Source organism: Pelecanus crispus, chromosome 14 (genome assembly GCF_030463565.1).
Source record: "Pelecanus crispus isolate bPelCri1 chromosome 14, bPelCri1.pri, whole genome shotgun sequence".
NCBI lineage: Eukaryota > Metazoa > Chordata > Aves > Pelecaniformes > Pelecanidae > Pelecanus > Pelecanus crispus.
Window position 1 is genome coordinate 2,559,133 of NC_134656.1, and position 103,565 is coordinate 2,662,697.

General features: G+C 50.6%; 4 protein-coding genes across 4 annotated transcripts; 3 read left to right on the forward strand and 1 right to left on the reverse strand.

Annotated features, from left to right (window-relative positions):
• Positions 1-2,929: 2,929 nt before the first annotated feature.
• On the forward strand, positions 2,930-46,835 carry LOC104033253 (peroxidasin homolog). The gene is made up of 22 exons (XM_075721105.1): positions 2,930-3,093; positions 13,480-13,551; positions 21,350-21,421; positions 21,674-21,745; positions 24,603-24,674; positions 26,209-26,280; positions 27,934-28,103; positions 30,282-30,399; positions 31,977-32,146; positions 32,636-32,908; positions 33,066-33,182; positions 34,754-34,912; positions 36,873-36,985; positions 38,263-38,419; positions 39,880-39,988; positions 40,776-40,933; positions 42,215-43,718; positions 44,180-44,314; positions 44,961-45,169; positions 45,821-45,935; positions 46,299-46,392; positions 46,740-46,835. Exons 1-22 carry the CDS (start codon positions 2,930-2,932, stop codon positions 46,833-46,835), a joined length of 4,221 nt encoding a protein of 1,406 aa, XP_075577220.1.
• A 5,387-nt stretch (positions 46,836-52,222) lies between these two features.
• LOC104036382 (tyrosine-protein kinase Srms) lies at positions 52,223-59,674 on the forward strand. Its single transcript, XM_075721073.1, has 8 exons — positions 52,223-52,590; positions 54,629-54,750; positions 55,622-55,788; positions 56,831-56,969; positions 57,446-57,604; positions 58,593-58,774; positions 58,944-59,100; positions 59,481-59,674. The coding sequence occupies exons 1-8, from the start codon at positions 52,235-52,237 to the stop codon at positions 59,672-59,674; spliced, it is 1,476 nt and encodes a 491-aa protein (XP_075577188.1). The 5' UTR covers positions 52,223-52,234.
• Positions 59,675-64,984: 5,310 nt separating this feature from the next.
• Positions 64,985-66,537, reverse strand: PPDPF (pancreatic progenitor cell differentiation and proliferation factor). The gene is made up of 4 exons (XM_075721326.1): positions 66,453-66,537; positions 65,574-65,651; positions 65,304-65,400; positions 64,985-65,096 (listed from the first exon to the last, which is right to left on the reverse strand). The coding sequence occupies exons 1-4, from the start codon at positions 66,505-66,507 to the stop codon at positions 64,985-64,987; spliced, it is 342 nt and encodes a 113-aa protein (XP_075577441.1). The 5' UTR covers positions 66,508-66,537.
• A 12,522-nt stretch (positions 66,538-79,059) lies between these two features.
• On the forward strand, positions 79,060-91,406 carry EEF1A2 (eukaryotic translation elongation factor 1 alpha 2). The gene is made up of 7 exons (XM_075721192.1): positions 79,060-79,203; positions 82,911-83,090; positions 83,891-84,187; positions 88,394-88,544; positions 89,974-90,230; positions 90,317-90,551; positions 91,279-91,406. Exons 1-7 carry the CDS (start codon positions 79,060-79,062, stop codon positions 91,404-91,406), a joined length of 1,392 nt encoding a protein of 463 aa, XP_075577307.1.
• The last annotated feature ends 12,159 nt before the right edge of the window (positions 91,407-103,565 follow it).

Below are 103,565 nucleotides of genomic sequence, written 5' to 3' on the forward strand. Positions count from 1 at the left end.
CATAATAGCAAATACAGCTGTTGCTAATTAAATGTACGTGTTAACCTTTATTCCACAGGATAATTACCTGTAAGTGTGTTTCTTCCTGTCGTCTGTGTGTATGATAGATGTCCTTTTACCGACTATAACATGAGACTAGTTCAGTGTTTAATGTTTTCCTTCACGTGATGCTTGCTGGAAAAAAATACTTTTCTGCTTTGGAAAGCTATGGATGTGTCATACAAATGGTATCAAGTAAATTAAATTTGCCAGATAATGTTTACGTTCACTTCCTAGTAAAATGTACATCACAGTTCCCTGGGAAGTAGTGATGAGCTTTTCAGGGGGCTTACTCCAGTGAAATCTTTCTACTGGGGCTGAAGTGATAGTTAAAAATAAAACAAAAAAGGGAGGGGGGGAGAACCCCATGCCTGAAAAACAAACCCAAACTTCCTAGCGTTCTGCTGTTGTAAAAAAGTCTGTCTAGCAGAGGCTGGAAATGCTTGGGATACAAGTGTTACCTTTCTTTCCTGCTGCTTAGGAGTTAACTTTTGGTTCTTGTTCAGAGCTGCATGCTCCTTTTTAAACAATTTGTCATGTCGATGGAAAATAAGATAAATTAATGCAAGATTAAGGGATCTGTGATTGCTAGCGTTTCATGACATCTCACAAACATCCCATTTGTCACGGAGGGGAGATAAGTGAGGTAAAAGAGGTACGTTTCAAGTTCAAGTGAAGATCTGCTTTTAAGTAAATGCACAGGTTGCAGAACTTGCCTTTTTGTACTCATTAGTCCCTGTGCTATGGCCAGGTAAATCTGCTGACTCGGCTAAAGATCCCATTCCTACAAAGGAGTAGGCAAATCCCCATCAATCCTTCGAGAAGCTGCCACCCACTGCACAGCCAGGCGCTGAAATAAGATTCCAAAGACAGTACGTATAGAAACATGACTGATGCCTGGCCCGGCTCTCCTGTTAGCAGTATAAATAAACCTGGAAGGGATTTTTTTTTTTCTTCTTTTTTTTTTCAGATGGTTGGTTTAGAGCTCAGTTTATGCACCAAGATGTAACGGAGGCAGAAGGCAAAAGCCTTGCATTTGTAAAGCGGCCAGATGTGCCAAGGGAAGGTGTTGCTGAAGCATGGTTTGAAGAGTGCATTTTTGTTTATTTTCCTAGAAATACTTCTTTACAGAGCAGCTCCTAAGTAGCTGTGCTACCCTGTCCAGAGTTCGATGCGTTTTGGAAAGAGATGATAGGAGCAATCAGGCTGCAAGAACGTAAGATTTGAAGATTTTGACGTAACCTCCGTTGTCTTTTCTGATGCACGCGAAGGATGCACTTCTAATGCACTTAACTTCTCAAATTGGAATTGCAAGCTGTCATTCACCTGGAGCAATCTGCTCTCAGCTGCCAATTGTTATACACAGGCTGAAGCGGATAATGTAGCCTTTTACAACCTGTTTTGGTAAGAAAGGGTTGGGTGGCCACTAGAGGACACTCTGCTCAAAACCATGAGTTGGGTCCACAGGGGGAGCGGGGAGAAGTTCAGCGAACTTGCTTAGGTTTCAAAGCGATGTCAGGGCAGACAAACAACAGATTGCCTGAGGACTAGAGGCAGAAACCCTGCCGTACAATGCCCTTTTATAGCTAGAAAAAACCCATAGCTTTTGCCATCTATAACATGAAATTTGTAAGTGAAACCCCAAAAGCCAACACTCTCTCCCCAAATGCTTGTGAGACGGAATCTGAAGGGAGAAGAGAACCGGGGAGGTTTAAATGTCATTCTTGTTTAGTACTGTTTTGTCACGTTAGTTATATTGTAGTTTACAGTGTAAAGCTGCCATGCAGGTTGATGGGGAAACTTCGTTTGACCTTCCAGGTAAGGTGGAATGGTGCCATGTTTGGAATTCCTCAAGCACCTTTATATCCTAATGAGCGTTAATGCCTTACACATGCTAAACCCACACATTATTGTGTAGTAATAACTTAAAACCTAAAGACAAGCTGTTTCCACTCTAAGCTGCTTTATGACAGTAAAAGGTGATGAATTCAGCTGGAAACAAGTCCTCCCTTTTGCATCTCAACTTTATCATCCAGTGGTCTGCACTTCTACAGTTTGAACTCAGTTGATTTCATTGAAGTTTCTTTCCCTCTTCACCCCTCAGTTGCCTTTAATTTCTCCCAAATCCTGCCATTTTTCCAAATGACATCCTTGTAGAAAGGAATTATACCACTAAAAGGTCTTTGAAATGAATCAGCTTTTACTCTGCATAAGAATCTTTACAGAATGCATACAATCAGGTGGTTTTTGTCTTTATTTGCAGGTTACTTATCTCTGTTAGTGATCTGCCTTTTAGTATCACTTATCTGTAGCATTCTATGCTCCCAGCGATAGCTGGAGACAAATTTTTGCTGGTTGTTTTATAACTGCATGTAATAAGGGAGAGCCTCTATCCTAGAAGTCTTATTCCCTGATACGTTTGACAGGCTGTTAGATAAGATGCAATCCTTAGTTTGCACTGAGTGCGCTAAGGCAAAAATTTTAACATAAAAAGCTTGATCCTGGGCCATCTGCATCCTTGCTCGGCCCTGGAAGCACAGGGTCATTTTTTGGTCATCGTTCATAGAGGTGCATTCTGCATGCGTTCAGATAAATGCCTGAGGAGAAGGTGAGGAGTTAACTTGCTGTTCAAAATAAGAAACAAGGCAGAAATAAATGAAAATTAACAGTTTATATTGCAGCACCGCAATTAAAGAGGGGTGAGAACAGTCGGATCTTCAATGATGTACATAATGGCAGAGAGGGTGGGCGGTTGGACTGTCAAACTGCCTTAATTTAATTGCAAACACATGCTGATGAGTCCCCTCCTCCTGGACCTCAGGGCTGGGAAACTTTTTTTTGTCAGCTCCCTGCAGTTCAGAATTGAGGCAAATACACTCCAGCAAACACCATGCTGATCAAATCTTCAGCTCTTCGAGGCTTTTTGTGTTTTCTCCTCTTGCCTAGTTTCTCCTGCTCCTGTCCTAGCCGCTGCCTGTGCTTCAGGACTACAGTAAGATGCATGCATCTGATGTTGGAAACCATCCCCGATATCCCACCCCAGACAAACATACTGTGAGTAACCATTTCATTTTACTGCCTTCTTACCTGCTTGGTCTTTAGAAAGAAGAAAGAAAAAGCCAAGGCCAGAGACATGCTTTTTATCCTCCTCCTTTTTCTGCAGAATTGTCTGCATCACAAACTGTTTTATGCTCTTAAAGCATGAAACAGAAACTGCTTCTTTGAGCATCAGCTAATTGTTAACAGGATAACCAAGGGAACTGAAAAATTTAATAAGACTAATGCCAGGGCGATCACTGGAGGACAGTTTTGGAGAATCAAAGGTCACAAATGTTAAACTGAGCTTATAGAAAGTTGCACAGGTTACATCTGAGAAGGCTTTGCATATAGGTGTAGGGGAGAGAGGGGAAATACAGCAGTTTGGGCTTTTGTCTCTACTGAAAAAACTACTTTCCTGATAAATACAACCCTATTTCTTTCCTAGACTTTAAGTGCCTGTTTTATCCAGTTTCTATCTGAACTATACAAACCAAACTTAAAGCTTATTTGGAAAGCAGAAATTGTGGCAACTCACAGATTCCTTGAGAAATAAAGTACCTGTTGGTGAGGGAGCTGCTGGTTGAGTCCATTTGAACAGAAAAAGTGGAGGAAAAGGGCACGTAATGCTTGGAGACTCCCAGCCGGCTTTCTGCTAGATCCAGGAGAGCACGTCCCTGCGATTCTGAGAGTAGTTAATCCTAAACTTAAAGGTGGCTTTAAGGTGCAGTGGCAAAATACTTCCCTTTGTGCTCCTCTTAGCTTGGTTTGGAAGAACGTTTTTGTAAATAGTAGGAAAGACTTGTCAAAAACTTATCTTTATGCTCATCTTCCTTAAACTGCTGCCAATTGTAAAACTCTTTCAACATTCGTTTGAGAAGCCTTTCCCTGTGCCGCTAACAAAGCAAATTTGGTCTCAGCCAGAACATCTGTACTAGCATTTCTCCTGTGAACATCTCGCTAATACTGCTAATGCATTTTTTTTCTGTTGGCCGCCTAAGGAACGTGATGTGGGCAGGATGCTGGCATTTTAATTGCTGCCATCCAGGTCTGCCTTGGTGGATGGAAACCACAGAGGTTCTAGCATTAGTGACACACAGGAAAATGCCTACGCTTGCCACAGCTGCCAAAGCCACGTTGTTGGGAAACCCGATTGCAGCTGGGCTACTTGGGAGTCACCCTGACATGGGGCAGGTCAGAATCTGGACTTGCTCTCTCTCTAGGCTAGGGATGGAGTGGTGATTCTGCAGCGTGGAACTTGTCAGTACTGTATGGCTTGTTGCAAACTGTCTGGGTAGCAGTTATCTGCTCTACAGCAGCTTGCAGAGTCTGACTCTCCAAATTGTCACCAGACTTCTTTTTCCCCCTTACAGATTTGTCTGCATCTTGAAATTTTAAAATATTTTAAATGCCCTTATGCTATTTGATTTTAGCAAAATAGTTTGTCTCTGTTTAAACATAGATTTTATTGGGGGAAAAGTTTATTTTATTGGGGGAAAAGTTTATTTTATTGGCTAAACTGCGATATTTCTGAGCTCAGGAAAGCTTAATTTCTCTTCTCTTTCCAAAACGAGACAGCATTTACTATCACACTGAATAGCCCCAGTGTGTTTCCTGTAGGGATTCTTTGAGTGCAGAGGGAGGGAAATGTACTGTGGTCACCAGCTTTTTTTTCAGTACTGGAATGGTGGATTTCTAAACGCTCTCTGGCAATAGCACACTTCATTCTTTCTGTACTGCAGGGGGGCAAAACGTAACTCTGGTCCATGGCTTATCCTTGCAGCTTTACTAAAATTCCCGGTAGTATCTTGCTGAAATGTTAGGTGGCATTGAGTTGTCTGTAAAACTCAATCTAGAAAGGTGACCAGATTTTCCTGTGCGGTGTACACAGTCGCCCTAATTCCCCTTCCTCTGCTCTAACTAGTTCGCATGTACGCTGCTTGCGAGTGGTCTGTGTTTTGCCTACTTAACCACTCGGAAAGCTGGTTTATTTAGTTTAACATGATAGCCACAGCCTCGAATGGGAAACTGGGGTTTTAAACATTAACTAAATAGTAGAGGTGTGAGATATAAAAGTAGTAATATTCCAAAATGAGATGACTGTCTTTATAGACCAGTATTTTTAAAGGAGATTTATCTGGCTTTATTTGATTTATCTCTTTTAATACTGTCTGCATAATTGTAAGCAAAACCCATACTGATGAGCAGTGATCCCCGTAGATATAAAGACAGACGAGCCTGGTAAGCGTTCTCTGTTGGCAGATCGTGCGCCTTTGTATGGTGTGTAGCAAGTAAAAATCCTGACTTTCTGGCTATCTGGAAGATCTAATGTATGTAAATGCATTTCCCAGCCAGCATCCCATTGTATCTGTTATAAATAGCATTTGTGTAATTAAACTTTTTTTAATTGTGGAAGATCAAAGAATGCTTCTTAACCAAACCCTTGACTACTCCAGCTTTTTGGTATGTTAATCTTTCTCCTGGGAGGACCGTTGTGTCAGAGCGAACATTCAGAATTGTAGCAAGAATAGTCTTGATCATGGAGTTATTCTGAGTAGAAGATGTGGGATTGTGATATTTTCCACATTTGCCCTTTGGTGCGAGTCGGACCCAGTCTGTGACTGCAGTTACAAACACCGATCCCAGGCTCCAGCTCGGTTCCCTCGCAGAACAGCTGCAGTTTCCAGATGGAGTTTGCTTTGAAGTTGGGAGTTTGGGACTTTCTGACCTCCATGACTCCGTGCCACCCTCTCTCTAACAATCCTTGAAGAGTGGGGAAGTCTTCTAGCCGGCACACGCTGTGCTTCAACAAGCCCCATTGGCAGATGGCCCCCTCGGGGCTGTAGCCAGCTGGCGTAACTTGGAGCAGCCCATAGCCTTCTCCAAGCGATGCTGGGATTGGCATGGAACCAGTTCCAGGATTGATGAGCTGTTACTGGCTCCTCTTTGGTCGCCATTTCCCTCCTCCCTTCCCAGTCCCAGCTGGGTGCAGCTGAGGATCTGGCCCAATGTCTGGTTTTAGCAATCGGCTATTTATCTTTGGTAATGAAGTCTGTTCGTTTTATCCTGAGCAAGAGAATAGGATGGCAGGAATGGCTACACGTGTGCAGATAAGTAAGCTATCAAAATTCATGGTGTATAGCTGCAAACGTATTTTGGCTGCTGTCTGTTCAACTGGAACATGATTATCCAGATGTGATCTGCTGGTTACCGCTGGGATTCAAGCAGTTCTTTTCGCCAGCAGCCCAAAGAAGGGAACAGCTGTGCAACATACACTCAGAAAATTTCAATAGGTCTTTAACCTTCTAAGTCATTTGTTCTACAGTGTGACATTTAAAACAATAAACTTTGAAATGTGCGGGCATGAGTAGAACAACTCCATGGAAAGAAGTTCCCCTCTGGCTGGCAGCTAATGGATTGCAATCCAATTATCCATGGGTTATTCTCCTTTCTGCATTATGCATAGCACATAATGAATGAGTACTTCTAGAGGAACATAGCTGAGGGCACAAGCAAAGGCGGCGCGGTATCTGGGGTCGGAACGCATCGCTGGCATGAACTGGAGGTGACCCAGTTGTTCACGGACCTGGTTGCTAATTGGGCGGCGTAAGCACGGCCAGCTTGACAAGTGTTGTTTCCCTTCGTCGTTGCGCTGCTTGTTTGGTGGCCGCTCGGTTCCTTTCTTCCCCCGGCAGGTCGTTGCACTGCAGTAGGGAAGGCTGTAGTAGGACAGGGTGTAGCTCTCTTAGTCTGTCTTAAGGAGCATAGCTTTGAGAAGGAACTTTATATATTTGTTGGGGAAAGGTTTACTGAGCAAATGAGTTCTTGGAAATGCTGCTCCCTTTGTGGTCTCTGTCGTGGGCTTTGGGTTAAAGGATGGATTACTTATTTCCTCTGCATGTGATAGTCTTATATGCAGCCAATTAAATGCACACCCACGCATTCGGGATGTGCCAGGTGTGATCTCTTTCTGACTTCTTTTCACTGTAGTATTTAATCCTCATTAAACCTTTTAGAGGTGACCAAAGTTTTCTGTATGTTCTGTTTATAGAACTCCCTTCATTGGAAGGAAAAGGGGGACGAAAGGTGTTTAAAACATATTTTCCTTCTAGAAACATTCCAGCGTCTTTTGATGAAAGCATCCTAACTCTTGCGATTGTAGCTACCTTAAGTGTTCAGAAATCCTGCCTTCGCTGAACTTCACAGTGCTTCATCATCTGGTTCCCGCTTGAGTATTTGCATTTTCATTGACCTCACCACATCCTTCTCCCCATAGGTATACCAGGATTTTTTCTTGCGCTGTTTAAGGAGATGTCAGTATTTTTCGGTGAAAGAATGTCCGTGTATTCTGGGTAAAGATTTAAATAGTCATGCTCTTAAAAAAGAAAAAAGCTGGCACCTGTGCTACATGAGACTTGATATGAAAGAATGCCTCAGCAGTTCATTTAAGCTGGCATGGTGCTACTGCTTCTTAGACTCTGTGAAAAAGATATATATGTATCTTTACGCTCTGAAATTTTCTTTTACTCCCTCCAGGTCAGGCTCGGAACACAGTTCAGCAGTTCAATAGTCTTCATTTGATGTGGGCAATGTCTTGAATAGATGGTACAAAGGAAATATGCATCACGTTAAGAGGTCCTGCTCCTTGCTGACATGAATGCCCAAGAGTAGTCTTAGCTGGTTTGCTTAGGATCAGACCCTAATCTCCATACCAGCTGTTAATACATAATAGCTCAACTTATCTGAGACTGATGAGGTCAACAGTTTGCTGTGTAATCTCCCTACTTGAATACGTGTCCAGGGCCAAAACTATGTTTTGGAGATACTCCTTGCTCCTGCCTTTACTGGCAAGAGCTGAAGGGCTGTGCTGTGGCAGCTGATGAAATGATTCCACCCGGGATGAAGCACCAGCGGACCCCTCCTGCCCTGGCACTGCCTTCAGTTGAACTGGATGATCTTAAAGGTCTTTTCCAACCTAAACGATTCTAAATGATTCTATGATTCAGGGCCAGGCTGTGAAGTGCAACATTCATGCCAGCTTATGTGCACAGAAAAGGTGGAATCAAAACCAGCTTGATACGTTGACCGCTGAATTACTGTTTTGCCCCAGCTGATGCAGAGGGGAGCCCTTTTGAAAATCTGACCCCCGTTTGTGGGAGCTGAAATCTTGAAAAACTGGTTTGGGGAATGCCTGTGGTAATTTCTTAATTAAAATCTAGTGTGCCCATCCCTAAAGCTTCAAAATGTAAGCAGTATGGCAGTGCAACAGAGAACGACAGCCTGTTCGGCAGCATGAGGCTCTCTGCATCTGCTTGCTCTTCAGTGTTTCATCCACGATCGTGTAATCTCGTTTACTAGTGTTTCCATGCTGAACATATTTTCCTTCCTCTTCACTCTTTGAACAGTCAGATCTTGATGTCTTAAGCTGGTACACCCCAAAATAGCCAGGACTCAGAAAACGCGCCAGCCCTGAGCCTCCCTGCGGTCTCCTCATCTGTCTAGCAGAGGTGGCAATGCTCAGCTGTCCATGTAGGGATTTGGAGATGAAGGCTGTCATTTATTAAAGCCATTTGGGGATGCGTGTGTGCGAGGGACATTCCTGAGTTAGGGGGCCGATGACAGTGAATCTGGAAGACTTCATTTCCATCTCAGCACGGCTGTTTTCCCTTCGTGCCAGAACTGGAGCTGTTTGGCAGGATGTGGGAACCTGCAGAGCTGACTCCGATGTTCTGCAGATAACTAAGAGAAACGAGCATCTTTCTGATAAATGTTCTGGCTCTTCTTGTATATACGGGGAACTTGACTTAAAAATTGTTTAGGATGTCTTTCACGCCCTCCCTTCCCCAGGAAACACTGGAAGAAGCCTCAATGTCTTATCTCTGTTTGTAAAACCACCTTCACTCTCTGTGTCTTTGTTGCTAATGATTGGGTGGCTGCCGCTTACTCACCCACTTCTGGGTGAAATGGTCCGGAACTGCCAGCATCATTGCTGTGCACAACATTTTGAACACAAAAGATGCTTCAATGAAACAAACCCAGTAATTTCCATGGAACTGCAGTAAAATACCTCTTGTAGCTAATTATCTGCTTAGTTAATGTCCTGATACATGATTCTGTAAAAGCCTAAATAGGTTAAAACAGAAGTGGAAGTTTCTTGTTAAAGCCACTGATTGCTTTATATGCTAATCACTGTTAATCATTTCACACAGTGCTTTCAGGAATGATTGTTCTGAGAGGATCGGAAAGATTCAAGTGTCATTCCGTAAAGACCTGTTTCCCCATCCATTTGCAGATTCTGGCATTCTTAGTAAGCCTCTGCAATGGGGTTAAGAGTTCCCAGAGTCTGAAAAGGTGAGTTATTTCAATAGCAGATCCTAGATTATCCATGTATTCCAGCCCAGTTTCCTGTCAAAGCTATGGTGCTTTGGCACGAGGGTTTGGTGAGATGTTCTGCTGAGCCAGTCAAGCTGGTATTGTCCGGAGGGATCGGTGTTGCGTGATGCGGGACAGCTGCTGTCCCAGGCCTCCAGGCACTGTGTACGTGAAGGTAGAAAAGGATCTGGGATCCTCCAGCAGCCAGATATCCCCTTTGTTCCTTGCAGAAAGGTATCTTGTAATCCCAGATTGTTGGCCTTGAAAACGTGGGGAGAGTTAAATCCCAAGGGATTTCCCTCACCCCATTTTGCAAATTCCAGCCAAGGTGGGAAGCGGCAGGCGGGAGCGAGGGAGCCCAGCTGCTGGCGCACACGGCAGCTGGAACGGGCTGGCACGGGAGAAGCTGCGTGGTGGGTCCCCGTAAAAAGCACACTTGTTCGTGAAAAGAAACATCGGGTTTCCAGAATGAGTGCCCTGGGAATAGAGAGAAACAAGCGTTTCTGTGTAAGAGGGGACAAACTCTGCAGGGAATGTTCTCAATCGAATACATGCAAGCCAGGAATTTCCCAGTGCAGCCTTACATGGCATTCGTTACCAGCTAAGCTTCAGGCTAAGCAAGGTCTGGAGAAAAAACGCTATGGATGAGCCAAAGTATTGGGGTTTTTTAATGCATTGGTAAGGAGGAAGATGTGGGTTCCTCCATATCTCCAGGGGCTTTCTTTGCTGCGTAGGGACATCCACGCTAGTGTCTTCTTACTGCTTGCTTGGATACGGGGAGCAAAATAATCTAGTCCATGCCTCCAGGGTAGGATCCACGCTACCTAAACCATATTGTGGCTGATGTCTGTCTGACCTGCAGTCCACCTGATTGTTTTATTAGCATTGCTGTTTAAGATATTAAAAAAAAAAAAAAAAAGAGAGAATCTGCAGTTTTAGTGACTCTCTGCCCTTTTCTGTTTGTAGCAATGCTCTGACATGGTTATTGTATCGATGGCTGAATAAACCATTTCAGTTCTTTTCACTGTCATGTTTTCTAGACTTCAGATCATTCCCATTGCTTTCCTCTGGATTCTCTCCAGTTAATTCACATCATTTCTTGAAATGGAGTGCTCGGAGTGGACATGCACTGTTTCGGTTCCCTATTTTTGTCTGTGGGGAAAGCTGTTGCCTTTGTGTGATGGAGAGCAAACCAGAGAGTGAGCTTTACAAAGCAGCGCAAGACAGCTGGGGTCCAGGGACTCGTTTGAAGGTCTTATCTGGAAGAGAAAACAGAAGGAAAATCAAGATAATTTCATTAAAATAATAAGCTGAGCTTTATTTTATGCTCCTTGGGGATGATATAGGGGAAAAGTTCCTGCATTAAACTAGACCCCCATTGCTTGCTCAGCAGTGGGAACTACCAGGAGGCATCTCTCGATCCGTGCACTTCTCGGCAGCAGGAGCTGTACTGAGAGGTGGTCCAGGCAAGCGACAGCCGTGAGAGCTCTGCTAGTGGCACAGGGTCGCTCCTGCCAGGCTCTGCAGCCCAGGTTGGCTTCATTGCTCTCGCAGGTGTAGAAACCCAAGGCCTGGGAGGTCAGGCTTGCTGAGAGAGCTGGAGACCAGCTGCAAACTTCCACAGCACCATTTCCAAGGAGTTGTTTGCGGCAAGTGACTGAGCGAAAACAACCCTGGGAGCGGAGGAGCTTGTGTTTTATTTTTCTGGGCTTTCAGAGGTGTTTGCAGTCACCTGTGGTTCTGTGTTTTGCTATTCGTTTCAGCTGTGGAAGCTGTGCACTTATGTGTGAATGCTGGGGTGTGAAGGTTTGCAGTTGCCTTTGTCCATTAAAATAGTCCGACTTTTTTTTTTTTTTTTTCCCTCCCCCCCACCTGCAGCCTGTGACACAAAGTGGTATTTTACACTTCACTGCCTGCTTCCCGCTGCCTTCCATGAGCATCAACAGCTTCAGCCCTGACCCCTGTGTATTTCTTCCATTTGTTTGTTATGTTCCCTATTACCTGTAGCCAGCTGCCTGGACTAATTACACAGCTTTTTACAGCCCCCCGGGGTAGGCAGAGTTGGTGTCTGTGTGTTACAGTGTATAAATCAAGTTTGCATTTCTTCACCTTTTTTCATGGTCTAGCCTTTCCTCATTTCCTTCTAATGAGGCTGTGGAGAATAGTCAGCGCCTTGTGCTATCACCTTTGCCGATGTTTAATTGTATTTGGCTTTACGGTGTCAACCATTGCCTTGAAAAATGCGTACAGATATCCTCAAATTCACATCATCGGGGAAGAAGGATATGTAACACCTTCCATCAAGAAGAGCCAGAAACGCGCATTTGAAGCAATGCAAGTAAAGCCAAACGCACCAGAAAATGTCAAAGGTAAAGTTACTGTTAAAAACTGCAATTCCAAAGGGTGATCCTTCGGGACTGCAGTTTGCAGTGGACAAATGGTGCCTGTAAATTACAATTCCAACACTTTTTTTTTTTAAATATTGATGCTGTGTTCCTTCCTGCCCTCTAACTCTTCTCTGTGCAATACTTACCACTAAGAAAGGGGAGAGGCTTCTCCTTGCCTTCGTCTTCTCTTTCCTTTGTTCAGAGTTGAAAAGTTACAGGAAGGAGAAAACACAACAGAAAACACAACTTCCACTGGCACGTGTTCTGTTGCGTTCAGTGATAACAAAGGGGGAACAAGGCAGAGATTTAATAGTTCAGCATAACTTGAGTTAATTAAGAATGCCATGCATTTTCTGCCTAAAAAGTAAGAAAACTTAGTGGGAATTTTTTAACATAAAATAACTAGTTTTGCAAACTGTTAAGCTAAAGAAACATTACGTCTTAGAATAAAATCAGCTTTACTTACCATGTATCCTCTTCTCGAGTACTTGCTCCAAGATCATTGAGGCCCCTTGGATACTCGCTGTCAGTTTGGGTGTACAGCTACCTGCAACGAATGCACCTCTTTCTAGTCTTAATTTTATACAAACCTGAATTTGTTGATGCCTGTTCTAAAAATAAGTGTTGAACTTGTAGCTATTTGTTGAATACTTGCTTTAAACTCTGCCTCCAAATGCTCTCTAATTTACCACCAGAATGACAGGCAATTTGGCATATTCATGTGTTTTTTCCTCTTAAAGCAAATGCCCTTAAAAGGCTGCCTTAAACTGAGAAATAGCTGTGTATTCTCTAAATGTGATAGATCAGGCAGCCTAGGAGAAAATAAAAACAACTTCATTGTTTTGCTTTGGATAGAAACTAACAGAAAAAACATTTTTCAGTCTTTTGTGATTTGTTATAATACACTGGACTGTGGAAGGTGCCAAATCAATGTGCATTCCCCATAGAAGTGTTTCTACTTGGTTAAATGGGTTAAACCACTTACCTCTTATTTTATTATCTCATTAGCAATCAAATTCCCATGTTTTAGGGCTCCAAGTCGATGTAGTTGCATGGACAGCCCTTGAAATTTGCCAGAATCCCCTGGACTCCGCTAATTCTAATTGAAGTTGGCACAAATTTGAAATGCAGGCAGCGATAAGCTGTTCTGAGTCTTGGAGCATTGCGGAGCAGAATGTGAAATGCTTATTATATGAGGTTATTTGATCGAATTTAACCATTTTAGGGCAAAGATAATGTTGCTAGGGAGCTAAAAAAGGGGTCCATGAGATGATGTTCGTTCCTCTACAAATCAGTATGAGATGCAAGTGTAATTGCACATGAACTTGGGGTGTTGAGCAGCAGACCTTGTCCGGTGTTCATGGAAATGATCGCTTGAGTCCTTGCAGTCTTTAGTTTTCTAAATTAAAATGAATTTTTGTAAATGTAGGCGTGTTGGCTGACTTTGCAGACAACAGTAGACCCCAGCCATCGTCCCCACTCCTTCTCCGCTCCTTCCCGGATCTTTGTCTCCATTTCTCCACTTCGTGTAGGCCTGGTACGATAGACTCTCCCAGCAGCCCTCCTCCCTTCCTCCCATGGGTGATGCTGATTGCTGATGGCTTGTTTATATCACAAGTGCACTGATGGTAATTTCTGCTTTCAGAGATTTACGGTTCAACCACATCAAGGAGATACAACCTGGAGCCTTTAGGAAACTGAAGAACCTCAACACACTGTAAGTTCCACTGCGTCACCCTGCAGCAAGGATATCCATTTATTACTTATGTTAGCACTATCCTCCGTAATGGCTTAGATGGTCTTGGTCTTTTAGTTATTTCAGCCAAGTTGTGTGTATCCAGCTAAAGCTTTAAAATTCTCTCTGTTCTACCCTGGATCTTGTTTCTTACTCTTTTTAATTAAATGTGCAATTTAATAACTTTTATTTTGGCAATTAATCTGTCTTTTTTAAAAAAAAAATATTTAAAAATCCTGATGCATGCTGTCACTGCCTGAGGATGTTTCAGCAGGTATGGCTTTAGAGAAGCCTGTAAAACCAGTTCTGGCCTGGGATCAAGATAGCAGAGGGATGCATTAAAAGCCTCTTCCATTCCATGGCCTCCTCAAATGCATGAACCGCATTAGTTGCTCTACATGATTTTGACTGAAGTGAGAGTGCGTCCTTTCGAATGCTGTCTTGTCCCTATGCCTTGCCCTAGAATAAATGCCTACGTCTACCTTACTGCGGATGGGAGTGGGCGTAGAAGGCAGTTCCCTTAGTCTTGCATCCCAGCCAGAGCAGGCATGCTCACGTTGGTATGATATACTACTCTTACTAACAAGTTTCTCGCTCTGCTCAAAGGAAATAGTGGGAACCCTTGCTGATTCTTGCCGCTGTAAGGCTGAGGGTTTGAAGATAGATATGAGTACATCTGCACCATGTAGCCAAGAAGTTGAAAACAAACCAGCTCCCAAATCAGAAACAGAAGCTGTGTCAGTGCAGCACTGTGCTGGATGTAATTGGCCTGCTGAGATTCAGATCTGATTATTCGAGCTGTAACATGGCGCTAACAGCTATAAGATTTCCAGGTCCAAGCTCGAATCTCTCTGTGAGGCAAACCAGCTAGCTTGGGAACCTGCACTGCACAACAGATGTGCTCAGATTTCCTGGGTTCGTAGATTCATGGTCCCAAGTGGCAAGAGAAAGTCCAGATTGTTTTTTTCTGTCTGACCTTGAGAGATCTGAAGTCCCTGATCCTGTAAAGATGGCAGTGCTGAAAGAAGGAAGACCTGGGCAATAAGGAATTCAATCAATTGTAAGAAGTTTTAGGAAGAGTGGGAATACAGCAGGACTTTGTCAGAGACCTGTTCAATAGCTATCTTGTAAAAATCAAAATTTGCTAAATATTGTTTCACTGTATGTATGGGACTGATTGGCCAAACCAAACTTCAGGATGCTTCAAATTGCCATGGCCCAGGCCCCTGCTCATAGTACAGGTGGTCAACTAGTAGGCTGGTAGAAAACTTTATTGCCAGTAATGGTGTTCCTCCAGAGCACAAGAACAGGCCATGTTAGTCTCTCAAACAGCACCATGTGGTACTTAATTACCAAATATAATAGAGCGAAAAGATCCCGAAGATTAGTACTGATGGATTTCTGTCATTTGAGATAGGGTGAGAAAAGTGACTAAAATAGCTAGAGAGAAAAGAGTCCAAGTCTGTAGGGTTTTACCTTATCACAAAGCTCTGCTGAGGCATCTTGATCTCTGGATCTGCTCTTCCACCCCTGAAGCTCTCCTGAGTCGAGAAAACAAACCGTTCCAAATTATGTCATCTCTGTGTGATGCAGACAGATGTTTGGCAGGCAGCACGGCAGGACCGCCAGGCTAGTTTCAGCCGAACCCTGGGGAAACTAAGGATGCTGGCAGGGCTTCACTTGGAGAGACGCTCCACCCAACCTGCGGAGCTTTGTAAGAGATCCCAGTTCCTGCCCTGCCAGTGCCTCAGTCTAGGCAGGTCCCTGACATCTGCAAGACTTCTGCTTCTTTCTTTCTGACTCCTGCCACTTTGCTTGAAGCTAGATACAGATGCGCAGCCTGGCTAGGATGGAAAGAGAGAGTCTCTCTCTAATACCTGTTTATGCTCCGTGAATTTATCCAATTCTTTTTGCTTTCTGTCTCCACACCCTCCTGGACAAGGACATCAAGGACAGCAAGTCCATGAACAGATACTAGGCAACAGGCATGAATGTACCCCCTAACATCCCCAATCTCATGATTATGGATGCTGTGGGCAGTAAGTATGGGACAGTAAGAGGAACATGTTTTGCACAGATAGTGGGCAGGCTTTCCCTAAATACTGTCCTGTGACCATCGTCAGAGCTGGAATACTAGACTAGGTGAAACACTGCTCTAACAAAATACAGCATTTTTATATTTGAATTCTAGAAATCAACTGCTTTTGTGAATGAAACCTTTCCATTTAGATAGTACTTTGTATGCTTAGTTGTATTTCTTGGTTTGGCCAGCAAACTGGAAAAATCAGTTACTCTCACACTTGCAGTAGTTAACTCCCACGGATGAGGACCTTGATAACTGAATGAGAGAACGTCACACCTCATACTCCCAAAGCAAATTTCTCTCCAGGAGCTTTGATTTGTCCAATTCCCACATCAAAACTGACAAGAGCTGAAGAATTTGCTGATGTTTCTTAGATGGTAAACTTCTGCCTGAGGACTAGGTCTTCAAGTGTTAAAGAGAATAAATCCTTTAAAATCCCCGAGAGACTTGCTGGGAAAGTTTGGCCAGATTATTTGAAGTGAGAGGTTTGGAGGACAGAGTAGCTCAGGTTCCATATGCAGAGCTCTCAGCTTGCAGCTTTCTGCTATGGGACTTAAATTTTCCTTAAGCAAATAAATGCTTTTTTTTTTTTTTTAAAAGAGCCTTTTTCTATAGTGCTTTGGCCTGACAGAGGAAGGGCAGCAGATTCTGGCAAAGCTTCTGTTCTGCATCTCCTTTTGGGCAGGATGGCTGTACTATATCCAAGTTTGACAGTTCATAAACCACCCCGATAAGGAAACCTTTGTAGCCTGCGTTGGATGTGCGGAGGTGGGCTGTGAGACTGACAGAAGAGGAGCCTGCCGTGAATGTCCAGTGGGACTCTTCAGCAGTTCAAACCTTCCCCTGGCTCTGCTCTCTTCTTTTCTCTCCCTGGTGCAGAGACTTGATAGATTACAGAGCACTACTTCAAAATTAAAAACAGGAGCCCTGTTTGTCTGTGGAAGAGATACAGTCGTTCTGTGCTTCTGGCTGGGGACTCCTGGTACTGCACCACAGGTAATAAGCAATTATCCTAAGTCCTGCACCACTGGGAGCTCACTTGTTGGCTGTCAGCAACATCCTGTGCTCCGGAGAAGTCCTCCTGGGCCAAAGGTCTTAGAGTTGTAAGGTTTCCTCATCCCTTCCTATTGCCTCTTCTCAGTTCCTGCGCAGATGTTGGTGTCAGGCTCTCCTTTGTGTATTTTTAAACTGTTAATATGTCCCCTTGGTAAAAAAAAAAAAAAATAGGTTAGCAGGGAGAGAGAGGGGAAAAGATTCTTGTATGCCATCCGCAAAATCCGCAGCTCCTCAGCAGATGTTTTGCTTGAGTTTGCCAACACCAGCCGCATCGCTTAACCCAACATTAGCTCACAGCAGGCGGTGGACCGTGGAAGAGAGCAAACACATTGCGAGCCCGTGGTGAGGCATAGCTTCTCATTGCTTTCCGGTCTTTGCTGCTTTAGGTCATCTTTGGGTGGGGATGGATGACGACACCCCTGCATGACTGTCCCCTTACGTCCTCCCCCAGGAGGTCAGCACCCTGCCATGTTGACCCAACTGGTCGATTGCTGTATTTTCAAACCAAGACCGTCAGAGCCAAATGGTTGCTGCTACTTGGGTCTTTCCAGCATCATCTATAGCAATGTCCAACCCTGGGACCAAAGCAGTATTTCTTAGCTTTCCCAGTAGGCATTTTGTTCTGCCTGTGGCATGGGCACCCCAGAGAATAGGGACTCTGTGGAGACCACATCGTGGTATGTGCTTCTGCCTGTGCCTTTGCCCTGCCAGTGTCCTTGCTCACATCGTGTTTCTCTTTCTGCTTAGGTGAGAGCAAAAGGCACTTCTGGTGAGCTCTGCAGCTCTCCTTTAGCTGCTGCTTGTAAAGGGTTTCAGGGTGAATGACAGGAGTAACGTGGAGGCTCTGTCTTGGTCCCTCTAGTAGCTCTTGAGAGAACATGTTCCTGCAAGCAAGGAGGAGATGTCAGACCATGCTTGGATCTCAGAATAAAAGTTTCTCCCTTAAATACAGGAAATGGCTATTCCAGATCATTCTGTCAACAAGGCAGAATGCATGGCTGAACTTTAAACTCGCTTTTTCTCCCTCTTTAAATACACTACATGATGATTTCTATAAATGGTGGGAGGAAAAAAAATAGCTGTTATGTCACGATGACTGTAGCATGTGGTTTGTCAAATGAAAAGAGGAAAGAGTACAAGTTTTGAGCCTGAATTCTGTACTGTCACATCATTTAATACATTCTTCAAAACAGAAAATGACTCATTTAATGCAACTTAAGCCTGTGCTTGACAACCCGGAGAGAGGGTGGGGAAGGAGAAGGGAGGGGCAGTCAGGACATAAAACCTAAAGGAAACTGAAGTAAAATGTTCTCTTAGTGAATCTGGGCCAGATCTCATGGTGCTTGAATATTTCAAACCTCCCAGAAGGATTTTTCAGGAATAAAATCTGTATGATTGAGTCCACCTACTCATTTGGAGCCCAATTCACCAGCTGGCACGAAGGGGAATGCCACATCATTTTGCTGTCTTTTGATAAGCTCCAGGAAACGTACTTCTGATACTTTTAATTTAGCTTGTTTTGCTACAGGGTATACTTAAGACATGCATTGGTAATGATCTTTCCAGCTTCTGTCTGCCAGAGCATTTATTCCCGACAGATCTGGTTAGCAGTAGGTCTTAGCTTTCAATCCTCTTTAACATTAGCAGGAATTTGGGCGTTCTTGGTATTGATTGCAGCTGGGATCAATATCCAGGTCGTGCCAGGGTTTTGCACACTTCTCTGCCTGGGTGAATTGCACAGAAGTCGAGGAGCAGACAGCTGTGCACAAGCCATCTAAAGTCTTTATAGGAGCCAGATGTGCTGTCTTGTCTATGGATTTCTCTGAAAGCAGCATTTTGGAATATATGGCCTATGATGGACTTCATAAATTATCTCACTTCTGAGTTTTTTCCAGGACATATCCTTCTATTACAGTGGGGAATCCTGAGACAGGAAACAGAGATGGCTTCTTCCATACGCTTTTTAACATTTAATCGGGCAATGAACAAATTTTTAAGTATCAGACGATGAGATAAGAGGCCTGTGTGCTGCATGCCATCTGAACTTCCAGAATTTGTCTTATTTGGCTTGGATCACTGATTACACCCCCCTGAACTGTCCTAAATAGCCAAGACAACAAAGCTGACTAGGTTAATGCTTTCAAATAGCACCAAAACGCAGTCAGACAACATGTTGCAATTTGAAATCTGCCCTGGATTTCAGTCCCCATCTGAACTCACTGCATTAAAGATAAAGGGTCAGTGAAGGAGTCCAGACCATCGTGGTGCGTGGGGCTGCTCAGGCTGTTGGCATGACCCTGCATCCAGGACCTGGTCATTATCTTGTGTCCCCTGTGGCCGGTGCCAGTTGCGTGGCAGGGGACAGGTACTCGCGTCCATGGGAATGATGTCGGAGCTGGCACCCATCTATCAGCCCATCCAGCGTCCTCAGAAGTGGGGCCAAGGATCAGATAACAGAGAACAAGCTGCCTCCATCCTCCCCTGGCTGAAGATGAAAGTGCGCTGATGGAGGGCAGGGAAGGAAGTGTGCACGGTTGGTGCCTGTGTTGTCTTTATCCTGTGGGTAAATAGACAAAAAACCCTCTCCCGCACTGCTCTCAAGCAGCTATTTCCAGTCCTTGGGTGTTCAATCATCAAATAAACCTTTGGGTTGGTGTTCAGGGGCTGTATTTCCACTCAGCATATCTGGCTGTCAACGCAGAATAGCGTGTTCCAAGGACTTGACATCATTTTTGCATCTTTACGAGTGAAATTGGGTTGTTTAACCTCAGCCGTGTGTATTGAGCCATTGCTTCCAGCTGTGCAGAAACTTTCCAGCAACTTTCTGCCTTAACGCCTTCGGGCTGCTTGTCCACAACGCTGGCAATGTGCAGTTTGGTACTGGCACCCACGTCCAGGGTAGCAGGGTAGCTAATCAAGAGAGGACAGTCGAATCAAGAATATTGGGATTTTTCTCAAACCTTACTGTTCTGACTTCCAAAGGTTTCTCTGCTCTCAAGTTTCTTACGTGCTTTTTGGACCCTTAATGTAATACTGCACCTGAGAACAAGGTGGTAGAAAGCTGGTGTGGCTCAGGTGCCTGGCAGTAACTTGCGAAGCTGCCGTAACACGTGTGTGTTTCTGGCACCTTTTATCTTTGCATCCCTGAGGCATTTGATTTTATCTTCATCTGCTTTTCCCACACGTTTTCTTCCATTTCTCCCCACCTCTTTGTCTTTTCTCTCCATCCTTTACCTGCGCAAACTGTTCTTCCTGGGAAGAGACCTTTGCTTATAGTGCCAGAGGCTGGCTGATGCACTGCCTGCCCTATTTTCTCCAGCAAAGTGGGGTGGAAGATTGGGCTTTGCTGCTGGGAAAGTGCTGAACTGTCTTCTCACCTGCTGTCTGCTGGCAGATCGTTTCTGAGGAGCATAGCTGTCACAAAAAGCTTGTGAAATAGAAAATTCACATCCAGTGCACTTGTTGACTTTGACGCAACATTGTAAGGTCTGGCTGCTTGCAGGGGGAATAGCAGTTTTTCCTACAACACTAGGAAAAACAAATCTTTGCAGCACATGGTCGCAGCTGTCCTCTCCATCTGCATGTCCGTTTAGAAATTTTAAAAAATAAGTGTAGCCAGTAAAATCCTCGCTCTGAGCTATTGGGCTCTAAGCTCCACCAGCACTGCGGCCGCGGTGAAGTTTGCCAGATCTGAACATCAGTGGGGTACCGCGGCGAAAGACCCACAGGAGGGCGGTTAGGCAGCCATGATGAATAGTTAAACGTTGTGTATTAAAGAGCTATGTATAAGTGATTTATTTCATTTTCTCGGTGTCGGGCTTGGCAGTGGTTGGTTGCAGAAGAGGTTTTTGTCATGTTCAGCTGCGTGGTTACCGCTGTTGCACACAGCATGGTTATTACAAGGTTGAGCTGTGTTTCTGGTCATTGGCACCGGCCAGCATTTGCATGCACAGTCATGGCAACTGCACATACAAGTCGGAGATTGCCTGCCAACGTGATGTTGTCCATAGGTTTTATATTAAAATCTGGCACAAAGCTCTCTAGATTGAAAGAGGCTGTCTCTGAATAGCCTCAGGAGTCAGATATCTATTTATCTATTTTTCATTTGCACATCTCTGTATACAAAGTGATTAGAACAAAGCATTACCATTTTATAACTCCACTGTGAACTGGCATTTTAAACTGTGTTTGTACTCTTAAAAACTGGCTCTGCACGCCTCTGCTCACACACTGTTGAACACAACCATGCACCTTCAAAAACCGTTGTGGTTGTACAAGTGTGGCAGCAATGATTTAATTTCTTCCTCCCCTCCTTCTTCCTTCTGCCTGTCTCCCCTTCCCCTCATCCCTTTCCTGGCCAAAAATGTAACTTTGGGATGAAAACCACTGTGGCAAAAGGTAAAGAAAAGTCTTTGAACATTGTATATATTGGGAGCACTTGGCACCTCTGGGTGAGAAACCTTCCAATTGACTTGCTGGTGTGAGTATCCAAACTTTGATCTTCTAACCCCTTTAAATCTTAAACTCTGGAAAGCACAGGTTCAGGATTTTTCAGTGGGCATCCAGGAACACAAATGCCACAAGTCTTACACTTGCTGAATTCACCAGTTGTGGTTTTTTTTTTTCCCTTGATTTGAACAGGCTGCTGAACAATAATCAGATAAAACAAATTGTGAGAAGATCCTTTGAAGATCTGGAGAACCTGAAATACCTGTGAGTTGGTGGCTCAGTAGTTTCTTAAGCTCCTTAAAATTTAACAGCCCACTTCTAATGTTTGCCAGTCAAGGACGTATTTTCTGTGGTCAGAATTTCTGGATGTTAGTGTCACAGCTATAAAACCTTGCCCTTGAATCCAATCAGAAAGCTCTGCTTTCAGTTGAGGCTCATAGCTGTTTCCTGTGTCTTTTTAAAACACAATTGCTGATCGGTTATCCTAATGCTTTTTTCTTTCTCTCCTTTTGAAAGCTACCTTTATAAAAATGAAATTCAGAGCATCCAGCAACATGCCTTCAACGGGCTCCGTTCTCTGGAACAGCTGTAAGTACAAACGAGCCTTGTTTATTGCTGGATGTGATGTGCGTAAGAGCTGATTTATTGGCTCCTCTAACCCAAGCGCTGTGTTTCCAGTAGTGGAGAGTAGCAAGGAGCAGGATGAGGCTTCTACTGTTTTATCATCCAGCTTTGCAAGACTACACTGGCTTCATTTGAAAACAGCTGGTCCCAGTGCTGATTTTGGTTAGTTAACGCTGAGGTCTCTTCATACTGATGTCCCATATGTTTTCTCCTGACCCTAAGCCTCTGGAACATAGGAAGAGCCCAGCTGTGCTTCTGATTCCCTTTACGTCCACGGACCTTACGATGGGAGGAGATAGGGGCCTGCAGGATGGCTTGAAGCAGAAGGCAGCTGGCCTGCTGTGTTTATGTCTGCTGGGACTCCGGGAGCAGAGAGTAGGATCTGGCCCTTTGCTTGAATAGAGGGCACTGGTTGAGTTTCTCTCTTACCCAAACCTTTGCTGAAAATGAATGGATGAAGTAAGTGCAAGCTGAGAGCTGGCACAGCAGGGTATTCGTGGGAGGCAGCAGGATGGTGGTGTTCATGTGCTGTAAAGCATCTGGAAATTGCAGTGGGGGGAAGATGATGGATCCAAACAAAGAGAGTAATGACCTTCCCTCCAAGCTGCATGGCACTCTGGGATGAAAGGAGCCTCGTGTGTTCTCCTGGCAGCTGGAGCCCATCTCAGTGACGCTCCAGCAGTCCTTATTTGCTCCCCTTCTGCGTATTGCAAATCTGTGCTGTTTATTCAATCAAAGAAGTTTTGGGTTTTGACTCTGAGCACTCCATGCTCAAGGTCAGATGGGAAGACTGAGGTCTGACTCTTCTAAAGTGTCTTGCTAAACTGGGATTGGATTTTTCGTGCCAGGGTCACGATATATTACGTGCATGTGTGTAAATACATGTGTAGATATGGAGAGAGCGTGAGCAGGGATGTTTGAAGTATAGGAATTATTTGCATCATTGGAGAACTGGGACCAAAGGTGAAACCGTTCTCATTCATGGATTGTGCCAAATGACAGCGTTTATAGGGCTGGAATGTAACTAAGGATTTTGCTGTAAAAGGGATAGGATCCAGCTTGCTCTCCAGGCTGAGAGCAGAAGTGGACAGACTATAGCGAGAAGTTTCAGGCAAGCTTAATAATAGGTGTGCTACCAACCTTATGTACAAGGTGGGCTTTTCATCAACCAGCTCAGCAAGGATGCCTGGGAGAAAACATAGGAAGCAGATACCAACTCAGCTATGCTTAGAGAGGAATTGATGCTGGCCACAGTGATATTTTAACAATGAGCATTCCAGACTTGATGTCACGAATAAAAGAAAAAAACCCCAATAAAACCACAAAACCAACAAACAACCCTCTGAAAGGCCCATCTGTTTTCAATCTCAGGCAGGCAGGGTTCCAAAAGAATTAGCTTTGCTCAAATCCTACCCCGTTTTCCTGTACCACACAAGCCAGCTTTTCAAGAAAAAGTATAACCCAATTGATAGACAGTATCAGATGCTTTCCTCAAGGTCCAAAGCAATGACAGCAGACATCTGAGACTTATTAAAAGATGTATGTCCCTCCCCAGTGTTGCCCTCCGCTGCAGAATCTGTCGCTGTCTCTCGATCTGCGCTCTGATAGCGGAGCATTTATCATGAATCCTTCCATTACAAATCAAACAGCCATGTGGCAGCTTAGGCAATTATTTCTCAACGCAGTCAGCTACAATAGCCGAATGAGTATTTGTAGATCCGTGATTAATCAGTGTCTGCTGTGAAATTTATGCCTGTGTAAAATAAGGGGGAAGAGTTTAGGCAACTTTGAAACCATACTGAAATGCATCTAAAGGTCAGGAACACGGCACTTGTGCCGGTGAATGTCACAGCTGATGGGAACAGGGAGTCTCAGGTATCGTGGGGTGTTGATCTGCAGACCCCAGGTTTCCTTTGCTGGTGGCAAGGGGTGACCTGGGGCAGTGCAGAAGGTCTCCCAGGCCTCTGGAACAGCAGGTCACACTTGAGACTTTAGTGGAACTAAAAACATTAACCTGTATTAACAACAACTGGGCTGTTCCCGTTAATGTGCCATTTAGCTCCAAGTGTTCCAGCTGACCGCACCGTCTCTGTCTCTGGAGACTGTGCCTTCCCCCTGCACAAAGAGAATAGCCTGGTGGCAGCTGTTTCCAGATGTTTCTGCTCTCGCTGGGTGGATGCACGTGCTGGGAGCTCCTGTTAGAGACAAATGCAGGCTGGAAGAGACCTTTGGATGTCCCCAGTCCCACCTTCAGCAACAAGCAGGACCAATTTCAGAGTTTTATCAAGTTGTCCAGGGCCCTTTTCTACAAATTAACTCTCAGCAAACTCATGGTCCCATTCAGAAATGTTGCAATTCCTCGGCTGGGAACAAGCACCTTAGAGTAAAGCTATTTCTTCCTTCCTGACAATCCAAGGACGCGTTGGGGAATGCTGAGGCACTAGGGGAAAGGCAGGGAAAATTCCCGTACGGTGCTCAGATGGGAGCAGCTGCTGCTGGCTCAGCAGTTTCATCCTGACTCTTAACAGTGCAAAGGTCAATTCACAGTGATGGTGGTGGTCTCGGGCTTCAGGGAAGAGCAAATCTGTCCTCCTCTTCTTAAGAGAGACAGTAAATAATTGACAGAATAGGGAAAAGCCAGAGTTGGCTACTATTTTTGCATGTGGAAAATGGAGACACTAAAGAGAATGCTGGCTTCTCCACATCTGCCCGGAGATGTGTAGTGACTGATTGGTGGGCGTTGGTGGATTGATCTGGAAAGATCTTCTCTCTTTTAAATTGCAATCTGTAACCCTGCCCTTTGTGACTTTCTGTGTGACAGCTACCTGCATTTCAACCAGCTGGAAAGCCTGGAGACGGAGACTTTTAGTGACCTGCCGAAACTTGAAAGGCTGTAAGTAAAGATGGGACCTTTCTTGTGAGTAAGGGGGTGAGGAGAAGGGGGAAAAACCCCTTCGTTTTGTGTAACTGTTTTGATAGCATGAAGCGTGATCTTCAAAATGGAGGGAAACGCAAAAAGAAGCTTCCTTGAAGAAGGAGATTTTATGTACTTGCCAAGTAGAAGGGTTACTGAGAATATGAAGGGAATTTCCCATGTTGTGTTATGTGCACGTTTCCATCTAAGTAGGGGTAAATCTGCAGAAAGCCCTACAGTTGGCCAAGCCAGCTGAAATTTTACTCTGACCATAAGGTCAGTATTAGTCACTGTTGGGCAGTGTGTACAAAAAAAGGGGGTGGAAAAGGAATAAAGTCAGAAGAAAGTCTAACAAGAAAAACACGCATCCTTCTTGAAAGCAGCTAGGAAACAAAGTCCTGTGTCTCCTGCTCCCCAGGATCACTTCTAGCAGTTATGTAGCCACTAGAACCAAAGTTCACATGGTGGTTCCCACTCCACGGTGAAACCAACAGACCCTTCTACACAGCACGGAAATGTGCCTTATAGCCATACATGCTAGGAAAATAAAATCATGGGATCCAAACACCTGTAGGAAAATTCAGACCATGGCTAATCTCGGTCGTGGTATTTGATCTAACAAAAATTCTGGATTTAAATTTTAGAGGAAGGCTTGTCAGCATCCAAGCTGGGCAACTAGGCTGAACTTGCGTGTACGCGTGTGTATGCAGGCATTTGCACGCAAGCTGTACTGCTTTTGTGTTTCTTTCCTGTTCCACCATCTACTAAAATTGCTTCCTATCTTTTTTCAATGGCCTTTTATGAGTTTTAGGTATAACCAACATAATTAAATTTTCCCCTCCATTAAGGGAAGGGAGAGTTAATTATTCCATCCTGGTCCCTTAGTGCAATCAGGTTTTTTGTAAGAACTGGGGAGTCTTATCTATGTGCTAAGACTCTGGAAGTGAGAATTTGCCTCAGTTTTCTTCAGAGACAAGCCCAGTTTAGGCTGTTGTTGTCTGAATTAGATTTACTCGTGGATCTGGGTTAATAACTACATTGAGTCTAGGGCATGAGTTGCCTAGCGTCTTCTGCTGGAGCCTTACTTCAATGGCTGCCCTTGTAAAATTTCCGTATCTTCTGCAGGGGGGAAAAGAAAAGGACCCTTCTAAACCGGAGCTGACCCCGGAACAGAAAATATAGGGCGAGTCCAGTCTGTGGGGATTTCATGCCCTTTCCCCTCCCTTTGCAGAGCATGAAGCGGATTAACTTTAAGGTTCCAGTTTAGACCTGTTACATCACGTCTTGAGTCACCATTTCCAGTCCACACCCACTCTCCGCTTTGGTGCGTTGCATCGCGCTCGCAAATGAATGAAATCCCTATAGCTCATGGAAACGAACACAGTAAATTTTAAAAACTAAGCTCCATTTTGATGAGCAGCCTTTGTATTTAAACTGAGTGTTGACCTGGGATGTTATCATCTGCGTAGTACAAATACTGAATAATGTTTTGGCATGGGTTCTCCCGTTGCAGATTCTTGCACAACAACAAGATTTCCAGGATTCATCCAGGGACATTCTCTCAACTGGAATCCCTCAAACGGCTGTAAGTAAAAAACATTGCCTGCAAAGAGCAATTGTTTATCTTTGATCAGATGGCCAGGACCTGAGGAAAAATGTGCCTGGTTGGCAAAGCTTTCAGTTGTTGCACTTCTAAGGCCACTGCTAAGTTTATAAAACAGTTTTGATTGGACACAAGAGCTGATTTAACCAGTTAGTGGTTTCTTCATGCTAGTGTCTAATTACAATCTAATTCTAATCTTCTTACAGCTCAATAATGCCACAGCAATGAACATTCCTGGAAAGTCCTCACAACCTTCTGTCCTACAGTTTGAACCCATAAAACATCCTTCAAAAATGTATGAAGTCCAGGTCACAGATATGACCTCGATCATGTCTTCAGATCAGTATCTAACATGGAAGGAAAAATTGTATTTCTAAAGAAAAAAAAAAAAAAGGCTTTTTTCCTAGAGATTGAAAATACTCAGAGGGGTGTCGAGGTGCACAGTTCTCATCCCACCTAGGAACGCCCTGGTGTGTTATTCCCACATAACCTGGCTGTCTCTTAAGCTTACTTTTTGCTTGCTTAAACCCCCCAGAGCTTTGCTTTGTTTGTCTTTTATGCTCATTGGAAATCAGTTCTATTACGTGTTTTGAGGGGGGAAAAAAAAAAAAGAAAGCAAAAACTAAAGAATTTTGGTGCTCTGCCACGCTTTTAAACTACTAAGAAATAATGTGTTTCTCACTGCAGCCCTCTGTGATTTCTGCAAGCAGGTAAAATGCTTCGCTTTTCCTTCTTTAACAGGGAATAACTTGTGACATGTTTTCTGTGCGTGTCAGAGAAAAAGGTGGGGTGTCTGTGAAATGCTGTATCATGGCCTTGGGCGAAAGCTCGCATTCTCAAATGTTTGTCTCTGGAAACATTAGACCTTTCTTCCATGGTTTTTTTTTTTTTTCAATGGCCCTGACCCATCTACTCTAAAACTGTCGGTGGGGAAGGAGGCATCACCTAATCCCTCTATAGTCTTTATTTATCCTTATAATAATATATATATATATATATAAAAAAATAATGTTCCACAGCACGTAGGAATGAGGTCAGCAGAGGGAAAAGCAGGGGTGCACCGGGAGGTCACCGGTGCTCCGTTCGGCATGGTTCAGGCGTATGTTGCAGTAATAAAAGTTCCTACGGTTGTGCAGAAATGCTACGACCTCTAGCAGCTGGTCGCAGGAAGAGATTGATCCCATGCACGCTAAAATCAAGGGGGAGTTTTTTTGAGCTAAGGATAAAAGAGAATGGAAAGCTCTAACAGAGGCAGTGTTACCTGCTGTTCTTAGAGAATTCAGTAAAGGTTGAAATCTCCATCCTGGGGGAAATACCAATATTTCAGTGTCTGTCTCTCCTTCAAATTAAGCCAAAAATGCATAATCCTATTTAACAGGATAATTTTCATTTGAGACTGGAATGGCTGATGGGTAATGTTAGTTTTTCAATGAAATCCTTCTGACTTGGTTAAGCATCCTATTTAAACGTTGTGGAATGAAATATCTCAAATTTTCATTTGGGATACAACCAAATGCAGGGAAGAACAGCCCGGTGATCCGGAGGATCCGGAAGGACTGTTCCCCTCCTGTGTCCTGGAGAAGGAGGCAGCAGCCAGAGGCTGGGAAATGAACTGCCTTGTCCTGGGTTTTGCAGGCGGCTGGACTCCAACGCCTTGCTTTGCGACTGCGACTTGATGTGGCTGGCTGAGCTGCTGAAGAAATACGCCGAGCAGGGCAGCATCCAGACAGCCGCCACCTGCGAGGCTCCTCGGGAGCTGCACGGCCGCTCCATCGTCACCTTGACCGCCCAGGAGTTTAACTGCGGTGAGCGAGGTCAAACCCCTCCACCAGCCACCCTCAGCCCGCGGAGCTGGGGTTGTGTCTAGGAATTGCTTCCTCCACCCCTCTTCCTCCCTCTTCCCTGTCCTGGCGTCTGGCTTTCTCCCTGCTTTTACTGCTGAAATGGAAACGTCCCAGTGGGGTCACAGAAGTTATCAGGATAATTCAGAGAAAGCTGACGGGCGTGTGGGGGTTGAAAGAAGCTCCGTTTTGGCTGGCAGGGGTTGTCTTGGTTTTTAGATAGAGTGGGGCAGTAAAGGACCTGCTGCGGTCAGCGGCTAAACCAGCAACCAGAAGCAATGTCCCGCATTAGGCTGAACAGAAGGGGAACACTGGGAGAGCTGCAGTGTCTGCAAACACAACTGAAAACCGCAGCAAAGGCTTAGTAGATACGTAGCTGAATGCTTTGTTTGATTGCGGTAATGTTTTGTGTTTGTTAAGCGGTTATTCTTTAAATTTCGATAATTTCTCGCTGAAGAATGCCATTTTGAAATGAAAGGTTTTGTGCTGAAAAATTCCAAAGTTAAGTATTTCATGTAGAAAAAGACAAAACTCTTGACTTTTAAGTGCACGCATCGGTGGCGGATGGCACGAGCGTTGGCTGTGGTTCCCTGATATTTCACTGCTGGTAGAGTCAGTCCGAGACGTTCCCACTTGCCCAGGCCGGCTATTAGCATCCCTCCCAGATATGCCAGTCCAGCTGTGTGCGCGGCCGTGCTGTGAGCCAGATGTGTGAGATCAGCTGGATTTTGAAGCACTCTCCCTTGCATTCTGCTTTTCTCCTATGATTTTATTATTTTTTTTTAAAATCTTGACCGTTTCACAGCTTAATTTAGGGCACGGCTATGCAAAGAGTGGAACTGGCAGAAACGGGTTGGTAACCTCGAGGGACAGGGAGGAATAGGAAGGGTCTAGAGAAAGCAGCTGGGGACACATGGAGTGGGACCCGCTGCGAGCGGATGTGCCGCACAACGAGCTGTCCCCGACACGCACCCGGTGCCACGGTACAGCAGTTAATGTAAATTTGTTCTAGTTTAGGCATGGGCGCACAGTGGGATGTCTGTCAAATTAGCCAGAGCACCTGGTGGGAAGATTTTGCTGGCATTAGGCTTTTACACTGGTATTGTGCCAGCTGGGGAAGACAAATGATGCATAATTCAGCGTAAAGCTCTAATAATGCAGGCAGCTGATATCTGAGTCAGTACGAAGCCCGCTGGCATCAAGTTAACCCACCACTTTTTAGCAAATGTGAACCAGCAGAGCAAATCTGCACTGGATCAGCATTTCGTACCATGGAGCGGTGGTGGGTTTGGTCCTGCACCAGCATCATGGAGGCTGGTTGCCAAGCCATTGGCTTGTGGTCTAAGGAGTAAGGGCACAGACCTTCCACTGGGAAAGGTGGCAGGTTCCCACTTACTCTTATGAATAATCCAGCTGGTTTTACTGGATTACTGGTGAGCGTACAGATTGTTAGATGGGGAAGTATTCCACTGAATCAAGATCAAGCGCTGCAGACCACGTACATAAATTCCTTCCTATTTAGAACATCCTTTAAATGTTTGACTTGCTTAGTGCTTGAGTACATCTTCAAGTGAAGCACATAGGGGAAGGCTTGGTTGAATAGGGGTCAGCTGATGAATTAGGGACATAATGAATTAAAGCATGTCGAAAGGGAAGTGGTGGGATTTGCTGGCACTATGTTCAGATGGAGCAGGCAGTTGCTGAGAACAGCAGGCTGCCAGGGGCAGAAAAACAGCCCAAGCGAGGATGCCACTGACTTTTTCGCTTATTTTGGGGGAGCCGGGGACCAACTCTTGGGGCAGCAATAGCGAACCAGTGTACAGCCAGGTCTGTTTTTTCTCAATGCTGCCTGGGGCTGCGCAGGGCCAACATACTGGCCATAGGAACAACCACTTCAATTCTCCAGGGCTTTTGGTGGGCTCAGATGAATGATGCTGTTCCCTCCCTGACATCATTTTTGCTGATGTTGGTGAGAAGTCTTGGGGTGGCTCTGAGTCGATGCCGTTGTGCCTAGGGCTCTGCTGGTGCCTGCTTGCTCGGGGGTCGCAGGATGGCTGTTACACTACCCACTGCTCTCCGGTTGGGCTGTAGGTGGTTTTGTGCTGCTCTAGACTGGGCTGTGTTAAAAACGGTGTTTTGCAGAGAGGCCTCGCATAACCTCGGAACCCCACGATGTCGACGTCCTCTTGGGAAACACAGTTTATTTCACCTGCAGGGCAGAAGGCAACCCAAAGCCTGCGATTATTTGGCTGCACAACAAGTAAGTCGCACACGATGAGCCCTGGGGTAGCAAAGGTTTTCAAGCACTGAGCTCTTCAGAGACTGCCTGTAATTACAAAAGCTGTTTCATGCAACATTAAAAAAAAAAAAAAAAGAAACGGCTATTCGATAGGTTGTATTTACCTTCCTTTTAATAGCATTCTCTGGTGACCATGTAATCCAAGTGGAGTTTTCATCTGCATTTGTAATGTTTCATCTGCATTTGTAATGGATTCCAAGAGCTTATAACTTTCCCATAAACATACTCTGCAGGGCAAAAACAATTGTCTTTTGATCAGAAAAAAAATAAATTTAGTATTTTGTGTTGCTCTAAGCCACCATGCTTGCCATTTATTAACTGCTGAATTGCTTCTAGTCTCTAGGCTTTTCTCACTGAAGGCCTAGCATGCTGGGAGAGTGGCTCATTTTCAAAGGGAAAAATCACTGGTCTCCACTGAAAAACAGACCTCGCAAAGCAGTGTATAGATTATCATTCTATACAGCAACACTGAAAAAATATATGGCTATGCTAGATGCCAAAGCATTTCTGGGAAGTGCTACACAATAAAATATTCTGTGCTCAAGCAGTTGCCCACTGTGGAAGTGAAGTTACTTTGCTGCTTTACAAGCTTCTTGTCTGTGGGAGTCTGACTAGGGCTCTGTTATTAATAAAAATGATCAATGTATGCTTCTTCAGCTAACTCCCCACCAGGCAGAGTTTCAGCACAGAGCAAAAGTTTATGGCTGAGTTAAGTCCCCCTGGAAAGAAGGTTTTGTTAGGGAACTGCTGGCAGGCTCCCAAAGACAGCATTGTAAGAGGGGTAATGATAATAAATGTTCCACAAACGAGATATGACTAGAGTGAGGAGACATCAGGGGAATTCAATAAATGCCCAGCAAGCATATTAGTTTGCATAGTGGATTCAGCCTTTGTCCTAGGGGACGAGAGGTCCCTTCTGCCTTTTCAATCATCTGCAGCCATCCAAGATTCCTTCGTGCTGGGACAAATGGGATGCAGAAGTGGGACCTTCTGCCGTGGGCTGGGATCCAGGAGTTGCAGGTCATTGTAGAAAGAAGGAAGATGTTTCACAGCTCTCGGGTTGGGTTGGAGTCCAAGCTGTGTTGGGGTCCCACAGTGACTTACTCAGAAATTTTTGCCCCCCTGAGGCCTTTGAGCCCGTTCAAATAGAAATGGCTGCACACAATAACAAAATTAATTCATTATTATATTTACACTTAGTAAATAATGAGAACAAGCTTTCCGGGCCTGGATGCCCTGACAATAGCAACGATGCTATTGCATGGGAACAGTGCGCTTTCCTGATGGGCTGTAAATGTCGTATGTAATCAGTGGTGAGAGAAAAAGTAGCTCACCCAGGGAGTGAATCAGAGCTGGAGCTGAAGTTCAGTGCTGTAAATCATAACTCTTGCTATAAATTTCATGAAGTCTCAGAATAGCTCCAAGGAACACCAATTTATTCCAATGCGTGCAAAGCCCCACCACTCCCCCAGCAGCTCGGGGGAAGACCACCGGTCTTTACTCCTTTCAGATTTTGCCTTTTTGTGGCTGTTTTTCAGTAATGAGATTGACATGAAAGATGACAACCGCCTGAACCTGTTGCAAGACGGTACCTTGATGATCCAGAACACCAAGGAGTCAGACAAAGGCATCTACCAGTGCATGGCCAAGAACATAGCTGGGGAGGTCAAGACACAAGAAGTCGTTCTGCGCTATTTTGGCACCCCATGTAATTAAGCCTTGTGCACCCCTTGAAGGACCAGCTCGGGTTGAGGGCCAGGAGTGGAACTAAGTCAGAGTCAGTCCCGGCTTTGTATAAGCCAAGATGTTCTTGGTGTGCTGGGGAAGAGAGTGGCTAACAGCGCAGCGTGGCCTGAGCTGTAAGGGGGTTCCTTCATGGGAGTCGGAAATTGGGGGTTTAGAGATTGAAGGTAATTGGGGGCTGGGGTGGGAGTTTGGAGGCTGGGATGAATTCTGCAGCACAGAGGTATCGAGGGTGAAGGGGACACAGGGGTGGGGATGCTCCAGCACTAAGGGACTGGGATGGGGAGGTGGTAGGAAGAAGCAGCACTGGAGGAATTGCTCACAGCAAGGATTTGGAGGTCAGGGAAGAGCCAGGTGACTGCCAGCGGGGTTGCATGAGGAGTCCAAGCAATGTCTGCCTGTAACTGAGCAGGCAGCAGAGCTTGTGGTTTCTGAGGCACTCGTTTCCTTCCAGCCAAGCCCACTTTTGTGATCCAGCCGCAGAACACTGAAGTGCTGATTGGGGAAAGCGTCACCTTGGAGTGTGGGGTCTCTGGGCACCCCCACCCTCGCATCAGCTGGACCCTTGGCACAGGCTCTCCTTTACCACAGGATTCCCGTTTCGCTATCACCGGCTCTGGAGGACTCTTCATTCAGAACGTCACCTTCTCGGACCAGGGACAGTACAACTGCAATGCCAGCAACACCGAGGGATCCATCCAGGCGACAGCAAGGATCATAGTGCAAGGTGGGAAGTCCCAGGGTGATGACATTTCTGGGATAAAGTGCTCGGTCAGGGGGCTGTATTTAGGCCCTGTGACTGGTTCTGCTCCCATGAGCTGAGAATTAACCTGAGCTTGCTGCCTGAGTTTTTCCTGCTGCTCAGTCATTGCTTTCCCTTCCAGATTCTCCCAGATTTCTCCTCATCCCCACTGATCAGACAGTAACTGAGGGACAAAGCGTGGATTTTCCCTGCTCTGCCGAGGGTCACCCTCCACCCGTGATTGCCTGGACGAGGGCAGGTACTGTCTCGCTTGACTCACGATTTCTTTCTCTCCCATGCCACCGTCCACGGGGTGTGGGTGAGAACGGCCAAGCTGCTGGTCCAGGGCGATGACTTGCAGTGCTGACACAGGACAGATGGTGATCAGCACAGACCTGGTCACACTAGGAGGTATGTTGTAGATCATCAAGGGTGATGTTAAACACTGGGGAAGGAGCCTTTTAGGTCTTTGACACACTAAGTCATCATGTCAGAAAGAAGTAGTGTGCTATTTTTCATCAGCATGAAACCCATGGAAAGCCTCAAACTTCCTCCTGCAGTGGCTTCCTACCTCCTTTGAAAAGGCAGAGTCTGGACACTCCAAGTCGGTGGGTATCACCATGTACCAGCTCTCCATCATTGTCATTGATTTGCTCCGCTTGGGAAGCGTGTTGCAGGAGAGCATCGTTCACTGCTGACACACCTCCGAGGTTTCTTGTAGCTTAGGAAAAACCACTTTGGGCCAACAGGTGGTGGTGAACTTTTAAAGTCTTGGATGATTGTTAGTGCTGGCTCCATTGAACTGATCCTATCCAACACTTTCTGGGACAGAAGCCAACAACGCTTGGCCCAGAGGCCCTCCAACTTTTCCTTATGCTTCACAAGCCATAATTAATGGTTTAGTGCTGTGGAGAATTCATGGCTGTTGTATTCCAGCTTCCACAGCAATAGTCCTGATGCAGAGTTAAGAAGGACCAGCTGAAATTCTCCTCCACCAGCATGTTCTCCATCTCCTTTAACCTGTTTTCCTCCACTGCCCGGATTTCAGAAGATATCTCTTAGAGATGTGGAAAGGAGCACAGTGACAAGAAGTAAGGTTAACGACTGCGTTGTAACCAGGTTGGCTAGGTCACTCAGCAATCCAAAGATCAACCAGGCTTTGCACTGCTTTCACAGAAAGCATGCTAAGAACAAGGCAAGAGGAGGAGAGATGATGGAGCATCGCTCATTCTCAAAGCCACTTTTGACAGTGTGGGCAGGATTCAGATTCCTTTTGGTATTTGGGATGAATAAATAGAACCCTTATTTGGAGGAAAATGGAATATTAAAAAAAAAAGTTGCTAAACTGAGAAGTTCTAATAATTTTGTTTGGGTTTGGCAAAGCATTTTAATTTTGAACTTTTCTCCTTAAATAGAGGAAATATTGAAACAATGCAGTTTCCAAACTGAAGAAAATCAAGATACCAAATTAAAAAAGACAATACTAAGTGTTTCCATTTGTTTGATTAAACAACCAGTTTGGATAATTGAACACAGATTTGCTATCCATCAGGTGTCAGTAAATCTGCAGTTTGTACTAAGAAAAGGTTTATCAGGAAAGAAAAAGGGTACCAGCTCCTTTTGAGTTGCGTAGACAAGACAACTGTCATGGTCCCGGGTGTGGGAAGAGCAGCATCTGTCCTGTTCCTCGCTTAGCAAGAAGAAGGTGGTATTTCAGGCTGATGTCATGTTGGGAAGGAAATGACGTTTTTAACTGTCATGCAGATGCCTCCAGTGATGGGAAGAGAAATCTCACAGATAATTAACAAATCGCACTGCTTGTTTGACCAGGTGGGCCGCTGCCGAATGACCGGAGGCACAGCATCCTCTCCACAGGCACCCTGCGGGTGATGAGGGTTGCTTTGCACGACCAAGGCCAGTATGAATGCCATGCCATCAGTGCCATCGGGGTGAGGACCCTCCCGGTACAGCTGTCGGTCACCCCACGAGGTAAGCTGGTGAGGCTGTGGGAAATAAGGGCTGGCAAATGGGTTTATTAACATTATAATAGAATCATAGAATCATTTAGGTTGGAAAAGACCTTTAAGATCATCCAGTCCAACCCCTAACCTAACACTACCAAAATCCACCGCTAAACCAGTTAAGGGTAGAGTAGCAGTTTCATGTTTCCTGGCTTGGTGGCTGGATTATTTATAATGAAAGTAAAAACTAGGAATCATTAAGGTTGGAGAGGACCTCTAAGATCACAATTCCAACCATCAACCCAACACCCCCATGCCCACTAAACCATGTCCCATAGTGCCACGTCTGTCCGTTTTTTGAGCACTTCCAGGGATGGTGACTCCACCACCTCTCTGGGCAGCCTGTTCCAATGCTTGACTGCCCTTTCCATGAAGAAATTTTTCCTAATTTCCAACCTAAACCTCCCCAGGCGCAGCTTGAGCCCATTTCCTCTCATCCTGTCGCTAACTACTTGGGAGAAGAGACCAACACCCCCCTCCCTGCCCCCTCCTTTCAGGTAGTTGTAGAGAGCGATGAGGTCTCCCCTCAGCCTCCTCTTCTCCAGGCTGAACACCCCCAGCTCCCTCAGCCGCTCCCCACCAGCCCTGTGCTCCAGACCCTGCCCCAGCTCCGTTGCCCTTCTTCCATGTTATGGTACATAACACGCTGTTTGACAAGGCAGGGAATTACCCTGGTTCCTATGGAATGGGATTTTGCTTTTGCTTGGGAGCAGACATCTAGCCCCGAGAGCTCCATCAGTTGGTGGGAAACTTTAAAGAGGTTTCCGAAGCGCCAAGATTTGTAAATTGGAAGAAGCTGCTTCAGTTTTCCTTGCAAATTTATCTGCTAGTCTAGAAAAAGTAGAACTGTGGGAATGAAACTCATCTGGTGTGGCCAGGGAATGGGGTGGTATCGGTTGGCATCTGCACAAACATGCACTGGGGCAGGGTTATGTGATCGGAAATGACCTTTAACGCCCATCAGATGAGCTCCAATAGCTGGCCAGTTTGAGTGAAAAATGGGGCCCTTGAATGTGCTTGGGAGTCGTTATTAAGAAAATGATTGTGGTAAAGGAAAGGAAAGAAAGGATTTTTGTCTGCAAATTTACAAAAAAATTGTATTAATTTAATTCTTAGTGATCTTTTTTTACTAGTTTTAAATTTTGGCTTTCCTACAGAATGAATTGTAAGATTGTTTTTTAAATGAAATATTCTGCGAAAAAAATATGATTCCTTCTCAGGAAGATTTAACTCTGGCTCCAGATACATTTGTCTTAAAGATTAGCTACCAGGTCGTAGGTTCAACCTAAATTTAGGTATTCTAAAATCAAGCCTCTATAAAACACAAGTCACACAGGAATGCTTTCATGTTTATATTTTCTTTTTTGTTCCCATAAACATAATCGTTCTAAATAAGCAAACATCCCTGCTTTTTCACAAACATGGCAGAATTTTAGTAATGGTAGACTGGAAGGAAGGGAATTATCTAGAAACATGAAATTAGTGATGCTTCAAGCACAGAATTCACAGAATATTTGAAGACCAGCCAGATCAATATAATTATTTAATCTGACCTGCCTAACGCGTGCCAGAAAGCCTCATCCGATAATTCCTTAATCAATTCACGATCTTCGTTTCAGCTAGAGCATCTTTTCTAGAAAGCCTTGGAATGAATGATTTTAAATGACAGAGAACCCAGCACATTCCTATGTAATTGCCCCAAGTAGAGACACACAGGAGCAGAAAATAATGAACGTAAATTACAGAGGACTTGGTAGAGAGACAGAGAGCACGGCTAAACTGATACCCCTTCGAAGAGCCCTTGCACCGGCAGAAAGCGCCCAGCAGCTCTGGTTTGCCCATGCTGAGATGTTTTGCACGCAGATTTCTCTTTCTTTTCCTTGATGCCCTTCTTGCACTTGTGCCTTTTTTTCCCCCGTGTTGCGCAGTGATACCTGTGTTCCTTCATCCTCCCCAAGACGTGGTGGCAGAGACAGGCCAGGACGTTGCCATTACCTGCGCCGCCCAAGGAGATCCACGGCCCACCATAACCTGGGTCAAAGTAAGAGATGATACCGTGTCCTCGGCAGTCACCGGGAAGCGGGATGGCTCCTCCGTGGGGGCATTAAACAACCCTCTCATTAAACACCTCTCCCAGCTCAACTGCTTAAATCAGTTTGCGCAGTGCACATGGAAGAAATTGTGTTTGATGAAAATTTAAGGACCAGCATTTCCACTGATTTGGGGTTTTTAATGGTCTAAAAGAATGTTGCTCTTTCTCAGGCTCGAAGCCTTGCAACGCACATTCTTTTCTCTTGTTCTTCCTTCCAAATGAGTAACTTGAAGCCAGTGACCTTCCAGGATGTTAGAAACGCTTGATTGACTATTCCTGGAAAAAACGGATTTTTTTCCTAAGTAGTTCATCCTTATTTCCAGGATTCCCACTGGTGGAACTGCATGATGCTGGTTGGCTCCAGCTTTGATGGGGCAAAGCCACGATCCCTAGCAATCACGCTGCAGCCTGGCTGCTCTTTTCAAAAATTCATTAGATGAAGCTCTTCGGACTTTTTCCTGCTGTGCCATAGTACAACACCTGTGACCTTCACTGGGACCTGCCCTGCCTTTGAGCACAGTCAGGCACAGAACAAATTAGAGGGGAAAATGTTTCAGCCTCAGTTACCCTGGAGAGGTCTCGTGGGAGGTGACCTTGCAGCTTACTTTGGGCTCCAGCCAGCAGTGGAAGCAGAAGAGCCTGGGAGGGCAGCAGAGTAAGCATTAGATTGGGGCAGGGCAGCAGAAAGATGTTAAGAAATAGGAGAATAAAAAAGCAAAACCTGAAGCCACCAGCCAGGTTGAGAGGTGGGGTTTGAGCTGCTCGCAGCACTTCGATCAGCAATGCTACCCAGCGCCAGCAAAAGCTGGTGTCTACAGTTCAAGGCCAGCAAAAACTCAGCAGTTTCAGGCTGTGCCAAAACTGAAGACTTTTAGACTTATTTATGTGCCATGAAACTTTTGTGACAGCAGCAGGGCACAGCACTTGCTCCAGTCAGCCCATCTGTAAGGAGGGCACAGAAATGCGTGGGGTGTCTGTGCCCTGCAGGGAGTGCCCGGAGGTGGGGCAGGGTGAAGGAGCTGAGCAAGGACCCCCTCGCAGTGGGTCCAGGCAGGAGCAGATGTCCTCGGAGGGCTTTCCCGTTTCTTTGGAAGAGCAATGCTAACATCTGGTGGCCACGTTAGTTCATCGCATCCATCTGCGGGTTTGCTGAACAGGCTGAAGGCTGGGGTGATGGGAAGCTTTCCATACTCTGACGCGTTTTCTGTCTTTTGATGGTGCAACAGGAGGGTATCCAGATCACAGAGAGTGGCAAGTTCCACATAAGCCAAGACGGGACCCTTTCCATTCAAGACCTCGGCGTGGCTGACCAGGGCAGATACGAGTGCATAGCAAGAAACCCCTTTGGCTTCACCTCCAGCGCTATGCAGCTCACCATCACTGGTAGGGCATCTCCTGTGGTCCTCTTGAGTCTTGCTCTCCTGTAAGGAGGGACGATGCTGTGTGATACCCACACTTTGAACAGATAACTCTGTTAGTTCTTCAGCTTCTTTGCAGACAGGTCCCTCGCAGGCGTGATCAGAGTCAGTCGGTTGTGAAAGCCCGGGCACCTCCCAGCCGCTCCTCGCTGTTTTCTCAGCTGAGCTGCAATTGCTCCCTGCAAAGCCAAAGGTGTTGTCTTAAACCACCTCCTGCAAGCCCAGCTGTCGGCGCGTGTGTAGTTACTGCCTCTGCTGGGAGGGAGAAACTTATTAAAATGTACCCACACGCTCACATGTCATCGTCTGACCGTAACCTCGCACACCAGGGGAGGGAGGAGAACAACATTGTCACTCCAAATACAGGGTTTTAAGTGTTTGCTCAGTCCCTTGGGGATGGAAAGAAGTCGCTCGTTTTCAAGCTACTGCTCTCTGCATTAGGGGAGCTGTCATGAATAAAGAGGAGTAGCGCTCCTCTGCTAGTCAAACCAGAGGTCAAGAGTAGAAATTGTACTTCTTAGAGGGTAAGGAAGAACTGGCAAGGAAAAAAAAAAAATCAAAGGCAAGCAATAAGGTTAAAAATATAAGTAGAGAGCTATTCCTCAAGCACGCAGGAATAACCAGCATGAATAGAGAGTAGCTTATTAGGTGAATTTAGTATCATTTTCTATACAGGGATTGTGTGCAAGGAGCTGAGAATAATCTCAAATTTCTTTGCTGTTTGAAATTATTCGTAAGATAATTTCTGTGATTTATTCTTGATTGGTACCTCATTTTCCAGCTGCCTATTGCATACGCCAGTAGCCAAATGGGAACTGGTTTGTTCAGCTGTGACAAACACCCTGGCTTAGAAAATGCATTCTGCAGTAAACTTTAAGAATTCATGTGTTTACTTCTGGAGGTATTCAAACAACATGTTTGTTTTTTGTTTTAAAATGATGTATCTGATGTGTTAACGCTAAATTTGAACCAAATTAGAAGTGTTCCACAAATGGAAAATTAATGTATGAGCAAACCATTAAAATGAATTTAATGAATTTTAGAAGTTTCCTTTGTAGGAAGTAAATACTTTACTTTGAGTTAACTTGCTGTGATTTTTTTACATTTTCTTTTTCCAGTTTGGCCACCAACCAAAACAGGCATTTATTTGCAAAACCGAACAGGAGCAAACTCTGAATATGTGTTCTGCAGCCATCTCCTGAAAAAGTCACCTTCTTTATCAGGCAGTTAATTTCTTCTTCAGAATATCTTTTTTTAAAAAACCAAAAGTTTCATGGTGGTTATGTTGCAAATGGAAATGGGAGTTTGACCTGCGGTGGAGTTACTATGGGGCTGTACCCATACACAGGTTGTCTTGAGCTTGAAAGACAAATTAATATCAAAGTAAATTAAGAATTTTTTGTTCTTTCTTCCTGCTTTGAAAAGCCACGGACGTTGGTCGGAGCGGCGACACGTTTGTAGCCACGTCGATACGGGAAGCCATCAGCAGTGTGGACCATGCCATCAATTCAACACGCACTGAGCTGTTTAGCAAGTAAGTGCGCGAAGCGCCACGACCTGAGACTTGAAGCAGAAAAGAGATAAAAGAGTCGTTGAATGAAGCTTTCTCAAATCTCATTTTATTGTTGACAATCCACAAACGAGAGCTACGGTATTGTCTTGAGTATTGGAGGCTGAAGCTGCATCACGTAGATGTGAGGATGTGATAGAGCTTCATAACAGGCATTTGGGACTCTGGAAAAATCTGATGCACAAGTATCTGATGCACGAATATCACCTCTTATGTCGCTTACATCTGCAACGTGCATTTTGTCGGCTGGAGTTGGCCCCAGAGACAGTGCATAGAGAAGAAAATAATCAGCACAGTCATTTTATAAATGCAACTGACTTTGTGTAGGGTGAACAGAAATAATAATACAAATAATTCTAACCATTTCCTCAATGAAAAATGACTTCCTGAGTGAATGGCAATTCCCTCTTCTTCCACCCCAATATATGTTTTTATTGAAAAGATAGATAGTTTGTATTAAGCCCAAAACCTCTGGGTTTCAGCTGTTGAAAAGTGAAAAATAAATGACTATAGCAGAAAAAACCCAGAGATGCTGAGGAAATTAAATATGTGTATTTTCCTGGGGAAAAATATCCTTCGTTTAATCATCTGCAATACGCAGGCAAGCCGTATCATTCTTACACTCTAGTTTTAAGGGTCAAGCGCCAGACCAGGCTTAGAGCCTGACTTCTGCTGCCTGCAGAGTCTCATTGCTCTGAACAGAGTGTATTTATTTTAATGTTCCTGTATTACTTCTGATTTCTTGAAACAGACGCCCCAAGACGCCCAATGACTTGCTGGCTCTCTTCCGTTACCCCCGGGACCCCTACACCCTTGAAACAGCCAGGGCAGGTGAGATCTTTGAAAGGACCTTGCAGCTGATTCAGGAACACGTGCAACAAGGTCTAATCGTGGATATGAATGTCACAGGTAGGAGGGATTTTATTTCCCTTCTTAACTTTGTGCGTAGCATTAAATTAAAACAACAATGTGTAGACATCCAGAGAGTTTCAGAAGTGCAAATTTGGGTATGTCAAGGAATGTGTTGTCTGGGTTGCAGTGCTCTCTTACATCTCATGGTTTTCCTAACAGCCGGAGGGCTGGTCTTGTGGTTACCGTACCAACCTGGTACTCAGGAAAGTGGTTCGGTTCCCTATTTTGCTAAAGATTTCTTGACTGGCTATGAAAGCCCTAATCTTTAAAAATATTTTGCCATTTAACTCACAAAGGAGTACCTTCGTGGATCTGAGGTTCAGTCTGTCAGCAGCATGGTCAGAGATGTTTCCTGCCCTCCAAGTGGCAATAAGAAAAATACCAAAAACTCTGAAGTATTTGGGTGCGGTAGCAGAGGGAGGGAGATACCGCTTCTCTGTCTCTCTACTGCTTTGACCTCTTAGCTACAAACTCAGATGCATTCCAGCTGCTCAGGTTCATTTTACCAAGGCAGGATAGCAAACAACCAAGCAATGCAACACCAAAAATACCTAGTGAGGTCCAAGCATCCAGCAGCTGGACTCCAAAACTTGCTAGCTGGGACTTCCTTTATATACAACAGGCATTCCCATAGACTGCATGTTTCTACCTATATGGTGAGTCATCATGTAGCACGCATGTACGTTTGGGGCCCGGAAATATTTTTGCATGCCTGGATGTATTCCAGGCTGTGAGGAGTCTCTCTCCAGGCTGCAGGTCTTGTCTGGGCTGGTCGGACTGCCAGCCTCTCCTCCTCGTTGCCTCGTCAGCATCCGCACAGCGCAGCATTATTCAGCGCTTTTGCATGCCGTAGCGCCCTGGCAGTCGCCCACAGCTTCCCTGCTGCTTGTCACGTAGGGTTTGGATGGTCAGTGGTGCTCGAGGTTGTAGTAATAACCCAGAGAGACGTAAAATAAACCCAGGATGGACACCAAGACCACCCCCACAGTTCGGTCTGCCAGTCACAACATTTCTGGTTTCCACCTCTGTGCAGTTCATAACTAACCTCTTTTCCCCTTTTCTTCTCTGTGGGGTGTGCTTCTCTGTGTAAATGATGCTGTGCTCCATTTAACCTTCCATAAATTACACAGCGACACCACGATCAGAGACCTGGCCTTCCCCTGCCCACCCTGACAATCCCAGCAGCGGGTTTCACACAGAGCCCTTACATGGGATGGTAGGAACCAGATGGTTACAGCAGCTGTGGTCTGATCTGGTGCTTTGCCTTTACCTTTGCAGGCTATCGGTACAATGACTTGGTATCCCCTCACTACCTGAACATGATTGCCAACCTGTCGGGCTGCTCTGCCCACCGCCGCACGCCAAACTGCTCCGATATCTGCTTCCACAAGAAGTACAGGACCCACGATGGGTCTTGCAACAATCTCCAGCACCCAATGTGGGGTGCATCTCTCACAGCCTTCCAGAGGCTCCTCAAACCTGCCTACCAGAATGGATTTAACCTCCCCCGGGGGTTCTCCTTGGCAGAAGATGCAAGGGACCTGCCCCTTCCTCTACCGCGCCTTGTCTCCACCGCCATGGTCGGGACGGAGACCATCACCCCCGATGACCAGTTCACGCACATGCTCATGCAGTGGGGGCAGTTTCTGGACCACGACATGGACCAGACGGTGGCAGCCATTAGCATGTCCCGCTTCTCAGATGGAGCACCCTGCAGCAAGGTGTGCAGCAATGACCCGCCTTGCTTCTCCGTCATGGTCCCTGCCAATGACCCCCGTGTGAGGAACGGGCGCTGCATGTTCTTCGTCCGCTCGAGTCCTGTGTGCGGCAGCGGGATGACCTCCCTGCTGATGAACTCCGTCTATGCCAGGGAGCAGATCAACCACTTGACATCTTACATCGATGCCTCCAATGTTTACGGCAGCACAGAGCAGGAATCGCGGGAGCTGCGGGATCTGAGCAGCCAAAATGGGCTGCTGAAGCAAGGGCAAGTTGTGCCCAGCTCGGGGAAGCATCTCCTTCCCTTTGCTGTAGGGCCACCCACTGAGTGCATGAGAGATGAGAATGAGAGCCCCGTGCCGTGCTTCCTGGCAGGAGACCACCGTGCCAATGAGCAGCTGGGTCTCACGGCCATGCACACGCTTTGGTTCAGGGAGCACAACCGCATTGCCACGGAGCTGTCGGCCCTCAATCCCCACTGGGATGGAGACCTCCTGTATCACGAGGCACGGAAGATTGTGGGTGCCCAGATGCAGCATATCACCTATGCCCAGTGGCTCCCCAAGGTCCTTGGGGAAGCTGGGATGAAGATGCTGGGTGAGTACAAAGGCTACAACCCCAACATCAATGCGGGGATTCTCAACGCCTTTGCCACTGCTGCCTTCCGCTTCGGGCACACCTTGATCAACCCCATCCTCTACCGGCTGAACGAAACCTTCCAGCCCATCCGCCAAGGCCACATCCCCCTGCACAAGGCCTTCTTCTCCCCTTTCAGGATCACACAGGAAGGTGGGATCGACCCCCTCCTCCGTGGGCTGTTTGGGGTTCCTGGGAAAATGCGGGTCCCCTCCGAACTCCTCAACATGGAGCTGACGGAGAAACTCTTCTCCATGGCACACTCTGTCTCACTGGACTTGGCCGCTATCAACATCCAGAGAGGGCGAGACCATGGCATCCCACCTTACAATGACTTCAGGGTCTTCTGCAACCTCTCATCTGCACAGGAGTTTGAGGACCTCAGAAACGAAATAAAGAACTTGGAGATCAGGGAAAAGCTCAGGAGGTACTGTAGCCTGCACTTGGAAGCATCAAAATCACTGGAGATCAGTCAGTGAAAAGTTTCTGCTCCTCCCAGGACACCCATCAAATAACCTCCCCAGATATTGCTACCCACAGATGTTAAGATAGGGTAGTAGCTGTGGTTTAAGAATGGGGTAAGACAAATGAGATCTCTCCAAGTGATCAGTCTGGTTCCGAGTGGAATGTCATCAGGCACTGCTGTGGTGTAGTTTGGGAGCAGACTGAGCCTGGGAGCTATTTTCCAGTGAGCCTAAACTGCATCCTATCTGCAGTGGCTGCTTCTTTCCAAAGCAGACCTTTATCCCATTGCCTTTTAGATAAGACCATTATAAATATTGTCCAGATGAGTTCCTTGCATACAAATTCCTATGATGGGATCAGATTTCTATTATCTCCATTCTTTGACAGTCTTTTAACTTTTTTTAAATATCTGTAATCCTGCAGTTTATATGGAACTACCAAAAATATTGACCTGTTTCCAGCACTGATGGTGGAGGATCTTGTCCCTGGTACCAGGGTTGGACCAACGCTGATGTGCCTGTTAACGACGCAGTTCCGAAGGCTGAGGGATGGAGATAGGTATTATCATTGGAGTCAACCCAAAGTCTTTGGTATTCTCTTTGTGGGGATTTGCTCCCTACGGGGAGGAACAGAACCTGTAATTTTTTATTATTTCTTGTCTTAGGATATGAGGAAAAGTTTCCTCTGTCCAGTGCATTTGCAAAAGGACTTGCCACAGTTACTGTCAATGTGTCCTTTCCTGATTTAATGATTCTCATTTCACTGCAGGACACTGGGCACCACTGAGGATGCGCCCAGTGTCTCCTGAAAATGCTAGAAAATGTCCGCAGGAGCTTCCTTCTAATTCCTATTTGCTGCTTGTGTGAATGAGACACGTCTTTGCCTGGTGATGCACTTGGGGCAGGAGCGTTGTTCACCTGTGTCCCAGCCTGCTACAGCAGAGCTGTCTGAGCCTTGGGATTCCCCTGCAAGGGGCTGTACCTGCAGGTGGTGGCACCCTGCAGCTCCAGCCAGCAGCTCACGGGGGTTTATGGCTTCAGAAAAGGGCAGTCTGTGTTTGCAGCTGCCTGACACCAGAATAAAAGCTCTTTTTGAGGGGTGTGGGTGCTGCCACACAGATGTAGGGGAACTCTTCTCCCTCTCCCAGTCTCACTTCCCATCCTTTTCTACTCCTGAGTCATGCTGTGATTACAACCCACTGCAGATTTTGGTATGAGAATCCTGGAGTCTTCACGCCGGCGCAGCTGACTCAGATCAGACAGACGTCCCTTGCTCGTGTCATCTGTGACAACAGTGACCACATCCAGCAGCTTCAGAGAGATGTCTTCCGGGTGGCATCATACCCGCAGGGCATGGTCGGCTGTGAAGAGATTCCAGCGGTGGACCTCCGCTTGTGGCAGGACTGTTGTGAGGGTAAGGAAGGAGCTGGTTTCATGCTAAACCAGGAGAACCATGTGTCAGCAAATGGATGCAAAGAGTAGAGTAGAACAGAATAGAGTATTTCAGTTGGAAGGGACCTACAACAATCATCTCGTCCAACTGCCTGACTGCTTCAGGGCTGATCAAAAGTTAAAGCAAATTATTAAGGGCATTGTCCAAATGCCTCTGAAACACTGGCAGGCTCAGGGCATCAACCACCTCTCTAGGCAGCCTGTTATCTTCATTGAATCTGGCCGAAGGTCCATGGAGCTGAGGGCTTCTGTCTCTGGCAGCAGCTAATAGCTCATGCCTGGGGGAGAGACTGAAACAGGACGTAGGCACGGTGATCCCCACCACGTACCACTTTACAGATTCATTTGGGAGTCTGTAAAACTGCCATTAAACCACAGATCCTGCCATGGTCCCTTTGCGCTATATTCTGGGTACAGATGTCCAGCTGAGAGGTGGGAATCCATGCATGATGCATGCCCTGTTACACACCTTTGTTGCCTCCTCCTCTCTGGCATAAGAGATGGGCCAAGGGTGGATGGCGAAGGAGGGAAGCGCTGCCTTGTGCTGCCTGCGGTCCACATGGTTCTGCTTTAAACATGAGTGTTCACTGCAAACTTTCCCTTCCTTCCCCAGACTGCCAGACACGCGGGCAATTCAGGGCTCTTTCTCAACGGTTCCGAAGCAAGAGGTCTCCTGGCTTCAGCTACCCAGAAGAAAACCCAGCCAAGCATAAGCCTGCCTTCCCCAGGTGTAGTATCACCACTTCTTTTACCTCCATTTTATGAAGCATAAGAAAAGGTTTTAATAACTCAGTCCATTCAGGCCTTTGAAATTGGCATTCTGCAGAGGTCTGGAGGTCAGGGGTGTTTCAGTAGGTAGATGCTGAGCTCAGTCAAAGTCCTCCAACACTTTAGTGCAGAGCCCGACTCTGATATTTAAATACTTGGGCTGAGTGGCTGTTTGGTTGGCGTCTCTTGGCAGGTGAATCTGGGAGTTGGGTCTTTCTGTTTGATACTTACTTGGAGGCTGGTATTGGAGAAGGCAGGATGATTCTATCATCCAGAAAGCTGACGTTTGCATAATCCCTTTCACTTTTTATCCCTGACCCCAGGAATGAGGCACCTTCTCCAAGCCCATTCTCCAGAGAGAATCTCGAGTCCCTTGTGGCTGAACTGGAGAAGACAGTTGCTTCCCTACGGAAACAGGTAAAACTTTGTGCCACAATGTTTGTCTTCCATGAAGTCACCCCAGGAGCAGGATTTAGCTATTTGCTATGGGCAGCCTCTGCAACTTCTGTGTCCTCCAGAGCCAAGAGCAACCATCCGATCACAGGGAACTAGCAGCAGGTAGAGGAGAGGTAGAGTAGGGAGAGAAGAGATGAAACTGAGCTCTGTGCACTTAGACCTCTACAAATAGAGGGTAAAACGCAAGTTTGAGCCTCAGTGAAGGTAACTTGAGCCGGAACTTTCATCTTGTATTTGGGACAGGTTAAAGATTATCTGTGCAATGGTGCAGACTCCTCTTAGAGCTGCTGTTTTCTTGTCCCCACCAGGTAAATTCACTAGAGAGCCAGCTGAGGTGGCACCACAGGAACACCAGCACACGTGGACAGGGAAAGAAGACTGGAGACAAATGGAGGAAAAGATGACCATGTTGACTTGTTCATATAAGGTCAGTGTGTTTCCTCTGGGCTGGGGTCCATGAGGTGGATCAATGCGGTGCTGCTGAGCTTGCGGTGGGACACCTGAGCAGTCTTCATGTACAGAAGAGACTGTTGCAGAAAGGAATGGAGCAGTCCGGTGATGAATGGGACAAGAGGTAATAGGCTTAAGTGCAGCAGGTTAGACACTCATTTCTGCCAGTAATGATTAGTGACTCACTGGAATGGGTTGTCTGGGGACATTGTGGCGTATCCATTCCTGGAGGTCTTTTAAGAACTGGTTTGGCAAAGATGGGGAAAGACATAAGTATAGGATGGACTAGGTGGACTGGGTGAGGTCTCTCAGGCCTATTCTCCTGGGATTCTGGGTAGGTTTCTTCTAGCAACACTTAATATCCCAACGCCAAATCCAACAGCCTCCAAAGGACCTTTGTGGGGAGAGATATCACAAAGCGCAGTGATGGAGTAGATGGACTGGTTCCTCCTCAGGGTAACAAGGACATCCGGGCAGATGGAGCAATCCGTCATTTGCTTACATATTGGCAGAGATTTCCCCCTCAATGTCTGAGTCATCGTGCACGTCTCTTCTGAAGGCACCAGTCCTCTGCTCCGCTCGAGCCAAGGGGGTGAGGGTGCTCAAGTGCATCTTTAAAGTCACTCTCAGCACCTGCCAGCCTGGGGACTCCTGCTGCTGCTCGGCTGTGGCAGGGTGCCAGCAGAAAGCTGCAAGGCCTCTGGGCCCCCCTGTTTAGGGGCACGGAGAGCACAGACTGAGCTCCCTTAGCCCGCTTCCCATGGAGATCCCTGCAGCCTTGAAAGAGAGGACGAACAACAACTCGCTGGCACCTGCCAGTCTGGAGGAGGTGTTTAATGGTTTTTACGTGTTGCAAATGATTACTCCAGGGACAGGAGCGGAGCACTTACGCAGAAGTGCTGTTCTGCCAGGCAGTCTTGTACTAGAAGGAGCATCCTCTGGAAGTCACGTTAGAGGAGAGGGCAAGCAAAGGCTGGTCTGTGCTGATAATCTCAACAGAAAGCAGAAGGGGAAGCCTGTAGTTTGGCCACACAATTTTCCAGTCTGACTTGGTGTGTCAGTTCTTATAGATTTTCCAGTTGAACAGCGGTCCCCATTAGAAATTTGACATAGATTGCAGTGTGACACGAGTTGACTTTTCCTTGCCATCATTTGCAGACCCTTGAAGAGCACTCTAGGGTTTACAGGGTCCCTGAAAAGTATTTCTGTGGGTTTAAAGGGCTGTTGCTGTTTTCATGCTGCAATCACGCATGCCCCAGACCTGCCAGGCACTGTACAAACAGCTCGCTCTGCCTCCAGCTGCCTCCCATAGAGTTTTTCTGCTTTCCCATGCCATTTCAGGTGCCCTGTGACCTGCACTCCTGCTCTCCACCAGCCGGTCCAACCCACTCCTACAGGGCTCAGAAACAGCAGCCACGAGACCCCACGATGCTCTGCCTCCTCCCACACCTCCTGCACCGCTCCCTGTCCCAGGACGACTGTACTTCTGCCTGTATTGAACCCTCTGCACTGACTGTCTGTGAGCCCCTCGGCCCCTGGACCATTTGCCTCTGGGGATGGGCTCTGCCCTCTTCGATGGTGACAGAGCAGCAGCCTGCCGAGATGCCACTTTCTTCCTTGGTCCCCAGGAAATGGAGAATAATTGAAGCTGCTTTAGTGCCACTGTTCCGCTCTTCTCTTCCCACGCAACGCTGTCGTCATCCACTACCCCTTGTCTGAAATGTCCCATGGGCACCCAACCAAAACAATTCGCTAAGAGGCAAAACCTTTCTCAAATGCACTGTGGTGCCAGGAAGCATCTGAAGAAATCTGGAAAAAAAAAAAAAAAAAAAAAATTTAAATAAACATGAAACCCAAAACAAACCCCCAGCCATCTTCTCATGCCAACAGAAAGAGCAAGAGGAACCTCAGGGCCCTGGCAAGCACGGTTTGGGCTGGGCTTGCAGTCCCTGCCAGCAGCGAGGAGGTGAACCCAAGGCCCGGGGAAGTCTCCCGGCTGTTTGGGTGCTTCAGGACGGGATGCCAGACGCAGCGGGCCGCGCCGCCCGCGATGCCGAGACCAGCCGCTGTGCTTTGCCAGGCGTTGGGTCACAAGCGGCGCATCCTCGGTTGAGTGACCGACCGTTACGTGCCCATCGCTCAGCAACATCTTCCTTGGCATGACCCACGTTCTCCAACTTTCTGCCCCTTTGGGGGATTAATTGGATTTATGTTTCTCTTCCTTTTTTGTTTTTTTCCTCCCCAAAAGGCTCTTTGCTGGAAGATGTATTTTGAGTGTAAGCGTAACAGGACCTGGAAGAGAACCTCAGATAATTAGATGTAATGGGCACTCTCATTAGTGGAGGGGAGCTGCTGTTTTCTGTCAATTAGTACAGGAGAACACGATGTGCAGTATTTGACACACGGATGAATGCAAAGTGCTGTTTGTGTTTATTGCTCCCAGGTGCTCTGCAACTAAACCAGGACTATGTAACCAGCTCTACTGAACAGCTCTTCTGGTTTTGTTGCCCTTTTTAGCGGTGCTAGAAACTAAAGTCCCTGCGTATCCACCACAGCCCCAAATCTGTGGGCAGATTGGTTTTTAATACATCCTTGTAAGCTGGTCGCAGGGACTAAAGAGAAAATACTTGATCCATTAGATATCTGTGCCTTCCTTATCCTTCTCACTTTTCCTGTGTCCTCCCATCTTCCTTCCCACAGTGCAAGGACCAGAAACGTGAACGTGCTTGTTCTTCCCCCCCACCCCCCCTTTTTTTTTTAGATGTGTTATAGTACCAAAGGGATTCAAAGCAGCAGGGATGCTCCTGGAATTGAATAGGAAAATAAAAAAGATACTAGAAAAAGGTTGTGATTTATCATCTGTTTCCTGGCGTGGGACTCTGGGCTGTGTGTGCGTGTGCTGTGCAGACACAGGTTTGCAGCGATGAGCGTGTGTTATGCATGTCTGGTAAGTTCAGCTCAGAGGCAGTATTTAGTCCTCAGGGATGTTTGTCATTTTGAAGTACTCTTTCATTTAGGTGCAAATTAAGGTCCAAAGCCTTGCTGCACTTGTCTATCGCTTGTACCACTAGCGAATCTAACCTGGCAAAGGTCAATAAAGGTAAATCAGGCTCCAGACTCCTTCTGCAAACCACAAGTTTACCAAGTCCTCATTCAAAACAGTAAAAGCATAAACGTTCGGTGCTTGATCTAATCGGATAATCTCTAAATGCATAACCAAGCGGCCCATTTTCCTCCTGACGGAACGTGATGTGAGGAGCAGACTCATCAGAAGCGCTGCGGAAGGACAGCAGAGGGGATGTCCTTCCCCACGTGTTGCAAACCCTTCTGCGCTCCATCCTCCGTTGCCCTCCCCACGCTGAAGTGGGAAAAACACACAGAGAAATGACACATCCCTGCGTGCCACCGAGCGAGGCTGTGTGCTGGGCAGGTGGGGGGAGATAAGGACAAGAGGACATGGGCTCAAGCTGCGTCGGGGAGGTTTAGATTGGATATTAGGAAAAAATTCTTCATGGAAAGAGTAGTCAAGCATTGGAACAGGCTGCCCGGAGAGGTGGGGGAGTCACCATCCCTGGAAGTGTTCAAAAATCGGGCAGAGGTGGCACTTGGGGACATGGTTTAGTGGGCATGGTGGTGTTGGGTTGATGATTGGAATGATGGTCTTAGAGGTCCTTTCCAATCTTAATGATTCCTAGGTTTTACTTTCATGATAAATGATGCAGCCACCAAGCCAGGAGGTGTGGGGTTGCTACTCTCCCCTTAATTGGTTTAGTGGTGGATGTGGTAGTGTAGGTTAATGGTTGGACTGGATGATCTTAAAGGGCTTTTCCAACCTAAACGATTTGATGATTCTGTGATCTCGGGGGAATTACCCGTATATTCAGGTGCTACTTTGGTAAGTAGGGAGCAGAATATTTTATTAAAGACTCCCCTTTTTTTCTAGGTCTCATCTGTGCAGCAACGCACAGAGCAGGCTCATGGAGCACGGCGTACTCCTGCCTTCTGCCCTGGGCTTCTCTGCCTGGGAGAGGGTGGGAAAAGTACTTGCCCCCAAACCCAGATACTGAAATCCAGCTTTTGTGGGTTGATTGGGTGCCATGGGACACCCAGGATGCAGGACAGGGCAAGCCCAGAGCTGTTGACCCAAGCATGGGTCCAGTTTGTTCTTCATACACCACACGGTTGCAGTCTGCAGCCTAAACCCCTACCATAAAGTTTCCTTTTCCTGTTCTTTTTAAGCGGCCTCTTTCAAAACCCAACTGCACACCCAAAATGAGCCGCCCAGCCCAATTACAAGCAGAGGAAGATGGAAATAATGGGCTCAAGGCCAGGAGCGGAGTTGCCAGGCACAAAACTCCCACTAATTAGATGGGACAGTTAAGCGACAAAACCCAGGCAGGGGCTGGGGGGGCTGGAGTTGGGATTTCTCACCGGAGCAGAGATCTTCAGGCGGCTTAAAGTGTACGTGCAAGATGCGAGGTGGAAATCGCCGTCCTTTGGCCGATGCCTGTGGTTGCTGGGGTTTGGCGGGGGGGGTCGTAGCGTGCCTGCATGTGCTGATGGCAGCAGGAGCCCGCACCAGGCGAGGACCTCCTGATGCTGAGGGGGACCCATCCCTGCCGGAGGCTGAGCGAGCACCGGATCCTGGTGGATCTGGGAAGTGGATTCCCTAGACATCCTCTGCTATGGGGAATTAGTGGGAGGAGGCAAATGCTTTTAGCGGGGTGACCCTGGGAGGTCACGGCAGACCCAAAGGAAAAAAGATCTTGTGTTATAAACCCCGCAATATCCACCCAGCAAATATCCAAAGCACTTCAGATCTCTTCTAAGGTTATGTCCTTAATTCTGTTTTAACTCTCACACATTTGTGGAGGAAAAAAAAAATATATATATACCCTCCCACACAAGTGAGATCAAGACTATTAACTGGAGTCACGCACTTGTCACAAGAGCTGCTTGAAGACGAGAGAGCTGTGTTTACCGGTGCTCTGGTAACAAGCAGGAGAGCACACTTTAAAATAATAATTTAAAAAAAAAAAAGCCGTTCTCCTCCTTCGAGAGTGGTGAGCCTGGCTCCAGCTGTGCCTGTCTCCCAGATGTGCCCGCGGGTCTGAGCGTGGGACTCCCGCCTGCAGACTCATCCCACCTGCAGACTCGTCCCACCAGACCAACCAGTTTCACTTTCAGAAATAGGAAGTTCACTGGGAAGTGCCGGTGAGCGCCCAGACGCGTGCGAGGGACGTGGGACGGCAGCATGAGCCGCCCGGCCGGCGGCATGAGCCTGGGATCGCCCCTTCCTCTGGCCTCCAGAAGCGCGGTGGCGTAGACACCGCATCGACCGCATCCGCTGGGGATGGAGCAGTTTGTTCGAAAGCGTTTGACCTTCCTGACATCCTTCTGGAACAAGCTCCGTCCCCGCTCCGTGCCGGAGAGCTGCTCGCTGGGGTATCTTGGTTCCGATTCCGTTTCGCTGCACTCGGAGCCGAACTCAGTTTCCTTCATCCCCAAGTCCTCTCTCTTTATCGCTTTATACGCTTTCACAGCCCGGAGCGCGGAAGAACTGAGCGTAAGCGCAGGGGACAAACTGCGTGTCCTCAGAGAAGAAGGAGAGTATGTCTTAGCCCGGCGGCTGCTGGGGGAGCCGGCCATGGGGTACGTTCCTGCCGCGTACGTGGCCAACCTCAGCCAGGGCACCTCCGCTCACCGGCCGTAAGTATCCCGTGCTCTGGACCCGGCGGGGGCTGGAGGCTGGACCGGGGTAGCACGTCCCTGCCCAGGGAAAGGCAGCGCTCACCCTCGTCCCCTGCTTCTGAGCTCCTCGTCCCCTGCTTCTGAGCTCCTCGTCCCCTGCTTCTGCCATCGGCGGTGGTGGGGCTGAGAGAGGACCTTCCGCCCCCTGAGCATCCCCGCCGTGAAGCTCCTGCAGCGCACAGCAGCGGGGTGGAGGTTTCAGCACAGGCTGGGGGATGCGCCGGGGGGCAGAGATCTGGCCCCCCTCCCCGGGCGCATCACCCTCGCACAGGATGAGGTGGCTCCAGGGCTGGGATGCGGTGCCATGGTGTGCATGGGTGCAGCTACCGTGCCAAATAACTGGGCTGCTGCTTGTCCTGGCTCCTCTCCCTCTTGCCTCGCATTACAGAGGAGGCGGCAGGGAGGGAGGGAGCTGGGGAAGCTTCTGCCTGAGCCCTGCCAGCTCCGAAGAGCCTGGGAGCGCGGGGAGAAGCAGTTTGGGTTGGGACCTGCCGGGAAGCCTGGAGCCCTGTGGGGCCACGGCTGCTGCCATCCATCTCCCGCTCCCGTGGGGCCCAGGGCTCCCTCCCTGTGGGTGCCTCTCCCACCCGATGCGGAGCTCGGGTTGATGTCTCAGCTCTGTCTCAGCTGGGGAAAGCCCAGGTTCATCATTGCATAAAGCAGCCTGGTCCCGACACGTCAGGAAAAGCACGCTGAGAAACTGCTGCTCCTTCTGTGCTCCGAGTCACGCCGAATGATGGCGAGCACATGGGCAGGGTGGGTGTAACCACCCTGCAGACTCCCCCGGCACTCGCCCTGCGCTGCCCGGGAGCAGGGCTAAAGGAAAGTAGTTGGGGGAAGCCTGGGAAGGGGCTTGAAGTGCAGGGGCAGCAACTGGAGCTGGTGGGATGGGAGAGACCCTCCCTCGCTCGCCTCCCTGCACGTGCTTTGGAGAAAGGCAAACCCAGCCTGCGCTGGACCGTGCTGGGACCACCCCGGTGAGGACCGCGGGGTCGGCTCGCTGCTTTCGTCCCATCGCGCAAAGCGGTCGGGCAGGCTACAGCTGAGCGTGTGCGCGCACAAGCTGGTGGTGCCCAGCCCCATCCCGCGGACGGGGGCGAGGGGGATGCCGCGCCACGGGAGGGAGGCCGGTTGGCAGCAAACGTGCGCGGCTTTGCAGCTGGAGCCGGCCGCGGGCACGCAGACTCTGCGGAGCCGCAGGTCGGAGCTGGGTGGTAATTTGTTCAGCTGTGTAACCCCGGCACGTATCATTTCCTGCACGGCTTCTCAGACACTGACGATCCCAGTTAATGACGAAACCTTCGGCTTCTCACGCCCCGGCTGTTATTAGACTGGCTGAAGCAGCCTCTTCCCCACGCTCCCATGTGTCCCGCTGAGTCGGGACCCAGCCAGCCAACCCGCCTTTTCTTGCTGGAGATTTGGTGACAAATCTCGGTGCTGATCGGGCACAGAAGAGGGGTTTGGCTGGTTCCTCCCTCCTGGCTCGGTGCTGCTGAGGTCCCCAACCAGCGCTGCCATGTCTGAGCAGCAAAGGGCAAGTCCCAGAGATGTTTTCACTGATGCGCTTTGCTCACGGGCTCTGAGAGCTGGTTGCGTCCATGAGCTGCAAGTCAAAAAGTACAAAGCGATCCTGAGCCTGTAGCTGTTGCTCTCGTGGCAGGACGCGTGGCTGCAACCCCACCAGAGCATCTTCCACGCGGCACTAGGAGGCTGGTGCTTTATTTACCGCAGGCTGTCAGCCCAGGCGCTCACCTCCCCGCTGCGCTGAGCCATGGGTGTAAACCTCCTGATTTTCAGACAGAGCTGACACCTACCCAGTCGATAACAGCGGTGACCAGACACCACTGGAGGAAATGCTTTAAAATAAATAAAACTGCAATAAAACGCAACAAGTGCCTGCAAAACCAATCCAGTGAAGCAGCCGCTGGGGTGGATGCGGCCCCGGCCGTGCACCATCTCCTTGCACCGCACTAACCCCTCTGCTCTGCCCCCCCAGCTGGTACTTCAGCAAGATCAGCCGAAACGAAGCCGAGCAGCTCCTCCTCTCGCCTCCCAACCAGCACGGCTCCTTCCTCGTCCGGGACAGCGAGAGCAGCAAGGGCGAGTACTCTCTCTCAGGTAATTTTGTGACAATTATCCAGAGAAAATGAGCACAGGGAAAGGAACCAGGCTGGTCCTTAGGCGCAGCTCCTGGCTTGGTCAGCACAGGGTGAAAAACACGGAAATACATTTAAAGCGCTTTACAGCACCTTGTTAACGTGAGTTGACTCTTTCTGAAAGCATGGGGAAAGGTAATAGATGCAGGTATGGATGGCCGAATTAGTGTGGCAAAGGAAAGTGCGTTGCTCCCGTCCGGGGTCTGAAAGCCATAAACAATTCGCAGCGGCTTAATGATAGTTTCGTAGCACTAACTCCCAGGATTTCATTCCAGCGGCTTTTGTCATCTGAGGGTTGTCTAAAAAAATATGCCGCCACTCCAGGTTGCCAGGGCCTGGGCTGCTCCCACGTACAGAAATCTGAATTCAGGGACTTTTGCACCAGGCAGCGCCGTTACCATCCGGTCTGATCCCCATAAAAACAACCTTGAGAAATCCACAGCGAACCCCGCATCCCGCCCGTCGGCCCCCCGGGCTGCGGCATGCCTGCAGGAGGTCCAGCTGCCGCTGGCTTCTCCACCTCGAGCAGCCGCGAGCTCTGCCGCTCTCCGAGCAGTTCGTTTGCGTGGGGAATTATCCCTGCTAACAAAGCATCGCTTCGCCAGCCCGCACGAGTCCCCTCAGCTGCGGCCAGCAGTTTCCTGAGCCAGGAGGTGGGAGCAAAGCGGGTGTTGGGGAGCGGGATGTAGTACCCCAGCGGGAAGTTGGGTCGCTTTAGGGTGAATTAAGAGACCAAGCGCCTGGGCAGGAGGAAGGGTGAGAGTCAGCAGGGAAGTGGGACGGAGCCAGCGACTGCACAAGCTGAGTCTTCCCCTGCCTGTGTCCCCCCGCAGTGCGCAACCACGCGAAGGTCAGCCACTTCCGAATCTGCAAGAGCCCCGGCGGCAGCCTCTACATACAGAAGGGGCATCCCTTCCCCAACATGGAGGAGCTCCTCGCCTTCTACACCGAGCACTGGAAGGTCATCCAGAGCCCCTTGCTGCAGCCCTGCAGCCCCGCGGTGCGTACGCCAAGGGCGCAGCTCGGCCGAGCTCCCAAAGGTGTCCAGGGTGGAAAAAAAGGAAAGAGAAATTAGGGAAAAATAGAAATAATTAGTCTAGTCATTTGGGATTTTTGCTTCATTAAGCTAAACTTAAAATACACCATTAGGATAGCTGCCAGCATCACCTTTTATCAGCTATGTTAAGGCCCGGGCATGGCATTTATATGTATTTTTGACCAGCCAAAATGCACAAGCTTTTCTGAAATGTCTTCTCCACGTTGAAGACTAGAAACTGTGTTGTTACAAACCCCTTTGATACTGCATCTGCAAATACCTGCACTTCCAGTTTTTTCCCTGGATTATAATAAGACCACATTGCTTTTATATAGTTTTCATGCCAATTAGTGTGGCACTCATAAGTCCAATTAGAGTATTAATGCCAAATTGCCGACTCATTTCCTGATTAGAATTCCATCCACTGATTATGACTTAGAAATAACAATTAAACACGTGAATAATTCGAGAGTGAAATTGAAAGGTGGAAGATAAAAGAAATGCTTAATGAGCTGAAGTCTAAATCAGCCATAATATGCAATAATATTCATCGACTCATTTTTATTTATTGGTGGAAATGGAGAAAAGCCACCTTTGAGGTCTGATGAGGAGTGAATTATGACTTGAATTCCTGATATTTCACATAGTCTCCAAAAATCTCCCCCCCTTGCACACGTTGGCTCCCAGCAGAGGTAATGCAGAGGCTGCCCCACGTGCTTTCATAGAATCATAGAATCGTTTAGGTTGGAAAAGACCTTTAAGATCATCCAGTCCAACCATTAACCTACACTACCAAGTCTACTCTAAGCCAATCAAGGGTAGACTAGACTAAATCAAGGGTAGACTAGACTTTGTGACCCTCCTGAACATTTGGCAACACCAGTGCAATGCAGGTGGTGGAGCACCACGTCCTGCTCACTCCTCCGTGGCCACCGCCCTTGGTGGGCACTGAGAGCTGGTGCAGGATCCATCCAGCTGGTCCAAGCGTGCAATGCCCATTTTGCAGACCCCCCCTGAGAGGGACGGCTGGGAGCGCCCGCGCTGGGAGTTCACCTTGCGGAGGAAGCTGGGCGAGGGCTACTTTGGAGAGGTGTGGGAAGGACTGTGGAGGAACACAGTGCCGGTGGCCATCAAGATCATAAAAGGTAAGTGGAGGAGCAGATGTTAACAGTGGCCTACTGGCTCGCTAATTCACTGCCACATCATTCACCCCTTTTTGTTTTCTAGTCCTCTTGGTCACTGTGTCTGTCTTACCAAGCAAACTGTGGTAGGATGTGGCAAGTAGCCACTGGACTACTTCTGTGTATCCACCTAAGCCTGGGCTTCACTTTTATAAAATGGCTCCACCCAGTGGGTTTGTGATAAAGTCACATCAAGGCCAATGGGTTTGTGATAAGTAAAGTCCTGATGGGACTATGATCCTGAAAATGGGATCCAAAGCCCTGTGGAAAACATCTCTTGGGTGTTTAGATCTGAGACAGAGGGTGTGCAGACAAAAGCTTTGAGAGCAGGGGTGGGCTGCGAGGAGGAAAAAGGTCCTCATCCCAGCTGGAGGTGCTGAGCTCCCAATATCCACGTGAGGAAGTAGCTCACGGTGGCCGTGTTGGCTTTCTCCCCCCAGCTGACATGAAGGCAGAAGACTTCACCAAGGAGATTCAGAACCTGAAGCGCCTGAGGCATGAGAAGCTGATCCAGCTGCACGCCGTCTGCTCGCTGGATGAGCCTGTGTACATCATCACTGAGCTCATGCGGAAAGGCAACCTCCACAGCTACCTCAACAGTGAGTACCGGTGCCGGCACCATGGGGAGTGGGCTCCTGGGGCAGTGCAGCTCTGCGGGTGCTTTCCATGCCCTGGCATGGCCCTACAAACCCAAGTGAGGACCCTAAGAGAGAGTGAGCCTGGTTTCCATCCCACTTAGATCAGTGGTAATGCAGAACAATCCAAAGGCACTTGGTGGAGGTGGTCTTGGGTGACCCCAAGACCCAAAGACGCAGTCTGGTGTGATCCTTCTGGTGTCCATGTGGGTTGGGTGCCTATCACTCCCTGGGAGCCCAGCTGTGCTGGTAGGGACCTTCATCCCTCCTTCTTCTCCCACCCATGGGCTGCCAGCTCCCATCAGTGGACAGAAACCCCTCTGCTGTATTTGGGCAACTCTGCCTTCATTAAGAATGAAACAGCCAAACCTCCCCCTGGGCCCAGCGGCATGGTTTTGTTCACCTGTAGAGCTAGTAACAGGCCATGGTCCACTCATCACCTGGCCATCAGTTTATTTTTCTTGGCCTTTCTTTTCCTGACCCAGTAATCAGTCTTGAAGGGAAACAAGACAAACAGCTCCCACCAAGACCTGTTTTTCTACTGGGTACACCCCCCCCTCCTCCCCCACACTGACCTCGTTTTTGGTTGGGGCTCCAGCAGCATTAGGTGCTGGAGGAGCTGGAGCTTGCAGGTAGGACGGGTTGAAAGGCTTGGCTGGAGATTTGCATGGCAGAAGGTCACCTTTTGCTTTGAACGAGCCACAAACATCTACATCCTCATTGCAGTGCAGGGCGCTCTTCAGAGCTCACTCCAGTCCCATTCCTGAGGAGCACATGGCTGCGCTGAGCTTCCCACGTGGTACAACCAGGATAGTTAGGCAGGACCTCCAGTGTGAGGTTTTACACGTTCCCCTGGTCCCACATTGCCGGCACAGGGTCTCCTTCCAAACCAGAACACCCAAAATAGATGTTGCTAGATTGCACCCAACGCTTGGATCATCTGGGTTAACAGGTCCTGAAGGGAAGTCCCTGGACACTTCCCACCTGCTCAACATCGCCTGCCAAGTGGCGGATGGGATGAGGTACCTGGAGGAGAAGCACATTGTCCACCGGGACCTGGCAGCCAGAAACATCCTGGTAGGAGAGGAACTCACCTGCAAAATCGCTGATTTTGGACTTGCCCGGCTCCTCAAGGTTGGTCAGTGAGATACCGTGGTCCCTCCCATCACCCCAAGCCACCAAGCTGCCCCATGCTGCAGCCATTTTCCCGCTTCCCCTTTCCCAGCCCGCAGCCCCAAAAGCAGTGGCTGTGTTCTGTGTTCATCACACCATCCCTCATGACCCACCTCCCATTGCTTTTCAGGATGACATTTATTCCACCAGCAGCAGCACCAAAATCCCAGTGAAGTGGACAGCCCCAGAGGCAGCCAACTACCGCACCTACTCCCTCAAGTCCGATGTCTGGTCCTACGGGATTCTGCTCTACGAAGTCTTCACATATGGACAGATCCCGTACGAAGGTAGGGCTGCCAGCCCCCTCCAGTGCCGCTCTGTCCGCATGCCAGGCAGCTTGCCCATGGTCCCCAAAAGCCAACATGTCATGAATTGTTATACTGTCCCTTCCACAAGGAACGTGGAAGCAGCTCCTAGAGCGTGAGCAAGTTAGGTCCACTTCGGGCATTGCTTAGAGGGATTTTCAGTGCTTGCAGAATGGGTGCAGGAGCTGGGGGCAGGCAGGTGGCATGGGCTGGATGATCTCCCACAGCCTCTCCTCTACCAGCCTCGTGGCAGAGACACAATTTCACAGCAGCACCAGTTGACATCTTGGGCCACTGCAGGTGTACTTTCAGGGCATCCTTTGGGGACATTAGATTCAGGGACATCTTCTCCTTCCTTGCAGGAATGACAAACCAAGAAACCGTACGGCAAATCACCAGGGGCTACCGCCTTCCCCGGCCCAGCTCCTGCCCTCCTGAGATCTACAGCATCATGCTGGAGTGCTGGAGCGGCAACACGGAGGAGCGTCCTACCTTCCTGGCCCTGCGGGAGAAGCTGGGCTTCATCTACAGACGGCTGCTCAGCTCCCTCTCCTGAGGGACCCCTTCCCACCATCCTTCCTGCACAAGCCCCTCCAGGCCAGCTCTTGCCAAGAAGCTCCTTCCTTCTGGTTTGCCCTCTGACAGGGCTCTAAGGAAAGCACACCCCCCCCCCCAAAAAAACGAGCCCATGGTCTCTCTTGGTCAGGATGCAGGGAGGTGGTCAAGGGAAAAGGCAACAAGTTGTGGAGAACTCATTGCCAGCGCTTGGCTGTGTAGCAGTCTGGAAAAGCCCCGTGGTAGTGAAGGCATCACCCAGAGTTTACATCTTCATTCAGCCAGTAGGGTGGGAGGTCCCTGCCGCTCCCCACGCCAACGTGAAGGTTTGCAGTTTGTGTTCAGTTGTGGCTCCGCTTGATTTTTCTTGTAGTGTGTGTCCGGTGTATTTATCAATAAATGTGTGTGCATCCATCCGCGTGAGTCCTTGCAGGGCACCGCTGGATGCTCAGCCCTCGCCACGCTGCTCCCCTCCCTGCCCAGGAAGCAATGGTTTGCAACCAGTCCCGCTCTTGCAACCACAGATCTAACCATCTCCGTGTCTCTTTGGTCTCTCTTCATCCAGGTACGCATTAAACCATGTGCCTCTGCCACCCCTTTCCCAGGCAGCAGCCCTGCTTGCCCCGAGGACCCTGCACAGGCACCTCCTGCCTGGGCTGCTCCGCTCCAGCTCCTTGCCTTGCTCACTATCGTGTGGTTATTCCAAGAAAAATGTCTGTCTGGGTTCACATATTTAACTCCTGCTTAGCCCAGGTGCAGGCAGCGCTCGGTAAAACGCTGCGTCACCCTGCTTTGCTCTTCATCACAGCCACGGTGCAAAGCCGGGAGCCGCTGCCACCACCCCCAGCTCTTGGCCGAGCCCCTCTCGCGAGGACCTCTCGGTCCTGGGGTCCGGCAATACAGGAGGACCTTGAGCCTCTGGTCCCCCCCCACGCCGTGGGGAGTGTTTGCGCTGGCCGAGCCCCTTCTGCCTGCCCCCCATGCACGCTCTCAGAGGCCGGGCTGTCCTTGGCAGCGGTGGAAGGACTCGCTGCAAAGCAGCACGGGGAGCAGTGCCAAGGCCCCGGGCTGGTGCAGGCGGCCTCCCCGGGGCCGGCCCGAGCACCGAACATGCTCGGGGCACCGGTGGTGGGGCGCACGCGCCACGGGTGGAAGGCAGCTGGGGCTGCCTGGGTTTAGGTTTCCTCCTCACAAGCCCATTTTTGCCTGTTTGCAGGAGAAGGGGTGACCGGTAAGATTGAAACAACAGCAGGGTTGGAATATATAGTTTATATAATAAAGTTTATGCAATAGCCTCTCTGTTTGAGCAGCATCCGAGCTGTGCAAACAGCAGAAACAAGTCTGGCTGTTAATTGAGCAGTCTCTGTGCACGAGGGGCCTGGAAAGGGGAGGTGGGAATGTGGTTTCAGGGTGTGATAAATTCTGAGCCGGCCACGCTTCCTCTGAAGCTCGAGCAAGGGCGAGGCGGTTGCTGAGCCCTCGGGAGCTGCAGCCGTGCCCCGGGAAGGTGGCAGCTCCGGGTTTGAGTGTTCAGCGCTGGAGAAAGCAACAGGTTGGGTTTGCCGCGGTGTTTGGGCACAGTTGCAAGAGGAAAAACCCTCATCTTGCAAAGCGTTTGGCAGCCTGATCAAACACCCAAGCAGCGAGCGCACGTGCGCACAGCCCAGCTCCCCTCCTCTGAGAAACTAAAGACCGAAGCCGTGCCGGGCAGGTGATGGATTTATTGCATGCCAAGAAAGGGCTGGGATGTGCGCGGTGCAGGGCTGTTGCAGCAAGATATTAAATTTGCAGGTCTGGCTGCCACCAGATGGAGCTAAAAATTAAGCAGGAGGAGAAGGGTGTGCGTGGGGTGACCAGGGCGGTGGGGAGCAGCCGTGCATGGCCGGGGGTCCCTCCAGAAGCCGTCGGGGCTGGCCCAAAGCAGCTCACGCTGCTGCAGCAATGGCACGATGGCTGGCACGGCCGTGGGGACATGGCGCTGCCCACAGCAGCTTTTCCTTCCTCCCCTGCAGCTGCGGGAAAAGCCGATCTGCTGCTTGGGTTTGCCCTCTGGCACAGTCTGCTGGGGTTTGGCATTTCTCTGAGTCATGACTTGCTTTCTAAAAGTAGACACAGTCGGCAGTGGGGGAGCCTGGATTTTCTCACTTTCTCCCAGGATCTCAGCCTGGGCTGGACACTGCAGCTCCCCGCAAAATCGGGGCTGCTGCAAGGATTGGGCTCTTCCCAAAATCCATCCCACAAAGCTGCCAGGGCCACGGTCCTTTCCGAACCCCTCTGGGGTGGGCATTGCAAATACCGTCGTTAAAGGCAGTCGCCTGCTCTGCTTTCAGCCTGGCATGTGCCCCGTTTGCGGATTCAACTTGACCGAGCGGCATTTGAAACCCCAGCGGCAGGCTAATGAGATGTACTTGAGCTGCACAGTTTGTTTCTATTTTTAAGGTGCCACACTGGCCTTTGAAGGGTGAGGGGGAAGCAAAGCTGCTGGAGGAAAAACCCCAAATTCCCCAAGCAGCAAGAGGCAGGCAATGAAAAGAAATATTTCTCACGCCAGGGCTGTTGCGAGAGCTCCTCCAAGGGCAGCGGGGTGGCGCGAGGGCTGCTGCAAGGGCCGAGAGCGAGTGGAAAGCATTGGCTATTTTTTTTTTTTTTCCCCCAAATATGTGAGTTAATCAACAATCTGAACGCGGCATCTCATCCAGCAGCACGAGGCAGCGGCGGGGGGGGCAGAGGAGGGGACGTTGGTGCCGTGGGAGGTGGGTGCTTGCCCCCCCCCCCCCCGAATTGCAATCCCAATGGAAAGGCAGGGATGCTTAGGGAGGGGAATGGCGGATAAAGAGCCCCTTTCCTTGTCTCAGGTCTGTCGCCCAGTGAACCCCTCGCTGCCCCATCGCAGAGGGCAGCCCAGTGACCCAAGGCACGGGGAATCAGCTGGCAACAGCCGCGGGGATGGAAAGAGCACAAAAACAAACGCGCTTGGCTTGGTTTCCTACGGCTTGTTTTTGCACGGCTGAGTGCCACAACGGGGCAAGCCAGTCCCCGCGAACACCAGGCACCCACAGCAACCGGGCGCTGCCGAGGTCTTTGCTCCCAGCCGTGCCACGGAGCTGCCTGGGAATGCAGTCTCGGGAGGCTGGGCTCTCCCTGGTTTGTTTTGGATTTTTTTTTTTTTTTTTCCCCCTTTTTTTTGGCCCCCAGCAGAGCGGCAGCCTGAGTCTGTGAGACTTCACAGATATTCAGAAAAACCCCCTTTAATGCAGCAGGGCTTTCAGGCAGTTTTACTCCGCTGGACAGGGAGCCGCTGGCACCAGGGCAGCCACTCACTGAAGCCGCGGTCCCCGCTGTAAACCTGACCCGCCTTGCAGCCACGCTTAACCTCCGTGCAGCATCCAAAAACGGGATGGAGGAGCACGGATGTGCTGGTGGCATCGCAGCAGGCGGCCACAGCAGCTCACCCAGCGCTGGGTCAGGCCGGGGAAAGTGCCCAGCTGAAAACCAGGGACACCAGGCTTGGTGCCTTTGCTCTGCCGCAGCCTCCCCTGGGTGCCTGGGGACAGCTGCTGGGTCTGACCCTCCGCGATCACGAGACCGACAAGCAAATACGGCAATATTGACTGTACCTTTGTGTGTCCACGCTTTAATCTGCAGCCCCTGAGGCTGCAGGCTTGGAAAAAAATATTTCTCCCTCCAAACTCTGGGACTTCTGCTGGGAACCGACAGCAGACGAGACCCCGCTGCTCCCCTGAGGCTTCCTGGGGGTGAGCGGCACCCGAAGGGGTTTGCTGGGGCATGGGAGGACCCCCGAGCAGTGCTTGCTGGCACGAGCCACCGCCACAGCCACAGCCACCCTTCCCAGCTCACCCAGCCAGACAGCACACCTTGTCTTACTCAGAAAGGAGCCCCCCGCAGCCATTCCCTTTGGATGCACACGCTTACACAGGGGGAGCGCAGGGTCCAGTGCTGCCCCAGCCCATCCTAGGGACATGGGGGACGCAGACCTGATGACAAGGACTGCCAGCAAGGACTGCCGTCTGGAGACGCAGAGCTCAGGGCAAAGCTTACACATTTTTCCCCTACCAGAAACAAGAAGCGAAGCTGGAAGTGACCCTAGATGCCTTTGCAGCGTGGACAAAAAGCAAGAGCAGCCACCTCCCCGCCCCGGCTGCTCCCTGGGCCAGGCAGCAGGGAGCTGCCCAAACACAGCTTTGCCCTTCGCCCCTGCTTGCGGGACAAAGTCACCACTCAGGGGTCCCACCGCTGCCATCAGGGCTGCGGAACCTGGTGCACGCAGGGACTGTCCCCTATCTTGTGCTGGGCGTGAAAGCAGACCGGAGCAGGAAGATTTGGCATCTTTAAATCCAGCCCTGCCATGGTTTTGTTTGCCTGCGGCAAGAACTGGGACCTTGCCCCCCCTGCATGCAGGTACCTGCAGGCTCTTGCGTTCTCAGTGCTTTATCGAGCAGCACTGCCCAGCTATCAGGCTGCGCACGGATGGGCCAAGCAGCCAAGCTGACTAATTCACAGCAAAAATCAGCGAAACACCACTTAGGGGAGCACAGCACATGGGCCAAGCTGGGCTCCAGGGCTGCCCAGCCCGGCGCACCCTCTGAGCTGCCATCCACACAAGCTCCAGCCTGACATCAGACCCCCAAAATGCAAGCCCTGAGCAAGCCGCCTCCCTCTCCGCTGGATACGGAGGGCTCACTCCGCACCCAAATCCTTCCCCCAGCGCTGAGCAGACCCAGCTCAGGCACTCGCTCCCAAACCACAAAGCACTGGAGCGGAGCGGGGCAGCGATGTGTGCAGGGAACGGAGCGAGTTCAGTGCCAGCAGGGACAGGCTGTACAGCCAAGTAAGGAAGAAAGGGTGGGGAAGTCATCTGCAGCATCGCTGCAGCCGAGCCCGATCTCGCTCACATGCAAAACACACACGCACCGGTGGGTCGCTGGCACGACCCTGCCATCCGGCATCACCGGCCTGCACGCTGCGCCGTGTCCCGGTCTGACCCCACCGACATCCGCAGCAGCGCTCCGCCCTCCCACCCCGGATGAAAAACAACCCGCAGCGTTTTAAAAGGCTGCTTGACTTTATTTAAGTTGCCACTGTACAAGTACAAGGTAAATAAAACGTGTTACCCAGTCTGTGTGGAAAGGGCGTAGCTGCATTAAGAACGAGTAGAAAAGCTGGTGTGGGAATCGTCGGGGGCTGGCTGCGCTTTTTTTCTTACAAAGCATCGCTTTTGCCTTGGAGTAGCCTGTCTACGGGGGGGGGAAGGGGCTGTGCCTGCCAGCGTGGGGAGCAGCCGCCGACCCGCTCACGCCACGGGCCCGGAGCTGGGCTCGCTGGCGTGACGCCTCCGTCCCATGCCCGGGGCCGGCGCCAAGCCACATGCCATCGGTCCCGTCGTCACCCGCAGCGCTCCCGAGCTGCAAGACAGAGCAGAGGAAGGGTCAGGCCCACGCCATGGCGCAGCGGCATCGCGCTGCGTTTGTTTCTGCAGCGAAGGAGTCGGTGCCCTGGGCAGGACGGTGTCACCCACTGGGCCAGGCTGCACCTCGGGGGGACGCAGCAGGGGTGTCCCCCCACTGCTCTGGGTGCTCCCCCGCGCCCCGTCGTCCACGGAAAGCACTCACTTCTCTGGGGACTCCGACACGGTCGTCATGGCCGGGTGAGTCGCCTTCCCGAAGAAGAAGCTGGCCCACCAGTGGCCGGGGTCGGACTTGGGCAGACCTGGGGGACAGTGCGTGCCACGGAAAGTCTGGTACCACCCGGCCAGCCCCGCTACCACCCCGCTCTCATCCCACAGGAGAGGCTGGGTCAGGGTCACCTCCAGAGCGTTTTGCAGCGGAGGGGCCGGGAGCAGAGTCCCCCCACGGCCCCAAGCCGGGACGGGTGACACTTACCCGGGGGGTGGGGGATGACCTCCCCAGAATACTCCGAGCTGCCGCAGGAGCTGTTGCTGGATGTGGAGCTCAGGCGCCCTGTGGGGAGATCACGGCCGTCAGAGCCGCCACTGACGCTGATGCGGCCGTCCCTGGGGTGACACGGCTCAGCGTCCTCACTGTCTCGCTCCAGTACTTGCCCAGCTTTAGTGCCAAGTCAATAAAAACCACTAGGAAGGAAATACTGGCGAGATTACAAGCTGGCCAAGAGCAGGTAGCAAAAAAGCACCTGAACACCTCCATAGGAAAACACCTGCAACCGCAAGGACATTATTTAATGGCTTTGCATCTGTATGCAACACTTGGCAGGCCTTTGCAGATGACCCGGGGCCAAGAGGATGCAGATTCTTGCACATAATCCATGCAGTTTTAGTCCAACTGCTACAAGTCTTTTCCTAGTTTCAGCCCAAGGGGAATACTTTCATCCCCTCTGGTTTAGGCAATCCATTAAACCAGAAAGTCTCTCCCCTGGAGATGTACCAGTAGCTGCCATTGCCCAGACTGGTTTTGCAGCTCATTTCCACGGCAATGGTGTGAGATGCATTTGAAGCTGTCTAAAACCTTAGTAACCCGTGAAGGAGATTGCCAGACCCATCCCCAGCCGGTACAACTGGGCAGGGGCTGCGGGGGCCCCAAGGAGGGTCCAAGCACCAGGAGGGACGGCTGCTGGCTGCCCCCCTTTCTCAGCAAGGAGCCTGCCAGCTCTCGTGGGGCTTCAGCTGAAAGCACGCACCTGGGCTTCATCCCTGCCGCAGCCACATCCCCCCGAGCCTGGCAGAGCACCCTGCCCCGCTCGCCCACCGCCCCGAGCCCGCCCCAGCCCCGAGCGCGCGCCCTTACTTCTGTAGTAGTTGTGCGTCGCCATGAGCGAGCCGCTGGATGGGATGGATGCCATGGCTCTCAATCTTGGTTCTCGTGCGGATCTTAAAACCTGCGAGCAGAGGGGCAGCTGTGATGGCAGAGGGGCCGCAGCACGGCCCCCGCAGCCCCCACCCAGCCGGGGCCTGACCTGCGCCCACACACGAGAAAGCTGGAAGAGTTTAAATGGCACCAGCGTCGTTTCTCCAGAGATTTGGCACGCGTACCTTCACAGTGGCACTGCACTGGGTACAGACACCAGTGCTCGTAGGGTTACGCACGGTTTAAATCTGCAGCTGCGGAGCTCTGGCCGAGAGCTACGTGCAAAGTCAAAATAATTCTCTCAGAAACAACTGCCTGCGCAGAGCACGGGCCTGGCAAGTCTGCGCAGCACCTTCCCCAAACCTCACACGGGTGTTCTGCTTTCTCGCAGAAATCTGGTTCCCCTCACTGTATCAACAGTTGGGAGTTATGAAATCTCAGGCAGAGATTGCGTAAGTACCAAAGGAGTATTTTGCTCGAGGCACATACCGAGGGTTTTCCTGCAAGGGGTTCCAGCCCCAACCTGTCCCCAGCAGCACCTCCGCCACCCCCGAGCCGGGGGCAAAGCTGCCAGCCCTGCACCGTCACGCACGACGCGTCCCCCCCTCCTGCAACATCCGCTTCCAGCACGGGCAAGAAAATTGCTCTCCCTGGCCCACAACATGCCCAGTGCTGAGCTGGAGAAGTGTTTTTCCTCCTCCTGGTACGAAGCACCTCCCTGCTAAGACGCTGACTTTTCCCATGCCCCACGGTCTGATCCTTTCTTGCCCAAGCAAGCTCCGAAAAGGCTCAGCCAGCCCAAGGTGCCAAGTGGCAGCAGAAGGCGCAGTCCCTTGGGCCTGCAGGACGCCGAGCCCCACCGCCATCCGCAGCGACAGCAAATGCACCGCCCGGGCTGTCAGCCAGGCACGGGGGGGGAACCCAGCGCCCCGGGACCCCCACCACCCCCTGGGTGTCCAGGTGCTCCCCGACTCTCCAAGAGGCTTTCCCTGCTCTAATGATGCACCCACTTGTTGCGTGTCGTGCTACAAAATGTCCTCCACGCACTCGCATCCAGCGCAGTAATCCTTAGTGGAGAAACTGAGGCACTGAGCCGCCTCCCCGAAGTTTCACCCCAGACGGACTCGTCGCAGCCTTGCAGCTGACCCCTTGCAAAGCAACACACGCCCCCCACCCCTCCCCCAAATTGCTACGGGCCTCCCCGTTTCCCTCCCCACCCCCGCCGGGGCTGCGCGCCCGGTCGCAGCGCACCTGGGCTTGGCGGCGGCGGGCTGCGGCGGCGGGCTGCGGCGGGCGGGCACTAGGGCCGCGCGGCGGCGGCGCCGGGGGAACGCTGCCTCCGCTCCACTCCGCTCCGCACCGCACGGCCTGAGCCGCGGCGCTGCCGGCTCCGCCCCCCGCCCCGCCCTTTTATCCCCTCGGGCTCCGCCCCCCCGGGCCGCGCAGCCAATCGGCGTGGGGGGGGCGTGGCCGGACACGCCCCTTCCCCGCGAGGGGCGGGGCCTGCGGCGGCGGCGTGTGCGCAGCGCCGAGCACCGGCGGGGTGCGAGGGGAGCGGGGGCCGGGGGCGGCTTTGAAATGAGGCGAACAAATGCGTGAATAAATAAATGCGGACTTGAGGGGCTTCTGAGCTGGCTGGGCTGTCTCAGTGTGGGGGGAGAGGGCTCCAGTTTGGAGGAAAAAGCCTGCGGCGAGGTCTGAGTGCGGCCCGCGCCCAAATGCAGCTCGGCCGCGGTCGGGTACCCCTCTAATAGCGTGCGGATGCTGGCACGGAAACCAGCGGGACCGCAGGGCACGAGCCCTGCCGAGCCGAGGCAACGCCGTGCCTGTGCCAGAGGCAACCGGAAACCTTGCGGAAAATTGCTTTCTGCCCGGAATGGAAGTGCGGTTGAGGACGCAAAGTGAAACCGCTTTTAAGTGTCCGAACCGCGCTCTGGAGAGACGCGAGAGGCTCACGTTATCTCCCTAAAGGCGGTTTGATATTTGCTATCGCCAAAGCGTTACTCATTTATTCTCTCCCCCACATTCAGCAATAACTTCTGCGGCCAGGCATGCTGAGGGTTTGCAATAAAATCTTGCAGCTTGGGTGCAGCTCTGGGAAGCGGTGTTTTGGGAGGGTGATGCTCTTAAGCCATTTTAGGGTTTGGAGACAGGAGGGGGCCCATTTCCCGGGGCGCTTCTTGCACAAGCTCTTCATGCAAGGGGGTCGCTCCTCCCGCGGACTGTGATTTTTGTTATTAAGCCGGAGTTACTCATTAAGCACCAGCGGCGAGCAGCCAGCTTCAGGGCAGGCAGCGCCGGGTTGCTCCGGGAGGATGTCGATCTCCCCACGCAGATCGTGGGGCTGCCAAAGGGCCGAGCTGCCCCTGGGGCTGCGCTCCTCAGCAGGGCAAGACCCCCCGGCGTGGGGACACTCTGGGTCACCCGTGTCCCCAGATCCCCCCGCCTGGCCCACGGCAGCGGGGCAATACTCCTGCCGTCACCGCGGGGACGGGCGCCTTCCCCCGTGCACAGCCCGTATGCACGCTCCCAGGAAATCATCCAGGACAGCTTCGGGGAAAGCCTTGGCACCACAAGGCTGTAAATAAATTGTGTATTTTTCAAGTCTACCCCAGAGGTTTAAGGACCAACACAAGAGCATGTGTCATCCAGCTCGGGACCAAGTTGCTCCAGCCGTGCCTCAGTTTCCCCATTGATGATACTGACTTTCCAGGGAAGGAGTTGGCTAGAGGCTGTGATGGACTTTGAATACCCAAATACCAAGAGGCAGTTTAAACAACCACGTGGCTGGTTTTGTGCCCAGCATTAGGCTTCGCTTTTGTGCCTCATGATCAGGTTTGGTCGGTGGTTTGATTTTGGGGTCCCTGGGACGCCCAGGCCAGCCCTGCTGGGAGCATTCGCTCCCAGCCGTGCCGGCTGCAAAGCACGGAGAGCTCTAGGGGACAGGCTCGGAAGGTTTTTCTGGCCCAGAAGGGAAAGATAGAAAGGTTAAAAATTGGGTGCTTCAGATCTGAAAAGTCACCCTTGTTTTAGGGAAGCTGGTGTAATTTCTCAGGTTCCTCCTCCAATCCTTCCTGGGAGATGTATCCCTGCACCCCAACTCCCTCGAGTAATCTACAGAGCAATAAGAGGGTATTGATATAGCGAGTATATTCCATAATGGAGTGTATTCTTCCCAGCGGATACAGGATGGCTTTGTACCCCACCGAGCCCGGGTGGGCTAATTGCTTTTATTAATGATAGAGCAGAGATGAACAAACACTTCACAGTCCCTTTGCGCAACGACACCTCTGACACCCACGTTTGGGGCAGCTTTTTAAAGGACCAGCTCGTTAAGCAGACAGCAGCGGCGGCACCATCCTTGCACCCATAGCAATGGGGGATGAATCGGGGCTTCGCTGCTTGAGGGAGCTCCGTCTCCCCGCGTGGGTGAATTACAGCCTCCAGCAAAACGTGCCTTGCTCTGCTCTTCATCCCAAAGCCAAATCCGCTTTGCCTTGATGCAGCGGGAGCAGCGCCGGTGGGACAGAGCAGCCGGGGGGATTGACGGAGGATCCAGCCTGGTTTCCCAGGACAAAGCCTGTGCTGGGTGTGTTGAGGAGAGGAAGATAAATTTCATTTGTATTGATCAAGAATCAGTTGTTTTAAAAGCAAGCAGATGACAAGATTTGGACAGATTTTCTCTTCGATTTTCCTCTAGTTGGAGCCTCTGAGTTGCCTGCGACTCTCCGTACAGTTCGCTTTTGAGCAAGGTTTCTGTGTTTTCCTTTTTTTTTTTTTTAAATCTGGGTCTCTGGGCTCCATGTTACAGCTCGCAACTGGCCTTTGTTGTCTGCTGGTCATGTGTGCCGTTGGGAAATCACCTTTCGTGTCACGTTTTGCACTCGGCAGAAACATCTGGAAGCCAGCAAAGGCTGTGGAGCTGAAGGAGCTGCTGCCTCTGGATACCAGCAGCACTCGCGGGACATCACAGCTGGGTGTCAGCTAATGCTGGGGACGGTGGGGCACCCCGATGCCCAGCCAATGAGGCTAAATGCTGCTGCCAGATTCCCTCTGGGGATGTGACATCCCAGCGGCTTCAGGAATTTGGTCAATGATGAGAAAGTCACCCAGCAGCTCCTTCCCCACCGCCCTGCGCCGGAGCACACAGCAGTTTTCCTCCCGGGTAAGAAGGCAGCGCTCACCCCTGGCACAGCAGCAATGCAGACTTGAGCTCTCTTACAGTGCTACGGGAGGGCCTCATCCTGCACCACGGAGGGTTTTGCTCAATTCTCCCTCTGTTGAGGACCTCTCGCTGCAGAGGAGGGAGCAGGCACGACCTGTGCCCAGGCTCTGCCCTCCTACTCCTCCTGCGCTGCACTTTGCCAGCTGCGTTGCTCAGTGCCACGTTTGGGATTGGGGCAGCGTCCGCCCAGCGCAGGCAGCTGCTGCCACCTATGGATAAAAAAAATAGCCAAAATGTTCACCGCAGACACTACAGGAGGGCCATGCTCTCCTCCTGCCCGGAGCCTTTGCAGCCACGCTGAGGTCAGAGCAAGGGCGGCTGCAAAACCAAACCCATGGTCGCGTCGTGGCCCGACACAGATGCCCGGGTATCTCCCTCTGCCCGCATATGTTTAAATTGGAAAAGGGAATGTCCTGGAAATGCAAGGGGTGACTTTCCTTAAGCACAAGATGAGCAGCATGTTTTACCTGTCGGCCGGAAATTGTGCTCCGCCTTTCTGGGATATACGCAGCAAAGTGACCCAAGGGCCACCTTGGCAGGAGAATAAAGCAAAGGCAGATCAGGGCACGCATCGCTGTCCCCGCCGTGATGGGAGCAGCTCTGCTGTCCTCACCTGCGGTTTGTGCCGAGGGGTGCAGGTATCCAGGGCTGATTTCTCAAAAGGCTCAGGGAATTGGCATCAGGGCCCCCCGGAATTCTCAGTCTGATCTGCAAACATGCAAATTGTGGTGAGAATTAGGTAGAAAGTCACAAACTGCCTGATTTGCCCATGCAAAAGGGATGTCTCCAATTTGGAAAAAGCAGTGAAGAGAGACTACCGCTGCTCGCTGTAATCCCGAGGCTTTAGGTGAACTTGGTCCCACAGGTTCCCGACTTTTGGCCCATCTGTTCCTCTGGACAAACTGGAAAATCATCTTGCAGAAACCAGCAGCGGCGCTGAGCCGGATCCATCTCTCTACAGAAAACTCTCAGACCAGCATCTCCTTCGTGGGATCGGTGGAGATTTCACTACCACTCAGTGAATTCAAAACATGCGCAAACAAATTCCTCGCTAGTATAAATATTGGGCTTTGATGGGAGGTTGGTTCACCAACAAATTTTCTCATTAAGTTCCCTGATACTTATTTCTCCCTCTGGATGCATCCAAAGCTTATGCTGTTAGCCAGGTACCTCCAGTAACAGCCCTTCGACTAAAGCGATCCAAAGGTAAGAGCAGCCAGGGCTCTTCTCGCTCAGTGGCCGTGGTTTAATAAGAAAAGCCATGCCCAGAATTAATGCAGGCTTTTCCTAACTCAGAGAGGTGCACGCCTGCCAAAACAAACACATCAATCTGTCGTAGCTTGATACGGCACCAGGCTCCCTTGCTGTAAAACCAGTGCGGTCCAGGAGCTCCCTAGCATCCTGCAAACAGCATTAAACCACAGGGCAGGGGTGTCCTGTCCCACCTGGACTTGACCTAGGTCAAGGTCTGTCCCCTCCTTGGCACATGGGGAGATTTACAGCATCAGCTTCTCGCAGCCCTCGCAGATCCAGGCATCAGAAAAGTCAGGGTGTCCCTGAAGAGATGCGTTTGAAGTGGTGTTTTTCTCCTCCCCTGGAGTTAAAAAAAATTCCAAAGCATGGAAATGTCCGTCCTGGCTGCTTCCTGGACAGACAGCGGCTCCAACTGAGCAGTTTCATCCTCCACAGCCTCCTTGCTGCCAAGCAGCATCTTGGAGAGCAGGATAAAATAGAGTAGCAATATTAAAATGGCAGTGGGGAAGGTGAAGAGCAGTGCAGGAGTTAAAATCTTCAGAGGCAATCCAAGTTTAGGTGAGGAGCTGCTGCATTTGACCTGGGGATGTGCACCCAAGGGTGTCTTATAATCCCTGGGGTGCTGCCGTGCTCGGAGAGGTGGGATGAGGGAGCAGCGTTGGAAGGTGCTGGAGGAGCTGCATGCTGCAGGTATGAATTTCTGATAATTTTATCTCTGACACTGCCACCTCTCTCTCAGCCTGGCTGAATTTGGGCCAAGAGCCTGCGAGCTGTTTGCTGGGGACATAGAGGTATGGGGTATGTGTGTGTTGTGGTTTCTTAAGAAAAGGGATTAAAAATCAGCCCAGCCTGCCAGGCTGATCTCTGCAGCAGCCCCGCCGAGCCAGCTGGAGGGCCAGTGGATGGGTCCCAGCTCATCGGGGATTTATGCCACACGCAGAGATTTTGCTCCCCTGCATCGTTGCAACAGGATTCCCGGCTTACGGTGCCGCTGACCGGGTCGGGGAGTGCGGCCGGGGGTGGCCCAGCCCCTCCGGGGTGATCTTCCCCTGCTCCCCGCGCTGCCCCAATGCCCTCGGTGCCTTGTACCCTGGGGACACCTCTGCATTGCTTTGCAGGCTAAATGCTGAGCCTTAGCAACATCCGCTGCTCGTATGCGGTATTTTAATAAAGGATGGAGAGTTATTAAGGCCGGTGAGTTACCACCAGAGGAGGGATTTCGCCCCATGAACGCGTGATGTCCAGCCGTTATTCAAAAGTGATTAAAATGAGAAGCTGCTCTGCTGCGCTCCCAGGGGAATGTGGGCACCGGGAGCCCACGTGGGAGCTGCCTCAGCACCCACGGCTCCGGAGGCTTTCCACGGCAGAGCTGAGTGTTAGGTGTGAATACCTACAAACACGGGCGATGGGGCACGGCTGCTGTAGGGTGGAGGGGTTTCCCCATCTCGACCCTGTAACTCAGCCACTTGGTGGAAAAGGGGTTTCTGGAGGAGCATCCCCATGGCACGCCTGGAGCCACGTGCTACCACCCGCGCCCAGGGTGGATGAGGCCAGTTTGAAAGGCCTTTAAGCATTGTCCCTTCAGCATTGCTACCTCGGATCGCCTCGGGCACCCGATGGCTGTGGCTACACCGAAGCCCCGCGGGGCAGGTCCCGGCGGTGCGAGCAGGATGGTGGGTCCTTGGGTGCAGCCTTGTGCAGCCCACCTTGCACAAGGCATGCTGCTGTCCCATCAGGGATGACACCAGACACCGTCCCCAGCTGGCCAGGTGGCTGGAGGGCTTGGCCATCTTGCTATCGCCTCCAAAGTTTATTTTTAAACCTCTGGCTCCAATTTAAAGGTATCAGCAGCATGCGCTGAGTGCAAGACCTCAAAATACTCCCCTCGTCTTTCTTCCCATGCCTTTCTGTCTCATCATTTCTGTCTTCATCTCCCCTCTCCAGGTCTACAGCATGAGCACAAGCTGAGAAAACAGCTCACATGAAAAGTTTCATGAAATTTTCTCCTGTTTGGTACCTTGGGCTGGGAGTTCTGCCAGGCAAACACGCAGAGAGAGGCACGACAGGTCAACACAGGGGTCTGGAAAGGGTGACCTCAAAGCCAACCCCATGTAAACATGTTCTAGAAACCTCTGGGAGATGCAGCGGGGAATCCCATCCATCTTAATGCCAGTTAAGATGGGGTTTAACTGAAATGTGAATGCCCGTTTCATGTGCACCAGCTTTGACACTTGGGATTGCCATGGGATGATGTATAGACGAGGAGAGGACGGCCAGTGTCTTGGCATTTTGGGCTTGACCACTTCCAGCAGATGATAAATGCTGAAACATCTGGGTGCAAAGCCTCTGCAAAGCCTCCAAAACTGGTGTGGAAGGAGCTGAAACCCTGACCATGGGAAGAAGGAAACCTAACAGCGCTCACCCCTCCCATAAAGCTGCCCTTTGGAGGACAACTGCTGCCCTCCACGCTCTGATCTGCTTTACTGATGGCTGTTGCATGAGGCCAGCGTGAGGCCCGGCATTTCTTCCTTTCAGGGAAAATATCTCTATTGCTTTGCATGGGAAGAAGGAAGAAAATAGCGATTTATCGCCATTCCTGTGTCCAGCTCCGACTTTTCCCTGGCGAGAGCAAGGCTTCTGGGGTGACATCAGGGCAGGCATCCCTCGTGGCTGCTGTCTGCTCTGCCTAAACCCCCGCCGTCAAAGGAGACCTCATGCATTTTATAGAGACAAAAACACAAGCGCTCGGTTAGCTGAACGCATTACTCACGGGAAGAAACACCCCCAGCGCGAAGGCAAATTCAGGCAGGCAGCCTGGGGTGTTCGCATCCCAGATACATACAAATTACCGGCACTGCGGATTATTCACTCTCCCAGTCACACCGTGCAGGGCCCTCTTTGGAGGGGAAAAAAAAAAATCTCAGTTATTATGCCTGGGCAGATGGGAATTTTAGCACAGCTTAGAGTGTCAGATCCTCACCCAGGGGCTGTGGGGCTGGATGGGGTTGAGGTGGTGAGGGAAGGGGTAGTAGAGCCCTGCCACGCAGGTCTGCAGCCTGCCCTTCCCTTTGGGGGGGTCTCCGTTTTCTTGAGTGATCCCAAATCATTTGGTGATGGTTTTTGGGGGCGGGGCGGGGGGAGGAATCAAGCCGAGATAGGATGTACAGGAATCGTTTCAGCTGGGACCTGAATCTGAAGCCAGATGGAGGGAGACGAGGCACTAAACTTCAGCCACCCCCGGATTTTGCCTGCTCCGGTCTCTTTTATTTTACATAGCTGAACATTTAAGGACAGATTGCCACTATTTTCCAGGCGGGAAAACAGTTCCACTGGGGCGTGACAATTGAGCTTGATGGTTCACAGGGACCGCAGGCGTTCAGTGAAACCCTTTTCTCTGGGCACGGGCCGGACCTGGGCAGGCAGCTGTGGCTTTAAGCTTCTCGGAAGCCGGGCACAAAGTGGCTTAACCAGGCTGGGATTAGCCAGGTCTGACAGCCCTCTCCCCTGCTCATGCCCCGGACTATTTATAGCCCGATGAGCCGTCAGGCTCTGTTTCATTGTAGAATTAAAGCACAGTTCCCTGCCTGGGAAAAGGGGTGAAAATTCAAATTCCCTTTACCGGAGAAGGAACGGAGAGAGGAGAGCTCCATCACACACTTGCCTGGCCCGAGCAGCAGAGGGACCTGGATTTGCTCCATCTCCGCAAAGGCTGAAGCCTTCATTAGCAAATGCAGCCTCTGCTCTGCTGCGGGCAGTTCCCAGGCTGCCTGCAGCCCTTCTATAAAAAGGGGAGGTTATTTCTTGGCAATGCGCTAAAATATGGATAGGAAGAATAAAGGATTTATATACGCGTCCCTCCTACACGTTATCGCACTTGGTGTCCATCCCTGGCACATCCAGACCTGGGGTAACGCTACTGCTCCTATCCCAAAACAAGGCTGAGTCAATCTCTTTAAATGCTGTCTCAGAGCCTTCCTCTTGGAAGTTTCTTTTTATTTCTTCTGGCACTCGGTTCATTTTATGTTGTGCAAGGAATGCTGCATAAAAGTAAAAGAATCTTTCCTATCATATTTCTAAGAAAATACCAATGAACTATAACATTCATAAAAAAAAGAAAGTCTCCCTTTAAGCATTAACGGGAGGTTAGTAACATTTTAATCTACATGATGTATAAGTTTTTAACCCTTAGACTATAAAGGTAAGAGTACCTTCATAAGAGTACCTAAGAGTACCTGATTTAGCTGTTAAAGTCACTGGAAGGATGGTCTGGGCCATAAAATTGGCCTGGATTGTTACATAGCTTAATTCAAAATTAGCTTTCTTTTGACCTATATTTGTCTTTGGGACACAAAAATTTTTGCATTTGTCTTGTAATTGCACAGCTGACGCAGGTGTAAATACTCTGGCCCCTACATGTTATTTTTTTTTATGCAAAGAAAGTTTCGTGGTGTTACCGAAGGAGATTCCTTGTCCTCCTAGGACTTGAACCCCATCTCCCATTAAATAAGATGACGTTAATAAACCGCAGATTCCTGAGCAGCCAACATACGTGTTGCAGGTGCAGAAATCTGTTTTGCTCTATTTGTCCCTTGCTTTGCTGTCGCTCCTGGGTGAATGCATTCCCACCGAGGCAGAAATGTGGGTCAGTGCCCGTGGGGCTCCGCCCAGGGATGCGTTTGCTCCGTGTGCTGCGCGGGGACCCCTCTCCTCCCAGCACGTGTGGGAAAAGGGCCCTTCCGCACCACTGGCCCCACTGCGGGCAGAGCAAGGGCTGTGGTACTTGGTGGCCCTGGGCCCCTGTCCCATGCCAGCCCTGTCCCTTCACCCCCCGGCTGCCAAGGGGGATCTGTGGGGGTCCAGGCCCTGCTTGGCCTCCACCTACCCCACTCCCCCTGGACCAGGATTTCCATCATTTCCCCCCTCCTCCAAAAAGCCTTCCCTTCCATCTCCCTCTATTCCTTCATCTTCCTCCCATCGCTCGATCTCCAATCTCTCCTTCTCCCCCATCCCTCCATCTCCCTCTCATGCCTTCATCTTCCACCCCTGCGTCTCTCCTATGTCTCCATCTTTTATCCCTCCACCTTCCTCCCATCCCTCTGCCTTCCATCCTGCTGCCTCCCTCCAGCCTCTGCCTACCATCCTTCCATCTTCCCGCTCCTCCATCTCCCACCCCTCCATCTCTCCCCCAGCTCTCCATGTCTCCCATCCCTCCGTTTCTCCCATCCCTCCATCTTCCTCCCATCCCTCCATCTTCCTCCCATCCCTCTCTCGCCCATCCTTCCCCCTCCTTCCCATCCCTCCATTTCTCCCATCCTTCCACCTTCCCTCCCTCCCAGCTCCGTCCCCCATCTCCCCCCCACACACCTCACCCTGCTCCCTCCCTCCTCCTCCTCCTCCTCCTCCCCCTCCTCCCCCCGGCGCGCCTCCTCCTCCCCCGCCCGGTACCGCATTGCCGTAGTGCGGGGGGGGCCGCTGCATTGCGCTGCCGCCGTCAATAGGTGGGCCCCTCCCGGGGAGATAAAGCCGCCGGAGCCCAAGCTGGCAGCCTCTGCCGCCCCGACCGCCGCTCCGGTAAGAGCTCCGGGCCCCCCCGCCGGGGTCCCGGCCGCGCCGGGATGGGGCCGCTCCGCAGCTGGGGGGGACCGGGCTTTGGGGCGGGGGGTGCTGCCCCGGGGGCTGCGGGGGTCCATGCACGCCCCCCCCCCCCCGGGGTGCTGTGTGTGCGTGGGGTGCTGCCGGCCCCCCCGGGGGGGGGGGTACCCCCGGGGAGGGAGGGAGAGGATGGGGCCGGGCCATTCCTTCATCCCGCAGGTGCCTCTTCCCGCAAGTGGGAAATAACCCGCTGCCCCCTTCCCCAGCTCCCTGGGGGGGAAAAAAAAAAAGAAAAAAAAGAAAAAATAGAAATGCCCAGTTCCCCGAGCGGTCCCCGCATCTCCCACCCTGGGTGCGGGGGGTGCCCCCGGGGGAGAGGGACCCGCACCCAGGGCTGGGTGCTGGGGGGGACCGGGCATCTCAGCTGCAAAATGGCCAGATCCGGGCGGGAGCTGTTCAAGGGCGGGGGACGGAGAGGGCAGCCGGGGCTCTTGCTGCCCAGGGAGGCTTCTGGCGGGGAATATTCTCGCCCGCATGACTGAGTCGCTATTAGAGCAGCAAACTCCCCCTGACCTCCTTTACTTTTACGGGCAGATTCGTAAAATTGGATTTTATTAGACGTCAGATTAAAGCTCCTAATTGTGCTGGGTTTGTGTAGCAGCTGCAGAGCCATGGTAACGCCGGGAGATGCCAGAACAGCTCCCCGGGTATATTGAGTTGCGTTTTTAGCCTCCTCCCTCTGTTTCACCCAGAGTCACGGCAGGAAAAATACAATAAATCCCCCCCACTGCAGGCTCAGCCCGTGCCGCTGGGCTTTCGGCAGCCCCGCTATTTGCAGCCCCGCTCGGGGGAGCGGGCGAGGGCTATTTTTGTCCGTCCCATTTTGCGGACACCATGTTGTCACCCGAACCGTGCGCAGCTGGGGAGCGAGGAGGGCAGCCTGCGGGGACGGGCGCCCACGGCTCCTCCCAAGGCACCCACGACATGGAGGAGATGCCCTCGGGTTTGGAAAGACCGAGAAGGCAGCAGTAGCAGCGCTGAGCCGGAGGAAGGTTTTCTGGGGAGGAAGGGCACCTTCGAGGCACCGATGACGTAGCCCTGGGAACCGGGGGTCTCCGGGAGGGCGGTGGAGGGCAAGATGCCGAAAACCGTGGCATCTTGCTGAGATTTGGAGGCTGTACGTGGCGGCCCGAAATAGCCCAGCTGGCCGCCTCCGGGGCCAGGCTGGCTCCGTCCCAGCGTGGGCAGAGCTGCCAGACGAGGCCGGGCACCCCCGGGCGGGATGGGGCGCGTGGTCCAGCGGGAAGGTGGGGTGAGGGGAGGAGAGCCATCCCCGATGGGCCGGACGGGTGCTGTCACGGGGGGGTCTTTTGACGCGACTGCCTCTTCCCCCGCAGCCTCCCCAAAAACGCAGCTGCGTTCCCACAGCCCTCCCCGCCGCCACCCGCCCCGGCCAGCCCCGCGTAGCCCGCCAGCATGGGGAAGGAGAAGACGCATATCAACATCGTCGTCATTGGGCATGTGGACTCTGGGAAATCCACCACCACCGGGCACCTCATCTACAAATGCGGGGGCATTGACAAAAGGACCATTGAGAAATTCGAGAAGGAGGCTGCCGAGGTGAGGAGCCCGTCCCCCAGCGTGCCCCCCGCCCCGCACTCCCACCCGCAGGGACACTCCACGCCGATGCCCCGCAGTGTCCCACGGGCAATATTCCCCTTTCCCTGGTGCTGCCCTTCTCGTACCTTCTCTTTCTCCCTTTGTTCCCATCTATTTTTTTCCCCTCTGCACCCCTGGGTCTTCCCGACTTCCCCGGCCTTGGGAAAATAGGCCAGCTGGGCGCTCGCCACCCTCTCCTCCGGAGCTGGGGGACTCGCTGCCGCAGGCTGTTAATGAGGGCAGGGGCACGGCCAAGGTCTGCAAGATGGGCTAGGGAGCCGGCGGTAATCGCCAGGATTCTGGAAGAGATGCAAACCATGGTGCTTTAGGGCATGAAATTCCTTCTAAATATTGTGCATGAGGAGGAAAACCTGATAATCCCTCACTGCCTAGTGCAGGACTCTGAATTTCACTCTGAAGCATCTACTTCCAGCGCCCGCTGGGGACAAGGTGCAGCATCAGCTGGACCACTCGTTTGATCCAGTTTGTTAAACCCCCGTTTTCCTAAAGCACATGGCCTGAAGTGTAGCTTGATTGGTAGCCTTTAATATAGAAAAGGTGGCACGAAGTGTGAGCGTTCAAGTTAAATTCTTTTGTTTAGCTCTTATAATGGTGACATTTGTAGCAATATAATAGTGCATGCATTTAGCAGGCTGTCGCGCAGTAAAGCACCACCCCGTACCTATAATGCGGCAAACACAAAGATTAAAGAGGAAGAAATAGTCTTGGGGAGAAAAATGTGAATTGGAAGCTCTCAGAAATTAATGATGGTAAATTCTAGAGAGGTGGGTGAGCCAGGAAAAGCCTGCCTGTGTTATTGATAGGGCAGATCTGGTCTCTCAGAAGATGGCTTGTCGTCATCGTTCCAGGAATCTTTAATGCAGATATCCCTTGATTGATTTTTTTTTTTTCTTTCTGGACAAGATCCCACATTTCAATGAAAAAAAACCCCAAACCTCAAGAGCTGCCACTCTTGATTAGATGTTTTGCTGTCTGTCTGTCTTACCCCTTTGAATTTGCTGATAGCATCCGAGCTAAACCACCCATTTCCCTGCCTCGCTGTCAGCCCTTTTTTCCAGCCCTTAAGCGAAGAGCTTCTTCCTTCATACAAAATCATCTCTCCCCCCGGGTTTAAAATGATCGCTGATATCCCTGTATCTATTTCCCCCCCTTTACCTACAGATCGGATACGGCATGATTAGGTTATTGTAGATGCGATTGCGGCTATTTTAATTGAACAGACACTTTCACTGACTTGCCAGAATACGCGGGGACTGGAAGCTGCTATTAATAGCCTATTGACTGAGCTTACAGACTCCATTTTCTGATGCAGGGCTGGGGAAGGGTTTTCTTCCATTAGGTGGCATTCGCAGGAAATGGAGGCCTGCATGCACCCAAAAAGCCAACAAAAAACCCAGGGTCTAGTCTTTTCCTTTTTTTTTTTTTTAGAGAAAAGAGAAAGGATTATTTTTTTTCTTTTTGACTTGGGGGCAGAAGTAACAGTATCTCTGAAAGAAGAGTTGTTCTATTTAAAAAAAAAAAAAAATTAAAAAATCAGTATTTGTGGTCTCCAAATAGAAAGCTGTCCCTCTGCTGGGGTTTGATCAAGCAAAATCAAGCTGTTTCTGGCACTGAACAGGGAAGGTATTGTCCAAAGCTAGATAATACCCTGTGTTTTTTTTTCAACAACAGCTCGGGATAACTGAATATGCCCCGTGAAAAGGAGGGAAACTGGTTGCTAAATAAAGGATCTCATTTGTCTTCAGGTTATGCATGATGCCGAGTTCTGGGGGGGTTTCACACGAGATGACCGGCTCTTTGTGCGCGTGGTTGCAGGTGCCTGCAATAAGGTGCTGATTCCCACTCGGCTCCCATGGAGAGCCAGGGGTCTGCTCCGTGCCTCAGTTTCCCCATCCAAAAGTGAAGGAATAGGCTGCCGACGGGTGAAAGGCTGTGGGATGTGCTGATTGAGCTCCTGCCTGAGAACTACCCGTTATCGATGCATTGTGCAAAATGCAGCGCTCCTCGGTGTATCTCTGCCATTTCCAGCGGTAAACGAGCACGCTCTCTTTTCCCCTGGCAAGAGAGGGGTTCGGTGTGCGTGCTGGAAAGGGTTAACCTCCGAGCTCCTGCTCTGTCCCCTCACTAAGCCAGGAAGATGCTTAGGAGCAGAGGTTTGATTCTGGATTTTTCCACCTCCCCGCCTGCCCTTCCTGCAGGCACGAGAGCTCCCAGCTGCCCAACGGGGATGGGGCATCCCCTGTCGACCCGGTGTCCCCTCCGAGGAGGGGGAGGCTTGCCTCCTGATTTTAGGATTTTGCCTGTAATCTTCCAGAGCAAGCTGCAAAGCCATCGCAGCGCTCAGCTGTTACATAAACGGGCCGGCACTGTCAATTCCTTGTGCTGCCCAGGCACAGGGCAGGAGCCAGGGGCAGACCAGCCCCCGGGCATGGCGTGGGCAGGGCAGGTTCAGATGTGATGCTGCGTTAGCCTGCTTGGCGAGGACCATCACCGAAGCGTTCGCTGCCTGTGATTAGGAAGTGCTTCCCTCTGGACCAGTGATTTATAATTGGCCATAATGAATTTTATGCATTGATACTCCAGAAGACACTGCGGTCGCAGAGAATACCGGGAAGGATGGATGGGCGCGGGGTGTCACAGCTCTGTCCTTGCGCAGTGGTTAGAGCCCGTTAAATCATCTGCAGATGACCTAAATTCCATTCTCCATCTTAAACAAAACCTGGTGTCTGAGGCCAAGAGCTGATGCTCAGTGCCCATTAACCCTTTGCTTCGGCCGGGCTCGCAGACTGCCCCGGCACACAGTGTGGTCATCAAGGGGTGGTCTTGTCCTGCCCCTGATGACATGACGTCAGAGGACACCGACCCAAAGGAGAAAGCGGTTCAGAGGTGACATCATGGTTTTACCAAGGAACGTGCTTTTACCAAGGACTATGCTTTATCACAGGAGAGATTTACTGTAGCTATCTCACCTAGCACGATTTTATGCATTACAATGTTGGCTGAGATTTTGGCCATTTGGCAACAACAGTTGGTCTGGCTGCAGCTCACAGTAGCGTTTTGTGTGAATTCACACAGTCTGTGGCAAAAATCAATCACGTTTCTATTCTGCTCATAGCAACCATCTCGCATCGCGTTTTCTTTTAACCCGTTCCCCTCCTACACCCCTGTCAGTTATGGGCTCACTCGTACAGCAACGCCCTTCCCCACTAACCAGCTGTCTCACGGGTTCAGTTAATAGATTAAAATGCGGCAATAAGAAGCTTTCCGCCATTGCTGTGTAATTGTGTAGCACCGTGATTTCCCAGCGGCAGTGCAGGACCATGGTGTTTCATGGAGGAGACTGCAATCTCAGGACTCGGGGACAGACATGAGCCACTGGCTCCAGCTCCTCCCCATCCACTCGCAAATTCACTTCACAGCTCTTCTTCCAGCCTCTCCTCATCCTGCTGAGGAATGCGTGGAGAGCAATATCTCCTTTCACCTGTGTTTATTAGTAATAGATCATTGCCATTGGATCTAGGGAATTTTGCCTTCAATGTTTGCAATGTGAGCCTCTGTGAGCTTGGGATGTGCCCTGGAGGGTGGGTTACTGGTACCGGTGCTGTGGGCTTGGGTTTCTCACCGGCTCTTGCCTTTGTGTCGGCCAGATGGGGAAGGGGTCCTTCAAATACGCCTGGGTGCTGGACAAGCTGAAGGCCGAGCGTGAGCGTGGCATCACCATTGACATCTCGCTGTGGAAGTTTGAGACCACCAAGTACTACATCACCATCATTGACGCACCCGGCCACAGGGACTTCATCAAGAACATGATCACCGGGACCTCCCAGGTGAGAAATGGTGACCGGGGGTGGGGGTCTGCCAGAGGTGGGAGGCTGAGGCTTGCTGATGAGCCCAGGGTCATGCAGGCGCTGTTGGAGTCCTTCTGGAGGTGGGTAGCTGAGACAGCAGGCATCAAGTGGTGTTGAGGAGGGTCCATGCAAGAGGCTGAGTAGCACCAGGGGACCCAGCTCACCATGGTCCTGCACCTCCCTGGGTGTCTGGGGCAAAGGGCTTCCTTGGGCACAAAGATGTGGTTTCTCCACCCTGTTTCCCGTACTTGGAGGAGGTGAGGATGAACACGGCATCTCTGGGAGCTGTGGGATGCTATACCTACAGGCCTTTGTGTGAGGGTGTCACCCACATTATTTTAGACTCAGCCAACTGAGGCATACAAGAAACTGCCAACAATCCCTTAGGTTTTATTGGCTAAAGCAGACTCCATGGGTCTTTTCTCCTTCCTTTTTCTCGAAACAGCTGTCTTTGTCCCATAAACCACATCACATTACCAAACTCCACAGACTACCCTTCCAGGGTAGGGCGGTTTCCCCTCATTGCACTGCAGGACATTCCTGCATCTGACTGTAGTTGAGAGGTGCTGGATGAGCCTCACTGCATGCCTGGTGAGGTTCCCATTGTGATGCCAGTTGGGCCAGGCATGGCTTCCTGTCAAACCCAGGCAGCTTCTGCTGTGGGCTCTGGGTGTGCATGGCTGTAGTCTCATCCATCAGCCAGGGAGATTATCTGCAAGACTTCAGTAGGGTTTTAGATAAGGCCTTGGCTGTGCAATTCATTAGCTCTCTCCTCCCAGGCTGACTGCGCCGTCCTGATCGTTGCTGCCGGCGTTGGTGAATTTGAAGCTGGTATCTCCAAGAACGGGCAGACTCGTGAGCACGCCCTGCTGGCTTACACCCTGGGGGTGAAGCAGCTCATCGTGGGCATCAACAAGATGGATTCCACAGAGCCCCCGTACAGCGAGAAACGCTACGATGAGATCGTCAAGGAAGTCAGCGCCTACATCAAGAAGATTGGCTACAACCCAGCCACAGTTCCCTTCGTGCCCATCTCGGGTTGGCATGGAGACAACATGCTGGAGCCCTCTCCCAATGTAAGTGTGTGCGTTGTGTTAGACTTTCCCCCCCGTTCTGACTATCCTGATCCAGGCTGAAGCTGACCCCTGTGCTCTGAAAACCGCAGGCATGTTTCACGCACCCGTTGTGCGTAATGGCCTGTGTTGCCAGCGTAGATGCGTTTGTCATGTAGCTCTGATTGCGCCGAGCCAGGATGAATGGGTGCGCTGCTCATGGGCATGCTGGTTGCTGTACCATGGCCAGACACCCCAGCGGCTAAACATGAGCATCTTCAAGAGATGGTGGCTTTGCTTCTGGGATGTGATTTGAAGGTTTCGCATCGTCAGACCCATGGTGACATTAGAGCCATCTGCAGCAATTGTCACTCTCAGCAGGAATATCATGTGTGTTTTTAGGGCATTGTTTTCTGAGAGAAATAACACAATCTGGTCACAGGCGTGTAACGGCTCCTGTCACACAGCTGGGCTCCCACATGTTGGGTGTCGGGTGCTGTTTCCCATCGGTGCCGTATGCCACTGTGATGGCCACACCTCCAGTTCTAGTGCTGAGATCTCACTTCTTAAGGTGACTTTTGCTTGGGGACGTACCAGGTTTCCCATGCCAAAACCATGGTTTCCTAGAGCATCCATTTGGGTTTGGTCTTTTTCCGGTTGATTTTTGCAAGATCTCTCCCTCTGCGCATCAGTGATGGGGATGGTGGGGCCACAAAGGCAGGGTGCTCTGGGTGGGCCCTTGTCATTATTTCATTTGACAGCAGGGGAGAAAGAAGAGCTTGAAGAAGGATGGGGGCTTCTTGGCTGTCAGGCTGCCTGTAGCAGTTGTCACTCTGACATTCTTTTTTTGGAGAAAAAGCTACCCCAGTTTTAGTCTTCTAAAGAAATGATGGGCTGGAAAGTTCTGGCCAGAGGAAGGCCCCTGTTCTCCTGCTGGCTTCTGGGTGACCTTGAGCAAGTTGCTCAGACCAGAAACCCCCAGGCATCCCTTGTGAAACCAATGGGAAATTTGATGCTTAAGGGGGCTTTAGGACTTTGCCTGTGGATTATGGGTCAGGGCTCTACGATGAGGGAGGCAACGTATGAGTAGAGCAGCAATTGAGGGAGGTCAAGGTTTGCAAGCATGAGCTAGAGGAGTGCTGGAATGCAACTCACACCGTCATGAAACGCAGCTCACAGCCTTGCACAGGAAAGGCAGCTCACTTGGGGCTGGCTTGGAAGGAAGGAATTTTGGGGGCGCTTGGGAGATTCCTGTCCCCTGCAGACCAGAGCTGGGATAAAGGTCAGCTGCGGCCATGCCAAACCCAGCCGCATAGTTCCTGGGTGCCTCAAATCAGGCAGGCCCCAAATGTCAGCAGCTGCTGGGCCGGGAAGATGATCCTGAACAATTCTCCTATTAATAGGCTGCAGAGGGGAGGCACGGAGCAGGATGGGGCTTGCTGGCCCCTTCCTCTGGACAGGTCTCGGAGCATGTTCTCAACATGATGCACTGCCTGAGAGAAGGCAGGGGCTGAAATAACTCACCCCTCTGCCGTAAGGAGGCAGCTGGCTCCAGGGTGGGTTCCCAGGAGCTGCCTGAGCTCGGGAATTGGGAAGAAAGCTTGGCCAGAGGTCTGGATCAGCATGAGCTTTGCTGGAGAGGGTGCAGGGTCCTCCCCATGCTGTGGTCCCCAGGAGGTCCCCATCCTGCCTTTGCCAGGACACCAGTTTGGGACAGACTCCTCTTTCCCATATTGCACCCCATCTAGGAACGCTTGAGCAGGAAGCCAGTGTAGATCTCTCTCCTCTCATTCCCCACCCAAAAAAGCTCTGATTTTTTTCACTCGCAATTTCTGGCGGGGTTTCACTGAAGCACAAGGCAGTCAAGTGACTTGCCTGTCAGGGGACTTATCAGAAAGTGGGGATTAGAGCTGTGACGTCCGTCCAGCTCCTGTCACCTCCGGGCAAGAGGAGGTGTGGTGCTACATCAGGCTGGAGCCAGCTCTGCGTGGAAGACTCCAGCCCGTGTCCCTTTTGCACAGCAGCCCCAGGCCAACTGCAAAAAATTATGACTGGACTGCACTTGCATTGAAATTTGACATTTGAGAGCTTTTTGGCAAATGGGGTTTTATGTGAAGCCGGCTTTCTGTTGCTGCAGCTGACAGAACTGGGCCATTCAACATAGTTTGGGAGGCTTTCACCCCGTGGGATGCTGCAACCCAAACACATCTGATCTGCGGTGCAAGAGAGCGTGGTGGCCCGGGGCTGCAGCCTCAGTGTTGGGGTGCGTGGGTGGGTGTGTTGGGATGCTCACGGGCTGGGTAAAATCAGAGAAAGGCGACTGCTCTGTAAAATGCACTTGGGGTGCGAAAGATCTGGAGCTCAGCTGTTGTTTATGGGGGCTTGAGCCCGCAGTTTAGCCTGTCTGGCTGCGGGGTTTGGTTGGATCCTGCTTTTGCCATAGGAGTGGTAGAATAGGAACTGCTCTTTGGGAAGCAGATTTGGGGAATACGTATAGGAGGTTTACTCGGGTGGCCCTAGGAGGCAGCACAAACCAGGTTTTGCAGTTGCCTCTCACCCTGGGGCCGTGCTGAGGTTTCTCAGAGTGAATTTGCTCCCAGAAGCTGTCAAAGTGCCTCTTTATCTGATCCTTGGGGTGTCAGAAGTTTTCTGGATGAAGCATCGAAAGGGAAAAGGACAGCTCTGACAGCCAGGCGTCACGGGGCAGAGGTTGCCATTTCTCCGTGTCCCCAAGCCACGCCGGGGCAGAGGGACGGGAGCTGCGGGCACGCGGGCGGCCGTCACCCTGGAGAGCGGAGCCCGTGGGCAGGCGGCTGCCGGGGCAGCTGCTCGCATGGGCGCCTGCCCGGCGTTTTGGGCTGTTTCGGCGACAGCAGGCTGGGGGGAAGGTCTGAGTCATTCTGCGCATCACATGCGGCTCCGTCACCGGCTGGATGGATTTATCGTTTCGCTGAGCTGTTAGCCTGACGCTGGGGCCGGCTGCGTGGCAATAGCTGCAGTGGCCTGGGAGGGATCCCTCTGCAAAAGTGTCCCCAGGCTCCTCCTGCCACTGTCACCGAGGAGGGCAATCCGTGTCAAACGTGACCCTCTGAGAGAGGCTGACCTGAATGTGTTCGATGCAGGCTGAATTCCCGGGCTGCACCCAGCTCTTCCCCTCGCTCCTTCCCAAAAGCGGTGCAGACTGCAGGATGGGAAAGCAGCCTTGGCATGGCCGTGTCCTCCAGGGATGGCTGTGAAACTGGGGGCACTCTGGGGGTCCCATTTCATCCCTAGCCCAAGCCACATACCCAATGCACTGTGCCACCGATGTTGGTGCCTAAGGGGAAAGCCACATCCGTAACGTGTGCGATGGGGCTGGGGCACACAGGCAGCGTTTTACATCTGAATGGGAAAATATCATCAAAACCTCTCTGTGTGGAGGAAGGGGGAATGACCTTGCAGACTCTGATCTCTGCTTGTTGTATCAGGGTTGTTGCAGACCCAGGACTGAATTTTTCTTGCCAGCAAGCCCCAGGCATTGCTACAGCTTCCAGATGTGCAGCATCACTTCAGGAAAGCAGTGTGGTTCCCTGCATCAAACCATGGGCTCTGCTGAGCACATTTCCCTGCCTCTCTGCCTCTTTTCTGGCCAATTTTAGCTTCAAGGGTCCAGTTTAGGGCAGAAGCAGAGAGCATCTGTGAAAAATGATCCTGCCCCTCGGCAGCCCTAGTGCAAGCACCAGGTTTCCAGCATCCTCCCAAGCCAGGGTTTAAAAACCAAACCCTGGAGGGGTGATAGCAGGAGTGAGTGGGGAGAAAGGTCTGCCTGGGGCTCTCCTTGAAGAAACTCGCTTCCCAAGAGTGAAGGTTGGGCGCTTTGTAGCTGGGACTTGGCTGGAGACCCTCTGGTCCCTGTGCCATCGTTGCTGGGGGGCAGGATCCAGGCAGCTGGCATGGGAAGGCAACATCCACAGGTTGGTGTTGGGAATGGGGACTGTGAGTTTGCTGGATTTAACCACTTCCATCCTTTTTTTTCCTGTTAATGGATGTTTCGCACATTTCTAGGAGAGAGGGGGGAGATTGAGCAAGGGGGTGCAGATAAGCCTGCAGGGATGGCGTGAAAAGAGCTCCCCAGTCCCCAGGCAAAGCCAGGACATGGCTGGACTAACTCCATGAAAATTGTCCTGGTGGGACATCTCTCTGGGATCACTTCTGATCACTCAGTGCCTGTTGTTGCTGCTCTGTTTCCAGATGCCTTGGTTCAAAGGTTGGAAGGTGGAGCGCAAGGAAGGCAACGCCAGTGGGGTGTCCCTCTTGGAGGCCCTGGACACCATCCTGCCCCCGACCCGCCCCACAGATAAACCCCTGCGCCTGCCCCTCCAGGACGTCTACAAGATTGGAGGTGAGCAAAAGTCCCTCTTCTCTCTGCTTTAAACGGAGTCTTCATTCCATGGGAATTTGGGAATGACGTTTCCAGGTATTGGGAAACTGGAGGGATTGGACTCAAACTTGAGATCGTGTTGGGGAGAAGAGTGCTAGCTCCAGGGCAAAGACCCCATTTGAGACTGGGCTGTCTGGGGTCGGAGGGTGACATGCCCGAAGGTGCCCAGGGACCAGAGAGGAGCAGCAGGTTTGTAAATTCTCCCCAGGGAATACACGATGCCAAAATGGCTGCAAATTTGGGTGTCCCAGAGGTCACACAGCTGGCAGGGCAAGATGGAGGCAGCAAAAACGTGCTGGGGCCCGGATGAGGGACAAGGCCAGCGGGGAGGCTGGTGCGTGGCAGCTTGGCCGCGGTCTGCCCATGCTTCCCAAATGCTGGTGTCCATCACCGGCACCTCCGTCTGCCGAGCTGGGCCACGGCACCAGCCATGTAGGGAGCGCGTCGGTCGGCGCGTCTCCCTTTCCCTCTGGAGCGGTGATGGGGACGCTTTTCTGAGCTATAAATACCCCGTGAGCTCTCTGACCTGCTGGCAGCAGCGGGCAGCCCTGCTGACTCCCCAGCTGCCGGATCAGGCAGGCACAGCCGTTTCCAGCCCTTTTCCACACTTTTCTAAGGACACGTGCACCGCAGAAACCAGGCAGGGATTGAACATGGGTTTTAGCAGGCTTTTTAACACGGTCTCTTGTTTACGATGGAGATGAAAGGCGGTGAGCAGGTCTGTGTCCTCCCTAGCTCAGGTCGGGGAAGGAGATATGGTTTTACCATTAGGCAGGTCCTTAGAGAGCAGAGACGCAGTGGGATGGGAAGAGGTGGAGGCAGCAGGGTGGATGTGGAGGAGCAGATGGGTCCAGCCAACCTCCCCAACCTCTTTTCAAGGTCATTTCTCTTAATGATTCTTCACCTGACTCCGAAGGTGAGTTTTCCCGAAGTCTTCTGATGACAGAGGGTGTAAAAAGTCCTCTTCATTTAACTAGCCACCCTCGTTCCGTGGCACAGTGGGGCTTCATCCCATGCTAATGGTGCGGCCATCAGGGATATGGAGCGTGTTGCTGCATGCACGCCACGACGTGCCCGGTCCTCCACACAGGAGGTGCCACGGCTGCTGCCAAAGAAGAGCTTCCAGGGCACGTGGGTTGCTCAGGGCCTTCTGATTCTGGTGTTACTCATTTTTACAAAACTCTGGGTAGAAAGGACAGACTTGTGGTATTTTTGAAGACCCTAATGTTGATCTTGCAGCTAAAATCTGGGGTTTTTTTGGTTTGCAAGAAGTAAACGTGGTCTTTGATGAAAACTACTGGAGATATCTTGCTTTTGCTGCAGCCAGGCTCTGGCCCAGGGATATGACAAGCACGTTACATTTTGTTCTGCTCTGTCCTTGTCTCCACAGGGATCGGCACAGTCCCCGTGGGCCGGGTGGAGACCGGCATCCTGCGGCCTGGCATGGTGGTCACCTTTGCACCCGTGAACATCACCACTGAGGTGAAGTCTGTGGAGATGCACCATGAGGCCCTGAGCGAGGCTCTGCCCGGGGACAATGTTGGCTTCAATGTGAAGAACGTCTCCGTCAAGGACATCCGCCGCGGGAACGTCTGCGGGGACAGCAAGTCGGACCCGCCGCAGGAGGCAGCGCAGTTCACGTCTCAGGTCAGCAGAGCTGGTGGTGCCACCACGCACAGTTTGTCACCATCCACCATCTCCCAGCCTTGCCCTGACACTGCTCTGTCCCCCAGGTGATCATCCTGAACCACCCCGGCCAGATCAGCGCCGGCTACTCACCCGTCATCGACTGCCACACCGCACACATCGCCTGCAAGTTCGCCGAGCTGAAGGAGAAGATTGACAGGCGCTCTGGCAAGAAGCTAGAGGACAACCCCAAGTCCCTGAAATCGGGTGATGCGGCCATCGTGGAGATGATCCCTGGCAAGCCGATGTGTGTGGAGAGCTTCTCCCAGTACCCACCCCTTGGTAAGGGAATGGCTCTTTTGAGGTCTCCTCTTGGAGGAGCATCAAGTCTCTATGATTGTAGAGCTCACACCAGCCGTCCTAAGCCTCTCACAGTATCCCCCACCAGTTAGACCGGGGAGGGAGCTGAGCATGTTTTGTTACTCCCCCACGTGCTGGGGGTGCAAAATCTGATGCATGAACTTTGTTAGGGTCAATGGGGTGGGATGGGCTTTCTGCTGAGCTGGGTTTCCAAAGGCAGGGTTGGGTTTTCCCTCTGGGAGGAACAGAGCCTTTCCTTCAAAGTTCCTAAACCCTGATGGTTTCTGAATGCAGAAACGTTTTTCAGCTTCCCTATCTCTGCCCTAAAACACAACTGGTCAGGGGAAGAAAGAGGGAAGTTTGCTCAGCAGAGGACACCTTTTAATGCAGGGGAGTGTTGTGCTTTCCTTGGATGATGTTGCACATCTGGAAGCTTTAACAATGCCAGGAGCTTGCAGAGAGCAGATATGATTTAAGTTTAACAAACAGCCGTTTAAACAGAGAGGAGCATCAGGCTAGCTTGGCGGTCAGAGCAAGCGTTGGTGGCTCAGGGCTCGTTCCTGCAGGAACCTGCTCCAAGGACAGGGGTAACGCATGGCACCACGAGTGGTGGGTGTAGATCCCACCGTCACCCACCCAGAAGATCTCAGCCTTAGGGAGGGCAAGGCGGCCGCGTTTCGCTCACGTCCCCCCTCTCTTCACCCCACAGGCCGCTTCGCTGTCCGTGACATGCGGCAGACCGTGGCTGTGGGTGTCATCAAGAACGTGGAGAAGAAAAGCGGCGGGGCTGGTAAAGTCACCAAGTCTGCCCAGAAGGCCCAGAAGGCTGGCAAATGAATTGTGGGCTCCCAGTGCATCGCGCAGAAACCATCCCTGACACCAGGACGCTGCCACCGTCTCCCCCGGGCGCATGTGTGCACATCAGCTTGTAAGAGTTTATATGTCAACGACTGGATGCTCACCATTAAGGTCCAGTGGAAATTCTTTAAAAGGAAAAGCATGTTCCAGCGTTTGTGAGGCTTCATGTTAATTTTACCAATAAAACTGGTAGAACATCCACAGTGGAAAAAAAAAACAAACAAAAAACAAAAAAACAAAACAAAACAACCAACCCAAAAGGTGTGGAGCTCTGTGTGTGCGTCTGTCATTGAGAGGGGCTGGTTTTGATGGGCTTCCTGTAGTCCCACTTAGAGCAGATGGTGGGGACGGGCACAGGCAGGGCTGGGATGGAAATTTGGAGGAAGGAGGAGTGCTTGGCACCCATATTCAGGCTGTCACCCAGTGCCCAGCCCTTCCCCAGCTCTTGCCCCTCGACTGATGTAGGTGTCTGGTCTGATTGTGCCAGCCTAAAGCAGGGGCTGCTCTTACAGCAGCCTGGGTTTTGATATTGTCCTTAACCTGCTCAACCTTCCAATATCAACTATCAGGGCCTTTATTATAATTTTTTCCATGCAAAATAAGCTTAAGTTAACCCTCTAAAGTTATGCCATTTAAAGAGAGAAAATACCATACCTCATGCCTCCTTGAAGGGCTGGCAGCATCGCTTTTATTCTTTGGAATACCCCATCATTTTGGGAGAATCGGCCAAGGCTGCCTTCTCTCTACACACTTCTTTGCCTCACACACAGCGGATCCTCCAGCCCTTTCCAAACAACATGACAGGAATGTTTCTCCCCAGCTGAGGCCATGTGCTGGAGCCCAGATGTGACTCAGGACTCCCAAGAAGTCCCAAAATTCATGGTCTTCACCCAGCATGGTGTCTTGGCTCCCATTGCAAACTTGCAGCCCGGGGCAAGGTCTGCGCCTCTCCCCACTCGTCCCAGTGTCACCTGTCCCAATTCAAAGGCTTGTGTTTGCCAAGTGTTTAGGACTGACCAAAACGCAGTCAGCTGAGAGCTTTGAGGGGAAAGGGGTGCGAGCACCGAGCGTGGGCAGGAGCGGGAGGTGGTACAGCAGGGCAGGGAGGTGGAGAGAGGAGGTGTGAGGGTGCTTCTGGGGACATTTCCAAGGGACATTTCCTCGGTGAAGGTGGGGTGAGCGGCGTGCTGGGGCATCCTGAGGTTGTCTGTGCTCGTGACTTGGCTTTTAGGAGAAGCCACAGCACTGGGAGCGGATGCCATGCACGGGCTCTGTGAAGGACACCATCGTGCGAGGTCCTTCCCAGGAGAGCTCCAGAGGCACAAACATCATTACTGTTTATGTTGCAGGAGCCCTTAATGATCCTAATTAACATCTGACGCTCTGCAGTGCTAAGTGCCCCCAGGCAGAGCCTCGAGAAGCTGATGCCAGGCTGAATTACAGAGCACTGCGTGAAGCCACTGCCTCCTGCTCCCCAACACCATCCCCGTCCCATGCACCGGTCTGGCAGCAGACAGGCGCGTACCGGCTCACGGAGCCACCTTCCCCAAAACTGTGTGCGCAGGCCACCGAGGCTCCTCGTCCCTCTTCGTGCCCCCGACAGCCACCAGCTTCCCCCATAGAAATGGATTTGATGCCCAAGGTCTTTGCAGCATTTGGGCTCTATGAAGTGCCATGTCCTTGGCATGCCACAAATTGGAAGGGGATCTGGGGATCCCCCCAGGCACAGCATGACTGCGGGAGAAGGTCGTTTTCCCACTGATAGTTTAATCTCATCTTCCAGCTCCTCTTGCATTTCCCAGCTCCTGAGGCATGTTGTCCTTGAGCTAGAACAGCAGACTTGTGCCCCTTCCTGGGTATTCCCAAGCAGGGCGGGAGAACGTCATCATGTGCATGTTTTTCCTCAATCCTTAAAAGTAGAGGGAACAGGAACTCCTGTGGGAACATCCCCTCCATGCTGTGCAGGAACCTCCAGCTCTCTGGCCCCAAGGGAAGCCACTCCCTGGCACAGCAGGAGTGGGGACAACCTTGGGGTGAGGTGAGGGACAGAGAAGAGCAGGTGCAAAATATGCACCTGGTCCTCTATAGCTAAAAGCCAAAGCAAGTTTAACAAAACCACAGCTACGTTTCCATAGAAATATGCCAGGGGAGCTGTGAAAGATGCTTGGGGAGCAATGCACAAGTGGTGTGGTAATTAACGGTGTAGCTGCAGAAAAGGGAAAATATAAACCCCAGAGGATTTAACTCAAACCTGCTCGTGGCTCACAGCAGGTCCAAATTTTCAGCCTCATTTCTGTGTGGTTGGTACCCCAGGTAATCTGCAGGATCAGAAAGAAGAGGCAGGCCCTCAAGTGAGATGTCTGCAGCTGCAGCATCCCTGGCTTTGGGAGGTTTGGGTCAGGCTTTGTAGAGACACAGAATTAACAGAAATATTCTAATGTAGACCCACTTCAAAGCACGAGGTTCAAAAAACAAAATCAAGTATGCTGAATTTCTGGGGATCTCAAATCAAAATCAAATGAAGCCATGACCTGCCTCCACCCAAACCTCGGGTCTGAAGACTCATTGTGGATCTGGGTTTTGGGATTGGATCAATGACCCACCATGTGCAAATCATTGCCACAGGGCTTGCAGGCACACTGGGGATGAGGCTTCGTTTGGGGCAGGTGACCCACTTTGGGGTTCTACCAAAATTGTAAGCAACCCAACATCACCCTGAACCGGGCCACAGATGGCTTTCAGCACACCTTGCAGTGAACTCAAGTTGATTCGACAGCCATCAACACCGTGAGAAAGCAGGAGGGTGTTGCGTGACCCATGGCAGGTGATATGTAGGGCTGGGCTGGTGAGATGCATTTTAAAACACTGACTTCTCCTCCGATTCCTCCCCATCATGGCCAGGTGTGCTGGGACCTCACAACTGGGAACTCGGAGGCAATTTTTCCTAGCAAATTTTTTGGGTTTGGAGGTGTTTTTCATCACTGCCCTCCCTGCAGAAGCGGCAGCAGATGATTCCCCTCCATAGCAGCCTCAGCGATGCCATCTCGTGGAAAAAGGGATGAAGTCCTTCTGGATTTGCTGCCAAGGAGAGGAAATCCAGCCCCATGTCCCACCTCTGCAAAGCCTGGTCCTGGCAGGCAGCGCGTCCATAGCGAAGCGAAGGGTACAGTCTTGGGAGCTGCAAAGTGCTTATTGTTGTTTCTTTGGAGACCAGAGTTTGCAAATGTGATTATATTACCTGAAATTTAAAGCTCGTGGGGGGAAAATTACTAGAGGTTGCAGGAAAGTCAAAGAGCATCAGGGCTGGCTTGCTCTTGAACAGCAGATCAGCTCTTCAGGAGGGTGTTTAAGGAACCAATGGATCTGGAAGAAGAGGGAAGGAGAGGGAGGTGCAGGGGACAGCTGGATGTGGACCAGCACCCGGTTTCCAGAAGGGACATCCTCTCCAAGATGCAAGCACACCCTGTGCACAGCATTGCACCGATGCCTTGTTGGGGTTTCCTGATGGGGAATGGAAGACCCCCCGCACAGGACCATCCTCCAAGGTGTGAGCAGATGCCTCTGCGCAGCCCCAGCCTGGTGCTGGCTGCTCTCGTGGCACCCACTGGAGAAGGAGGAATGCGTAACTTCTCCTTTCCCACCTCCACCCCATGGGCCTCGTGTCTGTCTGTGTGCTGTTAATAATTTAAAGTTTCCTTAATCCACTGAGCTGATTGGCCGACTCAGCAGGCACTTTGGGCTGTTCTAAAAAATTTATAAGGCTTTTGCAAGACTGCAAGTAGAATCCATGCTGCAGATGCTGAGCTGGGTGAATTTGAGTCACCCACTGCCCTTCCATGCTTGGAGGCAAGTTAAAGCATCAGCTGCAACCCCTCGTCTGCCTGGGAACGTCCCAGCAGAAACCCAGCGCAGGCAGCACATCCCCAGGCAGGCTGCCGGTCTCCGGCATGCCGGTGCGGAGCATTAGGTGGCAGCTTGGACATGCAACAAAGCCTCTCCGGTTAAGGCAGTGCCTTTCCCATTGCTCCCTTCATCTGTCACCAGTCTCCCAGTATGTTTTGCTGAACCTTAACCCCACGTGAGCAGTGCGGTGCTGCCTGTCTCATGTTGACACAACAGTCATGATGACATCTGGAGCATTGCAATAGCGTTTGAAAACACACCTCACTAGCGGGGAAGACCAAGCAGACATCTCCTGACCTTCCATCCCATTCCTGCTCCCTTAGAAGCTGATGCCACCAACTGCCAGGGAGACCAAAGTGCACTGCCAGGCCCCTGAACACCAGCATCACCAGGGAACGTCACCCAAGTGGGTCCTGCCATCGCCTGCTGGTGACCAAGGTGCTGAACCATCTACGGTAGAGGAGGGAATGATGCAGATGCAGCATAAAGTCCATGACTACGTGACCTCGGAAAGTGGGTTCGTCACTGACCAACATCTTTGCCTGGGAGCTGCCTGCCTTCTCCTTGGCAGCTTTGCAGCACGTTTCACCTTGCAAAGCTGAGCTGCCAGTGGGTAGCTCTCCACCTGGCATGGACATAGACCGTCACTGCTCTGCTCCCCAGCCCATGTTGCCGAGCTCAGTCTCTTTCCCAGAGCAGATCTGCATGGTGTGGAGCACCCAGGTCTGAGCAGATGGGGTTGGGGGTCCCACGCCAGCCTGGGCAGTGCCTGGCCCAGCGGGGCTATGGAGAGCCGCAGGCGGGAGCTTTGTTCTCCCTGGGCTTTTCATCCTTGGGACTGGCTTTCTGTACGGCAAGTTGGTGACATAAAACCCTCGGAGTAAACCTCCTTGGGAAACAGATGATGGGCCAGATCAGAAGGGGGTGAAAAAGGCTGATTAGGGCAGAGAAGAACCTCCCACGCTTGGGTGGGTGTCATCTCTCCATCCTGCTTCCACCGTGCCCCCTTCACAAAGTGCTTTGGCCACCATTGGCCAAATCCTGCCCCGGAGAGGTACAAATTCAGGGAGGAGGGTAGCAAGCCAGGCCGTCCCCTAGAATTTTGTACCATGTCAAGGACAAAACATGGGAGGGTTCTATTCATTTCCTTCAACCACCTCCCTCTGCATCTCCCTATTTGAGATCCACATTTTTGGTGTGTTTGCAGCTGGGGAAGCGCAAAGCAGCAGCTCTGGCCAGGGCGATGCACCGTGCCCCATCCTCCTCTTGGCCTGTGCCTTCACCTCTCCCCGTGCAAAGATATTGCTGATCTGAAGGAGAAACCTGAGCTGTAACACAGCCCGGGACCAAGCTCTGGATCAGACACCCCCTCCTGCCCATCTGCCTCTGAGCGCTCTGGTATCATTTAGCCACAGCTCGGATGTTTTACATAGAGATACTGCAGCATCTTCAAATAATTCGCTCTGTTCACAAACACTCCTTCCATGTGTCAGGCAGCCTGCAAATTTAGGATGGCCTGGTTTTGCCTAGTCTAAATGATTTCTAATCGCCCCTTGTCTGGCACTGTTTTCATGCCTTATATCTGCTAAATAATTTTTGCATTCCCAGCCAGGCTCAGCGAGTGCCTGCCCATTGAGCACTTAGGAGTGATGAGTCTGGAAGCAGCCAGCCTTTGGGATGGGGCTGCAAGAAGGGGAAAGAGGGGAGGATGATCCCCAGATATCATCTCTGTGGGGAGCTGATGGGGGTGACAGCAGTTACTTAGGGGAGGCTGCAGGTTTCGGAGCCTGTGTTTTGGTGTGGGGTGGGAGTACGGGGGGCTCGTTGCCTGCGCCAGCCCCTGCCACGGCTCACACATCCACGTGATGGGAAGATCCTCCCCGATGTGCACAATCTCCAAGGACACAGCGTGGACTTCTCCTCCGGCACCGACCTGAAGGACCGTGGTGATGAGCGAGGAGAGCCCGTGCCAGGCGGGAGGCGGCTGTGATTAATGGAGCTGCACCGGCGTCTTGGATGCTCTGAGTGGTTCCCATTAGAGCAATTGCTGGGAGGGAAGCATGCAGCAGCGGGTCAATATGCTTTGGTGCCTCAGGACATCTCCAGCCACAGATCTCCATGGGGACCACGGGAAATGTGCAGGAGAGGGGGACAGGGAGGGGTGGCTGAGGCTGATCACATCTTCAGATGGAGGTGAAGTCTCTCTTGCAGGGTGGCCTGGGTAGCTGAGCCATTGCCAGCTTGCTGTCAGGCTATAAACACAGCTCATTTTTAAAACCACTCTCCCCTGCTCTGCCTGCTGTCTGCACAGACAGGCAAGTACACGGAGATGCTGAATGAGACATTTTTCAGGCACAGCCAGAGCATCCGGATGCCCAGAGGACAGGAACATCCTTTGGACCAGTATGCAGAAGACAAAGTTGCAAGAAGAAAACAGGAGCTGCATGAAAATAAGGCTGGAAGTGAGGAAATGTCATCCTGCAGACACAGCATCGGCTTTGTCCAGGGGAACCTGCCCCTTGGTCTCGCTCCTGCCTGCCTTGTCAAATACTCGGGCACTGAGATGTTTAGCAGAGGCTTGCTGCCTCGCCGGCGCTCCCCACGTGGGATCCAAACGGAGCCCACAAAGAAGCAGTTTCATGAGCAGCAGAACCAGGGGGTCCAGTTTCCCATGGATTTGTGTTTTGAAAAGTCACGGGTGGGTTCTCTGATGTCCAGTACAGCTGTGTGCATGCATCACCATCTCCCTCAGTGGTGAGAATTCAGGGTTTCTCTCCTCTCTCTGTTCACATATTTTCACTTGTAGCAATCTGAAATGCCCCCCCCCCCCAATGAACTAAGATTAAAATTGCCTATAAGCTCTGCAGTTATTAAAGGAGGGAAGAGAGAGGCAGATGCACATACACCAGCTTTCCTCAGGAAGTCAGGTTAAAGATAAATAAATCATAAACCCTTCTCCTTTCATGTTCTCTTGATTTCCCAGGTGTCTGGGCTGAAAGACTGAAGTAGGCCTGCAGCAAAAGCTCACTGTGCAGAGAAACTATGGATTTAGTTACTTCAAGAGTTTTTCTTTGCATACCACACACTACGCTGTGACAGAGGCAGGAACACGGAGACGGCCAGGTGTGCCTGGCAGGTTGCCAACAGAATACTTGCAGGTTTTAACCTGAAACGTGGATCAAAAGCAACCCGCTTAATTAAAACCAAAAACTAATCTTCCCTCTTTCACATTTTTGAAAAGAAAAAAAAAAAAGTTACATGAAAAAATTGGAAAGCAGATTTTTACATTTGGAAGGTTTGGGTTTTTTTTTTTTTTTTTAATTTATTTCAGCAATGAAAAGACAAAATAATTAGCTTTAAAGCTTTTCAGTATTTCAGTGATTGAGTTTGGTTGTCTTGCTTGCCAAACCTGGATATTTTGACATTTCAGCAAAGAAAAAAGTTGAAAAAAAGAGTATACAGCAGGAAAGAAAATAAACTCTTCCTCCATGCAGGTTTGAAGCTGTTATATCTTTAAAGCCACAGGTGCCATCACTCCCCATGTTGCCCCACCCCTGCTTGCAGGGATGCTCCCAGCCTGTGCATTGCACCCCGTTTCCCCACTCTGCCAGGACAGGCTCATCTCCTCTGAAGACCCCCTGTGATCCAGCACAGCTCCCCAAGTCCTGCAGCACCCCAACAGAGCAGGGATCCCCTACCCACCCCTCCTGCACCAACATCTCCTGCCCCACTCCCCAGCAGCCTAGTGAGGTGGGGTGGAGCCCAGCTCCAGAAGGTCCCTCCCCTCTAACCCAGGACACCTGGGACCATTTGCAGCCTATTTATTTCAGTTGGCTCCACGTTGGCTCCACCATTTCATCCCCTTACAGCAGAATAAAGTACAGCAGCCTGGTGCATGCTCCTGCGCTGTTCACCTCTCAGATAAGATAGACATATCAGAATTGTTAGCTGTTTCAGGATGGGCTTTTTCTTTCTGTTGACAACCTCTAGCCCTAAATATTCATGCAGGTTTCAATTCAGTGTTGAAGTTGGTAGGAGGCAGGTGCCTGAATGGGAACAAAGCACCCAATGGGCTCTGTGGGACTGGGTCCCAGCCAGGATGCAGTTATGGTGCTGGGAGCAGAGTCAGTCCTGAGCTGGACCCTGAGACCTGGCAAGGCTGGAAGAGCTCCCACGCAAAACCAGGTTAGTTTTATTGCTATAAAGCCGTATGTTGTGAAGAGCAAAGCGCTGTTTTGGAGTAACTGGAAGGGGGCTGCTGATGGGAAGTCTTCTAAGTCAACCCACGTTTCTGAGGGATCACCCCCAAGGAGGTCCTGGAGCAGCCTTGTCTTGGGGAATGAGGTCTGAGAGCACAGAGGTGACAGCTGTGTGGCTTTGGTCTTCACGGGTGCAGGAGGAGACAGAAAATCAAGGAGGTCGGGAGGAAGAACAATGTGAGCGCTGGGAGGTGTGAGGAATGACTAAGAGAGCTAAATTTACAGAGTCTGGGAAAAGGGAGGCTTGGGGGCAACATGGTCACAGGCTAAAAATACCTTCAAGGTACCAATATAAATGAAGAAAGGGAATTGTGCATGGTCTCAAAGGAGGCTAGGGCAAGAGCCAGAGCTGGGCTAATGGAGGAAGCATGTAGAGTAGAGATGGGGAAGGAGACCTCATCGGTGGGGAAATTCCCTGGGGAAGGGGCTGTGGGGGGCTGAGCTGGGCAGAAGCAGAGTGGTCGCAAGGTGCCAGGGGAAATGGGGCAAGCACTGGTCCCTGTGTGACCAATGGGCTTATTTTCATGTTTGTGGATGCTCTGAGTGTAAGCCAGGTTAATTCAACAGAATTCACCCTAACTTTGCTGTTCCCCATTGCTTCTCCTTCCACGTGCCCAGTCAAGTAGCTGTTCCTCCCAGTGACTAATTTTCTTCAGTCAGGCCTCCACAGCACAAATGAATATTTTGACCTTAGTAATTCTAATCACTCTTCGAAAGGAGAAGCACAAACTTTCTAGCTAGGGAGTGTGTATGTCTCCATTCTGGGTTAATTCAGGGGAACTTGGGGAGATTTCTGTTCATGCAGTCAGACACTGCCAGCTGCAGCTCAAGCTGATCTCATACGACATGTTTTGTCCTGGGTTTTGCTGGAGCAGCCTCCAATGAGGTAGGTGCTGTCTAAGAACAGGACAGAAAGATGGATGGTGGCACAGAAATTTTGCATCCAGTAAATATGTAATATAAAATAAGTGGCTCTGTCAGCACGAGGATGAAGGAAGCCTGGCTTCTTATCAATGTGTTGGTTGCAAATTCCGATTGAAGCATTTTAGTGGCTGGGAGGAGTGATCTCATGGACACCTTCTCTGGTGTCTAATAAAGATGAGATTGCACTTCAGGATCCCCTTTGGAGGGGGAAAGAGGAGGCATTAGGGAGCCTCTGCCTCTCTCTAGGGTTCCAGTTTTCATGAAAATTGACACAAACTTAATTAGCATTGAGGCTAATGACTGTCAGATTTGATTGAAACTGGACAACCATCTGGTGGGTCTTCATTTTAGGCAGGTAAAAAAAAAAAATTATAAAAGGAAAAAAAAAATCAGTGTTGATACTGTGTTTGAGTGCCAAGAAAGGCCTTTGCTCTTTCCCCTGTGCCCAATTTGAAACCCTCTTGCTCTCAAGGTGGTCCTCCTGCACCAGTGTCTTCATCTCTGCTTTCGGTTGCCACAGCCCCAGGGGCTGGAGTGACCACCCCCTCTGGCAGCAGCAGGCCCCGCGTTGCCCACAGCAGAAGCCTTAGGCCAAGTCATGGGTAGTTCCAGGAAAGAGATTTTCAGATCGGTGAGACAGCGCTACCACACCCGCTTTTAACCCCGTGACCTTAGCAACTCCAGATTTATAATGTGTTTTTAGCCTCTTCCTCTATCCTGTAAAGAGGGCATGGGTCTTCAATCTAATTTAAGCTTATTCAGCCAATTTCTGTTTTTCACCAAAGCCCCATTTTCTGATGGTTCAAATGGCAGTGGTGGTAAGCAGACTCCCTTCAGTTTGTTTTAACATGTGCTCATACAAACACTGCCTTCACCACCCTACAAGTTCTCTGCAGCTGTGCCTAAATCTTCCCATCCCAAATGATGAAGCCTTTGCTAAGCAGTGCCTTATGTTCTAGCCAGAAGTACATATCCCTTTGTCACGCTCATCCTTCTCCTTTGGAAATCTTCAGATTTCTCCATTTATGCACAAGAATTTCTTTTGGACAGCATCTTCCCCTGTGGGCTCGAACCTGAACACTGGAGAAGCATCACCTCTTCCAGGTTGAGTTCCTTTATGAACCAACCTCTCTCATGGGGCAGGGCTCCTCGTTTCAGAACCAAAAATGTTTTGGCATGTGTTGGAAAGGGTCCCTGTTAGCCAAGCAGTGAAGACACCTGTTTAACCAATAAATGTGGGTTGCTGGGGACTGTTTGCTGCTCAGAGAAGAGGATGAGGTGGTGAGACACATGGGGTAGCTGAACCAGAGGAGAGAGATGGGTGGACACTGGGTGCAGAAAGACCGAGCTGTTCACGCCTTTGCTCCGGACAGGTTAGTGTTGCTCAGATGGTGTAGCCTCCCATACAAGGGGAGATAAAGCAGTCTGCTTTAGGTTTTGAAAATAGCTCTGAAAGCAAGCTGTGAGTAACAAAACCCAGGCTATGGGTAGGACAGTTCACGCAAACCACTAGCTGGGCGGGCATGGAGAAAGGGCTCTGGTTCAGTGTTTCAAACAGAAAAATATCCCTGGAGTCATTCTACATATCTCACACCAGTAATTTCTTACTACGTCTCAAAATTGCTAAGGGACAGAGCATGGACTTTCTGTATCTTAACACAGCTTGATAGATTTCATCTTACCTTCAGGGTCTAAGCTATCTGCCGCAGTATTCATGTTTTAAAGCCATCGGTAGTGTTGAAAGCAAAGAACTGACTCAGTAATTCTGTTTGTGGAGACATAATGTCCTTGGATCAGATAAAAGCACCTTCCCAGTACTGCTTTTATATACCTCATTAATTCACACAGTGTTAGTGGCTCTGTCTTTTCTTCCGCCCCCCAGCAGAAGTAGGAACGCAACCGACTTCATCTTCGAAATTACCTGCTGCAGATGTCCATGGCAGGACATCACAGCTGGGTTAGTGTTTAGATTCCAGTTGCTCCCGAGAGACCGCTGATCCTCTCAGGGTTGCAACTTGCCAGGCATTGTGCAAAACTGATCAAGGGAGAGCTCCTGGGAGCTGGTGGGCTGGTGTGCCAGGGAGGAAAGCGGGAAGCCATGTGCTCGGGGGTCTCAGCACGATTTGGTGGAGGGACCCCAGACCTGCTCTCCTGCCACCCGAGGCAAAGCTCCCCAAGCAGCCATGCTGCTTCTGAACACTCAACTACAGCTTGCAGTGCCAACCCATGAAATATTATCTGTAGAGAAGGAGTTAGAGATGCCCTAAGAGCCCAAAGTGAAGAGAGGGAAGGGACAAGGCTAAAGTGGGTCTTCATCCACAATTTCAGGCCTTTTCCACCTCCCAGGGACTTCTCTGTTTATACAAGGAGACCATTCTTGGTGCCACTTGCTTGTCTTTGTGGTTTTACCTCCCTCCCAAGCGAAGCAATGAGCCCTGACAGCCACTACAACCATGCTGTGTCTTTCCTCAGCCCATCCATGGCTTGGGAAGGATGCAATCTCATCCCCTCCCTTGGCCCGCTCCTGTTTTTTGATGGTCTTGGAGATACACAATACCCAAAGCTGTGCTGCAGCGTGACACGGCAAATGACCAACTAATAAGGGAAAGAGGAGCGTGAGGAATTTAGATTCTCCTTTAGGGCTCACAGACTATTAGTAATCTTGAATTTGTTAATTGAAAATTGCTTCCTCTGTTTGTTGTCGGTCTTTTTGTGGTGGGGGATATTTCCTGCTTTTGGACTGCGTCGCTGGATCTATAATAATGCACTTTGTACATTAGTGCCAGGCACATTTGTAATTGGCTACCCTATTAAAGAACACTAATGATCTTACAAGTGTTCACAAATAATGAATAGAATGGCCCCTCGCTGAATTGAGTAATTTATTCACTGACATACTTGCAGATCTGTTTTTCCATTATTTAACCCAGCTTTAGTTTTCTGCCTGCCTTGCAGAGATGACTTCTCTTTTAGCCATGTGCTGGAGAGAATATGGGTCACAGGAAACCTACTGTTCATAAAAATGTAGGGCTGCTCCACACTGGCTTTTCTT

Excerpts from the sequence above, each read along its gene's own strand:
- LOC104033253 (XM_075721105.1), top strand. The coding sequence starts at position 2,930 with ATGCTGATCAAATCTTCAGCTCTTCGAGGCTTTTTGTGTTTTCTCCTC. Across the intron at positions 21,422-21,673 it reads CTGGAGAACCTGAAATACCT|CTACCTTTATAAAAATGAAA; the intron begins GTGAGTTGGTGG and ends TCCTTTTGAAAG. Across the intron at positions 26,281-27,933 it reads CTGGAATCCCTCAAACGGCT|GCGGCTGGACTCCAACGCCT; the intron begins GTAAGTAAAAAA and ends TGGGTTTTGCAG.
- LOC104036382 (XM_075721073.1), top strand. The coding sequence starts at position 52,235 with ATGGAGCAGTTTGTTCGAAAGCGTTTGACCTTCCTGACATCCTTCTGG. Across the intron at positions 55,789-56,830 it reads TGCAGCCCTGCAGCCCCGCG|ACCCCCCCTGAGAGGGACGG; the intron begins GTGCGTACGCCA and ends CCCATTTTGCAG. Across the intron at positions 57,605-58,592 it reads CCTCCACAGCTACCTCAACA|GTCCTGAAGGGAAGTCCCTG; the intron begins GTGAGTACCGGT and ends CTGGGTTAACAG.
- PPDPF (XM_075721326.1), bottom strand. The coding sequence starts at position 66,507 with ATGGCATCCATCCCATCCAGCGGCTCGCTCATGGCGACGCACAACTAC. Across the intron at positions 65,652-66,452 it reads GACGCACAACTACTACAGAA|GGCGCCTGAGCTCCACATCC; the intron begins GTAAGGGCGCGC and ends ATCTCCCCACAG. Across the intron at positions 65,401-65,573 it reads GGTCATCCCCCACCCCCCGG|GTCTGCCCAAGTCCGACCCC; the intron begins GTAAGTGTCACC and ends ACTGTCCCCCAG.
- EEF1A2 (XM_075721192.1), top strand. The coding sequence starts at position 79,060 with ATGGGGAAGGAGAAGACGCATATCAACATCGTCGTCATTGGGCATGTG. Across the intron at positions 79,204-82,910 it reads TCGAGAAGGAGGCTGCCGAG|ATGGGGAAGGGGTCCTTCAA; the intron begins GTGAGGAGCCCG and ends TGTGTCGGCCAG. Across the intron at positions 88,545-89,973 it reads GGACGTCTACAAGATTGGAG|GGATCGGCACAGTCCCCGTG; the intron begins GTGAGCAAAAGT and ends TTGTCTCCACAG.